A 121,896-nucleotide genomic window follows, 5' to 3' on the forward strand; every position below is an offset into this window, starting at 1 on the left:
CAAGTGGGAACTAGCTCTAATAGCCCCTGCAAACATCACTGTTAGACGATGCAGTATGTTAAATCCAGCAACGTATTTACCATATGTGCAACATGATGCACAAAGGGTGGAGGGAGACGGGTTGCTGGCAGGAAGTGAGTTCAGCAGACATAGTGATGCACATGATTGTATGTAATATCTGAACCAGACCTTTACTGCATGACCTGACATACGTGATACACCTTAGAGAATGTGGATGTGACATTTTACACGGATGGGAGTTGTCATAGACAAACAGACACAGGTGAATTATGTACAGGTTATGCTGTTGTAAATGACACAGACATCATAGAAGCTGAACCCCTTGGTCCTCTATGGCATCTGAGAATTTTTATGACAGCAGCAGGCACACCAGTTGCACATTCCAGACATATAAAACAATTACTAAAAGCAATTCAACTGCCCAAAACGGTGGCAGTAATTAAGTGTAAAGGTGTCACTGTGCGACAACAGAGCAGATGAAGCTGCAAAATGGGCAGCAAGGTTAAAAATGAATATACCAATGGAACAAATTATGTCTTTTCAAACAATTGATATGCTGAAATTAATTGAGATGCAAAATTTGTGTTCTATCCAGGAAAAGTCAGTCTGGAAGTCCAAAGGATGTGGGCAAGAGTCCTCTGGACTCTGGAGGGACGGACAATGTATACCAGTAGCTCCCAAGGCATACTACCCCAGCCTGGCTGAGGCAGCGCACGGTCTAACTCATTTGGGAAAGCAAGGTATGTGCAAATTGGTGAGCTCAAGCATACTGGTGCGCACCGGGGTTTTCTTCTCAAGCGGAAAAGAGAGCAATGTCCTGTCTGACCTGCTTGAGGAAAAACATTGGGAAAACGGTCCCTACCGAACCATCCCACATTCCATCGACTGATGGACCTTTCCAGGTAATACAAATTGATTTCATCCAATTACCACCCTGCAGGAATCTTAAGTATGTATTAGTGTGCACTGACGTGTGTTCCAATTGGGTTGAGGTATATCCAGCTGCCACTAATACTGCTGTGTTTACTGCCAAGAAAATTGTACAGGAGTTTTTATGCAGATACGGTATCCCTAAAATTATCGACAGTGACAGGGGTACTCATTTCACAGGTGATGTTTTTCAAAATATGTGTAAACTGATGGGTATTAATAGTCGACTTCACACCCCCTACCGACCGCAAGCCAGTGCCAAGGTAGAGAGGATGAACGGGACTATTAAAAATAAATTAAGTAAAATCATGGCAGAGACTGGACTAGGATGGCCAGAAGCATTACCGTTGGTCCTACTTGCCATAAGGACCACTCCTACACCCCCTCTAAATCTGTCCCCCTTTTGAAATACTGTTTGGTAGACAACCTCATTTGATTACAGGTCCACAGGAAGACTTGTAGGGTAACAACGAGGTAACTGTAAGGTATCTTATATCAATGAGTAAACAGTTACAACAGCAACAGCAGAAACTGAAATTGTTGTCACATGATATGCCTGAAACTAACTGTCATGATGTTGAGCCTGGAGAATATGTTATGATCAGAAATTTCTTACGTTCAGATTGTTTGACTGATCGTTGGGAGGGTCCATATCAGGTGTTGTTGACGAGTACCAGATCTTGGAAGGTGACCGAGAGAGATACCTGGGTCCATTCCACTCACTGCAAAAAGGTCAACCAACCGGTGGAAAAACAAGGCAGAGACAAGACTGATAACGTGATCCTGTCGATCGCAAGCTTGTTTTGGGAGGATTAAAAGGTTGTAGTGAGATACCTGAGCTAAAGAAATTTGCAGGTTCTTGCTGCGGTGATGGACAGGTCTGCTGTGTTCATTTTCATATTCTCTTCCAGAGTTTCCATCATCCTGGTTTGTTCAGGGATATCTGGTTTCTGTGACAGGGGACCGATAGAGGAGATGGGAGCTGATGGCTGTGCTGATGGAGTGGAGTCAAGAGGAGGAGTGCTATGCCAATCAGGGGAGTGTTTTGACCAATCTTAGAACTGTAATTGTTAAGAGATCTGCTATTTTGGATACTCGGGGACAGTGTGAAGGTCTATCGTCTGAGGATTATTGTATGTGTGAGTTCTGTGGGTCCGTAATTGATTAGAGATGCATCCAGCATTGTCAACCTAAGTATAATCAGTATTTAGGTGGGTATCCTTTAGAGGATTATCACACTATGGTGGGCAAAATTTTGAACCAAACCGACTGTTGGGTGTGCTCTCACGTACCCCAAGGACAGCATAATGTAGGATTGGTGCCATTCCCATTAAATATCTCTGAAATTTTAGAATTGCCAAAAGGGAAGACACTGGACGGAAAATTTCTTAATACCAAACCACCTCATTTTAAACTCCACCAGTACCAAGTAGATAAAACACTTTATGTTTAAACATCACCAACTCCAATGACCCAGGAAGTTGGGAGATGACTGGTAATAATCAGACGATGACCTTCTCACAAAGAGCTGACCGTGAGCCTATGAATTATGAACTATTACGCAAAATCAGGTCAGGTGGAAGACACTTCCGGTATAAATATACATTGAGCAACACCAAAGAAATGGTTAGTAGAATACCAGAAGGGTACTGTGCAAATGTTATACAATCAGAAACATGTATTCGCCAGATGGGAGAACCTGAGATAGGATTATTTGCGAGAGAAATGTGTTTAATGATAACGATGCATACTATTCCTTATGTTCTCCCTGATGATGTATATTTTATATGTGGAAGGAAAGCGTACAAATGGCTCTCTCTGAGTTCCGAAGGTTTGTGTTACCTGGGAAGAGTAATCCCAGAGGTTATGACCCTCACACATGTTGAAATGCTTGGTATTCATAAAAACACACCATCACCATATTTTCACACGCAGTATGAACACAGAGGCAAAAGAAATATGATACCTGGTGATGTGCATAAAGCCACTCAGTTAATTAGTGAGACAACTGGCTTTCAAGTTTTAGTAGCATTGGATCCCACCAAGATCGCTCGGGGTACACTAAATTTTAGATATATCCAAGATCTTGCTAAATTAATAGATAATATCACCAAGATGTATGATGACATCTTCAGGTATACAGGCAGGGAATTGCAAGCGTATAACAAAGAACTGGTGCAACACAGACTAGTGTTAAATTACTTAGCTGTCACTGGAGGGTACTGCGTAACTTTGGCCACCCAATTTGGAGTGAAGTGTTACACATGTCATGAATGATACCAGCAACCCCAAGGAGGTGATAGACCGGAAGATGGATGAAATTCTGCAGCTAAAATGGGAATTTCGAAAGAACCATAATGTTTCAGTGGCTGAAGTGGAGGAGAAGGTAGAGGAATGGGTGTCATGGTTGAACCCAGGGAACTGGTTCTCAGGTCTAGGAGAGTGGGTCCAGGAAATGATTGCAAGTATAGGTAAACTCCTGATCCTCATACTGGTTGTCATCATAGTAATTGGCATATGTGTCAGGTGTGTTCCTACTGTGTTGAAGTGTGGAAGATGTAAAAATAAGGTAAACCGGAAGAATGAAATTATGATGGTGGTGAGTAGTGACAATATGAATACTGAGGTAAATGTAGAACTGCATTACAACCCTGAACTAGGAAATACCATCATATAATGTATTATATTTAGACATACACAAAATGTATTATTATGTTACTTTAAAATACCTCAAATAATGTAAGTCCCTATTCCCCCTCAAGACTTCCTTTATAGGATTGGTGCATCCCCACATCTCTCCCATAATCTTCCAAGATCTGTGGTGTGCGTATAATGGTAGTTTTATGTCCCCTCTTAGAGACCCATTATTGATGGATTAAGAACCACCTTGTGCCATAATAACATTAAATAATATGTCAAAATGTTAGCCTAAAAATTAAATGTAAGATCAGCGTATGATAGCATGTTGGTTGCTATCAAAGGGTGGACTGTCGAAGCTGGATAATTGGCTGAGACAGAATCAGCTTAAAATCAGATTGGAACGACGCCATCTTGCGAATGGCCACAAGACACCATCTTAAAAAAATGAGATCTGCACGACGCCAATTTGCGAATGGCCGCCCAGCACCATTTTAGAGAAACTCACACTTCAGTACATACGGCGGATGCTATTATTAGCATTATGCGATCGCATATTTCACCATACCCCATACACACATTAAAAATACGCACATTAGCGAATGCATAATACCCTGCGTACGGACGCTGTTTATTAACTTCATGCGTACGCATCTTCCCTAAGTTAAAAGTCCTCACTACATAAATCTAACTAGCGTATTTTCCCAAACCCCTAATACTTACACACTGCACACTCACATAAAAGGTTCCATAGCTTCAAAGTGTAATATTCAAGGTTTATTCATTTATTACTAATGTTGTGAAATAAAGACTATTTGATATCTAAGGTTTAGTACATGATAAGCAAACCGTGTTTGGTGTTGTACTGATCTACTCTGTCTCAACAGCTTTCCAGTGTCATCGGTGAGAAGATCGCAACATGCGTTCGGAACTTATGGACTGTAGAGAGTTAAAACACTAAAATGTACTATGTAATGTTAGCAGCTTAGATTTGCATGCGGCGGGAAAAAGGAGACAAAAGGCTGTTGGAGGCTGACCTGTGTCCATTTGAATCGACCTGTTAAATGTCTTGTAACAGAAGCACCGTGACGGAGAACCAATGGAATCATGCCAAACTTGCCTATTGTATTGCTTATCCCTGTAAGGGTATATATGTGCATTCAGACCCCAATCTGGAGTCTTCTGGCTGATGCTGTTGACGGAGGTTTCTTGTTGATGCCGGTAACTGGTCCCAGAGCGCATGCGTATTTAATAACTGTACCTTGGGTCTGTATGATTTCTTTGTGCTAAATTGTCTTTAGATCACAGCGTGTAACCTACTGTTTTATGTTGAATAATAACCTTTGTGCGTTGGAAACACATTTCAAAGTCTGAAGGCATTTATTTACTGTATGACTGCGTACACAAATAGCGACAATTCTAGAAGGTATAGGCAGGAGTGTGTAGAGGTTTAAAACCAGTATTTTGCTCAGGTTGAAGACTGGGCCTTGTAGAACATATGCAGCCTTCTTTTTTTTTTTTTTAACATTGTCCTCATCTATAACCTGGATAATTATGCAAGTTAGGAGTAAATAACAGTCAGGTAGGCCTATTCTCATACCGTGTGGAATGGGGTATATCAGGAGCAGACTGACTTACAGAACAGAAATCAGAATACAAAGGGGGAGGGGCCCTAGATTGCACACCCTAAGCACAATGCGAGGTGCTACCTGCTGAGACTTGTAGTGCTGGAAGAAGAAAAAGATTTAAAAAAAAAGAAAAAAATAGTACAGCTTCCAAAATCACTTGAGTTTCAGAAATCACTGCAGAACAGAGGTGGTGATTCAGCTGCAGACAGATATGCTATCGCAGCTGGTAACCTGTTACAGCTGTAATATGGTAATGCAGCAGGAGGCATCACATCTCCTGCATGCATTACCGATCCTAGCTTTGTGACACAGCATCCAACAGAGATCCTGGCCTCTCCACTTCCCCCAACGGTGGCAACACGCCTCTGTTTTGGGAAACAGAGGCCATCGCAGCCCCCTCTCTGGCCAGAAACGGCAGCAGACTGTCAGTGATTGCAGATCCATATTGCACATGCGCAGTATAGGTCAGGCACATGCGCAGATTCCTGATAATTGGGAATCTGCGTGATCTCTGTCACTATGTCCGCTGCTGAATCACCCCCTGAAATCACTCTGCAGACTAACATTGAGGATCATATCTAGTAGGGCTGCTATCAGGGGGGAATGCTGGGACTGTAGTCCCATTCCTGGACAGAAGGGGTCTGCCCGCATGTGGCACTGTGTGGCTGTGATAAATCTCTGCAGTGTGTTCCACCTCCTATGCCTGGTTTATTAATTATCCTAATAGGTAACCAGCTATTTCAATACTGAAGCCATGTGCTATTGTTCCTTATGCCTTATGATTTGTAATAGTAGCTAATTTGCTATAAAGATTCTCTCCAGTCTATTGACTGACTGAAGGCCTGATTTATTTCTAGTCCTAGATGTTTGGTATGTGTTGCCTGTTTACTTAAGCCATTTTTTGCTAGCTTTCTGTTGGATGGCCAATGGGGGTTTTTCATTAATTAGTGTCCACACTTGCCTGCATCTCTGTATAAGTATCATTCTTATGGCTGGAGGGTGCATTTTTTCAAAGTGCAGATTTTTATAAATGCTTAACTTTAGTGTTATACCTGCATTAAACAGATGATAAACAAAAGGAGAATACTCTATGCTCCATCTTACAACAATCCATAAGGACAAACTTGCATCACAAATTGTTCAAAATCTCTCCTCGACAAACCTCTGCTGTCTACATACCCAGGACTGTTACAACTGAACTCCCTGTGTGGTCATGGTAAGAACTCAACACTTCTATTGCTATTAATAATGCTGGCCTTCTGATTTTCACATACATCTCAATGCATACTGTATCTGTGCCTAAGTAAGTATGCCTCTTTCTGCTTTATCATAGCTATTTTGCCTAGCCTCACATCATTTATACAGTCTACTTTATTTTTCAATTTCTGCACGCATTATATCCCCACTTTTATTCCGCTCAATAACAAACTTGTGTTAATCTGCATACATATTTACCAACACACTTCTTTCACTTGCATTTCTGCAAATCTCTTGCACTTTTTCTTGCATTCATATTTCATTTATATTTCCAATTTCCATCCCTCTAGTTTACTTATCCACACCATGACAATGTTTTCTTCAACTCCCCCTTCACTCAGTCTCTACCTAATCCTCTGTTCTGCCCCCTGCTTCCACCTTTATCCTTTGCCTCTTGTCTCCTCCTTCCCCTCCTATGTCTGCCATCTTTCCCCTTCACTCCCATTACTCCACTTTCATCCTGTTCTACCCCCCTTTGTCCTACTATCCCACCGCTAATCCCTCCTCCTAAACTCCTCTTCCTTTCACTTCACCCCACTGCCATCCCTTTCACTTCACCCCCCTGCCATCTCCCTCCCTGCCCACCTCCAACTGGTTCCCTTTCTAGCTCAGGTGCCTGCACCATCGCTACACTCGACTCATATCGGTCCCCCAAATTAATCTCACCTCCACGCTACAGCAACCCTGATAATCTTATTAACATCTCCCCCACAAAAGCTATCCATCTGTCCTGTGCCCTTTGGAATTCCAGGTCAGTCTGTAATAAACTGGTCCCCACCCATGACCCCTTCATCTCCAACTCACTACATCTAGCCATTACTGAAACCTGGATTTCACCCTCTGACACCACTTCTCCTGCTACTCTCTCCTCTGGGGGCATCACCTTCTCTCATACCACTTGTCCTGGGGGTCGCCATGGTGGTGGTGTTGGGGTTCTTCTTTCCGCCAGTTATTCCTACCAGCTAATACCCTCTGAACCATCCCTTACGTTCTCCACATTTGAGGTTCATGCTGTACGCCTCTTCCAACCAGTACATCTCCGAGTAGCTGTCATCTACCGTCCCCCTGGCCCTCCCTCCAAATTCCTTGACAACTTCACTTCCTGGCTCCCTCAATTGCTCTCCTCAGATCTTCTCTCCATTATCATAGGTGATTTTAATATTCCACTTGATATTCCCACAGAATCCTCTGCCTCTAAACTCCTTACCCTCACCTCTTCATTTGGTTTCTCCCAATGGACCTCCTCACCCTCCCATTTGAGTGGGCACTCACTTGACTTGGTCTTTACTCACCAGTGATTATTTCTGATTTACTCCAATTCCCAATTCCCCCTCTCTGGCCCTCACCTTCTCTCTTTTAACTTAACCCTCTCTCCTTCCCCTCCTCTACCTCCTAGGGCAGTGGTGGCGAACCCAGGCACTCCAGCTGCTGTGGGACTACATATCCACATCCATATTAGGGAATGCCACAGTTTTAGCATTCCCTAATAGCAAAACTCTGGCACTAAATGCTGGGATATGTAGTCCCACAGCAGCTGGAGTGCCAGGGTTCGCCACCACTGTCCTAGGGCTACCATTACTAAGCGTAATATTGAGGCTATTGACACTGTTGCTTTTTCCTCCCTGCTGGACTTGCTTCTTTCCCCTATCCTTTCTATCTCCTGCCCTGAACAAGCCACTTTCCTGTACAATGCTCCCTTACTTCTGCTCTTGACTCTGTTGCTCCGGCAATGACTACTTACTCTCACAGATCCACACCACAACCTTGGCATTCAAAATGCAACAGATACCTACAAAAGTGTTCACAAATTGCTGAGCGTCAGTGGAGGAAATCAAGCTCTAAGGCAGACTTCCTCCACCTCGGATTTATTCTCTTATCCTACAGTGCTGCCCTGTCCCTCTGCAAACAATCATATTTCAAGAACCTCATCTCCCATTCCTCAAACCCCCGGCAACTCTTTGGCACTTTCAGCTCCCTCCTCTGGCCTCCCCTTCCTCGCCTCCCATCCTCACTCTGCCCTTGATTTTGCCTCCTATTAATTAAAATTGACTCCATACATAAGGACATCATATCCCATCATACCCTCAGTACTCCTGCCCATCCTTTCCCTGACCACCTCTCTCTATCTGTCTCACCATCTTTGACATCCTTCTCCACTGTTTCTGAAGAGGAAGTCATGGCCCTCATCTGGTCCTCCCCTCCTTCCACCTAACCCTTTGACCCTATGCCTTCCTATCTCCTCTGTTACCTGTCTCCTTCTGCCTCCCTCCTCAATCTCTCCCTATCATCTGGCCCTGTCCCTTCTGCATTCAAACATGCACTTGTCTCCTCCATTCTTAATAAACCTACCCTTGATCCTAACATACTCTCCAACTACCGACCCATCTCTCTCCTCCCTTTTGCTTCCAAACTCCTTGAGCGTATTGTTTACAACCGCCTTACCACCTTTATTTCCTCCCACTCCTTCCTTGACTAACTTCATCTGGATTCTGTTCCCTCCACTCTGCATACTTTCGTGAAGGTAGTTTCAGTAGTGACCTCCTTGCTGCCAAATCCAAGGGCCACTACTCTCTGCTCATTCTCCTTGACCTCTCTGCTGCAGCTGACACTGTAGACCACCTTCTTCTCCTGCAAATCCTTCACTCTCTTGTTCTACTTGGCAGTGCCCTATCCCGGCTGTCCTCCTACCTCTTTGATTGTTCCTTCTCTGTCTCCTCTCATGACTCCTCCTCCCCCCCACTTCCACTAACCAAGGTTCTGTTCTTGGAGCTCTCCTATTCTCCCTATATAGGTCAGATGCCAATTCAAGGTTCTTACACTTGCCTACAAAGCCCTCACCCAATCCTTTCCCAGTTACATCTCTGACCTCATCTCCCTTCACACTCCCGCCCATCCAATTCACTCAACAAATGCATGCCGTCTGTCTTACCAACTGATTGCTTCCTCCCATTCCTGGCTCCAAGATTTTGCCCGTGTTGCTACCTACCTTTGGCACTCTCTCCCTCTCCCTATCAGACTCCCTACAAATCTTCAAACGGGCTCTCAAGACCCACTACTTCATCAAGGCCTTCCAGTTCTCATCCTAACCCACCTCATGCTCTTTCCTCCCTATCTACCCTTTCTGTGTCACGCCTGTCTGTCTGCCCCTCCCCTTTCGGAATGTAAGCTCTCATGAGCAGGGACCTGTTCCTTCATGTGTTTCTCCTTACACTTTCTTCTACTCTTTACTCCCCATAAGGGCACTTAAAACACTCACAATAAGCAGCAGGGAGTTAGCAGTCATGTACATAAACCATAAACCATGTCCTTGTCCTGCACTGTAATGTACTGTAATTTACTCATTTCTTGTTCACTTATTAGTTTATGTACTCTGTAAAGCACTGCGGAAAATTTGTGCCCCCATATAAATAAAGGATAATAATAATAGTAATCTCCCCTGCTGTTTGTGACCTCCATATGTAAAGGTGCCCACACACACAGCGATTTTTTTTTTCCCGATCTGGCCGATTCCAACACATTGGAACGACAGATCAGGTAAAAAATGCCCAAATCGTGAGTCCCCACTCACGATGCGATGCGATGCATGCCCCGCAGGTCCCACATCGCATCTTCAGATCTGCCGTGCAGTATGGCAGATCTGACAATCTAGACACAAATGCACTGTTAAAAACTCTGGCTGCAGGAGATCGGATGAAGATTGGACAGCATATCGTATGCATATCGTGTTCAGAGCTGCCAGGGAGAGTTTCAAGGGAAATTGGACACATCGTCGGATCGTGAGTACATCGGTATGTATGTGGGCACCTTTAAGCTTGCCAGGATCAAAGATTGTGGATTGATTATGCTGTCTGCCACAGTCTGAATGTACCGAGTGGAATGTATTGAGTGCTGAGATGCTCATGAGCCTGCTAGAGTGTGACAGTCATCCCCTTAGCCCCAGAACCTGTGTACTTTAACAGTGTCTCGGTTTTATGGGATTGTGAGACAGTGTGGGACCCTGATGAAGTTCAAACCTTGGCAAACATTTAATCCTGGTCAAACGACACCACCATGCCATATTTGGTGGAGCTAGGTATAAAACTCTGTCCGTGCATAAAGGACAAACAGACACACATTCTTGCTTATTATATAGATCTAAAATGTTTCAAACAGGTAAATGAGGTCCTACCTGTGGCATAGGGGGTAATCAGTGCATAATAGTCCTTCCTGTACTTTAGTAGGTCCTCTAGAAAATACCAGATATTCCCGCCAACAGGTTTCTAACCCCTCAAGGTTCTTTTTCAAGGTTTGAAACGCGCTGGGAAGGATATGAGACAATTTCTCCTACCCTAGGAGAAGAGACTATTATGTAGTAATTATTTAGGCTTCCTATAGTTTGTCATCCACTGCTGATTACCTCCTATTCCACGGGTAGGAACTCCATTTGCCTATTTGAAACATTTTATATTTTTAATAAAAAAGTTTTACACTATATCCTGTTCTCTGTTTTGGATAACATCAATAACATTTGCTGAAGATTTGGATGAGACGGAATGTGTCCTGGATTTTCTGAGCAAAGATATGACGTGTGGGGCTCATCCCCAATATCCTTTGTATTTATGGTGGTGGTTAGGAGGATTCAATTGCTAGTAAAAAAAAAAAAAACGTTATGAATATGTTTGACAGAGAAGGGTGAGCCAATGTGCGGGGACGAAAGGGTTGGGTCCAGCGGATAGCTGTGTTAGGCCTTAATTTAAATAAAAATGTGAGCTTGAAGCTTGGGAGAGAGATGTGTCTGATCATTATCCTCTTCAGGCATTTTAGACAGAGTTCCCATGACATTTTTGTCTGAGCTGTATTCAGCTGCACGGTGAAAGCGGTAACTATGAAGATGATGTGTAAGAAGGGCGTGCAGTGCGTGGTTTTTGCCTACTGCTGAGCAGGTGTAGTCCTGTGGCTTACCTTGCATTGCACCCTCTTTCCTTCAGGTCGTTGGGTAAAAGATGGTCCTGGTATGCAGACTAGACTCGGGCACGAAGGAGGAGGTCGAGGATAAGCCAGGATGTGAGAGCTGTCTTTGCTCAAGTCGTTCGACTTGGAACAGTTCCAAAAGTGGGGATTCAGGTTTAAGTGAAAGTCATCACTGGCAGTCACGCACCATTCATCCTTGCACGAGAGGGTAAGGCCCTCTGTCTTCTCACAAGGAAGATGGACAGAAAAGAGACAGACAAACAAACAAAGAGGTTCTCACCAGTGGCACTCTGGAACGTCACCCCACTCGATTCCTCACAGGTCCCTGTAGGAAGACAATACCACCGTGCAGGACCCTATCCTAAACTACAGGTTGTCACGCTACTACACTTACCTATATCTACATTAATGATGGCGCTAACTCACTGGCCTAGGAAACTGTATGTGTAGTGTAAACCATCTGACAATATACAACAATTGATAAATGTGATTAGGTTTAGGATTAAAGGGAGGGTTAGGGTTAGGCTGCAGGGTAGGGTTAGGGATATGCTGCGGGGGGGGGTAGGGTTAGGTGGGAGGGGTGAGTTAGGGGGAGGATATGGGTTACAATAATTACCTAACTCCATCAGGATTCTGACCATCTGCTTCCTGACCATCGTGATCCTGTACAAAACCTGTCCTAATGGGCTGTACATAAATCTGCCAGCCTCCCACTTACCTGGCATCTTCTCAGACAAATAATTAACTCTACAGCTGGAAATTACACATGAATGATCACATGAACATACAAGAAAAAGAAAGAAGGTCAAACCGAGGGTATTGCCAGCTAGTCGGGTTGTTGTGGGTTTTATAGCCAATAAAGATATTGATATCCACAATACTAATATTAAGGAAAAACAAACAAAAAACAATTGTTCCTCAATTCAATTCAATGGATACAGTTCTACAGCAGGTATAAGGGAGAAAAAACATAACTTATGCTGGGCATACACTATACAATTATCTGTCTGATCTGGCTGATTAGAATAAAAATCTGGTAATGTATGGAGCAAATGATAATTGACCATTTGCTCATGAACACTGAAAATAGTCAAAAATGTTTGTGCAGACAAATTAGTTCAATCAAATATATTTAACCAATTTGAACAATTGTTTCTGTCCATTTTCAGGTGTTTGGGACCAGATGGTTGAATCTCATTTGCTCCCATACACTACCGGGTTTTCATTCCAACCAGCCAGATTGGACAGGTATCTGATAGATAATTGTATAGTGTATGCCCAGCATTAGAAGCCATGTAGAAAAAAGCAAAGGGGCTAGAAATAAGAATGAATAGAAGAGAGAAAGTAGAAAATAAAAAAGACAAAGAACTGATATAAGAGGGGGAAGCACATTGAGCACACACACTGAGCGATATCATGAACGATATCGTTCAGCGCCGGGCACCCCCCTCATCCCTGAGCATGCAACAACCTGACAATGTCGGCAGGTTGGCCTGCATGTTCGGGCGATGAACAACAATGACCAACGACTGCGGGAGCGCGCATCGTTGGTCGTTATCGTTCATAGTTTTAATGTACACACTGGCTGATATAGTGAATGACTGTACGATAACGATATCGTTATCATTCAGTCGTCTAAAATATCGGCGTGTGTGTATGCATCTTTAAGGTGCGTATCCACTACACGAGAAAAATTAGCGATTGAACGATTACGACATTATCGTTCATTAATCAATTTGGCCAAATCGAAATTACAAATCGGGCATATCGTTCAATGTGTATGCCCAATTTGCACGCTCCCGCGGTCACATGCGATATAGAGTGGTTGGCCGTGCTGCTCGTCCAATCACACAATATCGCATGCTGCCCCATACATATTAATACAGGACGGAACGAGTGATCTTTCCATCATTCATTTAATCGGGTAATGTGTACTGGCAATCGTGCAGTGAATATGCCGGCAATGTCCAGCGATGCACGCTACCGCTGGTCGTTGTCGCCATTTGTCATCACCTGAACATGCAGGCCAACCTGTCAATATCTACAAGTTGTGCATGTTCAGGGATGAGGGAGGGTGCCTGCACTGATCAACATATCATTTCAGTGTAGGCACATCCACTGCACAGGATGATGAACGATTACAATGTTGTAATTGTACAGTCGTTCCACTCTCGTGTAATGGAAACACATTTTTGTTTATTTTGCATATTGGAAACATGACACATTTATCAACCAAAGTATTGAGATGGATCTGTATTATTATTGCATTACCGTGATCTTTTGCTTGACTGCAATGGATGAAGCCATGTGGCACAAATCTATCCATAATTTGTGTGACCATATTTGCTGACCGTTTTCTGTTGAGCTAATAAATACTTAATGGTGTTTGTTAAATACTGTCAATGGTAAATCAGAAAAGAAATGGTGTAAACAGACCAAACTCTCCCACTACCCTCGCCCTCATTGCACAGAGGAATGGATGTGAGGTATACATAGACTTATAGGGGCTTGCTAGTACTGCTGTGTGTTTTTCCATACCTTGCCTACTCATACCATATACTATCACATACCTAACCATAACATATACTCTCTAGCATCTGCTACAGGTAGTTACAATTGGCCATTATGTCCCTTTTTAAACCTGGTGTCAGTATCCAGAATTACTTTTGGGCCTGACTCTCCCTGGATTCTCGTCTCTATAAATTAGCCCTAAATACGACCGACCCAAAGTAACATGTGTTTTTGTAATATTTTATGTATTGCCTATCCACAATAACTGTTAGGAGCTGTTTAGTTAGAGTATTGTACATGAAATAGGGGCCGGGATTGAAATATCCAGTCACAATTGTAAGGTACGCAGACTAGTGGCAGTAAAGGGGTTAAGGCGAAGGGAAGATTTCAGCAGATCACCTCCTCTGGTGACGTCAGTAGCGGCTGTATTTAGAGATAGGCGCTGTCCGCACACACAGTGCTGAGCCATGTCTGCCAGCCCGGGGTACAGCGATGAAAAGGGGGGCAGTCTGGGGGAGCCCGAATATGGACAAGACCCGGCAAGCGGGGGAATATTTAGCAGCGACTACAAGAGGTACCCTATGGAAGCTGTATAATGATATAGCTGTATACATTGTAGTGGGAGAAGTGGGGATACACACGCATATTGGTTATACATCCGTGAACTGTGTATACTATATGTACAGTAGTATAGCAGCATCCTGCACATACAGCAGGTACACGGATAAGGTGGCTGTACTATCACACGTACAATGGTGGCCTGTGCTGATGATGGCCGGGGCAATGATGCTGCTGCTGCTGGAGAAGGGGAAGGCTCTATCTCCTCGCAGCGCAGCAGCAGGGACAGAAAGCAGGGTGGGAGCTTCATGTCTGATGCATGGTACATCCGGTCATCCCGTCCCCCTTGGGACAAAGGTGTCACACAGAGAGGTCACTGATCGCCATTGGTGACTTACACATGGCATCTCCGTTAGGAAAGACGAGGCCCATGGTCTACAAGGAGGAGGACTTCCATACATATGTGGGACAAATCTGAATGAATCGGGCCATCGTGTATACTAAGGGACTCGGCCCCATAGTCATAGGCAGGGGAGACATGATATAGGAGGCACAAGTAGCTTTGTTTTACCAGTATGCAATGGTGTGTGGATATGTACAGTTTTAGAGGACCTAAGGGATTTCACTACTTGTGTTCCCAATGTATATGACGAACAGTGTGTCATTTATTCATTTGTCCTTTTGATATAGTATTATTTTATTAATATGGGGCCAATTCAAATAGCCATGAGGGTGGAATATTTCCATTGCAACGGTTTGGAAACGCTGATAACAGCACCTGCTCTCACCCACTCGCGGCCTGAGTTCTCCGCGGACTCACTGATGTTGGTATGCAGCCCTATGGGGACAAGTTAGTTGGTTGCACATGTGCAAATCACTCTCAAACAACGCTAAAAGCTGGAAACTCTTCTGAACCTATGGGCAATGTCTATGAGAGCCAAATTGTCCGATTAACTACTTTAAAAGGCGCAAACTTTAAATGATTGCTAAGATATTGCAGCACTACTGTGACAACTGTTCTAAATAAAAATAACTTAATCAGAGGAGAATCAATGACTAATAATACTGGCCTTATCATGCCTACATGGTTCTATTTAGCTGCATAGTACAGCTGACACTAATGCTGTGTACACACTGGAGCGATATCGGCCTGATTAGGCCAAATCGAAATAACAAATCGGGCATATCGTTCAGTGTGTGCCCAATTTGTGCGCTCCCGCGGTCGCTTGCGATATAGTGTAGTTGACCGTGCTGCTCGTCCAATCACACAATATCCCATGCTGCCCCATACATATTAATACAGGACGGAACGAGTGATCATTCCGTCATTCATTTAATTGGGTACTGTGTACTGGCAATCATGCGATGTCTAGGGTGAAGGCAAAACGCCCTGAACATCGTGCTAATTGCTTATCGCTCCAGTGTGTACTCTGCTTAATCATATAAACTCTCAGAGCAAACTTAGGGCCTGATTCAGAGCTGAACGCTCTGACCAGAGCGCTCGCTCTGAATCAGGGCCCTCCCTCCATGAAAATGGAGCGGCCTCCTGGACGCTCGAATAGCTGTGGGTGACCAGGTCTCGTGCATGCGCACGACGGAGCTCCCTCCGTCGTGCGCAAGCGCAGTGGGAGAACATCGACCCGCTTGCGAGCGTACTGCCGCTCACGAGCGGGTCTGAATGACCCCCTTAGTTTGAAACATGCTATATTCAAAGTGCATACTCGCATAAAGGTAATCTAAAATAAATTGCTATAGAAGCCGGCTAGTATATATATTTCAGTATGAATCAAACAGGTGAAAATACCACCACAGGACACTTGATATGCAGAAAAGTTACATTTTGATCAAAATACACTGTTTCTCCGATTCCACAGGGGACACTGGACGCATACCCTGCTCTGGGCCTGATTCAGAGCCGCTCGTTCGCACATCTGCGCATGCATATGGGTCGTAATGCGCATGCGCCAACCAGTCTTTGCGGTCGGAAATCGAGTGCTCGCAAAATAGCGAGTGCCTGCTAATTTGAGTGACAGGATGAGGCGTTTGTGGGTGGTAACAGGGGAAGGTGCTTGAAAATGGGGAGTGGTGATCCGAACGCAGGCGTGCCAAACGGTCAAAATGGGCGTTTTAAGGGTGTGCATAATTAACAAAGCAGCGTCATCGGCCACGTCACTTGGTTGTCTCTTAGTCTGAACTGTTCGCATGATTGCGGTAGGAAAATCCAACCACAAGCACTGCGAGCAGTTCAGACGCCTTTCGATGTACTCGATTAATCAAATAAATAGTGGAGATGATGGATGCGAGCGGCCAGGGGGCGTCTTTACAAAATAGCGAGCGCATGTTTCGTTCGCTCGCTCAGACATTGAAGCGTCAACAGACCGCAAAGAGCGAGCGCTCAATTTAAATAGCCGGCCCCTTTTTCTGAACGAGCGAGCGCAAATAGCATCCGGCTCTAAATCAGGCCCTCTGTTCCTTCCTGCCACACTTGTGATCATTTTATGCTATGACTGTCAGAGACCTGTTTGTTGTCACTTGTTGTATTTCTGTTTTTTCAACCTTTTCAAATGTTTTGTGTACTTTTGCCTCCTCCTCTCCTGTCTGTCTTTTCTCAGCTTCCCTCGGCCACAGTTTCCTACGACTGGGGCTTGTAGGGGGGTATAGAGGGGGGAGGAGCTAGTCACACTTCAAAAGATTTAAAGTGCCAGCTCCACTTAGCACTGTCTATACCCCACTGTTTTGAAGCCTCCAGTGTCCCTTGTGGAATCCGAGAAAGGGATTTATCGGTAAGTATCAAAATACTGTTTTAAGGAATCCTGGAAATATACCCATGTTTAGATCCACGAACACCCATACGGATGTGAGCTTACTGGTAGGGGACCTCACAGATGACAGAAGGGACACCACTACCATATGCGTTTCGTCCAATGCATAGGACTTCTTCAGGGGTAAAATCAAATATCAGAAAAAGATTTTTTGGACAATTGGATAAAGATGATTCACCAAACGTTGTACAGAAGAGCTAATCACCATGAAACTTATAAACTCCTTCAGGCTAGCAAGCACCTTTTAGCCATTGAGCTGAGAGGTGCTTGCTAGCCTGAAGGAGTTTATAAGATTTTACCCCTTTTGTTTATGCCAATGTATTTATGTACAAGTTGATTAACTTATCTACATTAGTACAATTATATTCCACATCCTAGCACCCTCAAGCTATTATTGTGTATATATATATATATATATATATATATATACACAATAATAGCTTGAGGGTGCTAGGATGTGGAATATATATATAGTCAGGTCCATAAATATTGGGACATTGACAGAATTTTCATATTTTGGCCTCTATTCACCACCACAATGACTTTGAAATGAAACAAACAAGATGTGATTTAACTGCAGACTTTCAGATTTAATTTGAGGGTAATTACATACAAATCAGGTGAACGGTGTAGAAATTACAACGGTTTCTATATGTGCCTCCCACTTTTTAAGGGGTCAAAAGTAATGGGACAAACTAAACAATCCGAAATCTAACTTTCACTTTTTAATACTTTGTTGCAAATCCTTTGCAGGCAATTACAGCCTGAAGTCTGGAACGCATAGACATCACCAGACGCTGGGTTTCATCCCTGGTGATGCTCTGCCAGGCCTCTGCAAATGTCTTCAGTTTCTGCTTGTTCTTGGGGCATTTTCCCTTCAGTTTTGTCTTCATCAAGTGAAATGCATGCTCAATCGGATTCAGGTCAGGGGATTGACTTGGCCATTGCATAACATTCCACTTTTTAGCCTTAAAAAACTCTTTGGTTGCTTATGCAGTATGCTTCGGGTCATTGTCCATCTGCACTGTGAAACGCCGTCCAATGAGTTCTGAAGTATTTGACTGAATATGAGCATATAATATTACCCGAAACACTTCAGAATTCATTCTGCTGCTTTTGTCAGCAGTCACATCATCAATAAATACAAGGGAACCAGTTCCATTGGCAGCCATACATGCCCACGCCATGACATTACCACCACCATGCTTCACTGATGAGGTGGTATGTTTTGGATCACGAGCAGTTCCTTTCCTTCTCTTCTCTTCCCATCACTCTGGTACAAGTTGATCTTTGTCTCATCTGTCCATAGGATGTTGTTCCAGAACTGTAATGGCTTTTTTAGATGTTGTTTGGCAAACTCTAATCTGGTCTTCCTGTTTTTGTGGCTCACCAATGGTTTGCATTTTGTGGTGAACCCTCTATATTCACTCTTGTGAAGTCTTCTCTTGATTGTTGACTTTGACACATATACATCTACCTCCTGGAGAGTGTTCTTGATTTGGCCAACTGTTGTGAAGGGGTTTTTTATTCACCAGGGAAATAATTCTTTTGTCATCCACCACAGTTGTTTTCCGTGGTCTTCCGGGTCTTTTGGTGTTGCTGAGCTCTCCGGTGCGTTATTTCTTTTTAAGAATGTTCCAAACAGTTGATTTGGCCACACCTAATGTTTTTGCTATCTCTCTGATGGGTTTGTTTGATTTTTCAGCCTAATGATGGCTTGCTTCACTGATAGTGACAGCTCTTTGGATCTCATATTGAGAGTTGATAGCAACTGATTCCAAATGCAAATGTCACACCTAGAATCAACTCCAGACCTTTTACCTGCTTAATTGATAATGAAATAACGAGGGAATAGCTCACACCTGTCCATGAAATAGCTTTTGAGTTGATAGTCCCATTACTTTTGGTCCCTTAAAAAGTGGGAGGCATATATAGAAACTGTTGTAATTCCTACACCGTTCACCCGATTTGGATGTAATTACCCTCAAATTAAATCTGAAAGTCTGCAGTTAAAGCACATCTTGTTTGTTTCATTTCAAAACCATTGTGGTGGTGAATAGAGGCCAAAATCTGAAAATTCTGTCAATGTCCCAATATTTATGGACCCGACTGTATATATATATATATATATATATATATATACATACATAAATTCCTGAAGGTCTTTTGAAAAATAACGTAGTCAGGAATGGCGTTCCGGAGCTTCCTGTCAGCCGAGCCCCCAACAAAATTTAGCTGCCATGCGACTGCCAGGTGGGCGGGCGCGGGGATTTGGGAGGATCACACCCTGGCCTGAAGCAAGCTTACACTGCAGCTTCCAGGCGGTAGTGTAGCATGAAATGACCCAAACGGCACTGATTGGGAGTTGGGGTGGCGCCTGCACAGTGGTGCGTTGCGCCCTACCCCTATCCCCAGGATGGTGGGACAGTGACATTGTGGTGTGGGATAGTGGGCCTGATTCAGAGATGTACGCTAACCCGATGGTTAGCGCACATCTCCGATGTACTGCGCTTGTGCAGCCCTCCGACTGCGAGCCCTCTCGCAGTGTGTCCCAGCCACAGCCTGATTGACAGGTTGCGGTGTTTAGGAGGCAGAGCGGGGGCGTCCCCGAAAACGGCCGCCCTCGTTTTCCGGGAGGGATGAGGCCAGGGTCTGCGTGGGTGCACACAGACTTTCTGGCCTCGCAAGCTGCCAGGACCCGGCTAGGCTGCGGGAAGCTTTAGCTCCCGCAGCCTGGTCAATGGAACATCGACAACAATCGCGACCGATGGACGCGATTGTTTTAATGAGACCGATGGTGATCCCAGGCTGTGACCTGGGTCGCAGCGCTGGGATCACGCAAATGCCGCAAGGAGGTGTGGGACGCATCCTTCTGCATTTGCATTTTAAATGGACGGAATTGCATAGCCGCTTGTGTGCAGCTGTGCAATTCCGTCCATCTCTGAATCAGGCTCGGTGTCAGGCACATTGACACAGGGTGACCACAGCAGGTGTGGCAGTGTGCCTCGGCATGGCTGGCACCGCAGGTGTATGGATGGGTCGCGGCAGAGTGCAAGGTGGGCGGGTCTCTGTCAGTAACGCCTGCGTTTCCCCGACCACCACCCACAAATGGCACTTCTTGTCAATCACTCTGCGATGGGTCTGCGTAGCCTCTGCGATCACAGTCCCAATCGCAGTGGACGGCTCACGCATTTGCTCTGCGATGCGTATACATGCGCAGAATGCAACAATCGGCCGATTGCATGCTTATTAACAACTGCGATCCTTGCTGAATCCTGAATCCTTGCTGAATCAGGCCCACAGTCTCACCTGGCAGGCTGGAGCAGGCATACTACTCACCTTCCACCGATTACTCCATTGCTGGTATTGGGGGGCTGTCCTTGTGCCCATCCTTGTGTATATTATAGCGATCATACATGCACTCTGATGACAGCCAGCACCCATATTACTAGGAGGTCACATTCGGGCTTCTGTATAGGGCACTGTGCGCTCTGGTAAATGATATGTAGTAGTATACACTTGTCTCCCAGTGACAATCATCAGTAGTTTAAGCACTATGGGTGGGATGCAGCAATGTGAGAAATGCTGCCAAATCCCCGAAAATGTGGGTTTGATCGCATATCTCATATGCACCAAGCCCCAGAATATGATGTACTTCGGGGCTTGGATGCAGTGGGTAATGCAATCTTCTGATGGCGTTACACTATAGAAACCTATGGGCTTCTGGGCTCGTTCAGAAAAAGGGGCCGGCTATTTAAATTGAACGCTCGCTCTTTGCGGTCTGTTGACGCCTCTATGTCTGAGCGAGCGAGCGAACGAAACATGCGCTCGCTATTTTGTAAAGACGCCCCCTGGCCGCTCGCATCCTACGTCATCTCCGCTATTTATTTGATTAATCGAGTACATCGAAAGGCATCTGAACTGCTCGCAGTGCTTGTGGTTGGATTTTCCTACCGCAATCATGCGAGCAGTTCAGGCTAAGAGACAACCAAGTGACGTGGCCGATGACGCTGCTTTGTTAATTATGCAAACCCTTAAAATGCCTGTTTTGACCGTTTGGCACGCCTGCGTTCGGATCTCCACTCCCCGTTTCCAAGCACCTTCCCCTGTTACCACCCACAAACGCCTAATCCTGTCACTCAAATTAGCAGGCACTCGCTATTTGGCGAGCGCTCGATTTCCGATCGCAATGACTGGTTGGCGCATGCGCATTACGATCCATATGCATGCGAAGATGTGCGAACATTGCTCGGAGCGAACGAGCTGCTGCTTACGAGCGGCTCTGAATCAGGCCCTCTATTCGGAGAGTGCGGTCAGAGGGATCCAATCTAATGCCTCCCAGCACCCCCCGCGGTGCAGATTGATACCAGAGGGACTTCTGGGTCATAGACTCGGAAGTCCCTCATTCGCAAAGGACAGCTCTTACCGAGAGAGATGTCGTTTGTGATTTTGATCATGCATACCGGCGTAATTAACGCCGACATGCATGTGAAGAGTCATGTATATTACAGGTAGCATTGTCATTGTCTCAGTGCTTGCAGTACTAGCACCTGTCTTGTGGGAGCCTGGGCTCAGCTTATAGAATTCCTCTAATCCTGTTGTGCACTTTTCCATATAATTTTGTCCCATACACTGTCTATGAGTCCTTTGTACGGGTTTGTATGCTTGGTGATACCAGCTATGTTTGCTTAAGGACATCACCATGCCTCATGACAACCTATTGTGTCAATTTCTAATTATTTCAGTGCAATAGTAATTTTCATTGGTTACCATGACCAAAGGCATTTTTGGTGACATCTCTTATTTGTAAGAATTAGAAGCTTACCTACATGCTGGGTGATTTATTTTTTTTTTTTTTTTTATCCTTACAAAGTATTTTATGTGGATCTGACTTTTTGAATGTATTTATGTGGATCTGGCTTTTGGAATGTATCTATGTGGATCTGCCTTTTCAATGTATTTTAGCAGGATCTGTTTTTTTTTTTTATTTTAATTTGGATCCTGCTTTTCTTATATATGTAGAATATGTGGCTTTCCCTATATACTCTTATTTGGGGTGTGGATTCTATTTTTCTGTTGTTGTGTGTGTGAATTTACAGCAGTTTTCTCTCCTATATTTCTGTATTTGTATAGTTTCACATATTATATGATAAATTGACATGTTCTAAAACCCACCCCCACAGCCCAAACTTTGACAATAATTTTTTTATTTGTTGCCCCAATTGATACCCCACCCCCCGCAGTAGCTCCAACAATATTTCCACAGCTCCTCCCACCTCTGCCCTCCCCAATGGTTCCTGAACTTATTTATCTACAAAAATAGCTATATTTTTATTTATTTATTTTTTTCACTAAATTATTCTTTGAATAATACAAATAACATTTATGAGAACATGAACTTGGTTTACACTGTGAAAAGTCATAGATTCAAATACAGCTGAAAAATAACAGTTAAATGTAATGTAATGATTTTTTATAGCAAAGCTGAGTGACATGACAAAGTCTGTTTATGATGTTAGCCAGTTATATGATCAAAAAAACTGAGGTGATGAATTTCAACCTACCTGTACTAACCACATTTATCTATCTAGATAATATTTATCTATCTATCTATATATCTATCTATCTATCTATCTATCCATTAAGTTTTATTTTCATATCTTTCTAAGATGAAATAAACTTACCTTACAATATGAGATGTCATATCAGCAGATGCAGCTGCTAACTGACAGTTCTATACTAACAGTGACATCACAAAGGCAGTTTATGAAGTAATCCGGTCACATGACTAGCCTACTGAGCTCCCAACTGGCATGATAAAACTAAACCAGCATGCACTTCACCACCAGGCGCATATAGCGAGGGCGTAGCCAATGGAGCTCATGCTCCAGGCGCCTGCTCTGGCCAGAGTCGCCATCCGGGTCGCATTTATTTTTTTTCCCGTCAGCCACTACTGAGCTCTGTGGACAGTTTACCCTGCCTGGTTCTATCCCTCCTTCCTTCTGCTCCATCCCGCCTTTGCACCTCCTCCCTTATGCTCCGTCCTGCTGCCATCCCTTCTCCCTTCTGCTCCGTGCTACTTCCCCTTGCCAAGTCTCTGACGCCGGGATCACAGCAGTGCAAATCTCAGGCAGTGGCTGGACTGGTGACTGGAGAGGAAGCTCTCTGTGGCTGGCGGAAGGCTGGGGGTGCACTGGGGTGAGTGCCCAGTAAAGGAGCAGTGCCTGTCCAGTAGGTACACCACAAGAATGCAGCACATACATGGGGGATGGAATGTTCAGTGAAGGGTGAGTATGTCCAATAGTAGGAGGTAGTGTTAAGTGTGCCCAGTAGGAGTGGGAAGTCAGTCTGCCAAATGAGGGATATTGGTGGGGGGGTGCCCAGTCAGTGAAGGTTTTGATGTTTGACAACCAGACCATGCACTATAGTTTAGTAAATTGTATCCTGCCTGTGCATTTTCCAAGCTCTACTGTTAATGGTCACACACTTTAGGAGGGAAGGGGCGGGAGATGCCGGATCAAGTGCTTGCTCCAGGCGCCATGGCTCCACAATACACCTCTGTTCACCACTGATATGTATCTCATCTATTTTTATTCACCTGAAATTAATGTTTGAATAACATTTAGGTGAAAAGTAACTTAGTTTACACTATGAAAAGTCATGGATTCTGACACAGCTGATAACTTAAGGCGCATATCCACTACACGATTCGCTCCATGAGTGATATTGTGTAGTGTGTCCCAGGCAGTGGTGGTCATTAACGACAGTGAGCACCCACCCTGAACGATAACAATCACAATATCGTTCAGTGACGTCACTCACCCATATCTCCATACTTGCAGAACCTGACAATATCGTCAGTTACCCTGCAAGTACGGGCGATGATAGATGTTGTCAACGACCAGCAGGATTGAACGATATTGTTATCGTTCATTCGTTCATTTTATTTGCTAGTGAATATTTATCTATCTATCTATCTATCTATCTATCTATCTATCTATCTATCTATCTATCTTCTTTACTTTAGCCATTACATTTTATTTTAATATAATTTTAAGGTAAAATAAACTTACACACTTGTCACATCAGCAGATGCAGCTGCTAACTGACAGTTCTATACTAGCAGTGACATCACAAAGGCTGTTTATGAAGTAAGCCGGTCACATGACTAGCCTACTGAGCTCCCAACTGTCATGATAAAACTAATCCAGCATGCACTTCACCACTGATATGTATCTCTATATATCCATTTTTATTCACCTAAAATTATTCTTTGAAAACTGAAATAATACATCTCAACATACCGGCATTAATCAGCAGGGCCGTAACTAAGGTGGTGCGACATGTGACACGGCACAGGTCACTGCAGGGCAGGGGGCGCTGCCCGAGCCTGTCAATATTCTTTTTATAATTATTCTTACTTGTAGCTTCTTTTTCTTTTATCCCCGTCATCTCCTGGCTGACCCTATCTCCCTTCCTGGCAGAGGCCGTCTACCCTCTCTATCTGGCCACCTCCCCAAGCACCTTCAGTCACATTCTCTTTCATGTAACACACACATTTCATAATACTGTCATGCCCAGGACTCAAACCTATCACCTCCTACATGGCAGTCAGACACCTTACGCATGGGGCTATCTGCCTCACAATTACTGATAGCAGCCCTTAACATAGCCACCGATTACCGACCCAGGTGTTACCTGGACACCTCAAGTACCTTTGCCGGTGAGTTTAGCTGCTGGCGCAGGTACATACACTGATCTCCCCACCGCTAATATTTGTTGCATATACATTACAAGTAGCACTCTTTATACACAATCAGCCTGTGATCTACATTGCCGGCTCCAGGCTTGTGCATGGCTGTTCTGATGGCCAAATCCTGCTGCAGGTAAAGGCTCACTAGCACTCTGCTACATATAGAGCTGGTGAGTTATACTTCATAATTATTGGGTATCATCACTGCAACCATTGGATATACACTGTATTTGGAAGTGCCACCTAGATAAGTGGTATGGGGTGCGCCAATGCTGTTTCTGTCCCTGGGCACCAAAAACTGTACTTACGGCTCTGTTAACCACATCTATCTATCTACAGATATGTCCTTACTAGTCTTTGCTCACTAGTCGCACTAAACAGCCCCTCTCTGCGCGCCTGATCCCATGAGACTGCTACCGCTGGGCGTCTTTTTCGCATCTTTTTTTGCCGAAATTGCGTCTTAAGTTGCAATGCGACTAGCGCGCACCAGGAGACTATGCTGAATAATTTGTGACACTTGTATATCTGTGTGCACCTGAGTCTCTGAATCAGCATGCAAAGTGCTACAATGCAGCGGCCACAGCTTTTTTCTACGCCAAGTTCAGTTTACAGACTCAGTGGCACACAGATATACAATTGTCACATATCAAATTAATCAGCACAGTCTCCTGGTTTGTCCTAGTTGCAAAAGACACACAATGCTAGCAGAGTTGTACGGGTCCTTGCGGCTAACTCATGCCAGACATATAGTGCTGCATGGCGTATTGAGGCTAAAGGATCAAGGACACATCTGTATCTATCTACAGTACAGTATCTATAAATCCTCTCTGCTTTATCCATCAAATTTTATTTTCATATACTTTTTAAGACAAAATAAACTTACCTTACAATGTGATATGTCATATCAGTAGATGCAGCTGCTAACTGACAGTTCTATACTAACAGTGACATCACAAAGGCTGTTTATGAAGTAAGCCAGTCACATGATGAGCCTACTGATCTATCAAATGACATGATAATATTAAACCATCATGTACTTCACCACTAATATGTATTTCCATATATCTTTTCTTGTGCTATCTGTTTTTTTTTTTTATTAAAAAAGAGAATGACGATATCAGCAGTAAATATAGTAGTAGACAATTTCAAATCATACAAATGAGCAACTAGAACATCAAAACATAAGTGATTCAGACAATTACGACTGATAATGTATAACAGTTACTTAGCCTAGAACAGTTGTACAGTAGATGTGAAATTTACAGGCTTATAAATGAACATAACAAAAAGAATAAGATGACCACAGAAATAGAATATAAAGAAAGCTGGAAAAGGAAGGGGGAATGGGGAGACAGGGTAAGGGGTGGGGTGGGGGTACAGTTGCCACCATGTTTACTGAGGTAAATTAGAGGAAGGAGGTGCAAAGTGAGCGGCATATTCTGGAGATTCTTTGAATTTATATATTACCAGTTATTTATATAGCGCACACATATTCCGCAGCGCTTTACAGATGATATTTGTCCATTCACATCAGTCCCTGCCCCAATGGAGCTTACAATCTACTATATTCCCTACCACGTGCTCACACACATACACACTAGGGTTAATATTTGTTGGGAGCCAATTAACCTACCTGTATATTTTTGGAGTGTGGGAGGAAATTGGAGTACCCGAAGGAAACCCAGGCAAGCACAGGGAGAATATGCAAACTCCACACATTTAGGGCTGTGGTGGGAATTGAACCCATGGCCTCAATACTGTGATGCAGTAATGCTAACCTTTACACCGTCTGTGTTGTCCAAGTGAGCCAAGTGGCAGTAAAGATGCCGGGTTTGAAGAGGACATAAGGTCTTCCATAGTCATGTAGAGGTGGATCTATTGGAACTACTGAGAGAATGGGGGCTGGACAGTGGACCTCCAAAAGCAGGGGATAGCTGCTCTCACCGCATTCATGAGATGGCCAAGCTTGATACAAATTAGATATTATATGACTAGGCGGTGTTTGCAAGAGACAAAGTGATTCAAAAGGTGTCTGATCCCACCCTACTGTATAGACAGGCAGCGAGCTAAACTGTCTAACCTGAAGGTAGAACCAAAACTAATTAGACCGAAGGCCAAAGGCATGTTGAAGTTCCACAAAGGACCATAACCCTGTTGAGTCTACAAATTGAACCAAACACAAAATACCCTGTAGGTAGCCAAACTGAGTGGATGGCCAACGTAGGATGATGAAAACGAGGGATTTTTTGAACCATGGAATAGCCGAAGGAGAGGATTTAACTTAGTGACCCTCAATAAGAAGCCATTGCTCGGTGGCTGGATACCTAGACATCTCCACTATTCTAGCTAAGTGTGCCAAGTGATAATAGCTAAAAAAAAGTAAGTGGGTGGAAGGCCTCCTCTAGCGCGGTTTTGAATAAGTAACTTCTGTGCCAATCTGGGTCTTCCATTAGCCCAGACAAATTTTTCCACCAAGCCCTGTAACTCACAAAAAAAGGAAAGTGGGACTATACTTGGAAGAGTTTGGAACAAATATAGGATTTATCTTTCATCCACTAGGGGACACTGGAGGTGCTTACGATGGGGTATAGAGGCATGGCTAACTGGAGCTGGAAGTGTGAAGCTCCTCCCCCTCTATGGCCCATAAGCCCTCAGTTTAGAAAATGTGCCTACGGAGCTGGTCACAACCTGCTGTGCTCCAGCAAGACACTTAATTTATTTATTTTATTTAACATCTATTTATTTTTCTTTATTATTTAAAAACATCTTTTACATTGTTTTTGAAGTACCCTTCGCCACCTCTCTAAAGGTGGGGTCCGGGTAACTGGCGCCCTATTAACCTCCTGGGTTAATAGGAAGGAGTGTGCAATGCTTAACTAAAAGCAACTGACAGCTCCTTAACGCCACACACACACAGGACAGACTGCCTCAGCAGAGCTAGCACAAGGAGGAGGTGATTACTGCAGCGTGGCTGTCATATTAGAGTCCTTTGGGCTTGAGGAAGAGGGGCGGAGCCTAACAGCGCAAGCTCCCTGTTTCAATTAACGCGGCAGCGGCTGTGAGAGCAGCGTGGCTGCCGTCTTTAACCTGTTGTTTGCCTGCATCTCTCCACTACAGGTAGTGTGCAGCACATACAGAAGGCTGATTCTCCTGACCACATCCCTGGCAAGAGGCTGTGAGTAACACTGGGGTGTGAGTGCAGAGAATCTAATCTGTGGGAAAAGAGTGGGGGGTACCTCTTCCTCTGTGTCCCAAACCAGCCTTCTATTTTATTTCCAATTCACTTCTGTTTCTACTGTGTCTGGGTTACTGTGTGTATTCATGTCAAACAGAACAAAAGCTTCTCAAAAGATGTTTGTCTGTTCTAAGTGTAACAACAAACTAACCAAGCCACATGCCACTTTGTTAACGTTATGTGATGCTTGTATAACAATAGATCCACCTATGGCTATTACTGCTTCACCTGCTCCTCCATGGGCCGCTGACATGGTAGGAGTAATGACGGATTTAACGTCAGAGTTAGCTGAGGCACGTAAGTCTCAGGCTCCCTGGGTGGCTGGGTTAATCAAGTCTCTAGACTCCCCAGTACACCCGCAACGCACCCTCAACTTCCTACCAAAGACCGACACGAAAGTGTACTCTGACAACTGTTCTCCAGTCAGATGAGTCGGACGAAGAATTCCTCGCTACAGAGGATACCTAAGAAGGGGAATTGGAGGAAGTGTTACAGGACGGTTTCCCTCAGGAGTTAGAGTACACTTCTCCCGGGGTGGAATCTCTAATTTTGGCGGTCAGGAAAACCCTGAATTTACCTGAGGATGTGATCCCTGCATCCCAGGAGTGTGAATTATTTCATGAACAACCAAAGAGCTCAGCTGTTTTTCCATTCTCACAGCAACTTCAACAGCAGCTCTCAGTGGCCTGAAAACACCGGATAAATGGTTCCAAATTCCACGCCGATTTCCATCTAGCTATTCTTTTCCATCATCCATGATGGAGAAGTGGGAAACACTCCCTCCAGTAGCTGCATCCGTCTCCTGTCTCTCTAAGAAAACAGCACTCCCAGTACCGGGTGCTACAGTACTAAAAGATCCTTCGGATCGTAAGTTGGAGACAACGCTAAGATCTATTTATACTATAGCGGGTGCTCAATTTAGACCCACCCTTGTTACCGCTTGGGTTAACAAGGCTGTGGTTTGCTGGGCTGACCAGTTGATTACCAGTTTGGACTCTGGTAGTTCCAGAGCAGAGTTACGTCTACTAGCAGAACACATCCGTGAGTCTGCAGTTTACCTGGGAGATTCTTCTAAAGATATCAGTCAGATTAGTGCTCGCATATCTGCTTCGGCTATTTCGGGCCGCAGAGCCCTCTGGTTGCACGCTTGGCAAGTGGACGCAGAATCCAAGTGTGCGGTGGAGGGTTTACCATTCACTGGCGATATGCTGTTTGGCACGGAATTAGACAAATGGATATCCCAGGCCACGGGGGGTAAGTCTTCCTTCCTCCCATCAACTTCTACAGCTCCCAGAAGAGCTTACAATGGACCTTCGTTTCATTCCTTTCGTGCGCCACATTCCTTTTGTGGTAGTAGACCGGAGCCTAAACCAGCGGAGAAACTGGTGGCATGACGGTCTTCCATCCCACCTGGGACCTCCTGCAGTGGGAGCCTGCCTGCAAAACTTTCAACAAGTTTGGAACCAGACTTCTACAGAACCGTGGATCCACAGACTAATTTCCCTGGGGTACCGAATAGACTTCAAAGTCCCCCCTCCACCTCGGTTCTTCACTACAAGTCTGCCAATACCTGCAGACAAGACCAGGGTTCTACAGGAGGCTATCCTGTCTCTAGTAGTATCATCTGTGCTAGTTCCGGTTCTGGAACATCAACGAGGTATGGGGTTTTACTTAAACCTGTTTGTAGTACCAAAACCGTATGGCTCGGTCAGGCCCATCTTAAACCTCAAGTCCTTGAACCTGTATCTGAAGATGTATCCCTGGATATCAAGGATGCCTATCTGCATGTTTCCATTTGGGAACCACACCAGGTCTTTCTGCATTTTGCCATATTGAAAAATCATTACAGGCTGAGTCTCCCATATCCAAATATTCCGAAATACGGAATATTCCGAAATACAGAATTTTTTGGGCATGACTCAAATAATGAAACCTTTGATGTTTGCTGGTTCAATGTACACAAACTTTTTCTAAGGCACAAATTATTAAAAATATTGCATACAATTACCTTCAGGCTGTGTGTATAAGTTGTATATGAAACATAAATGAATTTAATTTCTGTACACAAACTTTGAGCCACAAAATTATTGAAATATTGTATAAAATTACTTGCAGGCTATGTGTATAAGGTGTGTATAACACACAAATGCATTCTGTGTGTATATTTGGGTCCTATTCCCAAGATATTTAATTATGGTATGCAATTATTCCAAAATACGGAATATTCCGTTATCCAAAATACCCCTGGTCCCAAGCATTTTGAATATGGGAGACTCAACCTGTATCAGGCTCAGGCATTGCCGTTCGGGTTATCCTCGGCTCCCCGCATCTTCACCAAACTCATATCAGTCATGATCGCTCTCCTTCGGTCATCAGGAGTGAACATAGGGCCTGATTCAGAGCTGGACGCTCTGACCAGAGCGTTCGCTCTGAATCAGGGCCGTCCTAGTTAAATTTGGAGCGGCCTTTTGGACGCTCGCATAGCTGTGGGTTACCACCCACAGCTTATGCGAGCGTCCATGATGATGGTCGCGATGGTCAAGACCATCGCGACCATCGGGCTTGCGACGAGACCCTGCGGTAGGGTCTTGCTGCCGCAAGCCCTGGAGTGATTTTGGCTCTATAAGAGCCAAAATCACTCCCACTGACATCACTAGTGATGTCAGTGGGGCCGGACCCAGACGGTAGGCGTTCCCATGGGAACGCCTCCATCTGGGCAGGCACGCCCACCAAAGGGGGCGTGCTGTCACTCACCATCGACAGCATGCCCCCTTTATAGCGAGACCCCAAGCAACTGCTTCCCCGTCGCTCGCCCGGTCTCGCGCATGCGCACGACGGAGCAGCCTCCGTCGTGCGCATGCGCATTTGGCTTTGAGCGGGTCTGAATGAGACCCATAATCCCTTATTTGGACTACCTGTTACTCAAGGTTCCATTGGTATCTCTTCTATCAAATCATGCCTTACTGACATATCACACTCTAATCCAACACTGTTGGATAATCAACTTCAAGAAATCAAATGTCAATCCGTCCCAGAAACTTCAGTTTCTGGGCGTGATCTTGGATACGGCATCACAGAGGATTTTTCTTCCAATAGACAAAGCCCGGGATTTCCGTTTGTTAGTACAGTTGGTCCTCAGACCAAAGAAGGTGCCCCTGCTTCTTTGTCTGCGTCTCTTGGGGAAGATGGTAGCAGCTTTCAAGGCACTACAGTTTGGGCGGTTCCACTCCAGGGTGTTTCAGCTGGGCCTGCTAGAACAGGGGTCAGGGTCTCCTCTGCTTCTACATCGACAGATCCGTCTGAGCCCGGTTACCAGAGTGGCCCTTCTCTGGTGGACACAATCCAACAATATTTTAGCGGGCCGAAGATTCGGAGTGTGGGACTGGATCATTGTAACAATGGATGCCAGCCGTTGAGGATGGGGAGCAGTAGTCCTCGATTATCATTTTCAGGGTCGATGGTCCCCTCTAGAACAGAAGTGGCCCATAAATGTGTTAGAAATGTGTTAGAGCTCAGAGCGATTTACAATGCTCTGATAGAAGCAACAGTTTCTAAAGGCTCGTCCGGTAAGAGTTCAGTCCAACAACGCGACGGCCGTCGCTTACATCAAGCACCAAGGAGGGACTCGGAGTCACATGGCCATGCGAGAAGTAACTCAGATACTCCGGTGGGCCGAGAACCAGTCAGTAATCCTGTCGGCAGTATTCATCCCGGGTGTGAACAACTGGGAAGCAGATTACCTAAATCACCAGGATCTTCATCCCGGGGAATGGAAGTTTCATCCAGAAGTGTTCAACGCGCTGATACGTCGATGGGGATGTCCTCAGGTGGACCTCATTCCGTCAGCTCCCACTATACGTGTCAAGAACTCGAAATCTGCAGGCAGAAGTAGTAGATGCTCTGACAAGTCCGTGGATCTACGACTTTGTTTACCTTTTTCCTCCGATTCTGCTTCTTCCTCTTCTAAAAAGGATAAAACACGAGTCAGCCTCTGTCATTCTCGTAGCTCCGAACTGGCCTTGGAGAAGTTGGTTCTCGGACCTTCGGTCCCTATTGTCAGACGATCCATGTCCCCTTCCTCTGTGCCCGGATCTTCTACAGCAGGGTCCTTTCGTACACCCCAACTTAGCGTAACTGCGTTTAACGGGGTGGCTCTTGAGACCGATATCCTAAGACGCAGAGGCATCCCAAACGCAGTTATTCCCACCATGCTACGCCCCAGGAAGCCAGTTTCGGCTGCGCATTATCATCGCATCTGGCGTTCTTATATCTCCTGGTGATCCAGTCGGGGTCTTCCATCTAGGACTTTTCGGTTGTCCCGGTTTCTGCTTTTTCTTCAGACCGGTCTGGATTCTGGCCTTCGTCTTGGAACTTTAAAGGTGCAGGTTTCTGCCCTTTCCATTTTCTTTCAACGGAAATTGGCCCTCATTCCTAAGGTGCAGATGTTTCTTCAGGGGGTCTTGCGCATGCAGTCTCCTTTTGTACCTCAGATAGCTCCCTGGGACTTAAACTTAGTGCTTCTGTTTCTTCAGTCTCCCATGTTTGAACCTTTTGGAAGAGGTTGATCTTAAGTACCTGTCTTGGAAGACGGTTCTCCTCCTGGCTCTCGTTTCGGCTCATAGAGTTTTGGAATTGGGGGCTCTGTCCTATAAGCCACCTTACCTTGTGTTTCATGCTGATAGGGTGGAACGCCGGACGGTAGCCGCCTTCCTCCCCAAGGTTGTGTCGGCTTTCCATATCAATCAGACTATTGTGGTACCGTCGTTGGTGGATGACTCTGGTGGTTCTTCTACCTTGGATGTGGTTAGAACTCTCCACATCTATGTTAGCAGGACAGTGTCCCTCCGCAAGTCTGAGTCGCTTTTTGTCCTCTATGATGCTGTTCGGAGGGGTTGGCCACCGTTTAAACAGACTTTGGCACGTTGGATCCGGCTGACTATTCATCAGGCTTATGTTAGTGCCAACCGTCAGACTCCTTTGTCCATTTCGGCTCATTCCACGCGTTCTGTGGGTGCATCATGGGCGGCCGGTAGAGGAGCCTCCACATCACAATTGTGCCGTGCGGCCACTTGGTCTTCAGTTCACACGCTTGACAAGTTTTACAAATTTGATATGTTTGCTGCTTCAGCATCCTGTTTTGGCCGCCTTGTTCTGCAGGTGCCGCAGAGCGCTCCCGCCCGTGGGGAAAACTTTGGGATGTCCCCAGCGTAAGCACCTCCAGTGTACCCTAGTGGATGAAAGAGATAATGGGATTTTGGTACCTACCGGTAAATACTTTTCTCTGATTCCACAGGGCACACTTGACGCCCACCTCTGCGCTCTTAGCCTGCCTGTTCGGCTTGTTCCTTATGTTGTCTGATTCGGTTATTGTTTGTTCTTCTCTCCTTTTTACTCCGCTTGTTCTCCATCTCCTCTCGGTCTTCATTTTCTAAACTGAGTGCAAATGGGGCATAGAAGGGGAGGAGCTTCACACATCCAGCTCCAGTTATCCACGCCTCTATACCCCAGTGTAAGCACTTCCAGTGTCCCCTGTGGAATCAGAGAAAAGGATTTACCGGTAGGTACCAAAATCCCATTTTTTGTCAAAGCATTTATCTTTACAGTATTGATCCTACCTAACCAAGAATGTCGTAATGCTGACCATCTCTGGAGGTCAGTTTTAAACTTTGCTAATAAGGGGGAAAATTAAGCTGAAAGAGGTTGGAATTATCATTGGTTAAAACCCCAATATACCTAAATTGAGATGAGTCCCAATGAAATGGAAATGCCCCTCCACTACAGGACCAGGTGGCAAAATATTTAAGGCCACGGATTTTGCATAATTAATTTTAAAGTTAGACTCATACGCAAACCTCTGGAATTCACCCACATGGGCCATAAGGGCGGGGAAAGAGGTCACCATGCTGGAAAAGGAAGCCAGAAGGTCATCAGCAAAAAATGCCAGCTTGTGTTCTGTGGAGCTCATTCAGACCCTCTCACTAAGATGAGTGAGCTCCCGCAGAACATCAGCTGAGAGCATGGACTTGTGGGTCAATTCAAGGGCTTTAATATGGTCTAGGAGTTGTATCCTCTGTGCCATCTACTCCTAGTCTTTGAACCTAGTTGTATACATTTACCTCTGAGCACACACTTATGTGCCTCTCAGCCTGAAAACGGGGACGCATCATGATCATCATTGAGAAAAATGTAGTCAAACATGGCATAGCCAAGTTCGTCTTTAAGACAAGGATCATTGAGTATTAGTTCATTAAAATGCCAGGTCCACGGACGGGGAGGCACTAGGTGGGGTCTTACAGAAGCACAAACTGGGGAATGGTCAGACCAATTAATATGACCAATTACACTGTGGAGGAAGTATTGTAAAAACCTATGGGCAACATGGAAATAGTCGATGCGGGAGTATATGGGTTGAGGGGCTAAGTAATAGATGTAATCCTTCACGGTGGGGTGTTGAGTCCTCCATAAATCAACCAACTGGTGTCTGTGACGGAGTTGGCGGATTCTACAGTGGTCCCATAGAAGGAGGTGAGACGGCACGGGAGAGCAATTAAGGGCAGGCTCTAGGGACCAGTTAAAATCACCCCCCAGTATAAGATATCCCTCTCTCAGCAGCTCCAAAAGCCGTAAGATCCTACTAAGAAACTGTCACTTGTGACGGATTGGGAAATATACATTAACAAAGGTGTACATTTGAGCAAATAACTTAAATTTGAGAGCCTGCCATCTTCCCTCCTCCAAAATATGGTGGGAGACATCTGAGATTGGTAACCAACGAGAAAATAAAATAGCCACACCTAGGGACTAGTTTACATCATTATCGTTCCAAAAGACTTGCGGATAATAATAACTACTTAATTTAGGGGAGGGCATGAAGCTTGAAATGTGTTTCTTGCAGAAACAAAACATCCACCTTTTCAGTTCTGAGCTTTCTGAGTAGAGTGGAACATTTTGGGTGTGCCCCTTTACATTTAAAGAGCCTACCTTGATAGCAGAGCAATCAACGGGTGCCATGTGGACTAATGTAAGGGGATACAGGAGTCTGCAATAGCATTCACTTAAAAGAGAGGCAAATCACAAGGCATTCCCTATAAAAGTCAGGTAGGGTGGCTGAGGGATGATACAGAATGGGAAAAAGAAAATAGTAGGGAAAAGAAAAAAAAGAACATAGAACAGACAGATTACAGCGCAAAACCGCTGTTGGATCGTATGGGCAGAGTAATAAACCCCAGGTCCAAGAGGTAGGTGCGGATATCCATGGCCACTGTCCGGAATTATATAAACAATTAAACAACGAGAAACTACCGTTTACAAAGTGATTGGTTAGAAAGCATTACTAATAAAGAAAATAAGAAAAAACTCATTATACGCACTAAAAAGACATAGGTAGCAATACTAATGGATAAAATAGGGTTATTCAGTTTCCACTGGTAACCACTGATCCGGGTGCTTAGTAGATGTAACCTCATATAACAATAGTTATTTAATTAGTGCTATTGGCACTACAGCTTGTCCGATTTGTCATTTGCTAAGCTGATAGACTAATTGAAATGCTAATAGTAGTAGAACTGCTCAAAGTTATTCCAAAATTTGCTGTAGGAAAACACACCTGGTCAAAAATGAACTAAGGCACTTAGACATTTGTTGAGGGAACTGTGAGTTCAGCAATTCAACATATGAAACGACTACTCTAAATAAGATTTGCTGAAAATTAAACAGAGCAGTCCCTGGCTCAAAAGAAGGAACAAATAAGCTTTCAATTAAGATAGTAATCAGGTAACAGTCTCTGAGGGAACAGGACATGGGGAAGGAGCACCATGTTTGTGACCCCGCACCATTTGCTATGGTGTGCGTTGTTAAGGCAAAAGAGGAGGGTCAAGCCGAGTTGACAACTGGGTCCAGTCGGCAAGGGATGGCTTAGAAATATCGAGTACTGTACAGAATTTATCCAAGTCCTTGAAGAGTGACTTGATGACCCTTGTGCAAAGCCTAGATGCTAAGTGGGAAGCCCCAAGGCAACCTGATACCTTTTTATTTTAGGGAAATGGTGAGTGACTTAAGGAAGACTCTGGAGAGTATTCCAAAAAAGAGCAGGGAAGAATTTTTGCTCTATTGAACTCAATCTCCTCCACCTTGAGTGCTTTACTGAGGATTTCCTCTCGAACACTGTGATAATGTAAATGACAAATAATGTCTCTAGGGGTATCGAACTGAAGGTCTCGCGGACAGAGTGCACGCTGAGCTCGGTCAAAGAAAATTACGTCAGGATCTGCGTCAGTAATCTCATTGAAGACCTTAGTGAGAACAACCGCTATGCCCGGACCTTGTACATCTTCAGGTTAATGTGGAGATTGTTGCGGTGACCTTTATTATCTAGTTCATCTAGATGGAGCTGCATGAGTTTCATCTCCTGGGCACGTACAGAGATAGTATTCCGTGGATGAGCTTGGAAAAGATCAACAGTCCCGGCATGATCTTCCAGCTCAGATACCCGATGGGTTACTTATTTATTATTTATTACCAGTTATTTATATAGCACACACATATTCCGCAGCGCTTTACAGAGAATATCTTACCATTCACATCCGTTCCTGCTCCAGTGGAGCTTACACTCTAAATTCCCTACAACATGCTCACATACACACTATGGTTAATTTTGTTGGGAACCAATTACCCTATCAGTATATTTTTGGAGTGTGGGAGGAAACCGGAGTACCCAGAGGAAACCCTTGCATGCACAGGGAGAATATCCAAACTCCACACAGTTAGGGCCGTAGTGGGAATCGAACCCATGACCTCAGTGCTGTGAGGCAGTAACGCTAACCATTACACCGTCTGTGCTGTTACTTGGGCGATGTCAGCTTGAAGAGCAGAAGTTTCTGTCTTGACTGTATCTCGAAGTCTCTTTTCCAGATCCAAAAAGTCCTACTTTAGAGGGAAGGTCACCTTAGTGGGGAGAGTACGAAGATGGGCAAGGAATTCTGCCATGGTAGTCTCTACATTAGCTTCAGAACTCAGATGGGTCAGAGACTGCATTCGCAGACTGAAAAAAGTCAGGAGGAGAAAGGGCCTCCTCCGCGAGGACATCAGTGTCAGGTGTAATATAGCTAAATAAACTGGGTTGCAAATGAGTATAGTGTTCCCCATCAAGAAGATGTTGCAGGGGAAATCAAGGAAATACAGCAGGTATGAGAACAGAAAACACAGTAGCACAAAACCGCAGCCTTCACACACCGTCCCCCATAGTGTGTGGGTTGTTAGGGGGTCATGGTTCCCCAATTTCTCTTCACCACATTCAACCTTTCTTCCCCTGACCTCTCTCCTCACTCGTGTCTCCAACTGTCTCTCTGCCATCTCTTCCTGGATGTCCCAGCGATTTCTTAAGCTTAATATGTCTAAGACTGAGCTAATCATCTTCCCACCCCCCTACTTAACCACACTTCCCACCATTTCTTTATAAATTGATGGAACAACTATCTCCTCTAGCCCCAAAGTGCGCTGTCTTGGAGTTATCCTGGACGCCCCCCTCTCCTTCAAACCACATATCTAGAATCTCTCACAGTCCTGTCGTTTTCATCTTAAAAATATTTCCAAGATTAGACCCTTTCTCACCCAGGATGCCACTAAAACCCTCATACACTCATTGGTCATCTCCAGATTGGACTACTGTAACTTCCTCATATCTGGCCTCCCCAACTCCCATCTCTCTCCTCTCCAGTCTGTTCTCAATGCTGCTGCTCGGCTCATCTTCCTCTCAAAATGTTCTGCATCTGCCTCCCGTCTCCTACAAGCTCTCCACTGGCTCCCCTTCCCTTTTAGAACCCAATTTAAGGTTCTCACACTCACTTACAAAGCGCTCAGCCATTCCCCTCTCATTTACATCTCTGATCTCATCTCCCTTCACTCTCCTGTCCGCCCTCTTCGTTCAACAAATGCATGCCGCCTCTCTTGCCAATTGATTACTTCCTCCCACTCCCGCCTCCAAGATTTTGCCCGCGCTGCTCCCCACCTTTGGAACTGTCTCCCGCTTCCCATCAGACTCTTCATCTCTCATCAATCCTTCAAACGGGCTCTCAAGACCCACTATTTCATCAAAGCCTTCCAGCTGTCATCTTAACTTGCTGCTACATACTCCCTCCTCCCTGCCCACCCCATCTGTGTCACCCCTGTTTGTCTGTCCCTCCCCTTTAGAATGTAAGCTCTTATGAGCAGGGCCCTCTACCCTCTTGTGCTTCTCCTTACTCTACCTTCATCTACTTCTTACTCTCTACCAGGGCACCTAACACTTGGTTTCTTTGCATTGTTGCTTATCTGGGTGTTATGGTCGCGAATGTAGCAATGTATAATATCCATGTCCTGTATTGTATTGTACTGTAAGTCATTGTAAATCAACCTATTTGTTTATGTACTTTGTAAGGCGCTGCGGAACACTTGTGGCGCCATATAAATAAACGATAATAATAATAATAATAATGGTTCCATAAGAGGAGAAAAATTCAAGCTATATATGCATTGGAATCTAATTGTTAGTAGACATATGTGAAATAGTATGCTGTTAACTGGCGCTTGGGAATCCTTCACTAAATGGCAGGATAAACACAAATAATAAAAAATAGAGGATCGTTTGAGAGCTGAAGTTGTCACTAGAGGGAGCACCAACACAAAGAGAGAGTAATGGCTCCTAGAAACATAGAATTTGACGGTAGATAAGAACCACTTGGCCCATCTAGTCTGCACCTTTTCATTTATCCTTTTGGCAACTTCAACCCTATTTGCTTCTTATGTCTCTCTTAAGGATACTTTTATGCCTATCCCAAACGTGTTTAAATTGTCCCACCATCTTAGCTTCAACCTCCTATTCCAGATATAAGCAATGTAGTGCTCTGGTAGTTATCAGTCAAATTCTGCACAGAGCCTCAGATCAGCAACTGACACAGAAAGTCCAGTGGGTAAATTTACTATTTTGAGAGGTTTTAAAAGTGAAGATGTTGCCCATAGCAACCAATCTAGCTATTATCTTTTAGACGGTGCTAGTTATATGTTAAGTAGAATCTGGTTGGTTGTTATGGGCAACATCCCCACTTCTAAAAACTCTCACTTTAGTAAATATACCCACAGTAATCAGCACTTTAAGGAATTTAGATTTCCAAATGCTTTGCAGATGCTTGGCAGACACAGGGAAAGGATCACATCAGTATAGTGGTGACTGTATCATAAGATGTTACCCAGCCCACTATTAGATTGGTAGTACTGTGGCTGTGTAACAGACAGCAGGATAGGAGGCTGTATATGTGGGGTTGGGTACGGGATAGCATCTCCTGTGTGCCTAGTGGATTCACATTCCCAGAGCTCGGAATAGCCCGGAGCAGATGGAGGAGGCTCAACGGGCAGCTCAGACACTCAATGCCAGTATTAGAGGCAGGGGCCTATCTATAATGGGTGCAGGGAGTGCAGGGCACACGGGCCCCGGAGTCCAGGGGGGCCCCGCACTGCACACCCTGCACCCATAATATACTTACCTCTCCAGAGTCCCGCGTAGGCAAGGGGGTCTGGCGCTGTAAAAACATCTGGAAAATGGCCGCAGCGTTGTTTACACATGCGCAATGCAGGGAAAATGGCCACCGCGGCTATTTTCCCGGTAACCTGTGCAAGCGCTATAGACTCCGTGCACACTCTAGTGCCCATAGCCTACAACTGCGGCGCTGGCCGTGCACAGCTCAGAGCACTGCCGGCTGCCGAACGGAGAGGAGGGGGCCAGTGATGGAGACTGCACATGGGCCCCCTCCTCACTAGAAACGCCTCTGATTAGAGGTAAGCGCATGGTGGGGTAGACAGGTAGGAGGTGATGTTCAATAGCGATAACCGGCATTCTCTGACTAAAGTGTCGGGCACATGGCTGATAGCGCCGCGCTAAGCCGGCAAGCAGCTGCACGCCCGGAACATTTGTCAGATATTTCCTTGCATCCCCAGGGGGGTGCGAGAAGAAATCCTTTAGCCGCCCATACAGCACTGTGTATTGAATAGCTGCGCATTTGGTATGGGATTCCGGCTGCCGCATGACCGGCAGTTCGATTCCCGGCTGTGGCAGCCCGACAAAACAGCAGAGCCCGGCAGCGAAAGCCCGATAGCGCTGGAAATATCGATTGTCCCTAAGGTAAGTATAAACTAACCTAACCATCCTCCCTAACCCTCCTTAAGGGTGCCTAACCCTAACCTCCCCCCCAAGTGCCTAACCCTAACCTCCCCTTCCCCGCTGCCTTAACCTAAGTCCCCTGGGGGTGTGCCTAACCCTAAGTCCCCCCCGGGGGTGCCTAGCCCTCCCTCCCCCCTAGCCTAACCCTCCCAGAGGGGTGCCTAACCCTAATTCCCCCCCGGGTGCCCTAAACCTAACCCTCCCCCCCCCCCCCCACGCGGCTGTCCGATCGGGATGTCAGGCGCCTGTCCCCCGGCGTCAGGAAAGTGACAGGCGTCTAGATTTTAGACACCTATCATTTAACCCTAGGCGGGATAGAGGATTCGGGAAGCCGGCGGACGGGATTGCGGCCGCCGGCTTCTTAAACGTATCCCAATAGCTGCAGGAGCTCCCTCCCGCAGCTATTCAACATCGCACTGAATTGAATTCGGCCCAAATGTGAGATGTTATATCAGCAGATGATAACTGATAGGTCATTACTAACAGCGACATCACAAAGGCTGTTTATTAGTAAACCAGTCACATGATTACCCTACTGAGCTCCCAACTGACATGATAAAACTAAGCCAGCATGCAATTCACCACTGATATGTATCTTTATATATCTGTTTTTATTCACCTAAAATTATTCTTTGAATAACATTTAGGAGAAAATGAACTTGGTTTACACTGTGAAAGTCATAGATTCAAATACAGCTGATAACTAACAGTTAAACTAGTGACTTCTATAGCAAAGCTGAGTGACTTAAAGTCTGTTTATGATGTTATCCAATTAAATGATCAAAAAACTAAGATGATGAATCTCAACCTACCTGAATTAACCAAATCTATCTGTTTTTTCACATGATTAGCCTAATGAGCTTCCAACTAACATGACAAAGCTAAACCATAATGTAATTTACCATTCATATGTATCTCCATCTATTTTTATCCATATAAAATTATTCTTAATAATAGATCTCAACCTACCTGTATTAACCACATCCTGGCTCCCCGGAAAGGCAGGCAACTCGCCGTCCCCCCCCCCCGCGATTATAACAGAAACCCCCGCATCGGCCGTTTATGAAGTAAGACCGTCACATGATGAGCCTACTGAGCTCCCAACTGTCATGATAAAACTAAACCAGTATGCACTTCACCACTGATATGTATCTCTTTCTACTTTTATCCACCTAAAATTATTCTTTGAATACTGAGATAATAAATCACAAGATACCTGCTTTAACCACCAGGACCTTAACTAAGATGGTGCGAAATGTGCCACGACATAGGGCACTGCTCGGTCCTGTCAATTTTCTGTTTATAATCATTCTCACTTGTAGATTCCATTTATTTTACCCTGTAATCTCTTGGCTATCCCTATCTCCTCCCTGGCTGAGGCCAACTTCCTGTCCATCTGGCCACTTCCCCAAGCACCTTCAGTCACATTCTATTTTATTTAACACATTTCAAAATATTGTCATACCCGGGACTCAAACCTATCACCTCTCACATGGCAGTCAGACACCTTACACATGGAGTCAGTCAGACACCTTACACACACATTTCAAAATAATGTCATACATGAGACTCAAACCTATCACCTCTCACATGGCAGTTAGACACCTTACACATGGAGCTATCTGCCCCACAATTTCTGATAGCAGTCTTGAACACAGCCACCGATTCCCGATCCAGGTGTTACCTGCACACCTCGAGCACCTATGCCGGTGAGTTTAGTTGCTGGCGCAGGGTACATACACTGATCTCCCAATCGTTAATATTTGCTGCATATACACTACAAGTAGCACTCTTTCTATATCTTAATCCGGGAATCTACACTGCCAGCTCCAGGCTCGTGCATGGCTGTTCTGATAGACAAATCCTGCTGCAGGTGCAGCTTCACCAGCACTCTCCTACATCTAGAGCTGGTGAGTTATACTGCATAGTTATTGTGTATCATCACTGCAACCATTGAATTCACACTGTATTTGGCAGTGACTCCTGGTTAACAGTGGTAAAATGGGACATTTTGTCCCTGTTGACCTTTTGTCCCAGTCGACCTATTGACTGTCTAACATCTGGTGTCTATCTAGACATTGTCGACCTTTTACTGTATCTATAGTCTGGCGTTTAAATGGTCCATCACGCCTCTGTTTTTCTAACCGCTCCCCCCACCTTTACTACCCCCAAATGCTAACTACATGTCACTCACTTTGCAAGTGGTTCCTCTGTACGAGTGTAATCCCAATGCAATCACTGCGTGTGCAGTGCGGCTTACATGCATGTGCAATGGCAAACCGCTTGATCTGCGTAAGTACATACCTCCCAACTGTCCCGCTTCCAGCGGGACAGTCCCGTTTTTCTGGGACTGCCCCGCTGTTCCACCCGCGGGCCACAGTGTCCCGTGGTGGGGGGGAAGTTGGGGAGAGCACACCCGCTGCTCTGCCTAGCAGAGCAGCGGGTATGCAGAAGGTGAACAGATGCCGTGCGCATCGCACAGCATCTGTTCACTAGCGTAGGGAGAGCCTGGGGGGGCTGCCCAGCATCTCTGAGAGTGCTGGGCACGCCCCCTATAGTGACGAAAATGGGGGAAAGCCGTGAGGCTCCGTCCCATTTTCAATTGGCCCCGCCCCTTTTCAGAAGCCACGCCCCTTTTTCCTTACTTTACCTTCCCATTCTGAAAAGTTGGGAGGTATGGAAGTATCGTCATTGCATACATCTCTGAATCAGGCCCTCAGCTTGTTGCTGGACTAAGTTTGCCTTCATCCTTTCCTGCTAATACCTGCCTTGCTGTGTACTGAACCTCTGAGTTATGCTTTGCCTCATGCTTGTATGCCATTAACTGCTTTTCTGTGCATTGGACCTCTAAGCTTGCTTAGTAGACTATGCTTTACCTAACTGTAGAGAGCAAAGCCGGGCCGGGTACTAAAGGGGCGTGGTCAAATAGTGGAGGTGTGGCCATGTCCGCTATATTCTCTGTGCTGCACAGTGGGACGCTGAGCGCCCTTCATAGAGGGGCAGGATTTCTTTTTTTGGGGGGGAGGGGGACAATCAGTGCAATTTCTCCCTCCCCCACACACAGCAGGCAGAGAGAGACTGCTGCTTTTGCTCAGCGGCAGCAACCGCTCTGGACCTTCTGCGGACCAGCACACAGCAGCGTGTGCTGGGCTGGAGAGAAATGCCGCTGCCGCTGACAGGTGGTAGGAGGTGTTATGGTCCCCTTCCTTCTCGGCACCCCTGGCCATTGTATACTTAGCTGTGTATTGATCTTGGACTAACTGATTATGAACTGCTTACTCCCAATACACCAAGGTGGTGACAAACATAACTTCATTATCTATAATTTTGGTTGCTCACCTCATGTTGCCATATTTAAGAGTGTGTCTCTATATAGTTATCTGTGGCACACTACATTCATTCAGGAGAGCCACCTGAGATTTGAGAGTTTCCCAGTGGTTCTGAGAGAGAAGCCAAGCATGACATCATTGTTTGTATTAAGGGCCTGATTCACGCAAAGACCCAATGCCGATGTTTATGCAGATGAGCGATTATCGTTAAGCAGCTCATACGTCTGAGTTGCACTGCGCATGCGTGAAGTTTAATTTTATTGTCACTTGCAGTGAGGATTTATCCGCAAAGTGATTGACAGGCAAGGGACCATTTATGAGTGGCAACAGGGAGGGAGGGGGGGTTGTGACGACTCAAACACAGGCGTGTCGCAACCGTTTTCAGGGAGTGTCTTAGCCTGCAACTGTGATGCCATACACAGCAAAAATGGCTCCAGAGTCTCAGTTCCAAAGGCCTTTAATCGACTGATCTGATTTGCAAAGCCACCGGTGGACATTTCATTACAAATCCAGGTAGCAGCAACATTAGCTTGTTTTCGCAGCTGCGGTGGCATTAGCGTGCATTTCTGAATTAGGCTCTAAATTTACCTATTGAAGACATAGCAACTATATAACATGTTGACAGACCGAGAGCTGGGGTGAATTCAATTAACAACCGGCTAATTGATTACCCGGGCTTATTTAATTAGCCCTGTAAACTCGGAACATATCGGGGAGTGGCCTAATCGTGGGAGGGAAAAGCGGCCGCACTGAAGAGGGGCAGATCCAGGGGGGCTGCGATCAGTGTGATCGCATACCCCCCACCCACGCAGAGGAGAGGAGACTGCTGCTGCTGCTCAGCACCGGCAGTCTCCCTTGCCTCACTGCAGCCCTGCACACAGCCGGCACCATCCAACAGGTGAAACAAATACCCCAACAAGTGCCGTTTTTTTCGCGGCCATGTTTGCGAAAAAACATGGATCCAGGAACTTATCTCGGATGCTATGTATTTTCGACCGAAAATGGGATAATTTGTCGGTGCGGTGCGGTAAAAATGAAGAAAGTGCAGATTTTACCACACATAAAATTATCCTGGGCAATTGATTTCCCCCCTTAAACTACTAATTGTAAATGATTAAATTATGTCCAGATAATTTAGATTTGTTTGGAGAAAACATGACTAACAAATATGGCCTAATCAGGAAAAAATCCAGTGGTATTTGCAATGAAGGTGAGGTTTGTATTTTATTATCTCTGAATTGTATCTAATTTCTCCGTAACATGGGGCCTGATTCACTGCCATACGTAACGGCGTATGCAATAGCGATTACGCACGCAGTTCAACTGTGTAAGTTGAACTGCGATCGCTATTCCCTCGCAGTACTCACGTCCACTTTACTTACCACACATCCGTAATGTTTAGCAAGACTGCGAAACCATCGGTACAATCGAGTACCATCGCAGCCTCACGCACACTTGCACAAGCCCTGACCTTACTCAGAAATTGCTAACAACCACGCACACTATAAGACCTCAGACTGCGTAGGCCATCTAAGTGGATAATTAATGCACGCCCTGCAACAGCGTTGAAACGCACTAGCACGCCTGCATTCGCCCGACCACCCCTCCATCACCACCCACAAACGGCACTTCCTGTCAATCACTCTGCTATGGGTCTGTGCAGTGACTGCAATCGCAGCCCCGATTGCAATAGCTACTTCGCACATGCACACTGCGATGCATACGCATGCGCGGAACGCAAAAATCGGTCGATTGCATGCATATTAGCAACTGCGTTCCTTGCTGAATCAGGCCCATTATTCCAGTAACAAGAGTGGTAAAAGTTTAATAAGGGACAAGCTCAAAAATTCAGGTGGCTAGACTGGGGAAGAGATCTGTGAGAATGTATAAGAGGCATGGTGAGCAGCACATCATCCAGGCTGAGTCATGTTCCCTGAGATATGCTCTAATAGATGTGTGTGGGAGGGGTGGGAGAAGCTGGAGGAGGGGAATGACCTGCAAACGTGGCTGAGAGAGTGTCTGTAACATGATCAGCACTCAGGACAGGAGAAAAGAACAGACTACACTTTTAGGATGTAACAGAAGATAAACTGAAAGATAAGAGAAGAGTGGGAGAATGGGAAATCCAGGATAGATGACAGTAGCGTGGCACTAAGAAAGCACTGGCATGACATATAAGGAAATGAAAAAGAGATGATGGGATTTGGGGAGTGAAGAAAAGAAGGAAGGTAAGGAGGAGAGCAGGATAAAAGGGACAGGGGAGGATAACAGAAGAGGTAAAGGGAGGTGAAGCAGGTAACGAGTGGATGAAGTAACCTGACCAGACATAGTGACTGAAATGAAATCAGATAGGCGAGGAGTGACCAGGAGGTTGGCAAACAGAATAGAGGGAGGAAAAATAGAGGGAGGGGGTCTGTAATCTGACCCTCACTATAAAGGTGGTTGTTCAGAGCACTGTATTCATAGATGAAGGGGACACATATACAGACTACATCCTCAGAAGTTACAATGAGTTTTCCCCTAAAGAAAACAACCCCTCACCCGTAAGCATGAGCAGACCCCTAAAGATCGCTTTAAAGCAGGATCAGGTCTTTGCTTTATTTATAAAGTTAGAAACGGACCTATACTGAAGAAGCTATAAAGCGTTTTTACCTGCATTGATTATACGGATATCTTTACTACAACATTTACTGGTCATACTGGCCAATTTCCCGGCATTTACCACTGGTTTACAGAAGCATCACTGCCAGGAGGACCTGCCAGATATTGTTGGATATTAGTGACTGGTTACAGCAAACATCACGCTGAATCCAAATACCACAGTGACCACCAGGAGCTGCACCTGAATACACCTGTGCGCCTGTCCACAATGGCTATCAGTGATTTCTTCTGTGCCCCCTGAAACCTGCCTCTGATCCTGTCAAATATTTCACATCATCCTGTCCATGTACTACACGCTTTTACTGAACACACCAGGATCATACCACTTGTTGCCTTCTGCCAGATATGAAGCCCATGCAGAAGTTCTTGCAGTTGCCAGTGACAGCTATCAATCTGGTAAAGAATCACCGATCAGAGGAAGCAAAAAGCCCTGTTCTGACCCCAGATGGTGGAGTCCAAACATTTTACAATGCACTACAAGCAGATGAGCTGAAATTACTCAAATCTCCGAAAGCAGACACTGAAAACAGCATGGATAACAGTGGATCTAGCTCTCATTGTCAGCCTGTGGGGTATGGAGCCACTGTAATATTTAAGTGTATGTAGGATCATGCTGGGATAACCTCTACCTCTAAAGGGAAGGCCTGCATAGATGCTTAAGCTCCAGGTGTCCCCTTTAATACAGGGCGCTTACAATTAATGCTGCAAATATATATATATAAATAAATTAGAAAAAATGGGGTGCACTCACCAGTCTTCTAAATAAAACTCCTTTATTAAATTATGATATAGCAGGCTTCACATCAAATCGACGTTTCGGTCCCAAGTTTGGACCTTTGTCAAGATATCTTGAACACTGCAGCTCCCCTGACACGCAGAGAGCTCTCATGCTGCGTATGTAATCACAATAGCTAATTTATGCACGCCCATGTAACAGCGTTACCTCCCTCAACCGCTGATTACCTGTCACTCCATGCAAATAGATTCTCTGCGCACGTGTAATCGCAAACCAATCGCAGCGCATGCGCAGTGCGGCTTACACCGTGCATAATGGCAAAAATTTGTTCAATCTGCGTAAAAATCGCATTAGCGTCCATCTCTGAATCAGACCCTTTATCCTTATCTAGCAGTACCATTTGAAGCCTGTGAATGAAATAATATATCTTTTGTTTATACTTTTTTCTCCCCATGCCTAATTGTCTCATTTATTTCTAAATGTGCCTCATCCATCTCTAACTCTGCTTGTAGCAAACTATATATTCCAGTCTTCTTCTGATCACTTACAGGGAATTGCAAAGGCCAGTTTTCTTCTGTGCAGTCACGTGCTGTCAGGATGACATGGCTTGGTAAATACAGGTGACTACATATAGCACTGAGCAGGACACATCCTCTGCAGGGGCTTGTGAGCTGGAAAGTAAATAGAAGTGATGACAAGTACATCCCTCCAAGTATCAGACTCCAGGCAGTGATGACAGCACACACTATAAGGCTACAACTAGGGCATGTTTAATCCAAATGGGGGGATTTAGCAAATGTTCTGAAGGGGACAAGTGGTGTTGTTGCCCAACCAATCATATTGTACCAATAATTTATGTAGTGCATTCTATCAAATGATAGCTAGAATCTGATTGGTTGATATGGATAGCACATCCATTTGTTCTCTTAAGAACGTTTTATAAATCTTATTTCAATAAAGCTTTTTTTTCAGATGGGAATTATTGTAAAGTACAGTACACTCCATATTTATTTAAAAAAATTATATTTTTATTTCTTTCAACAAGTGGAAGTTAAAGTCGAAGCCTGGGTGTTCAGTTCCACTGTGCATGCAAGAACCTGCTAGCCGAGTAATACATGCACATATCCCTGGAGACTGGCCTGGTAAAGCAGTTCCCAGCCAGTATCAAGCTGCCCGTGTGATATTTTATTAATGAAAATGACAATAGGAGGTATTTCTATCATTGAGATAAACGTTGATAGAAAACCATCCTTAGCCTGTATATCTTATACCAGTGTCACTAGTATCACCCTACTGACAGCAGTACTAGAATATGACGATGAAAGATCACAGCCTGCTCTTTTCACACACCTGATATGTAGTCAGTTTTATTTTGCTATTAACCACTGCGGATTGTACAAGTGGCAGTAATATGTAAACAGACAGTGAAAAAAAGCCTCAAACTACAGATGGGACTGTGCTTGTTTAAGAGCCCAGTTTTGAGATGGCAGAAAATTAAAATAGCAGTCGGGTTTCCCAATAACATTAATTTAATCACAAATTGCAAGTTAAAATATACATATATCACAATACACTTCAATAAATATCATTAGGAGTATTTATATTACTAAGATCACAATATGGATAAATCAATTAATGTACTTGCATTCAATATATTGAATAAAAACAGTCCGGAAAAATAACAGCTGATGGAACAATTAGATATTGCTGATAATTAAGTGGTGCTCCACTTGCATATTTATATGTGGAAAGTATCCCGTACAGACAGTTCTGTGGAACTCACACATGCAAAAACAGTTCCAAATAGGCAAAAGACGTAAGTATTTGTTGTATAAAGCTCTTGATGTCACAAGCTATAGCTGCACTTGGTGTATCTGAACCACGGGGTTGCTCTGGGAGATAGCCTTGAGAGGACCCCCTGTTTACAACACTTTTGGACCTGAGCTAAAGACACTGGAGTGTTGTGCCGAATACGGATTTTATTAAGGAAGCGCAGCGAGCGCTTAGGATAACACAAGGTGTATATAAAAGACCCAGGTGGACACTTAGTGCTGGATCAAAGCTGGATTACACAGGAGCCCGACGATATTGCTGGAGCAGGGCTGCCTGAGTCAGGCTATCTCCCAGAGCAACCCCCATGGTTCAGGTACACCAAGTGCGGCTATAGCTTGTGACGATACTTACATCTTTTGCCTATTAATATAAATACTTCTAAAGATATTTATTGAAGTGTATTGTGATATATGTATATTTTAAATTGTAATTTGTGATTAAATTAATGTTATTGGGAAACCCGATTGCTATTTTAATATTCTGCCATCTCACAACTGGGCTCTTAAACAGGTGCAGTCCCATCTGTAGTTTGTGGTTTATCTTCTTTTGGGTGTACACACACCCTGATATTGTGGACTAGCAGCTGGTATGTTAATTACAGAATTTATTCTGTGGATATAGTTAAATAATAGAACATATATAGAATTTAATAAATATGATTAGCGTCAAAGTCAGTTGTTTTCTGTATGTAAGTGAAAAGACCTACGTAGTTGTGACAAGGGGATCCGCTCTAATACAGACGATGATAAGTACTGAGGTTAGGGGGAGGGTTGGGATTAGGGTTAGACACTAGGGAGATGGTTAGGGTTAAGCACTAAGGGGGGAGTGTTAGGTTTAGGGTGCCGGGAGGGGGAGGTTAGGTTTAGGCACTAGGAGGGGAAGTTATGGGGAGGGAGGGGTAGGGTTAGGATACTGACCGAAAAGTGTTGGTATCCTAACCCTGTCGGGATTCTGACCGCTGGGATCCCGAACGCCGTCATACCGTACCCAACCAGAGGTGGAGAAAGAGCCAGCACAATATAAGCAAATGAATCACTCAGAGAAGATAGCATATAATTTTTTATTTGACTTTTTGCAAATTAGAATGCTATGGTGCAGCATCACTAAGTGTATGTCAGTCTAAGTTGCTTGATGATAAATTCACTCAGTGGTGAGAAGTCTCACACTGCTATGTCACTTCTTCAGTTTCACTGTTACTCTTTACTGGACAATTCATTATAATTACATTTTCCAGCTACTCTGCGGATAAACATGTTAGATGTCAAGATAGCATGAGGTCATTTATTTGGTCATTATCACATTATTATAATTTAAGACCCCCTATGATATTTCATTTTATGCAGTGTTAAGATTTTTCTTGCTATTCCACAAAGGGCAGTTAATCCCAAACACATTATAATAGGTGTGTTTTTTATTTATAATGAATGATTCATACACTTTTGGGCTGATTCTGCTGCAACCAACGTTAGAATCTTTTGCCGTAGTTGCCTCTGCGACTTGCTGCTAGTATAATCCCTTCCCGTGGGGTACAGCCATGCGTCTGAATGCCCAAGGGCTGGCATGCCCACTTCAAGTGGCTGCAGCCTCAACCATCAGAAGAACCATCAGGACTTGCACCAGCCCCATGCTAGGTGCAGTCTCTACATCAGAGTATGGCCTGCAGTGTATGCATTTAAGTGCCTGAGTTCGAAACCACTCCTGTGACATGCCCATGACACTCCCATAACACGCCTATAAAATGGAATATATCTGTGCGTCTGCTTAGTCACCTCCCAGTCACTGCCTTGGAAAGCCCAATACAATCCAGAGTCTGTGCAGCTCAATCGGTCTTGAGATTCTGTGCGCTGACACCGTGGAATGCATGCAACGTGTGACTTTTTAGGGAGTTAGAGGCATGCCAACTTATGTGCACATCTGTATTGTGCCTGACTCAGAATCAGCCTATTTATGAGGTTATACAACTTTTAGATTACTATGATACAGTATTATTTTGAAGTCTTTTGGTAGAGCTAGATTTACTAAGTGACAGCATTTAATACTATTTTTGTTTTACATTTCCAAGTCAAACCTGCCACGAATTAGTCGCCGCTTAGTAAATCTACACCTGAGTCAATAAATCTGATTATTTTGTCTGTTTGTAAAAATCACATCCATGATTTTGTTATATTTTACCATAAACATTTATCCCGCACTCACTTTTCTTGGGCGTACTGTGTGTTAGACTGTAAAGTGTTTCATTATAGACAGATATTCAGCTTCACTAGTGGGAGGTGTACACTGGCCTCAGAGAAGTGTACTTAGGGGTATATTTACTAAAGTACGGGTTTTTAGAAGTTGAGATGTTGCCCTTAGCAACCAATCAGATTCTAGCTATTTCTAGAAGGTGCTAGATAAATATTCTGTAGAATCTGATTGGTTGCTATGGGCAACATCTCCACTTCTAAAAACCTGCACTTTAGCAAATATACCCCTTAGTGACTGTCACTGGAAAAGTAAATGGTATTCAGGGTTGCTGCTGTTGTACTGTAGCTTCCTCTTTCATCCTACAGCAACCAGAAACCTCTAATGAATATTTCACAGGCCAGTGTCAAGTTATGTGGCAGCAACAGGATGTGGAAACTAAACACGTTCTTCCCCAGGGTGATACATTTTAACTATAAGTTCATATTTTGAATTAAAAAGTTATTGTGTTCTTTTTTTTTTTTCAAACCGCAACAGAACATTTGCAGGAGAAGTATGAAAAACTAAAAAGTGTTCAGAGTTGACTCCAGCCAAACTCATCCTAAATTTGATTATCCTCAGACAGGGAATACATATTAAACGCTATGCATTTACGAGTAGCTTTGGCATGCAGATCACATTCTGTTTAGTCGTGGTTGATAGGTATTGGACACATCTGCATGTGTTAGTGAGTGCATCCAGATGCAAGTGGCGCTGAGCTATTCCTATTTCAACAGCTCGATTTCAACTACACATTAATTTCATTGGGGTTTTAAATATGTTCGGTAAATGCAGGAACCCTATTCACAATGGACTATTGAAATGAGAGGGAAAAGCTCTTTAAATTGTAAATAAATGAAATCATGTAATGAAGCCTCCTTACAAATGCTTCAACCATATACAGTACCAAACAGTCAGTAAAGCAGGGAGCAATGAACTTGGGGTTTTCCTGCTATAATGATATAAATGATGGTTAAATAAACTTTTATAGACAGCCTGGACTGCTTTCCACTATTAGCAGGGAAATACGCTCTGCAGGGTTCCACTGACATAGTGGAACCAGTCCAGGCTGGAGCCTCTGTGGGGGCCAAAAAATACAAATTCCTCTGCCCCATCCCAAAAACTACCTGCCCCTTACTGATATGTGTCTGTGTACTGGGGTTTGTTGTTTTGGAAAGGTTGATGAATGCTGAAGCAAGAATCACAAATCATTTTTTGGTGGTGTTTATAAAAAATATATTTAGTCTTAGTTCACTTTTTTTGCAATTTCAATACAAAAACACTTTTTTGCCCATTTTCATTAGATTTTATTTGCCAAGATGTAAGCTGTATTTCCTGGGGGAAAAAATATTTAGAATTTCTGTGGTATTACTGATATTAATTTTGGAATATCATAGCTCAAAAAATGACAAAATAGGCTCAGCGCAGGGGTGAGAAAACCCTCAGTGGCAAAGAGGCTAAACCACTGGAAACAAAAATAAAATATCATAAGAGGCAATGCAAATGTTCCATTCAGAGCACTGCTGCAGAATGACAAAAGAAGTAATAGAACGGGAATATCGATAACCGCTCAGTCAATTACATGTGCTTTCCAACCATGGCACCTATGACCGGCTTCTAAAACAGCCAAGTGATGGTGTTGCCATAGCTACCTATTAGATTCTGTCTATCATTTTCTAGAATACAATATAGAAATGATAGCTAAAATCTAATTAGTTGCTATGGGCAACACCACCACTTTTCATTTTTAGAAACTTTAGTAAATTCACCCTTGAGTGTAAGAAAAAAAAACAGACAGCTCCATTAATTTCTATGGACCATTCGTATCTTCAACCCATTCATTTCTATGGACCATTCATTTTACTGCACAATCCCATTGACATGAATAGGCCATAGACAAAATAGGGAAATATTCAGCATAAATGGGAAATGTACAACACACTGCTTACATCCCACAATGTGCTCCCACTGAAATGGAGCAAATAGCATCCAAAAAACAACTTAAAACAGAAACACAAGAATTAACACAAATAGATGTAGTTTTATTTTTACATGCATTTCATGCATCATTTTTGCATTTAAAAAAACAATTAAGTTGCAGAATTGTTGTCTTTAATAACAATGTTGTTTTCTAAACTCTAAATTAAAATAACTTTAGTCCAAATTGGAATTTTGAGAAAATAAGTACAGCTGAAGGCTTTCCAAAAGGAATGCCTCCAAATAGTAATTCATAGCCTTTTGGGAAGAGAAACCAGCAAAAGTAAAATTGACAATGCAGCAATGTACATATTACATTACATGGCATTGGGGTGTATTTGTGTACCCCACCCTCCCCCCACGCGCACACATGCCCTGATAACCCCCTGCACCTAGTGCTATATGACCAATAGTTGACTGTGTTGGTGCCAAATACATTCCTAGGAAACTTCACCTGATACTGTAACAGTTAAAGTGCCATTTATGTTTCAGACATGATGACTTGAAGGAAATGCTGGACAGCAATAAGGACTCTCTTAAGTTGGAAGCCATGAAGAGGATTGTTGCGGTAATGTCCCCTTCTCCTGTTATGTCACAAATTGTATGATGTAACTATTATAGATCCTGTGATAGAACTCCTTATCCCCTCTGTAGATGATAGCTCGAGGAAAGAATACGTCCGACTTGTTTCCAGCTGTTGTGAAAAATGTGGCCTGCAAGAACATTGAGGTGAGATGTCAATACAGGGACATGATGGGGTACTTAGCTGGATGTGACTTACACGGGATACAGTTCATTGTCCTGTATCGCTAATGCATTCTCACAGCTACCTGCAGAGAGTGAATACGTCTCCTCAGTACCCACATTATATTCTAGGAGAATGCTGTCTAGAAATAACATGTAGTCATTTATCTTGCTCAAAGAGTACAGATAAAATCTGGGAAGACATTGAAGGGGGAAGTCCCAGCAAGAACGTTTGGTGAAAACCAGCTGCATGCCGATGATACTTATATTTTTGTTTTCTAGGTGAAAAAATTGGTTTATGTCTATTTGGTTCGTTACGCTGAGGAGCAACAGGATCTGGCTCTTCTCTCCATCTCCACCTTCCAGCGAGGGTTGAAGGTTGGTGACAGAATACTGACAATGAAGTCCTAGTGTCCATGGTCCTTTGTCAAATGTTTCATTAGCTACTTTGGCTACATACATTTTATTAAATAATATGTTTACATTATCCTTGACATTGTTATAGGGAGTTATTTAGCCTTATGTATCACCTTACATCTCGTTTCTTACAACCTATTACTAGTCCCAATTTCATATTAATAGTAAAACTCCCTAGCACACAACTGTGGGCAACTTAAAGCACACTATAGGGCTGGTTCTGAGTTTCACGCTGCTTTAGCTTTTTATGCTGTCCTGAGAACCGCAACTCTATGCTAATACTAATATCAGCCCCCTTCCCCTGGTGTACAATCTTGTGTCTAACTGTTCAAGGACTGGTACACCCACTTACAGCATTTTCAGACGCTGTAATCATTCGTGGTGCCTCTTTAGACGCCACTATCGTTTGCACCATCAAAACTTGCACCAGCCCCGTCATACTAGGTGCACATTTTCCATCTCCAATGTGAGCGATTAAGCATTTGAATTCGCAACCAGTTCAGCGACACTCCCATAACACACCCATAAGACTGACCATCTTTACGCGTCTGAATAGCCACCTCCCAGTCATCGCCCAGGAACGCCCAGCACATTTCCAATACATTTCTGGTTCCTGTTTGTTTCAATCGCATCTGTGCCTCTGTGTGTATTCCCCGTGGGACGCGTGCGCTTTGCGTTTTTTTAGGGATTTTCACACACACAGAGTATTAGAAAATAGCTCAGTTCTGTGAACATCAGCATTACGTGTAACTCAGCGTCAGGCCCCAAATCCAGTAGTAGGAAATATATACAACCAATGCTTTTTATGGCCCCCATACACATTTCATTACCAGAATCTAGCTGCTTCCCTCTAGCTGGAAATCATGGGGGGGATTAGGGGAGGTAGAGTGATAGGAAACTCCTAGGGAGCTGTGGGGGGAGGTGGTCATCACTTGCGTATCAGCTCCAGATCCAATAACAAATAGTCGTATAACATGTTGTTTAATAATATAGCCAACATAAAGGAAATTGACAGGTATATAAATGTGACCAATCAGCATTACTGTGTGTACAGACGCTGAAGGTGGGCATCTCAGTCCTTGTACATATGTCACCATTGTTAGAGTCTGTGTTTGTTGTGGACCCGGGGTGGAAACAGGAGTAAACACCTGAACAGGTTTAAACTGAAAAGTAAGTTGTTTCACGTGGATGCTGATAGAAAGGAACAATAAGATAACTAAAGTCCAGTAATAACAAACTAACAACTGTAGCAGGAGGAAACTGTAGAGAGTGGGAATAAATAAATGTCCAGCATGGTGACAGAGATGAATAAGGTGAATCCAGATAGACTGTAGACTGTAAAGGTGAAATGAAAATCCGAGTATGTAGAGTAATAGCTTGAGACGGATATCCGGAAATGCTGTGATGTTGGCTGTACAGGAATGGGTTAACTGAGGAGACAGGTTCAAGCAGGAGTGGGTCTGGTGGAAGGTGCAGGGCGATCTCCAGCAGACTGCAAGGCAAGGCAGAGTGCAAGCTGCAGGGAGCTGAAGGCAGACAAGGAGCTAGGGCAAGCACCGGAGCACAGGTCTAAGGGTCAGGAGCTTATGAACTCTCTCACAGCTGACGCTGTGAAACATGTTGGGCGCTCCAAACACCCTTAAGTACCCAGCAACAGAACGTGATAGGCCAGAGAGAGCAGGTGACACACAGACGATTGGCTTGCTATGTCACATGGCCAAAGACAACATGGTGGCGCCCAGACAGCCGTGACGTGGAGACACCACAAGTCTTACCCCTGTCAGGATGGCCCAACACTGGCAGAGCTCTGTGTACACGCAATGCCAGTTTCCACACGGCAGCTCCCCTACCAGAAGGACCGCAAATCTCCACGCTGCAAAACCTGGGTCGTGACAACCATGGATGTACACAATGGAAGGAGTTTATAGCTGCAGTTTTCTCCCAGTTTTAACATCCAGTGGAAGTTAGGGTTAGGCACCCCTAAGGAGGGTTAGGGTTAGGGGGGTTAGGTTAGGTTAGTAGATACTTACCTATCCACGATCGGGATTTCCAGCGCTGTCGGGCTTCCGCTGCTTCTAACTCTGCTCTTGTCGGGCTGCCGCTGATGGGAATCGAACCGCCGGCCATGCGGCCGGCAGTATTTCATACCCATTCCATGCATTACACGTACAAATAAACTCATTTATGTATACAATTTCCATATGAATCTATAAATGATGCTTACCATCCATGTACTAATTCTATTAAGTCCTGAAGGATTATTGAATGTCTTTGATAATATATGTAGAGTTTCAGTGTCACTTTGAGGAAAGCTGTCCATGACATAAGCTATGTTATTGCCTGCAGGACCCCAATCAGCTGATCCGTGCCAGTGCTCTGCGTGTTCTCTCCAGTATCCGTGTGCCAATCATTGTGCCAATTATGATGCTTGCAATAAAGGAAGCTGCTTCAGACATGTCACCTTATGTGCGCAAGACCGCTGCACATGCTATACCCAAACTGTACAGGTAACAATGCCTGAAATGACTAAGACACACACTTTGTATGGTACATTAATGCATTTGTAGGACCATGTGCACAGTATGCTTTTATACAAATCACAATGAATGCAGTGAATTTACTTTCTTACAAAGTAGAGATGAATCCCAAAACATAAGAAATAAATCTCTGTTAACTCTGCAGTTATCGGGTGATAACAGCCAATAAATGCAGAAATCCGTCACCTTTTCACTGATTCTGTGTGGTAACGCCCGATAATCCATGTTAACTCTCATTAACACGTTCATAACGAGTGCTAACAAAGGTATTGGGGGAAAAAAGGGCCGAAAAAAGCAATAAAGCCCGAGACTACCTCCCTTTTTCATCCCCGATAAATTATCGGGCTAATTGAATTCCCCCTATATGTGAATAAGGTATTTGTCCTTTGCAGAGCCATAACTAGACTTTTTGGTGCCCTGTGCCAAAGAGAGCATTGGTGTCCCCCGCCACTTCACTTTTCAAATAGGGACATAAGATAATGCACCTGAAAAAGGGCCATGGCCTCATGGGTAAGGAGCAGGGAAGAGATAGGGGAGGCCAGGAGATGCTGGGGAAAAAAGAGGAGGAATCTACAAGTGAGAATTGACAGGCCATGGCACAGGTCACACCACCCTAGTTACGGCCTTGGTCCCTTGGAGTATCATAGTGTCACAGACACAATTCTCATAGATGACTCACATTCATGGGAACCAGGGGTATTACCCCATATAGTATTACAGTGTCATAGATACTCTCTCTAGTGGATTTCTGTGTCCACCTCTGAATCAGGCCCTATAGCTTTATGTCCCTACCATTCGGGGGTGGTGTATTTGTTCTGCAAATTGTTTCAGACGGTGACTAAAATTCTGCATTGTCCATTACATAAATATACATTGTCATTTGTATTAATGAATGATATACTAAAAAATACAAATAATTTTATTTTAATAATTATTCGATTTTCTGGAAGAGTGTAAATGACTGATTTAACCATTTGCAGCAGGAAAATTACCCATTTTTAAATAATTATGTACATTTTGCTGCCTGGAAAATCTTCTGCCTAAGGCAGTTGCCTCAGTACAGACTTCCCTTTTCCTCCAGTGTCTTCTCTACTACTACATCTATATCACTCTCTCCCTCTCTCTACAGCTTGGACTCAGACCAGAAGGACCAGCTCATCGAAGTGATAGAGAAACTGCTGTCTGACAAAACAACAGTGAGTTTACATTAATGAGAGTCCAATAACATGTATTTATATAATTGTCTCTGAAACTGGATCAGGAAGGATAAGTTAAACAGAAGCATGACAGAAGGTTTGCCAGACAAGATTGGGGTCTGTCTATTAAGCCACTCATTTTCTCCCCAATAGGTATAATTTCCTATGTCCACATATCGCGGCAATAAGAAATGATTTTTGGGGGCAATTTATCATTAATGTTTTTGCAGATACCCGGGCACCAATAAGAACCCTGCTCTGTGTAGATTATTAAGTAAATTATGGGAGGGCTGCCTCACATACAGGCGGTCCACTCTCAAGTTTCTTCGCAGCCTGCTGTGCATTTAGTGCTCTGACTGTGGCCGTCAAGCCCTCCCAAGTCTTAACCAAGTGAGAGGATACGATTTACGGCACATCGGCGCACGGACCCCGGTCCACAGCCACACTGACGGACACTGTGCAATAGCCCTGAGCCGCAATACCATACAAGGCTGGGCGAGCTGATAATGGACCAGAGGGAACGTGTATTGTGATCCAAAGCCACGGAGACAACAGTAAAACCTGGCCTGCAATTAACCCCTGACAGACCAGGTGAGCTTACATAGCCAATTTAACAGCTCTTGTTTAATTTGGGATCAGCCACACTGTGTCCCAGGGATCTTATAATAACAGGTCCCTCCCTCATTGATATTGTATTGCTGTAGGAGATCCATTGCGGCAGGAACACTAGTGGAACTCATTTAGGTGTACATGATCAAAGGAGCCGCCATTAATATTTCCACTAATTCAATCTTGTGCCAGAGACATTGGGAGAAGAGAATTGTAAAGAAGCTACAAGTGTTAGTAGAATAACCCTGTGGAATTACATTACCAGTAACTGATATATTTAACAAAATACAAAACCACGACAACAGCCGACTGAGTGGAATCTTAATATGAGCTGCCAATGACATTGAGTCACTTAGATCATGGAGTCCTAGTTAAACATTCTAAGAAATATCGTGAAGGGTTACTTTGTTCACTTATCTCATTGATACAATGTCTCATGCATATACTATTGTGGGATGTTAGAGGCTGGATTGCATTATTGAGCTGATTTAAAGCCATTTCCATTTTATAATAGTAAAGACAGCTGTTGTTTTTTTCTTTATTTATTTAATCAACTATAGATGTGAGAAACATTTTTTTCTGCATGCAGAATATATTTTATAGGGTATTTTTATGATTAACATATTGATTGATATATTGGAACGTTTCTTGTGATATAATAAATACATTTATATTATTCAACACTTGTGTGTCTCACTGGTCCATTACAGGCATTTGGGACCTCATTCAGAGGTGGTCGTTAGATGCAAGCGGTCGCACTGAATCAGGGCGGCCGCTTGCATCCTGAATGGCCGCCTCCTTGTCGATCGCTAAGCTCTGGGTTACCACCCACAGATTAACGACCGACCAGGTTGATGGTCGCGATGGTGATCATCGGGGCTTACGACCAGACCCTAAGTTTGGGTCTGGGCACTCGTACGCCCAGGGAGCTTTCTGCTCTGATGGGGCAGGAAGCTCCCCACTGACATCACTGATGATGTCAGTGTGGCCGCCCACAAAATGGCAAGCGTTGGAAACCACCCCCCCGGCCCGCCTACCAAACGGGGCGAGCTGTCGCTCAACATCGACAGCCGCCCCTTTGGTAATGAGCTCCGGAGCGACAGAGTTTCTCTGTCGCTCCGGGGCTTGCGCACGCGCAGGACTAACCATCGAGTCGGTAACAAGCGCATTGGCGCTTGCGACCGACTCTGATTAAGGTCCTTGGTGCTTTCATTGTTTACTATGTTGTCTCTACACACCGACAATTTTCGTAATGTTTGGTGGGCCTTGAACAATACTTTTTGGTGTTAAGGTGCATACACAGGTAACGATTTTTTGAACGATTTGTCGATAACTACGTCGTTATCATTAAATCGTTCAAAAAATTGTTCAGTTTATGAGTTATAAAGATGAATGATAATCACAAATGCCCACTTCCCTTTGTAGTTTGTAGCTATCGTTCATCGTCCATTTCAGACTGTCCAACATGACGATTTTCATTAAGGGAAGGAACAGTATTTGTTCATCATTCAAAAAATCGTTCATTACACTTCAAAAATATCGTTAACTTTTTCAAGGGAATATCTGACAGAAAATCTGACAGAAAATTGTTGGTTACAAAATCGTTACGTGTGTATGCACCTTTAGATGAGTGCCAGTTAGAGATTTAGCATCTTCAAAACAGATGTTTATAAACACATGGCCGTAACTAATGTGGTGCGATATGTGCCATGGCACAGGGCACCGCAGTGCGGGGGTCGATGTTCGGGCCTGTCAGTTTTCTGTTTATAATCATTCTCCCTTATAGTTTCCTTTTCTTTTATCCCTGGCATCTCCTGGTCACTCCTATCTCCTACCTGGCTGACTCCCCCTCCATCTGGCCACCTCCCCAAGCACCTTCAGTCACATTTTCTTTTATTTAACACACACATTTCAAATTACTTTCATACCCAGGACTCAAACCCATCACCTCTCACACAGCAATCAGACACCATAAAAATGGAGCTATCTGCCTCACAATTTATGATGGCAGCCCATGAGGCCACACCCCTTTTTCAGGTGTGAATCTTATGTACCTATTTGAAAAATAGGGTGGGGGGGGTGCCGTAGCTCTGGCCCAGGGCACCAAAAAATCTAGTTACTGCTCTGTATAAACATATAGGACATATAAAGAGACTGGAGTAACAGTAGTCACTTGTGCAATAAGCAATAACATTACTTGATAACAGTAAAAGCATTTCTTACAATGGTTAGTGGCGATACTCTAAGCCTTCTCTCAGAAGTGACACATATGCACTGTGCTTCCCCAAGCTGGTGGCAGGCAGCGTAGTGATGGCGTTTGAAGAAGTCTGTCCTGAACGTATTGATCTAATCCATAAGAACTACCGCAAGCTGTGTAACCTGTTGATCGATGTGGAGGAGTGGGGGCAGGTGGTCATCATCAATATGCTGACACGTTACGCAAGGACCCAGTTTCTGAACCCAAATAAAAATGTGAGTTTTCCATAGACCAATTCACTTCTTATCTCCTGCTCCTTTCTTTTCTATTCCATGTCTTTTCTATGCCTTCAATTGGCTACAGTACGTATGTTAGATGACTTCATTCTTTATCCGCTGTTCTCCTTCTTTTCATCCCCTTTCACCTTTTTTATTTAGTTTAACCATAACTCTGTCATAATATGTTTTCCTACCCTCCCTTCTTACCTCTGACAGGAGTCCCTCCTCGAGGAAAATCCAGAGAAGGCTTTCTATGGGTCAGATGAAGAAGAAGGGGGCAAAGAGGAGAAGTCAGAGCCATCTTCTCTGGTGAAACGCAAGCCATACATTATGGACCCGGACCACCGTCTCCTCCTCCGCAACACTAAACCCCTACTACAGAGCCGCAATGCTGCTGTAAGATACTGCTACTCCTTATCTCCAGTTCTCAGCATACCTAGATCTTTCCTTAGTAAATACTAAAAGCTGCACAACACTTGGGGCAGATGTACTAAGCTATGGAAAGTGATACATTGGAAAGTGATAAACTACCAACCAATCAGCTCCTATCATTTTTCCAACACAGCCTGTAACATGACAGGAGCTGAGTGACTGGCAGTTTATCATTTTCCAATTTATCACTTTCCAAAGATTAGTACATCTCCCCCTTATTGGATTAAAAACTAAACACTGTTTACAATAAGTACAACAAGTAATATTAAATTACATTTAGTTACACACCACCCACTTACAATGCAGCACTGCACTATAATGGCTAGATACAATAATGGTACAGGAACATTCAGCCAAGTCCATTGTGCACCTTATATTTTGCACTGCACATGCTCCATAGCCAGGCACACGTATCTAGGGATGATGGAGTTGTGTGTATGTAGGGATCCATCTGTGTTTAGATGGATCTCTTTTACCAGGGATAAGGCTGCTGCCAGTGTGTACTGACAATGATGATGGCTATAACTCCAAGCTTATGGATAGGGGCAGGGTCGGTGCTAGGATGTTCGGTGCCCCCTGCAGACTATAAATTTGCGCCCTCCCTCCCTTTTTTCAATAAAGGGACAGCATGTGTCACAGGCGCACCCCGCAAAAAGGAGCGTGGTGTCAAGAGAAATGGGCGTGGTCACACAATAGTGTCCCCAATTCAAATTACGCCACACAGTAGCACAATCTTATAGATTATCGTGATCTGCGCATTTGTCTGAGTTGCGCTGCGAATGTGCCAAATTTCATTACTGATGTTGCTTGCAGTGAGGATACATTCCCAAAGTGATTGACAGCCATCGACCATTTGTGGGCAGCAACGGGGGGAGGGGGTGGCGACTCAAACGCAGGCGCGCCTCAACTGTTATAGGGGCATGTCTCATCCTGTGACTGCAATCCTGGTTGTATTCAAAATGGCTGCAGCATCTAAATTCCCGCGTCCATTCTGTGTGACCATAGTGTTACTCAGAAGGCCGATAATCGACTGATCTGCAGCCGATGTTGTGTCTTTGGCCCTGATTCAGAGCCGGACGCAAGTGGCTGCTCGTTCGCTCCGAGCGATGTTTGGCCAACTGTGCATGCGTACGGATCGTAATACGCATGCGCGAACCACTCAGTGCGGCCGAAATTCATGTGCTCGCAAAATAGCGAATGCCTGATAATTTGAGTGACAGAAAGAGGCGTATGTGGGTGGTAACAGGGGAAGGTGCTTGAAAACGGGGAGTGAAGATCCGATCGCAGGCGTGCTTAAAGGTCAAAACGGGCGTTTTATGGGTGTGCATATTTAAAACAGCAGCGTCATTGACCACGTCACTGGGTTCTTTTATAGCCAGAACTGCTCGCAAAATTGTGGTAGCAAAAACCAACCACAAGAATAGCGAGCAGTTCATACCCTGGTCGATGTACTCGATTAATCTAATAAATAGCGGACATGACGTAGGATGCGAGCGGCCAGGGGGCGTATTTTTCAAAAAAACGAACGCAAGTTTTGTTCGCTCGTTCTGACCTAGAGGCGTGAACAGACCGCAAACAGCGAACGGTTCATTTGAATAGCCACCCCTTGTTTTAGAACGAACGACCGCAAATAGCGAGTGGCTCTGAATGAGGGCCTTTGTACGCAGTCCTTTGGATTTTCTGCAGCATTTGCATATGTTCACACAACTGCTGAGTACATTTTTGCAACTGCGGTAGCATTAGTGTCCGTCTCAGGCCCTTAGCTAGGTCACACATCCGCAGGCACAGCTTAGGGGGTGTTCCATGTTTACCAGGTTTACCATGGGCCTCAGAGAATTTTACTCCCTGCAAACTGAATTCAAATTTACACATTCTATGGGATGGTGAAAACAGCAATCGTCCTATACTTCCAATGGGTTCTTTTGCACTTTCTGGGCGCTTGTTATATGGGAAAGTGCATTTCTAGTCATACCTCTACTAATTAAAAAAAATATATATATAAAACACACTAATGTGGCTTAATATCCACTAAGTCTAATGATTGAATGAAGACATAAATAAGACTACTTCTACTACTAGAATAGAAAGGATTACATTTTCAATGTCACCCCATGTGTCTTTCCAGTCAAAACAGCAATTCTGCAAAGGTAGAAACAAGGGCAATTCTCAGCACCAGAATGAGAAGCTCTGCTACTTCTTCACTGTAGTAATCAACCCGCCCTTGTGTCATTGTAGTGGGAACATACTCAGCTATTATAACATGGGGCCTGATTCACTACCGTACACAACTGCGTATTCAATAGCGATTACGCATGCAGTTCAACTGCGATAGTATGCTAATTAATTGCGATCGCTATTCCCTCGCAGCACTACATAAGGACGCCCACTTTACTTACCCCATATCCATAATGTTTAGCAAGACTGTGAAACCACCATTCGAGTATCATCGCGGCCTTACGCACACTTGCACAAGCCCTGACCTTACTCAGAAATTGCTAACTTTATCGCATGCTATGAGGCCTCAGGTTGCGTAGGCCATCGCAGTGGATAATTTATGCATCCCCCTGTAACGGCGTTAAAACGCACTGGCACGCCTGCGTTCGACTGACCAACCCCCCGTCACCACCCACAAACGGCACTTCCTGTCAGTCACTCTGCGATGGGTCTGTGTAGTCATTGCGGTCACAGACCCGATCGCAATAGCTAGTTCGACCACACGCACTGTGATACATACACATGCGTAGAGGGCAACAATCGGCCGATTGCGTGCGTAATCACAGTTGCATACGGTAGTGATTCAGGCCCATTGTCCCTTCCCTAAACCCATAGCTTAACCCACATGTTCTTCACTATATATTAAATGATTAACATTGTAAGTATATGTTGTATAGTAAACGCATGTAAAATGCTAAATTCAGTGTGACATGCCTGCTGTAGGAGTAAAGGCACATGACACAAACTTGTGTGCAAACAGGACATGTAGGAAGAAACATACAGGGAGTGGGATGCAGTAAGCCCCAAATGCCGGTGTCTGAGGTTTAACTGCATTACCCATGTGCACCAAGCTCCGGAAAGCAAAGCTTACAGAAGATTGTGTAGATGGCGTTGCCTAATAGAAGTCTATGGTTTTCTTATGCATCATTCCCTAAGAAGGATCCAATAGGAGCCCTCCCAGTGTCCCCCGTGGCTCATGTATGCACTGACCGACAGCCACGCACGCGTAAAAGGACTCCTGGGTCATAAACTTAAAGTCCTTGCACTGCAAAGGACGGCTCTTATCGGTAGAGCTGTCCTTTGTGGTTTAAACGCAATTGTACATGCATACGGTGTTACTAAACGCTTCATGCATCCTGCCCAGGGCCTGTTTCAGAGGTACACGCTAATGCAGTCACAACTGAGTCTTTTGCCGCAGTGTGACTGCATGTATACGCTAATGTAGCAGCCGCTGGGATACATGCAAAGACGTCCACAGGCTGCATTCCTTATCCGCCACTGTGCGCATTAAGACACACCATCTAGCATTGCACCAGCCCTATGGTGGCACAGATTATCTGTCTAAACATCGCTGCTTCAGTTGTAGGAAAAGATGCAGTTGCTGCCATAACTCGCCCACGTCTGGCTAACCACCCCCTGTTACCACCAAGAAACGCAAACCGAAATTGCCTCTCTCTGGGTACAAATTTGTTCTGCAGCTCCCAGCGGTAACCACCAGGACGTAAGCACAGAGCGGCTCAGACACATGCGCAGACTGAAAATATCGGCCACTTGCCTGCAGCTTCGACAATGCGTCCGCCTCTGAATCATGTCCATATTGAATGTTTAGGAAACTAATCAGGACCAAACACAATTACAGCCACAAATAGACGACTAACAGAAATCATTTTTTTCTAAATGTCGGGTTGGTTTTACCAAGAGAACATTTGCTATGAACTCCAGAGATGGTTCCATGGTTCAAATATTTGGTTCTGTGATACCTGTTTTTGATGATTTAAGAATTCCTTTTCATTAATTGAAGAGCTTTATATTTACTGTAAAGTTTCACATTAGAACACCACCATTTTTCCATTTGTTATTGACTTTCATGCAGTTATTGTCTCAATGTACACTGAATTTAGGGGGTCTATTTACTAAGCAGTGTTAGGAGACAGAGTGAAAAGTGATAAGGTGCCAGCCAATCAGCTCCCAACTGTCATTTTTCAAACACAGCCTGTGAGATGGCAGTTAGGAGCGGATTGGCTGGCACCTTATCGCTTTTCACTCTGTCTCCTAACACTGCTTAGTAAATAGACCCCTAAATCATATAACAAATAAACAATTGGAGATAAAATAAATCATATAATCATTTTATTGAACAAAATTGATTCAAAATGTTTGACTCCGTAGACACATTTTGCAGAAATAACCACCGAACACACTTATGGCAATCTTTGTACATTGGAAACCAATTATTGTTCAGGAAGTTCTTCCCAGCACTAATGCAGAGGTTCCCACAAATATGTTGCACTTGTAGGTTACTTTGCTTTCACACTACTGTCCAGTAAATTCCAAAACAGCTGATGGGGTGTAAGTCGGGAGACCGTGCTGGCCATTCCATGATTTGAAGGCCACTGTCTTGACCAACTAGGTATATAGACCAGAGGGAATTGCATGGTGCTGCAAAATGCTATGGTAACCCTTTTGGTTCAGTGTGCAAGTCACTGACTTGGGATCCAGCAAAAGAGCCCCACCGTCACCCTTCTTCCTCCTTCATGTTTGACAGTTTTGGAGTTTCTTAACTAAATTAAAATGAATTTAATAAAATAAATATGTGGTGTTTTTTCTATTAAACACATTGCCCTTTTAAATGTTGGGCTTAAACACGCCAGGAAGTTTGGCCACACTGTTTACATAATTTTTCAGTTTTTGCTAACCTATACTTTTGTTTTAACCTGTAGCAGTGTACAGCTTACCTTTGTACCATTCCAGGTTATTCACTAGACAAGAATTGCTTCAATTTCAATAAAAAAAATGGAAAAATTAGGTTGTTCTAAAACTTTTCTCTGGAAGTGTATAGAGAGGGGGTGGGTTATAAGAAAAAGAAATGTCTGCTATAATGTTTATCAATCTCTCCACAGGTAGTTATGGCGGTGGCACAATTATATTTTCACCTGGCACCAAAAGCAGAAGTTGGGGTTATAGCAAAGGCCTTGGTTCGGTTACTACGCAGTCACAGGTAGTATAACAGCCATCTGAATATTCAAGTATTTAAATATATATTTTATCACAAGGGAAATATGTGTCTCTAAAGTTACATGGACCTCATTCTGAATCGGACACTTTGCTGATAATCACGCAGTTGACCGATATTTTTCCTACTGAGTATGCACCTAATTCACTAAAAAGGTGCGCTGAGTAGTATGTATGCATACGCAAGACCAGCAAAAGACACATACAGGGACACTGCAGCATCTAACTAAGAATCAGGCCCACATATGTTATTACTTAGTTATAAATTAAAATTATGAATTTAACTGAATAATCGATCTATTGTGTAGTTGAAATTACACGCAGGTCTGCAGGTAATGCTGCATTTAGGGGAGGTATTGTAGTTAGTATAGAGGGATTGTTATTTGGAGCATAGTGTATGTGTGTGTGACCTATGCCATCCTTCATGCTATAACTATGTGCCATTACCATCTCAAATGCCAGCACTGTGTGAATCCCTAGGACTGTGAGATATGTATCTGCTTGATTTCATAAAACTTAACAATAATAAATAGGCCCCTATAGCTTTACAGAACTTCAGATGACATTATGGGGCTCATGCTGAGCTGGACGTAATCTGCATCTTGGGGACGGATTCAATTAGCCGCGAGCTGCTTTTCATTGTCCCCACATGAAATGGGAGATAAGTCGGACTCAAATGCGTCTGCTTTGCGTCCGACTCCTGCAGTCTATGGACTAAGATATGCTAATTAAGCTATATGTCTGTCTATGTGTATATCTGTTCCTTTTTAAGCGTCTCAGTGGCACCATCCACAGTTTTTTTTGTGTCTGTGCTGCAGCTGTCATCCGATCGGATCCCTCATAGCAGCGAGATGCTGTAGAAGATAGGCTTCTATAGGGTAATGTCAGAAAAGCTGCCATTACCCTCCGCATCGGAGCCCGGTGGCCAGGTGATTGATGCATACGGAAAATGCAGTAAATAGGGGTTTTACCGCATTTTCCGTTTAGTGCGTCCCGCCCCTGGACTTACATCAGTCCCCTGCTGGTTGCAAAAGATACATTTAAAACCAAAGTCCCATTATGTTTGAACACCTAGAAAAAGAGCACAGAAGTCGGACTACATGCTCACGGCACTCCCATGACACGCCAGTCAGATGCAGCTGTTCCGTGCGTATTAATACTCGCTGCCCAGAAACACCCCTTTGACCTAAGTCTCCTTTTGCTCGAGATGTGACACAGATGGATCAACTTGCTACTGTGGACTCTTCGCGCCGAGCATGTGCACAACTTGTTTTCATATTAAGACACAGGGCCTGATTCAGAGATGGACGCAGAGCCACACACAAGCGGCTGTGCAAATCCGTCCATCTCCGATGCAAATGCAGAAGGCGGTATCAGATACATCTCCTTGCTGCATTTGCAATCCCAGCACTGCGACCGAAGTCGCAGGCTGGGATCACCATCACAACCACCATGGTTGCTCATTTGGTTAAGCTGCATCAGCTGAAGCTTCCCGCAGCCTTACTGGGTGCTGGTCATGTAAGAGGCCAGAAATCTGCATCCACCAAAGCAGACCCTACCCTCGTCCCTCCCAGGAAACAAGTGCGACACGCCCCATTTCTGGGAACAGTGACCTGGCACATTCCCGCTCCGCCCCCCAAACTCCACAGCATGTCAGTCATGCTACGGCTTGGGGGGCTGTGAGCGGGATCATAGGACCTGTTCAGCACGTGCGCAGACCCCTAACAATCGGAGATGTACGTTCATCGTCGGATGAACATACATCTCTGAATCAGGCCCACAGTTGGCTCAAAATTGGAAACTGCATGCGTTTCACCTGCCCTTATCAGTGCTCACTAAAGGTCTATTTACTAAGCCTTGGATGGAGATAAAGTAAATGGAGATAAGGTACCAGCCAATCAGCTCCTAACTACCATGTCAGACTGGAGCTGATTGACTGGTACCTTTTCTCTGTTCACTTTATCTCCATCCAAGGCTTAGTAACTAGACCCCTAAGAGACGGATGCATTGTACCCCAAATGTATGAAGGAAGAAGAAACTGCACAAAATAAAAAGCGCTTTTATGTCCAATGCATTTTCTCATTCTCTCCCGGTTTATTCAGATCCACATTTATAATGCTCTGTATCTTTTTTATTATGCTGTTTGTGCTCTCCTCAGTAGTATTATCTTTTTCCAGTGAGGTCCAATACGTTGTCCTTCAGAATGTGGCAACAATGTCCATCAAGAGAAGGGTAAGTCCCATTAGGAAATAATCATACTCTATGGACTATCAAAGGCTTTATATTGTGTTTAATTTGATGTTTTAATTCATTTTAAATATATTCTGTGTGTTATGTGAAATTCCTAGGGGTATATTTACTAAAGTGCGGATTTTAGAAGTGGAGATGTTGCTCATAGCAACCAGATTCTAGCTATTATCTTCTAGAAGGGGCTAGATAAATGTTAAGTAAAATATGATTGGTTGCTATGGACAACATATCCACTTCTATATACCCGCACTTTAGTAAATATACCCCTTAGCCTCAGTTTTCATTCTGAATTCTGGACAATATCTACCCTACTTAACTGAATGTAATTAAAGTTAAAAAAAAGCGTTATGTCACATCCATAATGGGATACAAGTTTATGTACTCAGCAAACAGGTAAACGTCCTTTCTAATATTTCTGCCTTCAACATGTGTTTATATATAGAAAACTCACAGATGTGGGGTAACCAGTAAGATATTAACTTTATCCATTTATTGCTATATGAACTAATAAAAGTAAATCTTCTGATTGGTTGCTACGAATGTGTGTTATTTGCTCCATGTATTTACTTATGCATCAGTATGTTGCGGATATAGTTGCAGCTTATAGAAATAAATAACGCACGGAACAAACATAAGGGTTTTCAAGAACTTGAAACTGAAAAGAACATGAATAAAAAATTCTTATATTAATACAATGTTATTTTTGACTGTTGTTTCATAGGGAATGTTTGAGCCATACCTAAAAAATTTCTACATCCGATCTACTGACCCAACACAGATTAAGATTCTGAAGGTAACATAAGTTGGTGTAAGGTATAACTTATTAGGTAGGAAGATGGTTTCTACACACAATTATATTTGATAAAAAAAACTGCTCAAGTCTCAAAAGAAGCTGGTTGTATAAACTATAAATCTTTTATATAAAATCATTGGTCTGTTTGATTGTTTGTTTGTCTGTTCGGTTATGCATTCGGACACACCTGCACCAATTGGGATGAAACCAATGCGAGGTGGTCAAGTTGGATCCTGGCCAGGTTTTAGGGAGTTAGGGACCCAGTCGGACCTCTCATTGGTGTACGCTTGGCAGAACTTTGACCCGGGGAGCCTGTTCTGAGCCTTCAACTTGATGAATTTGGACAAAAACTTCACAGAGTGGTAAGATTGGATCCCAGAAGACATAGTAGGGGGTTGAGGTCCCGGTCGGACCTCCCGTTGGTGTATGCTGGGCAGAACTTTGACCTGGGGAGCCTGTTTTGGGCCTTCCACTGGATGGATTTGGATGAAAACTTCACAGAGGGGTGACAATTGGTCTATTATGCTTTATGGAGTGGTTGAGGTCCCAGTCGGACCTCACGACGGAATGCATCGGACAGAACTGTGACCCAGGGAGCCTGTTCTGGGCCTTCCACTGGATGGATTGGATGGCATCACATAATAAAACTTAATAACTTGAAGATTTAAACTTGGCAAACACTGGGTACTTCAGCTAGTTTCATATAAAGATGAGCTAGACACCAGAATCATCCTGTATCAGTCTGTAAGAGCACAGGGCTGGGCTGGAACTGATAGGAACCCTGATGTACAATGAAGAATAGGCCAGATTTGTATATTTGTTGTGGGTATCATTTGGTGTACAGGCCAATCCTGGCAAGCACAACCTCAAGGCTTTTATTTCATAACATGGCTGGGAGGATAATTGAGGCTCAGCAACCCATTTTAATTTCAATTTAATTACACATATATATTCATGAGTCTAGACCAGCCAAACAATGTTGTCCAGCATACCAACCCATCTGGCATATAGTATGCTAGAGCTATCAGTTTACCAGTATGGGCCTTCAAGTGCCCAACATTATTCGGTGCTCTGTCCTCTTTTCCCCTCACCACATCATGATACACTTGTCCTCACAAAAATAATCTAACAAGTGGACAGGTCAATGTCACCCCCAAAATCACACAAGGTATCTCATACCCTGAAATAGTCTGTGCTGCTGTGTTAGCATTATTATTAGCTAATGGGTTGGTCTAGCCTACCTACTTAAAAACTTAACAGATATAGGAGGATCGGGAGATGAAACAATAATGGCCATAATATGTACTGCACTACTCACTCCCGAATATTTAAAATAAAGAAATATAAGAAGTTTCATTTTTTTTTTTAGCATGATTAATATTATATTATTATTGTTCATTAATGTGATACTTCTCTACTCTTTAAATATGGTACTGGTTTCAATATGTTTATTTCTGTTGTTTATTATCTAATCTATCTTATTCTTTATGTGTCTGTTTTAGGGCTCACACATCTGCATGTTTATATTGATTTAACAATTCTGTAATCTACCATTATGCGCCCGTACGTTGCCGATATTTGTCAGTGATTTGCAGAGCTTTTTCATACAAAGATCAGATCTGCCAATTATGAAAGTGCCCATTGTACTAGTATACTAGGAACAGTCTGCAAATCTGTTACCATAGACTAGCAATTTACAGCCCTGATTGGTCCGTGAAATCTAACATGTTGGGCAACCTGATTCACAGATTCCGATCACTTTTTGATCAGAATTTGCAATCGGTGAATCTCATACATTCAGATTTTTTACACAATCATTTGCAAAAATGCAAAACTACCCCAATTAACTGCTGATGTATGAGCCCCATTAGTCTAACTATTTCATATTTTTATCTATTCAGCCTTGTTTATTTATATTGTTAGATCATTTTTATACCCTAGTTATATGGTATCAGAATATGTGTACTATGCTGTAAAACTGAAATCCAGTGACACCATTAACATGCCTCTATTTTATGCATTGGTGCTGCTAATGTAGTTTGTTGTCCCAGGCCACTCACCGTATTAAGGAATTGCCTTTAAGTAGCTCAGAAGTACTGTACATATGCAGACATGAAAAATGCATGGCGTTAATAGGACTATAAATCTCTCATCTGCAGTTGGAAGTCCTGACAAACCTGGCTAATGAGACCAACATATCCATCATACTGCGAGAGTTCCAAGTAAGTCTGCGACTGAAATGCAAAGTTTCATTACATTTACAGATAGGAGAGGGTATCCTAATAAGGATTACCAGGTGGAAATAAAGGGCCTGATTCAGAGGTGGGCGCTTTTTTTTTTGTTGCGGGCTCTCGTCGCAAGATGATGGTCGCGATGGTCAAGACCATCGCGACCATCGGGCTTGCGACGAGACCCTTGTGGTAGGGTCTCGTGGCCGCAAACCCCGGAGAGCTTCTGGCTCTAATAGAGCCGGAAGCTCTCCCACTGACATCACTGGTGATGTCAGTGGGGCTGCCCACAAATGGCAGGCGTTCGCATGGGAACGCCTCCGTTTGTGAAGCCACCCCCCCCGCCACACCTGCAAAATGGGGCGAGCTGTCGATCAACATCGACAGCCGCCCCTTTTGTAGTGAGCCACGGAGCGAGTGCTTTTTGCGCTTGCTCGGGGGCTCGCGCGTACGCACTGGGCCACCATCGACCCGTTTGCGAGCGCTATTCACTTGCGAGTGGGTCTGACTCAGGCCCAAAGCTCCAAGTTGGAGCATCAGGTTTAGGTAAACAAAAATAGGTTAAAAGAGACTTTGGCCCTATTCAGATTTGCACGCAATTCAGAATGTGGATGGATCGATCTAGCAAAGTTTAACAAACTGCAAGCATGTGGCATGCATACCCATCTTAGGGGTACATTTACTAAGATTCGAGTTTGGTTGAGTTTTTTTTTAATCTTGATTTGCATCGCTGAATCTTGGGTGATTTCCCCGATTTTCATCTCACAAATTTACTAAGAAGTGAGTTTAGCTGAAAGTGAGTTTTCCAATGGTGATGCAGATTGAGATATCTCCCCCGAGTTGCAAATTAAGATGAGATTACTTACCCGAGATCACAGTGATTTCTCTCTGCCTAACCATCCCGAGCAAGCAGCCTGCACATATCAGTGAGATATGTGAAGGCCGCTTGTGTATTATACCTGTAAAAGAAGGTTTTTTTTAAATGACGTAGGGTTCCCCCCCCCCCAAAAGCATAACCAGCCCCGGACTGGTCAGCAAGTCCTGGTTCCAAAAATTACGGGCAACAAAATGAGTAGGGTTCCCCCATAATTTAGAAACCAGCACTTGGCTGCAGGGCAGGGTTTTAAATGTAGGGGAGAAAAAAATTGCATAGGGGTCCACCTATATTTAAAACCAGCATTGGACCCAAACCAACCGAGGTGTAATTCCACAGCCGGGAGACCCTATTACCAGGTCTCCATGGCCAAAGCATTCTCACCCCAAGCCGGTCAGGCCAAGCTGGGGATCTTAGGGGAGGTGGGGACCCCCCAAAAAAGTGGGGACCCCCCCCCTCTCTCGAAACCCCAGGCTTAGTCTGAAGCCTGGGGCTCTTCCCCGCACCCCTTGGGTGTGGGTATGGGGGTATTAAAGTGTAAAATAGTAGAAATCTACAGGTGCCAGCATGTCTTCCCTTTGGCACTTGTGGAACTCCAAGTGCCAGCAGGTGGCTGGCACTCGTACCTCCACTGTAAAATAAATAGTTAAAAAAAGACAGAGCACACACACAGTATATAGTAGAGCTTTATTACATACCTACCGCACTCACACATACTTACCTACTGCCAGATGTTCACATCCACTTGTCCCCGTAGATCCCATTCGGAGTACCTGAAAACAAGATCTTATACTCACCTCCATCCTCGCGCTGGTCTCCGTAGCATGCAGGGGTCTTGGCAAAAAAACAAACCGCCACCTGAATCATACACTTACATTAGCGGTGTTTGTGTGTGACCAAATACACCGCTAACCGGCTCCTGACTGATCAGTGTGAACTGTCAGCAGCCACCAGCCAATCAGCGGCCGCTAACTGTAGAGCGGCTGCTGATCGGCTCCGGCTCCTAACAGTTCCCACGTTGGCTTGTTAGTGAGTCAGGAGCCGGAGCCAATAAGCGGCAGCTCTACAGTTAGTGGCCGCTGAGTTTGTTAACAAGCTCAAGGCAGGAAAGGAGAGAAGGAAGACTGGTACACTGAAGAATCACCCAGAGAAGGAAACAAGTGACCAGGAGAAGAAAACCCATAGAAGCCAGGTGCCTCAGGAAGGGTGCCCTGTGGACCCTATGGACTTCGAAGAAAGAGTTAACAAAGGTAAGTTTTACCATAACTCTCCTTGTCTTCTTCAGGGTCCATAGGGGTCCACAGGGACACAATGGGGATGTCCCAAAGCAGTTGTTGAAGGGCGAGAATGCTCCTGGGCTGATAGGAGAATCCTACGCCCGAAGGAAGCATCCTGAGAGGCAAATGTATCAAAGGCATAAAACCTAAGAAAGGTGTGGACAGAAGACCAGGTGGCTGCCTTGCATAGCTGTTCAGCTGAAGCACCACGCTGGGCTGCCAACAAGGGACCCACAGAGTGAGTAGAATGAGCAGATACTGTAGCCGGTACAGGAAGGCCAGACTGCGTGTAAGCCTGTGAGATAGACTCTGGCCAGATGGATTCGCATGACTGTTTGTTAGCTGGCCATCCCTTCTTGTGTAATCCATATATGATGAAGAGGGAGTCCGATTTCCTGATGGAAGTAGTACGGTCCACGTAGATCTTCAGAGCACGGACCACATCCAAAGAGGCCTCACCTGTCGAGAGGTCTGGTGATTGAAAGGACGGAACTACAATTTCCTCATTTAGGTGGAAATGAAAAACCACCTTGGGAAGGAAGCCCGGGCGTGTTCTAAGAACAGCCCTGTCCCAATGAAAGATTAAAAAGGGGGAGTGACATGAAAGCACCCTTAAATCTGATACCATAAGGGCAGATGCGGTAGCCAGAAGAAACAGAGTCTTTGCAGTGAGCCACTTGACACCCACTGATTTCAGGGGTTCGAATGGAGGTTCCTGAAGTGCTTGGAGCACCACTGCCAAATCCCATAGAGCCACAGGAGGGACAAAGGGAGGCTGTATACGTAGAACACCTTGCAGGAAGGTGTGAACATCCGGTATAGGGGCAAGTCTGCACTGGAACTAGATGAACAAAGCAAAGACCTGCACTTTCAGAGATGCTAGGCGGAGGCCTAGATCCAGTCTAGCCTGAAGAAAGGCATGAATTCTAGACACCGTAAAAACTTGAGGGTCATAGTTTCTCAGAGCACACCATTGGAATTATGTACAGTATGCCATATTCTGTGATAAATCCTGGCTGAGGCCGGTTTAGAGGCCCTGAGCATGGTCTGGACCACAGAGCTGGAAAATCCCTTTGCCGTTAGGAGGGATGACTCAAGAGCCAATCCATTAAAGACAGACGGGCTAGATCTGGATGTAGACATGGACCCTGAGACAACAGGTCTACTCGTAGAGGAAGTTGAAGAGGAACGTCTATGGAGAGACTTGGAAGATCTGAGTACCAATGGCGTCTGGGACAAGCCGGAGCTATCAACAGTGCCCCCTTCCTGCTTGAACTTTCAAAGAACTCGAGGAAGCAGGGATATTTTGGGAAAGAGATATACCAAATGGAAAGTCCATTTCACTGACAATGCGTTCACGAAGGCTGCGTTGGGGTCCCTTGTCCTGGTTCCATATACTGGAAGTTTGTTGTTGTGTACTGAGGCCATGAGATCCACATCTGGCAGACCCCATTTGTCCACCAGAAGCTGATAGGCTGGATGTACAGACCACTCTTCTGCATGCACTTCGCCTTGAGGGCGAAGGGACCGAAAGGATGACGTCCAAGGCTTTGTATTATATGCAGAGGGCAGGAACGCCGTCTTGGAAGCTGCCAAAGTAGTCACAATTTTATCTAATTCTGGACCAAATAGGATATCTCCAGAATAAGGAAGAGACTCCAGAGCCCTTTTTGAGCCTGAGTCTACTTTCCAGGAACGGAGCCAAACAATATGGTGACCACTACCAAAGTGGCAGATATCCTGTAGGCCAGGAGAGCTGTATCCATAGCTGCTTTTCCCAAGTAGGGGGCTGCATCTTTAATGTGAGATATGTAGGATAGTTGCTCCCTTGAAGCATCAGGGGGAAATGTCTCTTCTAGGGCCTCTGCCTAACTCTTAATGGCTTTTGCCGCCTGGGCCGTAGCCATAGCAGGACGATTAACCTGGCATGTGAGAGAGGAATACAGGAAGACTGGACCCAGCGTTCCTGGAGACCTGTGAAGCAAAAAAAAAGGCGCTGCACGTCTCTGAGGGGGCGGAGGGTGAGGGAGAAGCAGCTCAGGGAATGGCTAGACCACAGTGAAATGATGCCCTGAGCTGGGGGAGGGGCTGCAGGGAGAGCACCTTCTCCTTGTGCTGACATTAACCACCGGTCTCCTGTCCTCTAAATATGCCCTGCGCCAGTATAATAATGCCCCAGGGGTCTAGTGGAGTCGTGGGCGCACCAGTGTCCACATCAGCGCCTCCGGTCCATCTCCTGAGACCAGAGGCTAGACTGCGTAAAGATGCGGGGGTCCGCCTTACCTGTCCCCTGGATTCCGGGCTGGGGTCTGGGGAGCCTGCTAGCTAGTCCCACTCGGAGCCCCGCCGGGAGTACCTAGCCGGGGCTGGATGTCACGGCTCCGCGCAGGGGTGATGGAGCAGCAGCGCAGACGTCCAAGGGACAGTCTTTTGCTGCTGCTCAGTAGTCAAAGCACTAGAAATAAAAATAAATCATAAAAATAAGATTGGGCTGCTTGAAGCAGCCCCACTGTTAAAAATGGTGAACCAGCTCCTGCCGGACACCAACGAAACTGAGTTGCCCTCAGGCTGTGGGCATAATATAGGGGGAAGGACCAAAGCAAACTGGGAGTGAAAAGCTTTGCTGTTGGTGTCCGGTCCTCCAGGTACCACCTACACCCCCGTTGTCTCCCTGTGGACCCCTATGGGCCCTGAAGAAGAAATCAAGATTGCTTCATTAGAAAAAAAAAAAATCAGAATTGGTGGCAGGTATGCCAATCATAGTAACATATATAAAGATACTTTCTCTCTACCAAACTAAATTAGCTACAAATAGATGTTATTAATTGAATGGATTCCACTGTAGTCATGTTGTTGGGGTGTGAAGGCTATGGAAATTGGAGGGGATGGGGAGCCTGGTGATACCTGCCTCACTGCTCATGTGCAGGACCCGTACATACTCAGTGAAGCAAAGCAGGGGGCTGTGGAGGACAAATTTCACTAGTACCCCGAAAAAAATTTTGTACTGTATGGGACATGGTAATGTAGTTTTACGCCCCTGTTTGGATAGGACAAACAGTACAGTATAATGTATACCTGTTATTACTTCCAGACTTACATCCGCAGCATGGATAAAGACTTTGTGGCTGCTACAATTCAGGCCATTGGCCGATGTGCAACTAACATTGGTAAAGTCCGTGACACATGCCTGAATGGACTTGTTCAGCTGCTATCAAATCGGGATGGTAAGAAACAAGAGATGTAGTACGGACCAACTGTGACAGTAATGCTCAATCACATGGTATTAGATCTTCTTTTTTCATCAGACTGCATGACTCCATTGTTAGAGGAATTATTGAAGGCTGAATTATCCTGGCTGACATAGCTATCAGCAGGGCAGGCTGACATAGCTATCAGCAGGACAGGTTTAATGAGAGAGCGGAGGTAACTTATCCTGAGCCAGATTGTCTACTGAACGCTCTGCTACCCTGCATTGGGCCTCAGGTTACCTTATCTATTATTTATTGCAAGTTATTTATATAGCATACACATATTCCGCAGCACTTTATAGAGAATATGTGGCCATTCACATCAGTCCCTGCCTCAGTGGAGATTACAATCTATGGACCATATTCAATTAGCGGCAAAAATGGACGTTTTTTACGCCATTGGTGAAAACAGATGTTTTTCGGGAAAAAAAAAAAAAACAGCGAAAACAGCAACAGGCGAAAATATACGAATTTGTTTTTCTGTAATTTATCATTATGGGGGGTGTCCAAAGGGTTCTGAAAGAAATCCCCACATTTTTAGCCAAAAATATAGATTTTGCATTTTTTTTTTTCACCTGTTGCCGTTTTCGCCTGTTTTATGGTGAAAATTGAGCCCTTTTTCTGGCTAAAAATGGGCGTTTTCACCAATGGAAAAAACGTCAGTTTTCGCCGCTAATTGAATACGGCCCTATGTTCCCTACCACATGCACACTAGGGTTATGGCTATGTGTTAGCAGCCCTACTTAGTAAGATCATATAGACTCAAATCTTTAAATCCAAATCATGAATTATTGTTCAATATTTGGCCATTCACATCAGTCCCTGTCCCAGTGGAGCTTACACATGCACAATAGGTTGTTTTGTTGGGAGCCAATTAACCTACCACATATTTTTGGAGTGTGGGAGGAAACTGGAGTACACGGAGGAAACCCACGCAAGCACGGGGAAAGTATACAAACTCCACAAGGCCGTAGTGGGAATCGAACCCAAGAACTCAGTGCTGTGAGGCAGTAATGCTAACCATTACACCATCCATGCTGATGGCTATGCATTAGCAGCCCTTCTTTGTAAGATCATATAAACTCAAATCTTTAAGTACAAATCGTGAATTATTGTGCACTTATATATGAATCATAAGAATAATTTTAATAAATATTTTGTAAATATTAATGTATTATGGGGGAGATTCAAGGTCCAACAGTATTGCTATCGCAGTAGCTACCATGGCAGCAGGAGGCACCACGCATTATTGGGGTCGCATTAGCACTACAGACAGCTCTGAATGGGGAATCTATAATTATGTCTACGTTGTATGTTTTTTCCCTGCCCTTGCAGAGTTGGTGGTGGCAGAGTCGGTGGTGGTTATCAAGAAATTGCTGCAAATGCAACCGGCACAGCACAGTGAGATAATCAAGCACATGGCCAAGTTAACCGACAATATCCAGGTAACCATGACCCACATCAGGGAAATAAGGAGGGACACTTATGTTATATGTTATGCAAATGACTCCAGTTTCAGTTTTGTGAGATTCTGTGAATGGAGTCCCTGAATTTGCAGTGCTGTTATGTAAATCTGTAGGTTTATAGAGTCCCTCACACATGAAACATGCGCTGAGCTGTCCCCGGTATCATGTGTGAGCTATGTGGCTGATGACTCCTCATTGTTGGCAATGTTTGTTATTTTACATTTTGCAGGTGCCTATGGCTCGAGCCAGTATCCTGTGGCTGATTGGTGAGTACTGCGAACATGTGCCTAAAATAGCTCCTGATGTACTGAGGAAGATGGCCAAGTCCTTCACTAATGAAGAAGATATTGTTAAACTACAAACCATAAATCTTGCTGCGAAGCTGTATCTGACCAACTCCAAGCAGGTATGTGACTGGCAGTAGTGTACTAGGATGGCTGTGCCAGCCTAAAAGCAATGTGCGCCAGTCTCCATGACAACATCTACTTGTTACCCTCTCTGTACTGTGACATAAGAAAGGTATACACTGTTGGATATCAGTAGGTATTGTGTAACCTCATGCCTGCATCTAATTTAGCATTTCTGGATTTTTAACTCATCGTAGAAAAAGTTATGTTATGTCTTTTTTCATTTAAAAAGAAGTAATATGTCCTATTATCACACCTACTTCCCGGGGCACACATAGAGGCTGACGCAGGGTGGGAAGTGAATAGAGTGTACATTACTCAAAAGAAATGTGTACGGGGAAAAAAATATCTATTTTTCACCTATTTACAGAAATGTTTGCCTCTGTGTGGCCAGCGTATGCACCTGGTTCACGACCAGTCACCTTCATCATATACTTGCACCTGCCTTATCCTAGGTGCAAAGATACACCTGCTAACAGGCGTATGTACTAGTCTGCCAGTCCCAGATTTGTGTGACCAGCCCCTCACTGCACTTTGCCTACATCAGGTCACCGTCTCCCACCCCATGTCGGCCTCTTTGGTTGTAAGAGTCGTTGTGCCCAAATTGCATACAACTCTGCATATCCACATTTGCATGTTCTGAGCATGCGCAGTGCATATTACGCATGCTACGCTACGTACCGGGTGTACATTCTACTCTGTATGTCTATTTTTTACTCCTTATTCTTCTATTGTTTCTGCCCAGTATTTTATGCTACATAAACATTGTGACAGGCAACAAATGGTGAATTTGCTTACAGAAGGAATGTCCCTCTTTTTGAAAATGAAACAAATATAAACTTATTGCTGCAAAACATGCTAAGAGTAATATACAGTAGTTCTATTATTATCCTGATTTATATAGTGCCAACATATTAGGCAGCACTGTACATAGAAAGTTTAATTACCTGTCCCTATCCCATAGGAGCTTACAATCCATTTTTCCTGCCACGCTAATGTCAGTAGAAGCCACATAACTTACTAGTGTGTTATATTCCTGATCCAGCTCCATGAGGCAGAGATACACACCATTAGTTCTAAGCTGTCTTTTCCTGGCTTCTTATCCTGTTCTCCTCATATTTTTATTTAGAATGGTTATATATGTCTATGTTTTCCTCAATAAAATATTCCACCTCTATGTCTCTCGTCAGACAAAGCTCCTTACTCAGTATGTTTTGAATCTGGCCAAGTATGACCAAAATTATGACATCAGAGACAGAACAAGATTCATCCGCCAGCTGATAATCCCTGTGGAAAAAAGCGGCACACTCAGCAAGCATGCTAAGAAGCTCTTTCTGGCACAAAAACCTGCACCTATACTGGAGTCTTCATTTAAAGGTAATAATTACATCCATCTGTAAGTTATATAAGTCAGCACATTCTAAGGATTATAATTCCTCTTTCTCGTTTGTTTTTTAAATACTCCATTATAGTGTAAAGCCGCGTATATCCACTAGCCCATAAAATGAACAATTGAATGATAACGATATCATTATCGTTCATTATATCGGCCAGTGGATATGCCGTCAACGACCAGCAATGCGCGTTCCCGCTAGTTGTTGATAACATCTGTCATCGCCCGTACTTGCAGGGCAACCTGACGATATTGTCAGGTTCTGCAAGTACGGGACTGAGGGAGGATGACGTCACTGGACGATATCGTGATTGATATCGTTCAGTGTCGGTGCTCAATGTCGTTAAGGACATTGAGCATACCACTGCCAGGAACACACTACATCTGTCAGTAGCTTTATTGCCCACCACAGGCAGGTTTACAGTTCATGGCAGTTTTACAGGCAAGATAATACATAAAGTCTTCCAAATAGCAATATTTCTTCAGTGGACTCGCAGGTCGAGGAACCCTAACACTAGTCACCACCGGGCCTATAAGCTGGGCGACTATCTCACCGTCAGGCTCCGTTTTCCCAATGTCTCTGCAATTCTTAAAACAGCTTCCCACAGGTGTCTGTAATCAGCTGCCTTTCCAGGCACTGATTGAGGCAACACCAGAACATAACACAATCCTAATGCCTTTGCTCTGCCAAACCTGGGAGATCTGGATATTCCACATTTACTTCATGTGGAATTATGCGGACCCTGTTACACTCCTCCCCCCTTAGCTTCAATGACCCTGGTGAAGCTAAAACACTTTTAGGCGAGCTATCTACCTCGCCCAGATCTATTTGTGCCATCCGTCCGGGTACACAGCTCTCTGCCATTTTCCACAGTTCTCCATCCTCACCCTCTTCCTCCTCCTCCTCCTCCTCCTCCTCATAGGGTTGCTTGGAGGATCGGGCCCAACAAACTTCCTGGAAAGGGCATCAGCATTGAGGTGCTGTTTCCCCGGACAATGCTGCACCTCAAACTTAAATGGCTGCAAAGACAAAAACCAGCGTGTTACACGAGCATTCACTTCTTTGTTCGTGTGCATCCATTGTAAAGGGGCATGATTGTAACCAACACAAACTCCCACCCCAACAAATAATATTTTAACGAGTCTACTGCCCACTTGGTTGCTAAGCACTTTTGCTCCACAGTTGAGTACTTACGCCCCCTGGGCAGCAATTTCTGGCTGAGGTAAAGGATGGGCTTCTCTTCCCCTTCTACCACTTGGGAAAGGACTGCCCCAATCCTGTACCTGAGGCATCTGTCTGCTATATAAACTGCTTTTTAAAGTTAGGAGCCTGCAAAACAGATTTTGCACACAAGGCGCGCCTTAAATCCTGCCATGCAACTTTTGCTGCTCTAGACCACAGTATCTTGTCTGGGGACTATTTTCAGTTAATGGTGCTGCCCTAGTGGCAAAATCACGAATGAATCTGCGGTAGTAACCCACTAGGCCAAGGAATATTCTCAGCTGGGATTTACATTTGGGTTTATGTGAGGACCGCCTCCACCTTACTGGGCTGAGGTTTTACCTGCCCTCTGCTTACAATATATGCCAAATATTTTGCCTCCACCATTCCAATGGCACACTTCTCAGGAATAGCAGTAAACCCATGTGCCCGTAAAGATTGCAACACGGCTTCTACTCTTGGAAGGTGTGACTCCCAGTCGGAGCTAAAGATGACAATGTCATCTAGATATGCAGCTGCATATTCCTTGTGAGGTCGCAGCAACCTCTTCATAGACCTCTGGAAGGTTGCCGGAGCCCCATGCAAACCAAACGGCAGCATTTTATACTGAAACAAACCTTCTGGGGTAGAGAAGGCTATTTTGGCTTTAGCAGCCTCAGTTAAAGCAATCTGCCAATACCCTTTTTTCAAATCTAGGGTGGAGAGATACTGGCGGTTTGCTAATTTCTCCATCAGCTCATCCACCCGGGGCATCGGATAGGAATCAAACTGTGACACTTTATTTAATTTGCGAAAATCATTGCAGAATCTTAAAGCACGTGAAGGCTTAGGCACTAAAACTATGGGATTATTCCATTCGCTATTTGATTCCTCTATGACCCCTAGGCCCAGCATTTCCTCTACTTCCTGTTTAACCACTGCCCGCTTTGCCTCGGGTATACAGTATGGCGTCTGTTTTATTATCACTCCGGGAGGAGTAACTATATCATGCTGGATAATTTGGGTTTTTCCCGGAATGGCAGATAACACATCTTGGTGCCGTGCAACTAAACTCACCACCTCCTGTTTCTGGCGGGGTTTAAGGGTAACTTCTACGGGTACCTGGCAGTCCGGGGTTTTCTTGGCAACCAAAGAAGGCTGAACAGCGCTCTCTTTCCAGGGTTTTAACAGGTTTACATGGTAGATTTGCACTTCTTCCCTCCTACCCTTCTGTCGAACCTTATAATTAACAGGTCCCACTGCCTCTATAACTTCATAAGGGCCTCGCCATTGGGCATACATTTTGCTTTCAGTGGTGGGTACCAGAACCAGTACCTTGTCTCCCAGTTTAAAAGACCGATTAACCGCGGTCACGTCATATCTGAGTTTTTGCTGCTGTTGTGCCCTATCCATGTGCTTGTTCACGAGTGGTGCAATTTGCCTTAAACGGCCATACAATTGGGTCACAAACTGAACAATGTTAGGCTCTTGGCATGACTGTTGTTTCCCATCCTACTTTTAACAGATCTAAAATCCCTCTAGGTTGCCTCCCATAGAAGAGTTCAAAGGGACTAAGGAGCTCATTCAGAGTCGGTCGTGAGCGCTGAGCGCTCACAACCGACTCGATGTTGCCCCACAGCGCATGTGCACGACGGAGCGCTGTGGGGCAACACAGCGCGATGGTCGCGATGGTCTTGACCATCACCCATGTCGGTCGTTAGAGCTGTGGGTGTTAACCCACAGCTTAACGATCAACAAGAAGGCGGCCATTCAGGATGCAAGCGGCCACCCTGATTCAGAGCGACCGCTTACATCCAACGACCGCCTCTGAATGAGGCCCTAAATCCCGTAGAGGATTGGGGTACCTCTTGCATTGCAAACATTAAATAGGGTAGGAGTAAGTCCCATTCTTGCTTTTCCTCAGATACCGCCTTTTTATCATTTGTTTAAGGGTCTGGCTAAAGCGTTTAACAATGTTTGTGGGTGGTAAACTGAGGTAGTAATCCTATCCACCTTTAACAGTCGGCACATATCATTAGTTTAGAGACAAAAGGGGTACCTTGGTCCGTTAAGACCTCCTTTGGTATTCCCAATCGGGTATATAGCATCAATAATTCCCGGGCAATAGTGCTAGATTTCATGTTACGAAGCAGGATGGCCTCCGGGTACCTTGGGGCATAATCTACCACCACTAATAAGTATTGATGCCAACGAGCAGATTTTTTCACCGGTCCTATAAGATCCATACCAATTCTCTCAAAAGGTACAGAAATGACAGGGAGGGGAACCAAGGGTGCCCGAAATCCTGGCCGGGGTGCTGTCTTCTGACACACTGGACAATCCTGACAATACTTTTTACTGCTGCATGAATGCCGGGCCAGAAGAAACATAACTGAATACGCTGGAGAGTTTTTTCCTCCCCCAAATGGCCAACACACAGGTGTGTATGAGCCGCCCTTAACACCAACTGTTCGTGTTTCCAGGGAACCAACAATTGGTCTACTCTTTTACCCTGCAAATAGGTTACGCGATATAACAAATAATTTTTCAATGCAAAGTATGGTACACCGCCCGCTGGTAAAGCCGTGATTACTCTACTATTTATCTCTACAACATTTTCAAATGCATTTATCAAGTTTCCATCACTCTGTTGATCCTGGCCAAAGTCCTGCAAGGACACTTCCTTGCCAATAGGAACACACTGTGTCTCGGTCTCACTCCCCTCCAGTTGCTCACTGGCCAAGGACGGCGATACAGTGGATGCAGTCAGGAAGCCGATGGTCGAAATGCTGACCGCCGGCTTCCCGACTGTGCAATCCTGACTCGAAATCGTGACGCCTATCATTATCCCTACCCCAGGAGCCCGATGCCCGACATACCGAATGAAGGTAAGCCAGGCGGCGGGCGCGGACAGCTGCGGGAGGGGAGGATTAGGGGCTCCCGGGGGGGACTTAGGGTTAGGCACCCCCCAAGAGGATTAGGGTTAGGCTAGGGGAAGGGGTGTTAGGGTTAGGCACAACCGGGGGGAAGTTAGGGTTAGGCATCCCCCCTGGAGGGTTAGGTTTAGGCACTTACGGGGGGGTTAGGATTAGGCACCATGGGGGAGGTTAGGGTTAGACACCCCTAAGGGAGGGTTAAGGGGGGAAGAGAGTTAGTTATACCTACCTTAATTACCTGTCGGGATCTTCACTGCTGCCGGTCTTCCGGCATCGGGATTTGAACCGCCGGACATAGGCCCGGTGGTCATTCATACTGATCCCCGATACAGCCACCAAACTTTGGGAAAACAGCAGAGCTTGGCTCCTGGGACACCTCTGATGTGGACCTTCTGCTGTCATCATGCCATGTAACCATCTCTTGTAACAACGGAAACTCCCGACCTAGGATCAATGGGTAGAGTGGCCTGGCGGCACCTTCAGGGATCGCCCTTTGATCACTATTGGGAAGTGCACACGGAGGCATTCTTCTACATCTCCATATACACATGTAACCTTTACCGGGGATAGCACCTGATCAGCCCCAGGTGGAACCAGGTTGGCAGAGATGATGGTTAATTCGCTGCCAGTATCCACTAAGGCCCAGACCTCCCGGCCTTCCACTCGCACCATCAAACGAAACAAGGTGGTTTGCGCCAGTGAAGTGCTTCCAGCAGGCATGCCGACCACTGGTCCAGTTGTTTTTCCAGTATTACAGTCCATCAGCTCGCCCTGCTTTGGGCAGTGCCGGCGCAAATGACCGGGCTCGCCGCAGTCAAAACAGACAGCTGGAGGTGGGCTGTTGGCTTTAACAAATGGGACCTGGGTTCTAGGCTTGGGAACTGGCTGGAATCCCTGTTTGGCTCTGTTTAACTTCCCAAGAGTCAAGTACCGTTCAATCACCACCGCTAACTCCTGAAACGTTTGAGGATCAGCCTGTAGAGCCCACTGTTGCACCACATGGTCTAGTACCCGAACAGCATGGTCCAAAGCCACCATTTCTACTATACGCTGAGCAGAGTTCTTATCCAGCTGCAACCACTCCTTACTCAGCCTGGCTAATTTGGCCAGCTGGACCCTTGGAGCTTCAGAAGAATTTAGCCGCAATTCCTGAAACTCCTGAGCTTTGCTAGGTCCAGTCACTCCAACTCTGCTTAATATGGCCTTTTTCAAGTGCAGATAGGAGTTTGCCTCAGTCACGTTTATTATTATTATTATTTATTTATATGGCACCACAAATGTTCCGCAGCGCCTTACAAAGTACATAAATAAGTTGTAGGCAAGCGACTTACAGAACAATACAATACAGGACCAGGACATGGATAATATATATTGCTACATTAGCGACCATAACATCCAGATAAGCAACAGAGCATAAGCAACCAAGTGTTTGGTGCCCTAGTGGTGAGTAAGAAGTAGATGAAACTAAAGTAGGGAGAAGCACAAGAGGTTAGAGGGCCCTGCTCGTAAGAGCTTACATTCTAAATCAACATATGCTCTCTGAGGTTCCCCTGTGAGACAGGGAGCAAGTCTGGCAGCCCACTCCTCCTCAGGCCATTTTAAACGTGCAACAGTTTGCTCAAAGGTGCACAGAAAAGCTCCAATGTCATCAGTAAACTTCTGTAACACCTCTCGCTCATGCCCACCTTTCCTTATTTCAGTTAACTCTGCATGTAATTACTGTATTTAAGTTTGTTGTCCTTGCATCTGTGCTTGTTGCCCCGCAGCTAATTCAGCAAAACTTTTGAAAAGCTCCTCCATAATACACTGCTTTATCCCTTTATGTACAAACTTTGTAGGCTTTATAAATTCTCTTTTGGAAGCCAGATTCCCGGCTGTCTTCTCTTAAAACTGCATTACATTCCCTGGCCATTCGACCACATACATAGGAATTAAGCAGTTTTTATATTGTGCACAATGTGCATATACACAGACATATTATCACTGTGAACAATTGCCGTTTTATGGCTGGTCTGCCAGACTCACCCACCCAGCTGCTGCGCAGTGGGTAGTCTCCTGCAAAGCATCTCACTGCCGTTGTGGGTGGATCCGGTCACTGTATCTGGGCTCTTGCTGCATAGTAGTATCCAGCAAGGTCCCTGTTCAGGTGCCAAATGTGACGAACAACATAGACCGGGTAAAATCCGTCAGTAGCTTTATTGCTCACCACAGGCAGGTCTACAGGACATGGCAGTTTCACAGGCAACAGCAATATTTCTTCAGTGGAATCGCAGGTCGAGGAACCCTAACACTAGTCACCCTCGGGCCTATAAGCTGGGCGACTATCTCACCGTCAGACTCCTTTTTCCCAATGTCTCTGCAGTTCTTAAAACAGCTTCCCACAGGTGTCTGTAATCAGCTGCCTTTCCAGGCACTGATTGAGGCAACACCTGAACTGGACATAACACAATCCTAAAGCCTTTGCTCTTCCAAACCTGGGAGATCTGGATATTCCAAATTTGCTTCATGTGGAATTATGCTGACCCTGTCACAATATATATATTTATATATACTGTATATATACCTCATAGACACGGCACACCACACAAGAAGAAAAGCAAAATGCAGTCGTAACTGTTATGTCAATGTTTCAATGCCTATATTTTCATATATATCTGGCATGTAAATGCCAGAAATATAGGCATTGAAACGTTGACATTACAGCTACGACTGCATTGTGCTTTTCTTCTTGTGTGGAGTGCCGTGTCTATGAGGGATATGTGTGATTGATCGTGTGCAGGCAACCAGCTAAGTAATCCATTATAAGGAGTGCCGGACTATATGCCATTTATATATATATATATATATATATATATATATATATATAGCATGCAGAGGTTCGGCACTCAGACAAAAATTACAAAATAGCGGGGTACCATCCTAAAGAGTAATATGTAGTCCAATGCTCTGCCTATGAAAGGTATGAGAACCCCCAGGGGTAGAACAAACAGAGGAGGCACTCCCTTGTAGAATGAAAAAAAGTATAATATACTTATAACATGTTGAATAGTGGTACAGAGATTTGTCAACGTTTCAAGGTCCGCAGACCTTTTCATCAGGACTGTACATCAGGCCTGATGTACAGTCCTGACGAAAAGGTCTGCGGACTTTGAAACGTTGACAAATCTCTGTACCACTATTCAACATGTTATAAGTATACTATACTTTTTTTCATTCTACAAGGGAGTGCCTCCTCTGTTTGTTCTACCCCTGGGGGTTCTCATACCTTTCATAGGCAGAGCATTGGACTACATACATATATATATATATATATATATATATATATATAGTCAAAGAAGCAAGAAACGGATGCGCATCATAGTGAGTAAAATGTAGTTAATATTTAATCAAAGTGCATAAAAGACTTACACATAAAATTAGGATAATACAGTAATCATGATCACCATCAGCAATGGGCTCTCATATGCAGCAGCAAGGTGCAGTCACTACCGCCGCTATAATTAGCAGTGTGAAGTCGAAAAGACGAAACGCGTTTGGGCGTGGTTACCGGTGACGTCACGACGTTGTGGCGCTGCCTGATGGGAAGTGGAGTCCTATGAACTTGATCCGGAGCTGGGACCTCGTGTTACACTGCTAATTATAGCGGCGGTAGTGACTGCACCTTGCCACTGCATATGAGAGCCCATTGCTGATGGTGATCATGATTACTGTATTATCCTAATTTTATGTGTAAGTCTTTTATGCACTTTGATTAAATATTAAATACATTTTACTCACTATGGTGCGCATCCGTTTCTTGCTTCTTTGACTAGAAATTTGTCCATATACTCCTGAGGAGAAGGATATACCAAATGGCTGCTGCAAATTGTGACACGTATGTGAAAACGAGAGGACACACTTCCATGTTATTATTGGACTAATTCCATTGCGCACAGTGATATACTTCTTTCTTTGTTATATATATATATATATATATATATATATATATATATATACCGTATATATGTATGTATATATATATATATATATATATATATATATATAAAAGCAGTGATCACTTCTCTTCTCTTCTCTTCTCCACAGATAGGGATCATTTCCAATTGGGCTCCCTGTCTCATCTACTGAATGCCAAAGCTGTTGGGTACCAGGAGCTCCCAGACTGGCCAGAGGAGGCTCCTGATCCATCTGTCCGCAACGTGGAGGTGAAGGAAGCTGTGCGTGATAACCTGAGTATATAGGGATGTGGGGATTACCCACCGCTGTCAAGCTGAATCTTCCTGCTGGTGCAAGGCTGCTTTATTCCCTGCATCAGAGGCTGTACCCTGCTAGGCGCTTCATGTATTTCCTGCTGCTCCGGGCATTTGTCATAGGCATGAGCTTTTGCTGCAATAGACTTGTTTCTCTAACAATGTAGGGTTCCGATTTATTCTTCAGATTTTACATCTCCCAATATTATCGTCTGCAGTGCAGGAAAGACATACTTGCTAGCGGATCATAGCAACATGCCATAAACCAACTATTTCCCCTTGTACTTAGGAAGGAGAAGACACTGAACCCATAGAGAGCCATATCAGCCTCCTGGGGAAGTGGAAAGAGGTGCCTCTTATGTGTGGTGTGAGTGTGCAGTACTTTTCCTGTGCTCTACACTCTGTTTGGAGTCTGCTACTATCTTCTTTAGGCTGGGTACACAACCGTAAGGACAAAATGCCCAAAATACAAAGGGAGGGGAGATTTGTCAAACCTTCTAAAGAGGACAGGTGGAGGTTTCCCCCATAGCAACCAATTTTATAGAATGTACCAGATAAATGACAGCTAGTAGCTGATTGGTTGCTGTGGGTAACTTTGCGATTTGTCCTTTTTAGAAGGTTTGATGAATCCCCCCTAATGCATGTTACTTCTGACAGTAATTCATATGGTTGGAAAATCAGATGCAGCCAGTGATATCTAATTATTGCTCATAAACTGGGATAGTTCCATGTGAACCTAGGCCTAAAATGCATGGAAGTCACCCTGACATTATTTGTGGTAATCCCCATCTCTACTCTTGTAACAGTCCCTAATATTTCCTGATATAGTAAAGCCCCTGACACTCATTCTCTGACTAGTGTGATACTATCCCCTGCCTCCTACTAGAGCTGGGCTCTTACCAGATGTAGTAAGTATAGCAGCTTTTCTCCAGTATTATAAGCAAATGCTTCTTCCCAACTAGATGCTCTATTATACTATTCCTTTCCTTCCTGTTTTTGTATCACTGTTGTTGTTTCTGCTAAATGTCTCCCACCATAAGGTTTCCTACAATGGCTCTACCTTATGCAGTAGCACTGCTTGTAGCACTTGGCAATATGACAGTTCTCTACGCTAATACTCCTACTCTACTCTCTCCTGTTTTATTATCCTCTGTAAAGTAGTTATCAAAGGGAACATATTCATTAAAAACTAATTCCACCTATTCATTAAAAAGTAATTCCACCTAGAACTAAAATGTTTTGGTGTGAGATAACTCCAATGGGAAAATCTCACTTATCTGCACTCCTCCTCCAATCTCCTGATTCTGTGGGTCCCATCATTTATTTGGATGAAGTTCACAGCAAGAGTCTTTGACAATCCTGCTATGGTAGCAGTTAGAACAAACTTAGGCTGAGCGGGTGAGAAGATCTACCACTATGAGATGTCTCTGTACGTGTTGGGTACTGGATGCCAACGTTTGGGATCCCGGTGGTCAGAATCCTGACGCAGGCATTCCGACTAGGTGACCGTCCTGACAACTGTAGGTAAGTATCCTAACCTAACCCTCCCTCCCTGGTACCTAAACCTAACCTCCCCCTTAGTGCTTACACCTAACCTTCCCAGCACCCTAAACCTAACTCTCCTCCCTTAGTGCCTAACCCTCACCCACCCCCCAACCCCGCTACTTACTTTTGGGATTCCGGAGGTAGGGATGCCGGCACCGGTTTTCTGATAAGTGTTGGGATTCTGGCATTGGCATTCTGGCCACCGGAATCCCCACTGTCAGGATACTGAACGTATCTCCTCAGTAGATGAGAGCGCGGAGACTGGACAAGTGCAGATTAGTAATATTTACCTGTGTAACTTACCTCACCCAATACTAGTAAATATAAATAATTTTATTTCTGGAAGGAATTATGGTTTAATGTTATTACTCCAGATATCAAAAAGGTTAATTTTCTGAAGTACCAGGAAAATATGATTTGTAATATATATTGAAGGACTACACACCAGCATACGAAGCGAGCCTACAGATTTCACCCAAGTGATGAAGGTCTATTCCATTTCCTAAGACAATTTCCAATATGGCTTTACTCCTATTATTACTGTCATGTATTCACACGCACAGTGCTGTACCATAAGGGAATAAAGCAAAGCAAATATACACACATGAAAACATACAGAGAAAGTGTGTTAGGGTCTTGCTCACTAGGGCTTACAACCTAAAAACAAAACTAGGGTACTTATATTAAAGACACAAATGCATCGCATAAGCAGTGTATAAGCATAAAGCAATGTTTCATATCCTCCTGGGTATGGAATTGGGCTGCTTTCTGCCTGACCATAGATATAATATATTGTGGAGTATAGATGTAGCTTAGCAGCAGAGATGGACTGTGCACCACTGGCTGATGGTAAACCACGTGTACAATCTCTGGGTCACACAAATGTAGAATAAAGTAAAATTAGGAAATAGACAAAGGGCCTGATTCAGAGGTGCAAGTAATATCGATTACGCCCGCAAGTAGCTGATGTTATCAGTCTACGTATGTGTGTGAGTCGCACTGAGCATGCGTCCCAATGGTTACCGCTCTAAAGGGGCATAGACACTAGACGATGTGCTGAAAGATATTGGTAAAAGATATTAGTGAAATATATTGCTTCGTTAATGATATCGTTCAGTGACGTCATCCTGCCACATCCCTGAACAGGCACTTTCTGACGATATCGTCAGATTGGCCTGCATGTTGGCACGACAGCAAACATGTTTAATCACGCATGGTTGGTCGTTTGGTGCATACACACTGGACGATATGAACGATATATCGCTGAACAATATCGTTATCGTTCATAACGTTCACTTTTATCGTCTAGTGTGTATGCCCCATAAGACGCAGATCTAAACTGCATGCAAAGAGATGCAATGTTGGTGGACGTATCAGAGAGGTAACGTGGGTGGCTAGTCAGACGGGCATGTCACGTCCAGTGACTGTGTCCAAAGCAGCAGTTAAACTGACACCGACAGTAATGTTCAGACGGCGAAACTGCACCAGCCATTGGGTAGGTACAATCTTCAATGTTGCGACCGATAGTGTATCTTAGTACGTGCAGCGACAGAATAACACCACTGCCAGTGGGCGTCTCAGTAGGCTGAGAATCAGTCGCAGCATTTGCATACAGACCAGATGCAGTTGTGTAAAAACACTCAGTCGCTACTGCAACTGCATCCACCTCTGCATCAGGCCCAAAGTGTCTGTGCATCGGGGCTGCAGAGTGGGATCTTCTCATTCATCTTTCATTGTAATCCACAAAAAAACCCTTAGCCCCAGGAACTACAGGATCCTTGTACAAGTAACACAGAGCAGGTCACAAATGTTTTTGATCACTACATTTTATTTTTTCATTATTTCCTCCTAGTGGTTATATATGTAATGAACACATCATCATGCTGAAGTCTGTGAGCTCTGGCTAGTTTTTGTCCTTTGTTTCTTAGTAATATTAATGACCCCTCCAGGTTCCTGAGTGGACCAAGTGTCCGAGCAGAGAGAAAAGGAAGGAGAGGGAGGAGAAACCATTTTACTCTGACTCAGATGGTGAATCGGGACCTACTGAATCGGCAGACAGTGGTGAGAGACCTTACTGTACTTACTAAGATGCTCATTCATGTGGACATTGCAGGAAAAATGTTTGGGGCTGCTGTATAGTATTTGGGTACAGCTATGCATTGGGCAATTAATGAAAGCTACTCAAGACACATCTCTGAGGGAGTTGTACTAAGCCTTGGAGAGAGATAAAGTACCAACCAATCAGCTCCTAACTGTCATTTTACAGACTGTGTTTGAAAAATGACAGTTAGAGGTATATTTACTAAAGTGCATGTTCTTAGAAGTCTAGTTGCTGCCCATAGCAACCAATCAGGTTCGAGCACCTTCTAGAAGATAATAGCTAGAGTCTTTTACTTTAGTAAATATACCCCTTAGGGGCTGATTGGTTGGTACTTTGGGCCTGATTCAGACCCACTCGCGAGCGGCTGACCGCTCGCAAGTGGGTCGATGTTATGGACTGAGCATGCGCACGACGGAGGGAGCTCCGTCGTGCGCATGCGCCAGACGCGACGAGCGAAGGAAAGTCCTTCGCTCGTTGTGTCCGATCAAAGGGGGCGTGCTGTCAATGTTGATTGACAGCACGCCCCCTTTGGTGGGCGTGCCGGGGGCGTGCCTCCCTGACGGGGGCGTTCCCACGGGAACGCCTCCCGTCAGAAGCCGGCCCACTGACATCACTAGTGATGTCAGTGGGAGTGATTTTGGCTCTGATAGAGCCAAAATCACTCCGGAGCTTGCGGTTGAAAACCTCAACCGCAGGCTCCGGCTCGCAAATTCGATGGTCGCGATGGTCTCGACCATCGCGACCATCACAATGCACGCTCGTATAGCCTGTGGGTGGTGACCCACAGCTATACGAGCGTCCAGGAGGACGCTCCATGAAAATGGAGCCCGGCCCTCATACAGAGCGTGCGCTCTGCTCAGAGCGTACGGCTCTGAATGAGGGCCTTTATCTCTTTCCAAGGCTTAGTACATCTACCCTTATGGCTCTGAAAGGGAAAACATGTAGTGTATTTGCTGTGAGATGTCTTCTCTTGCATTGCCTTGCTATGTCTGTATTACAGAGCCAGAGTCGGTGAGTGAGTCAGAGAGTGGGAGCGGTAGTGGATCTGGGTCAGAAAGTGAAGAAGAGGAAGAGAGTGAAGAAGAAGAGGAGTCTGAGAAGGATGAGAAGAAGAAGACAAGGAAGAAAGAGCCAGAGAGCGAGGGAAGGTAAGGAGCACTTTGATGAGAGCCGTAATGGACATTAGAGACTAGGCAAATATTGAAGAGATGTGCAAGGAGCATGAGTACTATAAAGGTACTTCAAGTGTACAATGAGTATAATTGTCATTTATTTTCAGTAGCTAAAGCTTTGTCTTGTCACTGTGCTGCAAACCGTAGGGTACTGTGTTATCAATGGGGGTGGGCACCTGTTTAAGGGGCATTCTTCAAACATTGTGATGCTTGCCTTAAAACAATGAATGTAACGTTGTTAGCACTACTGCCCAATTGTACAGATCACTTCCTTTCCTTATTTATATTTGATGCATGTCGAAGACCTGGTATAATCCTATTATCACTTATGATTGTTATTATTATAGTGTTACTTATAGCACTGAGTTTGCCATTAGAGTTCTCACATAGGGGTATATTTACTAAAGTGCGGGTTTTTAGAAGTGGAGATGTTGCCCATAGCAACAAGTCAGATTCTAGCTATTATCTTCTATAAGGCATACCTCCCAACTGTCCCGCATTTAGCGGGACAGTCCCGTTTTTTGGGGGTCTGTCCCGCCCGCGGGACGCAGTGTCCCGCGGTGGGGAGAAAGTTGGGAGAAGCATACACCGCTGCTCTGCTATGCAGAGCAGCGTGTATGCAGAGCGTAAATAGATGCTGTGCGCATGCGCACAGCATCTATTCACAGCACGGAGGGGAAGCCCAGGGGCAGCCCAGCATCCCGGAGATGCTGGGCATGCCCCTTAGTGATGTAAATGGGGCGTGTCGATAGGCCACACCCCTTTTACGGGTAGGCCACGCCTTTTTTCGGGATGTCCCTATTTGCAGCCTGCAAATGTTGGGAGGTATGTATAAGGTGCTAAATGAATGTTAAGTAGAATCTGATTGGTTGCTTTGCTCAACATCTCCACTTCTGAAAACCCGCACTTATAGTAAATATTATATATATTATAGTAAATATAACTCTTAGAATTGAGTTTTTATAAGTTTTTGAGGAGTAAATATAAGCATTTTCTACTGCATGTGTGCCAAAACGTTGCCATATCTAGATTTGTGTGTATCCTAGACTTGTGACTATGGGCGGATTAAGGGGGGGGGGAGGGGGTCCGACAGGGGCGATCTCCCCGGGGCCCCCACACAGAGGGTTGGTGTGACCCCGCCGCTCTGCTGGGAGGCCAGGTGAGTAATCAGCGGCGCAGCGGGGATGGAGCAGTAGGCTCCGTATGGCTTGCGTAAAGGAGGCGGTAGGCTCCGTGTGGTTTGGGGCGGGGGAGGGTTTGTTTAGGGGGTAGGCTCCATGTGGCTTAAAGGGGGCCCCCACACTTAGTTGACCTTGGGCCCCCAGAAGCCTTAATCCTGCCCTGCTTGCGACCCCTTACTCTGGGAGAGGTTGAACAAGGTCAGGCAAAAAAAGAAATGTACAGTTAAGTGCATGTTCACAAGAGTGTACATACAACATAATGAGACTTAGGAGTTTCTTAAAAGGCATATCCTGTGTGGGTACTTGTGGCCTGGTGTAAGGCAGTGAAATGCGGTGAGTTCAATGGTTGGGGAGGCACACATGTATAAAAACACAGTATTTATATCAAAACTCTGGAGCATGACAGGGAGTATGACAGCTCTGCCTCCCCTGACTGCACATCCCTGGTGTAAGGGTCCATGATGATGACGATATCAGATGCGCTATATATGGCTGCTTCAGTTTGGTATACTTGCGTATTGATCACTACAGCAGATAGTACTTCACTCATTAGCTATGTTATATAGTATATTTATTTTCGGATTACTTGTCATCTCCTTTAAGATAACTACAGAACAGGTTCCCTTTGAAGTTTGAAAGTGGTAAACGAAGGATGTGAGGGTGGGTTTATATGGAAAATGTGACTATCACATTTATTAATAAAACGGCCAAAACACTATTATTTCTTCTGCATATTTTATCTGATTACATTATATTGTGTAGTAAAAGAGTAAAGTGATGATTGTATTTACTGCTAACACTAACATCTCTATTGTATAGTGGGGCGATAGTATATGCAATATATGTCTGACACAGAAATACTGCTGGATTTTATTTGCACATTGCATGTAGCTCAGCTTACCCATGTAAATGTGCCTTTTTTGCAACTGTATTTTACATGTATGTTTAGAGTGCAAAATGCAGCTAACTCTAAATGAGGAAGTATATTTGAAAATACATATTATTGTGTATCCCTTGTGGAAAAGGTAGCCGTTATATAAAGAGAATATTATATTACATAATGTATCAGATAACATTGGTCATCTCTCATCTACCAGTGATGAAAGTGAACAGGAGCAGAAGGGGGCATCCAGGGAGAAAAAAACCTCTGTGAAAACATCCCAGAAATCAGCATCAGAGGAGAGTAGCTCGGAGAGCAGTCAGTCTGACAGTGAGTCTTCCTCAGAAGAGGATGACGATGAAGAGGAAGAGAAAGAGGAGCCCCAGCCTGAGCCTAAGAAGAAGAGTGTAAGTCTCATCTTATGTGATTGGTTTGCTGTGGTTTCACTAATGTGAGAACATATAAAGATGGGGTTCCTAGGGCCTGATTCAGAGCTGTACATAAACCTGACAGTTTACGCACAACTCCAATGTTTAATGATCGGCTCATGCGCACGGTTTGATGCTGCGGCCGTTTGGGAGCGGTGATGACCCCATTTTCAAGGCATGCCAAGGCCAGGATCTGCCCTTCCAATGTAGATTTCCTGGCCACGGCAGAGTGAAAACACGGCTATCCTGCGTAACCTGAGGGTTACTCAAATGGCCGATGTTTTCACAGATGATCCTCTGCTGCATCCTCGGTCACCACAACGGATCACAGAAGCTTGCAGGAGGCGCCTATTTACACAAGACACCACCTGCAGTATTAGCATATGTCAGGGTTACCTACCCTCCCGATTCGGGCGGGAGCCTTCCGATAAACGGGTGCAGCTCCCGCCCCCCAGAAAGGAAGGCAAGCCTCCCGCCTGCCGCCGATCCCCCGAACCCCCCTCCCCATTACCTGATAAACCCCCGCAGCGGGGGGGGCGCTGCCGCGATTCGCGTCATTTTGGCCCCGCCCCCTGCTTCGCAATGCCTTTTTTTCTGCATTGTGTAGTGGGGGGGGGGCTAAAATGACGCGATCGTGTGGCCCCGCCCCCTGTCACGCCCGCAAACCGACCTCAGGTCATTTGGGCCGCCCCCTTTTGACGGCCACGCCCCCTGTTCTGCCGATCTGTCTGCTCCCTCCCAGAAGGAGCAGCCAGATTGTCGGCAAGTATGGCATATGTACACACAGCAGCTGTGTCCAAATACACAGCTACTATGTGTAATGCGTAAACTCAGAATCAGGCCCATAATCCGTGGTTATGGAGCCAACATATGTGTCTCCATGCTGTTTAGGGTGAGACCCCTCAATCTCCCTTTGCAAATATATTGTGTGCTAATAATGAAGTCATTATTAATAGTGTTTGAGTAACCTCGGCCCAGAAACAAAAGTCTAAGAAACGTGAATAAAATGTAACTAGGTCGTAAAAAAAACGTCATTAATAGGTGGCATTAATTAAATGACTGAAGCTAAAAATATTAGTTATTAAAATATAATAAACGTATATAGGGATAATAGCATACAATCTAAAATACACTCTATAACAGAGAAAAAAAGATAAGATAAGATCAATTAAAAATTAGGAAACATTTGCCCATTTAAATCTCGTTAGAGTGCTGGGAGCATAGCCACACTAGCTGTTTGGTTACAGTAGCTTAGTAGCAGGTGCAGAACTATGGGAGACAATGGAGGCACCTGCCGGGCTCCAGCTCCGAAGGGGCACCTCCTCCATTACCCACAACATATTCACCCCCACTTAGGGCTGTAACTATGTACCGTCACAGCTGCCCAATACATGGCACCCCTTCCCAGGCACCTGAGAAGCCACCATACACTAGTGGAGTGCTCCATGTCAGACCATCAGCTGCTGCCTTTGTCTATCTATAGTCTGTCTGCATGCGAATTGTTACATTACAGTGTCAGCAGCTGTGACGAGGAGGCACCAAATTATAAACTTGCCTCCGGGCGTCTGGGATGAATTTACACCACTGCTTAGTAGCGTAAGGTCGTGGACCAGAGCAGTGTGATATTTGTATCTGCATCCGTTTTTCAATTAAATGTGTAGTGGGCTCCAGTTCCCGAGATGTATGGAATAACAGGATTGGTTATGCAGTGTGCATGTGGCCTTCCCTGGTTTTCAACCAACAAATGTAATTTGTGGTTAAAAAGTATTAGTAATTACCATAATTGGTGGGCAGCACAGATGGTGTAATGGTTAGCATTACTGCCTTACAGCCCTGAGGTTGCTTGTTCAATTCCCACTACGGTACCTAACTGTGCAGAGTTTGTATATTCTCCCTGTGCTTTCGTGGGCTTGCTCCAGGTGCTCCAGTTTCCTCCCACACTCCAAAATTATACTGGTAGGTTAATTGGCTCCCAACAAAAATTAACCCCAGTGTGTGTGTTAGGGAATATAGACTGTAAGCTCCACTGGAGCAGGGACAGATGTGAATGGTAAGATATTCTCTGTAAAGCTCTGCGGAATATGTGTGTGCTATATAATAACATGTAATAAATAATAATTTCCATATGTTGTGGGAAATAGTCGACTGGGGATAGTATTAGCAGCTGGAGAATCCAGCACCCTGTGCTTCTTCGCAGGCTTTGCTTTTCATATTGAAGATTATATATTTTATTTATTACCAGTTATTTATATATCGCACACATATCCCGCAGCGCTTTACAGAGAATATCTTACCATCCACATCTGTCCCTGCCCCAGTGGAGCTTACAATCTATATTCCCTACCACATGCTCACAAACATACACACTATAGTTTTGTGGGGAGCCAATTAACCTACCAGTATATTTTTTGGAATGTGGGAGGCAGTAACGCTAACCATTACACCGTCTGTGCTGCCCACATATATATTTTATATTTAGAAAGCATTTTTTTCCTAGTTCAAACCTAATCGTAATTGCATTTGCTATTAGAAAACAAATATTAGAAAAAATAAATTTGTGTGCACCTGAAGTAAGCTACTGGGCACATGTGTAATCAAGGCCATGGGCATGATTGTGCTGCAATCCACAAACTTCCTGCTGCAGTTTCACATAGTGGACAGTGATGTCCAACCTCTACTGGGTCTGCCATACAGTATGCAATTGGGGTTGATGACCTTAAAGCTGGGCATCCACTATACAATTTTCTGTCAGATATCTGTCCAATCTGGCTGGTTGGAATGAAAACCTGGTAATGTATGGGAACAAATGACAGTCGATCATATGGTTTTAAACACTGAAAAAAAGGACAAAAAAAATTGTTCAAATCGGTTACATTTGTGTGTTTTAACCAATTTGTCTGAACAACCATTTATGGCTATTTTCCAGTATTTGTGAGCAAATGGACGATTGTCATTTATTCCCATACATTCCCAGGTTTTCATTCCAACCAGCCAGATTGGACAGATATCTGACAGATAATTGTATAGTGGATGCCCAGCTTAAGTGCTGAAGTGCATATCATTCAAGAGGATGTTCCAGAGTTAAAGGACTTTAAAGATTTGTGTGATTGTAATACTATTGGGAAAGTACCAGTCAGCGATAACGTGCCTGGATGAATCTATTTCTCCCACAGTATGTGCTCCCAGACGTGTGCCTCTGACCATGAAGGACAAAGTAAATTTTATGACTGCTTTAGGACTCACCCCAGCAGCTATAGCTGATAGCCGCTCATTGGGTATCAGCTATGGTTGCTGCAGTGAAAAAGGACAACTCTGTACGTATCTACATCAACCCAGTGCACCTGAACAAGACCCCGGTGACACCACATCACGGTCTCAAAACCGTGAAACAAGTACTTGCTGATATGTCTATTGCAGAAAGTATTCATAACTCTAGATGCTAAATGTTGATTCAGGCAGATCACTCTGGACATGGAATCATCCATGCTCACAGCATTCATGTCACCTGTGGGCAGATACACTTCTCTCAGAATGCCTTACTGCATATGCACTGGCAGTGAGGTGGTTCAATGCTGCATGGGGCATCTATACAAGGGGTACCCCTGTGAGATCTTCATAGATGACATCCTTATTTGGTGCTCCACCATGGAAGAACATGATATGCACCACAAAAAAGTTCCTCCAAAAAATTTGTGAAATCAACATGAAATTGAATCCTGGCAAATGCACAAATGGACACCCAACACATGCCTACCCCAATGGACATGCTTGGCCTGCAGAGTTTGCTCAGTATGACCAATTACCTTTCTAATTTTTTTGCCACACTGCAGTGAGGTCACTGTTTTATGCTCAAGCTCCAGCAGTACCACCTGGATGTGGTGTATAAACTGCATCCCAACAAGGTTAGGATACCGACACCTGTCTGTAAGTATCCTGCCCCTAAACCTAACTCTCCCTCCCCGTACCCTAAAGCTAACCATCCCCACTCGCAGCCTAAACCTAACCTTCCCCACCGCAGCCTTACCCTAACCCTCCCCCCCTAGTACCTAACCCTAACTCTCGCCCTAACCCCACTACTTACAATTGAGATGCCGGCAATCGGGATGCTGACGCTGGGATTCTGACTGGTGTCGGAAATCCGACACCGGCATCCCCACAGCCAGGATTTAAACTACATCCCGTATAAAAGTGGCAGGGATCTCCATGTTGTTTATACACTGTCATGTGCTCATCTCCCGGACTCAGGTGTTCCTGATACTGATGATGACCTAGATATCATGGAATTTTTATGTGCTTTCCTCCAGGTATATAGAAGAGCTCCATGACGCAACTCTCCGAGATTACCTTTGCCAACATCTGCCTCATGTTGTCCTCAATGGCTGGCCCTCTTCATCCAGGGAATTACCTTGTGACCTCTTCTTTCTTTGCCATATGCAATTAATTGACCCTTGCTGATGGCATATTTCTACATGGTCAGCGTTTTATTATGCCTTATGCCCTTCATGGTTTCTATGCCTTCAGGTCCACCCTGGGTATGAAACCACAATATGGTGGGCTAAGGATGCCCTGTTTTGGTGTTGCACGGCTGCTGAAATTGAGGGGGTTGTTTCTGCCAGTGTTTTTTGCAATTCTCCCCGTGTTCATCATGGAAGGAACTGCTCACTTTGCATGAGGTTCCTGACACCCCTTGGCCTATCATTGCTGCAGAAATCTTTGATTATAGGGGTTAAAGCTCCTGGTTTTAGTTGATTCATATTCAGACAGGCTTGAGCTGGATTATCTAATATGACAGGCACCACAGTAATTATCAACATGATAAGACACCTTTTCAGTATATGACATACCACATACGCTCCTCACTGACAACGCCATGCAATTCATGAGTGGTGAGTTCCAAGCCTTCACAAGCGAGGGGGAGATCCCATACACCACCAGCGGTCCTCGCTATCCACAGTCCAAATGGTTGGCAGAATGGACAGTTTGTTCTATGAAGCACTTGCAAGAGAAATACTTTAGGGATGGATCTGATGTATTTATGGCATTACTTATTTTGAAAAACACCCCAAAAAATGGGCTTCATGCTCCTGCCATTATTCTTACCACCAAGCCTAAACTCAAGCCACAGATTGCAAACAACGTGCAAGGTAGTCTGCTGAATTTCAAGTCGCGGCTTAAATCTAGTCATGACAGATTTTCCCAGTGTCCCAGGCAGAAGGTTCACATCCAGACCTCTGTTGGGTTTGATAAAATCGGGACTGTGCAGGGATCTTCTGACAGGCCCAACAGCTACATGTTGGAAGCAAACAGTGCTTTGTATGAGCATAATAGGCGCCACTTATTGGGGTGAGTCTCCACATCCACCTGCCTTGGTACCCACTGCAGGTGTCAGACCACCTATTGTCATCAGCATTGACTCCCTTGAAGAAGCAAACAACTGGTGGGTTTCATGACAGTCCCATGTCCTTGCACAATAGTGAGCCCATCCAGATAGAACCTATCACAGTTGCCTTTTCTTTATCACCAGGTCTGGAAGGATTTCCAGTCCTAATCCCAAATTCCAAGACTTTGCCACCTTGGAATCTTGTCCATTCACAGTTGATTATTATTGATGTTTTGCACACTGACCCTACATCCAACACCTGTCACACTGTCTTGCATCCACACACTTCTTATATGTTTTCCTTTTTTCAAAAGGGGGATGTAGATGTGTGCTGTATTGTAGATGGCGTAAGCTGCATTACTGCCATCCACTAATTGTTCATGAAGTGCCCCTGCCGCCATGTTAGTAATGTCTATGGTTAGTAAAGTCACGTTTCTGCAGTGCTTCAACGTCCTGTGGTGAGTTGCATCCATTCCACTTTACAGAGCTTAACCTTTAAAAAGTGCTTGCCCCTGTGGGTGAGGCAATAGATGCTGGACCAGCAGTCTGATCTGATCTTTGACAGTTAGTTGGACTATGATAGAGTAATTGCCATGAAACTATATACTGTATGTATATTTATAAATGTTCCTAGTATTCCTAGTATACAATATACATCCACAAACTAGCAATGTGGCTGTGTAATGTTTCCTCCCTGTTGGGTTCAATAGTTTTGAAATTGTTAGAAAAAGCTCAGGCTTATGTCAATCATTTTCTTTCCCCGCACAGTCTTCAGTTACCAAACCAGCAATAAAGAAGACCAAGGAGTCAAAGGAGATGTCACTGTTGGATCTTGATGACTGTAAGTAAAACGCAGAAATAATGATTGTTTACTTGTCCACGGTTAAATATTGTTGTCCTTCAATTTTCACATTTAAAGCAAATGTGCATTTGTTATCATTAATACCTATTGTGCTGTTTTGTTTTGATTCAACATTTTTTTTTATTTTCATATACAAAAAGGAATTACAAATACGTCAGAAAAAATATGTACAGCAGTTGCAATACATAGAATTTAATAATTTAATTACAGAAGGCAACATTGGTGTTTGTATCCGTATACAAGAGACAAGAGTAAGTGGTTCTGATCTGAAGAACGAGGGGACACAAAGGTCAAAACCAGAGCAATAAGCAAAGTCATACAGCACTTGCAACACCCAATAAAAAAAAAAAGAAAGAGAATAGAACAAAATGATGATAGCAAGATACTAGCAAAATAAGAAAAGTAATAACCATGGTGCATCAAGCACAACACTGTTAAAATAAATATATATATATATATATATATATTTTTATTTTTTTTAGTATAAATGAAAAACATAATCTTTGTATTCTCCTCTTCATAGTCTCTGCCCCCTCTGTTCCACTGGTAACTTCAAGAAGCATTGGCTCATCCAGCTTGGTGACTGACCTGGAAGGATTGTCCTTAACGGATACTTCTCTGACTCCTACCGTGAGTAGGGACATATTGTTACATCATTAATACATTTTGCTACTTTACTACAATAAGAAAAAATGTACAAACTTCTATACTACATCCTCCATTCTAATTCCTGTTTATAACCATATCTCTGTTACTATTCTACATTTCTATCTTGTCAGGTAATAAGTCCAATATTCTCCTCTGGACGAACCTTTGAGTTGTTACACCGTATGACTGGGGAGGGTATATCTGTGGAATATATATTCAGTCGCCAGCCCTTCACTCCAGACCATCGTATGGTGTCCGTGCAAATGCAGATCTCCAATAACTCGGAGAGTGAGGTGCGGAATATCCATATAGCTGAACCCAAGTTGCTCTCTGGGATGAGGATGCAAGAGTTCCAGGAAATAGGTACACAGGGGCTTAATTCAGATTTTCAGGTCTCTATGTTATTGATTCTCACAGCTTTTCATGAAATCTCATCATGTAGTATAATATACCTTACTATGTAAAGTACCATCTTCTTGATTCTTAAAAGTGAAGAAGGAACGTGTCTTGTTGCAGTTACTTTCTCCCTCTGCCGCTGCAGCATGCCTATTTTATATACAGATAATATTTGGAGTACAAAATCAAATTGAACAAAATGTATTCTCTGTTGTCTATTTATTTGCTCCCATTCCTGTACCAAACTAAAATGTAAAGACCACTACAGCACATATTAGCCTTTGACAGTGATTTCAACAACTCAAAGTATCTTCAAAGCAGAGCCGGCCCTAACCAATTTGATACCCTAGGCAAGAATTTGGCTGGCGCCCCCTAGCGCCACAGCACTCCTCTCCCAGCACAGCACCCATCACCCAGCAGCATAGATTACAGCAGCAGCCAGCAACATCCATCACCCCTCACCCATAGCAATCTTCATCCACATAGCTGTAATTAGATATTTTGGTGCACTATGTCAGCAAGAGCATTGGCACTCCTACACCCCACATTGTAAAACAGGGACAGCACGCACCAAAAAAGGGGCATGGACACAATAGTATCCCCAGTTCAAATTATACCACACAGTAGTGCAACCTAATTCACATTACGTCACACATAAGTGTCCCTTATTCACATTACATGACACGTGGTGTCCCTTATTCACATTACACCACACAGTAGTACCCCTTTACCATGCGCATCAGCCCTCCTCCAACGGCTTTTGTTACTGCCTGCTACCTCCACTGTCTCTGCTCCCACTGCTGCCCTATCGCAGCTGAGCCGAGAGCTCTGATCGCAGTAGGGCAAAGAGAGCAGAGCCAGCACCGCCTGCCCATCCCGCGCTGCCTACTATCAAGCTGAGCCGGCCCTAGGCTTGGAATGCATTCCCCTAGGCATTCCAGATGCCTTAGGCAATTGCCTAGTTTGTCTATGCCTAGGGACGGCTCTGCTTCAACGAGCCTATAATGTGTAGCTATGTTTTCTGCTATTTATGGACAGAATTCTCTGCCAACAGTTGGCCTGATTCAAAATTGGTCTAATTCACATAAAAAAACGATGCATGCGAAAATATTGCATCTACACGTATATATACTGAGCCTCATGGACTGCATATACTTATATAGATGCACATGCATGTGTAAAGTGTGATTATACGCGATCAAGTGTACCATCATGCTGCTGATATGCCAGTCACCAACATCATAGTGATGATGATTCATTTTAAATGTAGTTGTTAAAAATGAAATATATATATATTTTTTTTTTTATTGGTTTGAGAAACATTGGTTTGAGAAACATGACAAAGAGTTAAAGGCAAATACTCATTGATTTTCAGCTGCGCAAGTTGCTAAAAATTTGCACACTACATGCGTCCCATGGTGTTATTGTGCAAAGTTGCAGGATTGATAGAGATGCACTGGCTTAGAAATGTATTGGGCGTTTAAGGTTATACTCTAGCATGGGGACAGGGGCTTCCATAAGAAATTGTGGGATCCAATACATTGTGTATATATGATCTGCTAGTTCATATAGTTAGAATTATGAGATTTTCAATGCAGGAGCTTAAAGCTGGGGATGTAGTTAGCAGAGCGGCGGACGGGATGCCGCCGGTCTAAATCCCGACGGTGGAAGTCCAACACAGGACTTAAGATAAGTGTCAAAATCCCGATGCCTATCTTAATCCCGATGCCGGAATACAGACAGACGCCGTTCTGAAATAGGTACCCGGGGGCATCTTAGCAGTTAGCTGTGGGTGGGGGAGGAGTGGAGAGAGTATTAGGTGTAGGCAGCATAGTGGGGTTATGTTTTTTTTGGTTAGAGACCCCTAGGGGGGGGGGGGGGGTTAGACACCACTGGGGGGGAGTTAGGGTTAGGCACTAAGGGGGGAGGGTTAGGTTTAGGCACGAAGGGGGGAGACTTAGGTTTAGGCACTAACGGGGAGGGTTAGGGTGCGGGATGGGGAGGGTTAGTGTTCGGTTACAAGAAGGGAGGGCTAGGGGGAGAAGGGGTTAGGGTTAGTATACTTACCCGACCCCTGTCAGGATACCGACCATCGGGATGCCGCTGTCGGTATTTTAACAGGAGGCATCCTGACTGCTGGTATTACATGCACATTCCAATAACTCCATGTGTAAGGTGTCTGACTGCAATGTGTGCGGTCCTGTGTTCTAGTACCGGGTATGACTGCTGAGAAATGTGTGTTTTAAATAAAGGACACTGTAACTATGGGACTCCTGTATGTACAGGAGCCTGTCTGTCTGACACGCCTCCCATACTGCAGTAGAACATCGGACAGCATCATTCTGACAGCAAACCGCATTTCACAGACGATCAGTGGATCCTGGCTCCCTGATGATCATTGGCAGATAAATGGCACCCTGAGCCTGGGCCTGATACATCAGCACCAGCTGTACCCCCTGATGGTGGCCCTGCATGGGTATGGTGCAACCAATGGCTGCATCTAAAGATGCATCAAATGGGCTCATGACTGAGGCATTCAGGTGCCAGGGAAGGTATAAAGGAGCTGCGTCTGACTCAGGATCAGCCTCTGAGAGTGCAAGTGGTACACAATGCACCAGAATATTAAGTGGATCCTAATTCCTCATTCCATATTACAATAGAAAAATCTGTTTTCTGTTTTTCTCCCATAGAATTACTGCCTCCTGGAGAAAGTGCCACTGTTATACTGGGCATTGATTTCAGTGACTCCACGCAAGCTGCCAACTTCCAGCTCTGGTGAGAGCAATTTATTATTATTATTACTACTTAAAAATATTTAGATTTTTTTTTGCTGTCCTAGCTTTGATTGTTAACATTTATTTATATAGTTCTTTAAATTTGGGATCAAACACAGTAATAATACAAGACTTTGTATTAAGAAAAAGACAATGAAGTAAAAAGGTCCTACTCCCAAATATTCAGTCAGTAGGACAATAGGACTTTGATACATGAGGTTAAGTACCACATATATTAAATATAGATTGCAGTGGCAAAAAGTGCTTTGTTTGTTATATGACCATGTCACCCAGCAATGTTGGCCAAGGATTGGTTTAGTATAGAAAGAGATGTAAGTGAGGACTGATAACCAATGGAGAGGCTGACAGAGCGGAAATCGTCAGCCACTGCATTCACAATAGATTATAGTGATGACTGTCTGGTTTAGAGGAAGACAATTATAGAAACTGGAATGTGGATTGTGGTTTTTACAGTGTCTTATGTGAGATGTGTGCATATTCTGGAAATGTAATGCTGGCTGTCTGGATGCCTCCTGTCTCAATACCGACAGCGGCATCCCGATGGTTGGTATCCCGACAGGGGTCGGATAAGTATACTTACCCTCCCCCCATCTCACCCTAACCCACCCTTCTTGTAGCCTAACCCTAACCCTCCCCATTAGTTCCTAAACCTAAGTCTCCCCCTTTGTCCCTAACCCTCCCCCCTTAATGCCTAAACCTAACCCCCCCATGTCCCAGTGGTGCCTGACCCTAACCCTCCCCCCTAGGGGTGCCTAACTCTAATCTCCCCTGAAAAGACCTAACTCTAACCCTGCTAACTGACCTAAACCTAACTCCCCCCCCCCCCCCCCCCATCCAAGTGGTGCGTGACCCTAACCCTCCCCCCTAGGGGTGCCTAACTCTAACCTCCCCTGACAAAACCTAACGCTAACCCTACTAACTGACCTAAACCTAGCCCTCCCCCCGTCCCACGGCTTACACTAAGGGCACGCGTCCTCCTGGATTCCAGCGTTGGGATTATAACAGGCGTCAGTATTTCAACACCTATCTTAACTCCCTTGTCTTAGATTCCAGCATCGGGATAGAGATCCCCTGTAAATATGTCTTAGCTGTATGTAGCAAGAGCTGGTTACAGACTGGATGTGGGTACACAGGACAATTTTGATGAAAAAAAGCAGCCGTCCCACAATCCCTAACTACTGATTTCGCTGCTAATAGTAGCGGCAAAAGTTTACACAGCTTCACGTGCGCAACCTTAGGTGATGACCAGAGGGATTCAAATGGATTTCTCTTCACAATCCGGATCCCCTTCCGATAGGAAAAAGTGGGGCTCAGCGGGCTAACTCCATCTTTTGGAGCTTTATGAAGATTATGCGGTTGCCTAGCCCATCGTGACTGCACTCTACGCAGGAGTATATCCATGATAGCTCTTGCGTTACAGCAGTGGTGAATTGATCTGTAACTTAAATATACAAGAAACATGAGGAAAGCACTGTTTCTGCATGTACAACGGACTCGTTCACCTTGATAAATACGCCCCTATGTGAGGAAGTCATTAGAAGTACAAGCTTTACTCCAATTATGTTCTAATTTGCGAGACTGTTTTTTGAAGGCATGGTGTTGCTTTAGTGTGACATGGCTGATACTGCTGTGGAGTGCGAAGAGTACCTGTAAACACTTGATCAAGGGCTGTTGTTGGGATATTTGTTAGTATATTCAATTGCATTATAATAATTAGAAATATACTTTGTGTTCCCTTTGTAGCACACACACTCGTCAGTTCTATGTGTCCATCCAGCCACCGGTGGGAGAACTCATGGAACCTGTTTTTATGAGTGAAAATGAGTTCAAGAGAGAGCAGGGTGAGTGATGGGCAGAAGGGAAGGTGGGAAGATACTGTACACAGCAAAGAAGCAGCCAGATTAAAGGCAAGCCATTAGAGGAAAGATGACGGGATAATATTTACACTGAGATGCTTTATACACTTGTAGGATCAAACAAAATGTTCTACTACTGTATGTTCAGTTTTATATCATGAAGGGGCAATACACGGAAAGGTTATTACTTCTAAAAGGAATGTATGTTTTGTAAGGTACTCTTTCTGAATGAGGACACTCCCATGTCTCACAGATCTTTCATTAAAAAGTTATTGTGTGGTAATAGCAAGTAAGCTTTCTACAGTACTTCATAATGTTTCATCCAATCTGTGACGTGTATCTGTGACACTTGAGATAGTTCAAAATTATATCAATGGAGCAGTATACTAAGATTATACAGTAAGTAGAGTTTACATTCACTTTCCGTAAATATTTAACAATACATCAGCACATAAGTAATTTGATATTTCAGAAAACCTGTTAATATTTGCATTTATTAATACCAATGGATGCTGCTTTAGAGCTTCTTTATCCATAGACTACAGTGGGCAGTGCCGCTAGCTGGCAAATTATAACTGCTTGTTGTCAAACTCTCACTTTGCTAAGCAGGATAATTTGAAAAAAAACCCGCTGACATTCCTTTTGTTTTATTTCAGGATTATGTCACTATAATTAAATGGAGTCTCTAGTGATCTAAGGGACTGATTCAGCAAGGAACATAGGCCCTGATTCAGACCCACTCGCAAGCGGCTGTCCGCTCGCAAGTGGGTCGATGGTCTGCACTGAGCATGCGCACGACGGAGGGAGCTCCGTCGTGCGCATGCGCCAGACGCGACGAGCGAAGGAAAGTCCTTCGCTCGTTGTGTCTGATCAAAGGGGGCGTGCTGTCGATGTTGATTGACAGCACGCCCCCTTTGGTGGGTGTGCCAGGGGCGTGCCTCCCTGACGGGGGCGTTCCCAAGGGAACGCCTCCCGTCAGAAGCCGGCCCACTGACATCACTAGTGATGTCAGTGGGAGTGACTTTGGCTCTGATAGAGCCAAAATCACTCCGGGCCTTGCGGTTGAAAACCTCAACCGCAGGCTCCGGATCGCAGTTTCGATGGTCGCGATGGTCACGACCATCGCGGCCAGCAAACTGCACGCTCGTATAGGCTGTGGGTGGTGACCCACAGCTATACGAGCGTCCAGGAGGACGCTCCATTTTTATGGAGGGCGGCCCTCATTCAGAGCGTGCGCTCTGCTCAGAGCGTGCGCTCTGCTCAGAGCGTGCGGCTCTGAATGAGGGCCATAGTTGCTAATAAGCACGTAATCAGCCAATTAATTTGCACTGCGCATGCATTGCAGCGTGCGAGCGTGAGCCAGACACTCCAATCAGAACTGCGTGCGCAAAGGCTACGCAGACGCATGACAGAGTGATTGACAAGAAGTGCCGTTTGTGGGTGATGACAGGGGGGTGGTTGGGCAAACGCAGACGTGCCAGTGTGTTTCAACGCCGTTGCATGGGCGTGCATAAATTATCCACTGCGATACCAGACGCCTCCTGAGGTCTCATAGCATGGGCAGAAGTTAGCAATTCCTGAGTGAGGTCTGGGCTTCCTTAACTGTGCGTCTGGGTCCGATGTTACTCAATGTTACCGATTGTTTTGCTATGTTGCCCTAGTATACGGTTGTGAGTAAGGGGAAGTGGGCGTCCATATGTCAGACAGCGTTCGCAATGTGAACGCACACATTTAAATAGCACCACTGATATTCGCAACTGCATTCGTTTAAGCAGACTAGCAATCCATGCTGAATCAGGCTCTAATTTCCAACATATATTTTGTTATCAATTTATAAAAGGGACATATTTTTTCTTCTTCAGGGTCCATAGGGCTCCACAGGGGAGACAATGGGGTGTAGGTGGGACCTGGAGGACCGACACCCACAGCAAAGCTTTTCAATCCCAGGATGCTCTGGTCCTCTCCCCTATACCCCGCCCACAGCCTGAGGGCAACTCAGTTTCATTGGTGTCTGGCAGGAGCTGGATCACCATCACTCTTGTTAACTCTCTTTCTTCGAAGTCAATAGGGTCCACAGGGCACCCGCCCTGACACACCTGGCTTTTAGGGGTTTCTTCTCTTGGGTCACTTGTTTCATTCTCTTTGTGAGAGTGTGATTCTTCAGTGTACCAGTCTTCCTTCTCTCCTATCCTGCTCCTGCCTTGGGCTTGTTAACAAAACTGAGTTGCCCTCAGGCTGTGGGCGAGGTATAGGGGGAAGGACCGGAGCATCCTGGAATTGAAAAGCTTTGCTGTTGAGCCTGATTCTGAGTCCAAATGCGGATGTATCTAACCATTATTAGCAAACTACATATGTCCCACACTATACATACGGAAGGTTCTCCCTGGGTGTAACCTGGGCAGCTACCTTGCAGATCCTTTTTGGGCATATAGCCAGTATAGCCAGACTTTAGTGCTATTCTTAGACATACGTATGATGAAGTGCGCCTGTTTCTGACACATCTTTTGAACCCCGCATGGGATAGAAGTAGCTGCCGCTGCAAGTGATGACAGTTGTGGCAGCGGACATAAAAACAGTGGGTGGTGCCACTATACACATGAAGCTATATGGATAGTCGCATAAGGCAGTAAGTGTGCCTTCTGCGGCCATCAGCACTTGCGGTGGATTTGCGTTCGGGCCAGGCCTTTTATCTCTAGAGGTGCGTACACACAACGACGTTAGTAACCAACGATTTTAGTTACTGATTTTCGTTCAGATTTTCCCTTGAAAAAGTGAACGAAAATATTTCACTAAAAATCGTTTTTTACTAAATTACTGAACGATTTCCATGAACGATGAACGATTTTTTAATCATGCATACAGTGAATGGAAATTGTTCGTCATTTATCGTTCATTCTGTACAACATGAACGATTTTTTGAATGAAAATCGGTTTTTGGACAGTCAGAATGGACGATGAACTACAAACTACAAACGTGAACGCGCATGAACGATTATCGTTCATCGTTCACCTTAAAAAGATGAACGATTATACAAACGATTTAACGATAACGATGTCGTTATAGTTAAATCGTTCAAAAAATCATTATGTGTGTACGCACCTTAGGAAATGATATATTAAATGGCTCACCTGACTTTATCAGCAGAATTAGTCATAAATGTGATTAAGTGGAGGTTGATTATGGCACCATTATATAGTAACATACAGAGTGACAATCTCTTCCTGTATTGCAGGTAAACTCACTGGTATGAATGAGATCACAGAGCGGTTGTCAGTGTCTGGGAAATATCACAGTGACCACATCATTGTGCAGCGAGTCATATCTGCTGCTAACATGAACCGTGTCCCATGTGGTGCTGATAAAGAATACAGGTACCGTGTATACATATCCATATACTTTTTTTATCTTAGTAATTATTATAACAGGAATTGTGCTAATTCTTTGTACATAGGGCAGCAATATATATAGTTTATTTATATAGCACCTTTCTCCAGAAGAACTCAAAGCCATATTACAAAGGAGGAGGCAGCCTTCCTGTGCTCACTACAGTGGGTAAAATGGGTGAATACAAAAAATTAAATACAAAGACCAAGATACAAGATTCCCACAGAATCATCAGTTCCACGTATTGTTCATCCCACCCACTAAAAGTACCAGATGAGGCATATGTCTTGAATGCACTACAAAGGTTCCAATAGATGGGATGAGCAATATGTGAAGATATGTTGCAATTGATCTATATTGATCCTCACATTAGGGAAAATACAAACAATTACATACAAAATACAATTTACTCATATATACTAATATAAATTTGAGGAAAAACTTCATAAGTCCCAGTTTGGGGCAGTATTGTAGGCCGGCTGACCCTTATTCCCACATTTTGGGAGTGTAAATTATGGACCAGCACAACAAATCACAGCACAACAAATCACATTACAACAAATCACAGCACAACAAATCACATTACAACAAGTCACAGCACAACAAATCACATTACAACAAGTCACAGCACAACAAATCACAGCACAACAAATCACATTACAACAAATCACAGTACAACAAATCACAGCACAACAAATCATATTACAACAAATCACAGTACAACAAATCACAGTACAACAAATCACAATTAATAGATGATTTTTTATTGATTTTCATACAGAACAGACATGAAGGAGCTTGGGACTATAGATCATTGTAGAGAAAAGTTTTGTGACTCAGAGGCGCAATGTGATGCCATGTGCCATCTAATAATAAAATGCATACCTGGTCCTGTACAAGATGGGACAGCCCATGCTCTTCCACACCGCTCTGGGCTGCGATGGCCAGATTATCAAGAATAATCTCCCTAGGGAGACAAGTCCTGCCAGCCCCATAGGCCCATTATGATGGGAAATTAGTCTATAACGCAAAACTAGGGGAACATTTTAACACAAAAATCAAAAATGTAAAACAAAAATTAAAACATTCCAGTCTTCTTTAAACAAATATTTATTGCAGGGTCTATTAAATAGAAAAATAGAAAGTAATTACAGCACCAGCCATGTTCCAAACCAAAACCAATTCAAGCAAATCCCTAGTACTTCATCTCAATGGTCTTCATGTAGAATTTTGATCTGTCATGTTCCATCTGCTGAAAACGCAAAAATGACCACTTCCACCTGTGTATTTCTTCCGACTCTGAATTATTAACATCGGGAGTCAGACTGCCAGCTGATCTTATGCATAAGAAATGATTCACAAGAGTTCCCAACATTTACCATAAATTATTGATTAGAAGTCACCAAATATTTTATTTTGGTGTAGTGCAAATAGGATGCAGTAAACAGAAATAGTCTCCATATGGTATGCAGACAGTCCAGTTTAGGCAGCCGTCTGGATTTTAAAGACACACTCTGCAATATGTATAGTATTACATCAGCAGATGTGTTCGTGTGGTCAGGGGCAATGTTCTGCAGTTCTTTATAGATGTTAGCAAACTGAAATATATGCCATATTTAAGTGTCTGGGCCATTTACCAACAGGGCAGCACTCCAGATATCAGAGAAATCTTCAGCAAACATTTTACTTTCTATCACAGCTGCAGTCCCCATAAATTCCCTTGGGGACCGTCAAAGTTGACCAAGCTATAAAAGCTTAGCTATCTGGAGTTTGGCCCCGATAGCTACTGCAAACTGTAGATGGCTTTAGCCATTGTAGCCTATAGGCCATAGTTTAACATTTTTTTTCGCAGAGGGATCGTGTGGTATGAACCCTAATGCTCTCGCTTTACACTATACAGTTCACTGTCCCAGCAAGAGAAATTTTCTAAATATGCGACAAAAAATAATTCCGCATAGCAATGATATGCCGTGATAACAAATAATATTTAACAGGGACTTTTGCAATCAATTGTTAATAAATTGTCCCATATGAATGACACAGGTGTCATTCATATGGGACAATTTTTCATAGGTGGTTACATGCATTTGCCATACAATGTACTTGCACCTGTTTGTTGCCTGATCTGGAACCAGCATTTGAATTTGGATACATTGCAGACATCATTTCAGTATTTTATTCTTCAGTTTGTGTTAATTGGCTGTTTTCCTGACACAGTGAGACACATGATCCAGAGGCAGAAGCCACATGTATGAGGTAGTGCCTGCATGTTGTGTTACAGAGTGCTTCTAATGTTACTTAGATGTCTTACCCTTTCCTTGATCTTTTCTATCCTACAATCAAAGGAGTGATGTGTGTATTTTCTATTTAGAACTAGTAGGAGTTTGGCAAAAGCAACTAGACCACAGGGGTTGTATGTTAACCATCCAGATCATCCTGCCCATCGTTACAAGCCATGATGGTATTCCAGGCACAGCAACCTCAGCTGAGCTGTGATGTCCCAAGATATTGATTGTGAATACTTATTTTACCTCAAGAGCAGACATAGACTACAGCGCAAATGGATAGAAATCACGCCGCTGCAAGATAATTCTTTATTTTCCCAGTGTCTCACTTCAGACACAGGGGTATATTTACTAAAGTGCAGTTTTTTAGAAGTGGAGTTGTTGCCCATAGCAACCAATCAGATTCTACTTATCATTTACCTAGCACCTTCTAGAAAATAATAGCTAGAATCTGATTGGTTGCTATGGGCAACAACTCCAATTCTAAAAACCTGCACTTAATAAACATACCCCACAGTGTTATTGCAAGCCTATTGTATCACTGACACAGAGACCGAGCAAGTCAAGAGATAAAACACACCCACATTTGTCTCTGGAAGAGGATACGGGGTACATTTACTAGATGGGAGTTCAATTAAGAAGTGAAGTTGCCCATAGCAACCAATCAGATTCTACTTCTCATTTATCTAGCACCTTGTAGAAGATAATACCTGGAATCTGATTGGTTGCTATGGGCAACATCACTTCTTAATAGAACTCCCATCTTAGTAAATTTACCCCTAGATCTCTTTTTTGATAATCTGGGAAAAAGAGACCTGGGGGTAAATTTACTAAAGTTCGATTTGTTTTTTGGTGTGATTTGACATTCGATTTTCATTTGATTTTGAATTTGGAGATTTACTAAAGACAAAATCGAATGTAAAATCGAACATAAAACCGTATTTCACTCAAATTCAACTCAAAATCGAACATCGGAAAAACATTGGTACTTTTACATACACACAAATCCCTTATTTACTATGATTCGATTTGTAATCGAACACAAAATCGAACTTCAAATCCTCAAATGAATAGACCTGCTTCAAGCTTTCGATTTTAGCATGAGCAGGTCGGATTGACACAGATACATGCATACATCAGTGAGATACATGCATGTATCTTACTGTAAAAAGCTTAGAAAGAGTTAAATGTAAAAAAAAATGATGTGGGCTCCCCCCTAAAACAGAACCAGCCCCACTTTACTATCACGGTGTGTATTTTGTTTTTTAAAACATTCCTTACAGTTGAACTACAGGTACCAGCGGGCCCTTAATGCCCAGCACGCTGGTACTTGTGGTTCTCCTAGTACCAGCATGCGAGGGAGGCTTGCTGGGACCTGCAGTTCTACTGTAAAGACAATGTTTATACTCTTATTTTTTACACTACACCTGTACTAACAACCTGCCACCCACCGCCCAGGGGTGGCGGGGATAGCCCCGGGATATCAGCCTAGGCCAGGGGTGCCCTGGAGAGGGGGGTCCCCAACTCCCCAGGGATCCCTGACCTGGGCTGACTAGTGTCAGGGCTGATGCTTCGGCTGGGGGGCCCGGTGAAAGGGCTCCCCTGGCTATGGCATCAGCCCCCGCTAGAAACGGTCCGGTGCTGGTTCTGAGATTACAGGGGAACGCTACGCATTTTTTCCTCTGTAATTCCAGAACCAGGACAGGATCAGAGCCCAGTGCTGGTTGTGCTAATTACAGAGGGAACCCTACGCAATTTTTTCCCCGTACTTACACAACCAGGACTGGCTAAGAAAAGTCCGGGCTGGTTCTGTTTAAGCGGGGGACCCACGTCGATTTAAAAAATTTTTTTTTAACTCTTTCTAAGATTTTGACAGTAAGATACATGCATGCATCTCACTGATGTATGCATTTATCTGTGTGAAAATTGCTCATGCTGAAAATGAAGCATGAAGCAGTTCTATTCAGTCGGGGCTTTGAAGTTCATTTTGAAGTGGGATATGCTGTTCGATTTGTACATGGACATGCAAAAATGAACAGAAAATCACTGTTCAAAATCGACCAAAATTGAATTCGATTTGAAATCGAACTAAAAAAAATAATTTTAGTAAATGAGGGATTTGTACATTCGATTTGAAGTGAGCTAAATCACACATCAAATCAAAATTAAAATCGAATTTTGATAAATATACCCCCTGGAGTTTATACATATGTCTATCAATTATATGCACTCAGTGACATAAAGCACTAGGGGGTATATTTACTAAACAGTGGGTTTTCAATGTCAACGATTCTCTGTACTTTTGGCTGCGGAATTTAAAACTATTCGTGTAAAATTAAAAATCAGGCTTCGTTTGCATTTATTGCTATTGAGGTTATAAATCAAGTGGTCAACCGATAGCTTTGAAAACCCAATGTTTAGTAAATATACCCCTTGGTGATACTGCTTTAACTGTAGCTTGTCAAGAAATGTACAATAAATATATTATGGGAATGTTGTGTGAAAAGTAGCTATTGAAAGTTAGTGATGATAATTTATAAAGCCGTAACTAGACTTTTTGAAGACCTGTGCCAGAAAGAGCATTGCCCCCCCATTTTTCAAGTAGGGACATAAGAAACGTGCCCAAAAAAGGGGCGTGGCCTCATGGCGAAGGCTCATGAGCAGTCAGATTTGCCCAGTATGATGATGAAGTGGTAGCGATCCCATTGTTATCCAGGTGTCACTGCCAAATACAGTGTGAATCCAATGGCTGCAGTGATGGTACAGAATAATTATGCAGCATTACTCACCAGCTCTAGATGTAGCAGAGAGCTGTGAAGCTGTATCGGTAGCAGGACTTGTCCATCAGAACAGTTGTGCACAAGCCTGGAGCCAGCAGTGTAGATTACCGGCTGAAGGTATAGAATGAGTGCTAATTTTAGTGTATATTCAGCAAATAACAGCAGCGAGGAGATCAGTGTATGTACCCTGCGCCAGCATCTGAACATACCGGCAAGGATACTCGATGTATGAATACTATGTGGGAGGTAATAGGTTTGAGTCCCGGGTATGACAATATTTTTAAATGTGTGCGTTTAATAAAAGAGGTTGTGACTTAATGTGCTTGGGGAGATGGCCAGATGGAGGGGGAGGCGACCAGGGAGATGCCTACGATAAAAGAGGAAGCTACTGTACAAGTGAGAACGATTATAAAATGAAAAAAAAAACAGCCCTGAACAGCGCCCCCTGCCCTGCGTTGCCCTGTGGTGTGGCACATGTCGCACCACCCTAGTAACGGCCCTGATCATTTATATACTGTATAGGTTCTACCAACAGGATGCCTGAGAAAATCCAAAATATGGAAATTAAATGTGCTATATTAATAACACCGCTAAAGAAATAGAAAGTATTAAGGAAATTACTATTCATAACCTTACTACTTTTCTACTATGGGGTAGATTTACCAAAGCTTCTAAAACAGATGATGGTGATGTTGCCCATAGCTACCAATCAGACTGTGTATCATAGAATGCAATAGAGAAATGATAGCTAGAATCTGATTGGTTACTTTGGGCAACATCACCACTTGTCTGCTTTAGAAGCTTTAGTAAAGCTGCTACTTAGGGATCATATCACAGAGAAGAATATAGAGATTATGTATTAGCCATTATTATTCTCATTCACTTGGGAAATTATCTTAATAGTGCCCCTACAAGTGAAGTAACACTCTGCTATCATATGATAGTTTCAGTTATTCTGCTAAATAGTTTTCTTATAATTAGAGACTGTAGTGTGTTGTATTTATTTGTTAATAATTTACTGTTATACTTTTCTAGATTTGCTGCTAAGACGGTGACCAGTGGAACGCTCGTCCTGGTGACTTTAACTCTGAAGGACGCTGATTCAGCGCTATTGACCATCAACAGCGAGAAAATGGTGATTGCAACCATGTTAGCAAAGGACATTGTGCAGGCACTGACACAGTGATCTTCCTGATACACTTGGCAACACAAAGTGACATTGTGACATTAGTTTAAGCCCTTGACACAAGTGCAATGAGAGATTGATAAGGCTGTATGAGATGTGTGACCTCTGATATTTCTATCACTGCTGATAACACAATTTCATTCAATAACAAAGTTTCTCTCCATGAAACCCAGTAACTATAGTCTGCAATATCCCTAAATTACAAGGAGTGATGTGGTACACAGCAAGGGTCAGCTCCTTGAGTAAAAAGCCACTTCATACTGGGAATTGTCTTAAATACAGCGAGCATATGCAACAACGAAAGCAAAAGCATTAAGTCTGCATGACATGAACACTCTTCTGCTTCTGGATGATCGTTATTCTACAAGCTAGTTACCTATGAAATATGACTGTATTCGTCTATGATTACAGAACTATGGGTCTGATTCACAGATGGACGTCACGTCGATGTTTACGCAGTTGACCGATTATTTGTGATATGTGTCTGAGTCGCACTGCGCATGCATCAAGTTTATTATCGCTTTTGCTCGCAGTGAGGATTTATTTGCAAAGTGATTGATAGGCAGGGATCATTTGTGGGCAGCAATGATGGGGAAGTGGCCACTCAAACGCAGGCGTGTTGCAACCGTTTTCTGGGCATCTCAGACTGCGACTGTGATCCTGTATGCAATACAAATGGCTCCAGCGTCTCAGTTCTAGCAGCCATTCTGCATGACATCGGGTTAGTCAGAAGCCTATTATCGACTAATCTGCGACTCATACTGCATCTTTGTACACAGTCTTTTGGATTTGCAAAGTCACCGGTGAGCGTGAAGGTGCCCATACACAGTACGATTTTTTACCCGATATGGACAGTTTTGACGGGTTGTACAGACAAATCGTATGAAAATAGGTGTTTTTGGTGTGTTCTGCGACCCCGATGCGCGTCCCCACCGTCGTCTAGTTGGATCGCAGATCAGATGGTTTTGCAGAGAGATCTACGATCTTTTGAGTACAATGTGGCACACATCTATGTACCTTATCCTATGATCGTAATGATCAATCGTACACCATTTGACCACATCTTATGAAAATTTTCAAGGGAAGAATTTCAAGGGCAATCGTACAACACATCTTACCAACTTTGAATTGCGCCGCGTATGGGGGCCTTGAGTGTCACACAGCCGCTGCGTACAAATTTGCAACAGTGGTGGCATTAGCGCCCATCTCTGAACCAGTCCCTGTATGTCTGTGGTTGGCCATATATATATCTATTTTACACGTATTGGCAGTCCTAGCTTATTATGGGATTTAACACTACTATAAAAACCTTCAGTCCTTCAGTTACAAACCTTGGGACTGCATGCAGAATTGTACCACTCTCAAGGTGCGAACACATGTTAGTCTACGCCTGGTTTGCTACTTGACTAGTCATCATTATTAGTACTTGCACCTCCCTATACTAGGTGCAAATGATACATAAGACATATTTACGCTTATTTCTAACTGTGCACATAGCCCTTACTGAACTTTGCCTATGTGAGAATGCCCGTGACAGGCCAATTACGGCTCTTCGGCCATGTAGATGCAATCAAATTGTGTATAAACTTGCATTATCTGTACTTGAGTACTCTCAGTTCCAAAACATGGGCAGTGCAAAGACAATGCAAAACAGGAGTATGTTCAACTCAGCTTAAGCCCTCCTGACTCCTAAGCCTTTATATCCCAGGCAAGTAAGTTCCTGTAAGAAATGATGTGCAGAATGGCAGATACCCCATAACTATAGACATTCTAGAAGCTGGGGTTCAAGATAAACTATAGCTATTTTCAAGCTATTCACGATTTCTAAACACAGATGCCCTAAAAAATATAGCAAATGTATTCCTTCAGAGGAATTGGACCAAGGCTAGGTTGAGTGAGATTGCGTCTTTGGATACAGTTGAGTCTGCGTCTTTGTGTTAATGCTGCTACAAACCTTCCCTGGTCTACATCTGTGTGTCCGAAGTTACAAGGGCTGAGACACCCACTCGCATCGTCTGTAGGTGCTGCATTACCGCCTGGTGCATTTTTAGACACACCATCAGTCCCACCATAGAAACTTGCATCAATCCTATGAGAGGTGCAGTTTCTCCATCTGAGTATGCTCTACTATATGTGCGGCTATGTGTCTCTGTATGCAACCGCTTTCAGAAACATGTCTGCTACACTCCCATAAGACACAACATTTCCATGCATCATTTTAGCCACCCCCCTGTTGCCTCACAGTCACCAACCAGGAACACCCCGGTATGACTTATCGCTGATGAAAAACATTGTTCTACTGTGTCTGACATCTCCGCTGCATCCGAAACAGGCCCTACATGACTTGTTTTAATTATCATCATTTTTTACCATGCATTGGGTGGGATGCAGCAAAGTCAATAATGCGGTCAAACAACTGAAAATGCAGTTTTCAGGGGCTTGACCGCATTTCTCATATGCACCAAGCCCCGGAATGCGATACATTCCAGGGCTTGGATGCGGTGGGCAATAGAAGCCTATGGGCTTCTCTACAAGCCCCCCCCCCAATCGGATCCCTCACAGCACCCCCGAGTCGCACGTCCTGCGCATGCGCAGAAGGATGCCAGGGGCACTTGTGGGTCATAGACCCAGAAGTCCCTCATTCGCAAAGGACAGCTCTTACCGGGAGAGCTGTCCTTTGTGATTTTCTTCATGCATACCGGTGTAATTAACGCCGTCATGCATCCAGCCCACTGAACGATAATCATTCACAGCCTGAAAACAGCTGAAAAACAGTCTGGATCGTTGTTCAACCAACTTCAGTCTGTGAATGGAGATTGCCTCTGTGCATAGGGCCTAATTCAGAGTTTGCCGGTATTGGACAGCTGCAAGGAAAATGTTAATGCAGCAGGAGGTGTCCAAGCCGAGTGCAGCGCCCATAGGCACTGCCTCAGATCACCATCGCAACTGATCGCGATGGTTGCTCCTTTGGCCAGGCTGCGTAAGCCGGTTCCTGGCAGTTTGTGAGGCCAGGTAATCTGCGTCCACCGAAGCAAACCCTGGCCTCGTCACTCCCGGAAAACGGGGACGACATGCCCCCCATTTTCCGGGAACGCTGGGCAGGAATACCCCCGCTCCTCCACCCAAACGCCACAGCCTGTCAATCAGGCTGTGGCATGGAGACACTGCAAGCAAACTTGCAGATGAAGGGCTGCACGTGTGCAGTACTCCCACCATCTGGTTAGCGTACATCTCTGAATCAGGCCCATAGTGTAGTGTATGTAGGCGCTCCAACTATCGGGCAGTTGCTTCCTCCCCTCTCCCTGTCAGCTGGTTTGCTGCAGTGTATAGCCAGCATAGGTCATAACTGTATTCAGTTCCCAGTAATAACAAATCTCTGTTGAAGTCACCTATGTTCATGGTAATTAGCATTGATCCCTCGGTTGATGTCTGCACACTGATTGGATGTTACAGTGTGACAGTTGTAGATTATTTGCTCCTGGAGTGACTTGAGTGGCTTCTTACTGTCTTCTAGCCCAGTGTATTGTATTGTTTTCAGTGTATTTACATTTATTTATTCATTTTTGTTGACCCTCTTAATAAAGACCAATGTGAACCTTCATGTGTTAACTATGTTAACTTATTTAATGTAGCATTGTAATCCTGTTTCCGAGAAATCAGCTTTATATTGGTGTAAAATTCAACCTGCTATCATAATATTTATAGGGTTCAACAGTATTTGTTGCCAAAATATCTTAACAAGTTTGTTTAAGCAGTTTAGTGATGGAGAGCACATGGAAACAGGAAGCTCTATACACTCAGGCTTCAATCCT

The 121,896-nt window shown here is 44.2% G+C and overlaps 1 protein-coding gene across 7 annotated transcripts; it reads left to right on the forward strand.

Moving 5' to 3' along the window:
- Positions 1–14,369: 14,369 nt before the first annotated feature.
- AP3B2 (adaptor related protein complex 3 subunit beta 2) lies at positions 14,370–121,683 on the forward strand. Of its 7 annotated transcripts, none has more exons than XM_088445960.1 (28): positions 14,370–14,508; positions 53,741–53,816; positions 53,903–53,977; positions 54,275–54,370; positions 56,756–56,916; positions 58,076–58,142; positions 61,041–61,223; positions 61,443–61,622; positions 66,773–66,870; positions 69,062–69,116; positions 69,856–69,927; positions 72,087–72,149; positions 77,398–77,530; positions 78,890–78,999; positions 79,250–79,426; positions 80,618–80,804; positions 89,041–89,159; positions 89,494–89,571; positions 92,699–92,810; positions 93,851–93,998; positions 96,301–96,490; positions 102,660–102,732; positions 103,277–103,383; positions 103,533–103,764; positions 106,488–106,572; positions 108,336–108,433; positions 111,682–111,820; positions 117,934–121,683. In XM_088445960.1, the coding sequence occupies exons 1-28, from the start codon at positions 14,402–14,404 to the stop codon at positions 118,082–118,084; spliced, it is 3,372 nt and encodes a 1,123-aa protein (XP_088302086.1). In that variant the 5' UTR covers positions 14,370–14,401; the 3' UTR covers positions 118,085–121,683. The 7 variants fall into 7 exon arrangements, with proteins under 7 accessions (XP_088302086.1, XP_088302095.1, XP_088302105.1 ...); XM_088445969.1 differs by having other exon boundaries at positions 89,494–89,553; XM_088445931.1 differs by lacking the exon at positions 14,370–14,508 and adding an exon at positions 46,049–47,054.
- Positions 121,684–121,896: the final 213 nt, after the last annotated feature.

The sequence above is a fragment of the Taudactylus pleione genome, unplaced genomic scaffold (genome assembly GCF_031769625.1).
Source record: "Taudactylus pleione unplaced genomic scaffold, aTauple2 ptg000019l, whole genome shotgun sequence".
Lineage (NCBI taxonomy): Eukaryota > Metazoa > Chordata > Amphibia > Anura > Myobatrachidae > Taudactylus > Taudactylus pleione.

Excerpts from the sequence above, each read along its gene's own strand:
- AP3B2 (XM_088445931.1), top strand. The coding sequence starts at position 46,828 with ATGAAGCCCATGCAGAAGTTCTTGCAGTTGCCAGTGACAGCTATCAAT. Across the intron at positions 79,427-80,617 it reads ATCTGACCAACTCCAAGCAG|ACAAAGCTCCTTACTCAGTA; the intron begins GTATGTGACTGG and ends GTCTCTCGTCAG. Across the intron at positions 92,811-93,850 it reads TACTGAATCGGCAGACAGTG|AGCCAGAGTCGGTGAGTGAG; the intron begins GTGAGAGACCTT and ends TCTGTATTACAG.